General features: G+C 43.1%; 1 protein-coding gene across 2 annotated transcripts; it reads right to left on the reverse strand.

The window, feature by feature from the left end:
* Positions 1-486: 486 nt before the first annotated feature.
* On the reverse strand, positions 487-78,670 carry LOC148540565 (protein tyrosine phosphatase domain-containing protein 1-like). 2 transcript variants are annotated; one of them, XM_088444371.1, is made up of 11 exons: positions 78,218-78,670; positions 74,854-74,934; positions 64,538-64,656; positions 63,988-64,125; positions 61,903-62,450; positions 61,614-61,730; positions 57,401-57,523; positions 53,569-53,667; positions 36,827-36,904; positions 11,862-11,972; positions 487-1,916 (listed from the first exon to the last, which is right to left on the reverse strand). In XM_088444371.1, the coding sequence occupies exons 1-11, from the start codon at positions 78,394-78,396 to the stop codon at positions 1,773-1,775; spliced, it is 1,737 nt and encodes a 578-aa protein (XP_088300497.1). In that variant the 5' UTR covers positions 78,397-78,670; the 3' UTR covers positions 487-1,772. The 2 variants fall into 2 exon arrangements, with proteins under 2 accessions (XP_088300497.1, XP_088300507.1); XM_088444381.1 differs by lacking the exon at positions 36,827-36,904.
* Positions 78,671-144,179: the final 65,509 nt, after the last annotated feature.

The following is a 144,179-nucleotide window of genomic DNA, read 5'->3' on the forward strand; positions in this document are numbered from 1 at the left end:
CCTTCTGGGATTAGAAAATCAACTCCCAGCAGCAGCAGCAGCCATGCTCAAGGATTCTTCTGTGGCAAGGACTGATGTAAATGTACTGTATCACATTTTTTTGTAAATGCCTACTTCCCTCCCCTTCTCCCTCATAAATTTTCTTTTGAATCAAAAAACAAAATTAAATTGACTACCAATCAACCCTTCCTGTCCCTGCCCTACCTTCAACTACATACATACTCCAACTCCCTCAGACCTCTCTTGAATAATAAAAGTGTTTCCTGATGTGCCATGTCTGAAGTTGAACTGCCACTGCTGCAGCTTAGCTTAGTGAGCCAGCTATCTTGGTGCAAATTTTGGGCCTAAACAAAATGAACAAATCAATATTGTGAGCTGTGAGGTGGTCAAAATTTACTGGAAATGAGTGGAAATAAATGTTATTGAGGTTATTAATACTGTAGAAACAAAAAAGGCCAATTTTATGTGATTTTAGCTGTTTTTTATTTTATTAAGAAAAAATCCAGATCCAAAAATAAAACACGGAGGTGAGGTTTTGGCAAAACCAATCCATATCCAAAACCAGGGGAGATCCAGATCCAAAACTAAAACACGGGGGTCGGAGCACATCTCTAGTTTTAATATATGCTACACATGCTAGATTTCTTATAGGTATTTAAAATAAAATATAGATGACATTACAGTTATGTTCAGTTATCATGTCATGTTAAAGGCTATTGTATCAAGCTGACCACCTATACAATGCACTTACATACACCTACAGATTAGCAAAGTATCCCTGTACATAGGCAAATGCAGGTTGCCTGGAAACCCCCTCCCCTGCCCACACCATGACCACAATAGAAATAGTATATAATACAATTTTACTAGTGCTGTACGTTCTCCCCAGTGTCACAAATTAAATTAGAAGTGGATTTTTTAACATGTGTCAGCCAGTAATGAAAACACCTGTGCACCAATGATGAGATCTGGAAAACATGTACTATTAGTGGTGCACTGCTATCAGGGGCGCAGAGAAGGGGGGAGCGGTTACCCCGGGCCCGTGCTTGCTGGAGGGGCCCGGCGATCTCCAATGCCTGTGGGGAGAGCAATCACACTGATCACGCCCCTCATTGGCTATGCACCGGGCTGAGGGGCTCACAGGGCCCCACTCCACTTCCTGAGGGGGTGTGGCCACGTCGACCACTATTAGGCCATGCCCCCTTTGTCACCCGGGCCCGGCTTTTGGCGCCCCTGACTGCTATACCATCTATACAGTTAATTATTAATACTTAGTGCATGAGGAGACCAATATGTACATATATGCCAGGGCAGTGCTAGGTTGTTCTGCTGTTCCCCCAGACTCTCAGACTTGCTCCAATGCTCTGGAATGGTACCCACATGTGAAATAAAACTTTCAGCTCAGGTAGGATGGCCCTACTGCCCCATCTAATGACTTACTGTGATCACTATGTTGGAATTATGACATACTAAACTTTGTATAATGCATATTAAAGCTGATTAAATGCTAATTATGCCTTCTTCATGGACCGGCCACATGCTCTAAAATCAAACTTTTGGAACACCCCTCTAGAAATCCTGAATTTTCCCCTGCTGTATGTACTACAGTACATGCTGGAAAGTATGAGTATGATTATATCACACGTTTGTTGGAATTTATACAGGAGCTTCCCAGTATCAGTCTGCTCCACTTTGTTTAATGTTTTAATTATTGCAGTGATCTTCTGTGGACAAATCCTGGGTGTGTATGAACTGATCTCTCCCATTGGTCACTATATATTTAGCTGTTCATGCTGTGCTGAAATTGTTGCTTTGCGTTGTACTCGGGAGGTGATGCCGTGAGCTCTTATCTCGTGTATGATGGAACGTAACTGGAACAGCATAGTAGAGGACAACTGGGGCACATCTGGAGGCTGCTGTAAAAGAAAGACAAATATAGTACATCATACATAAAAAGTACAGTATAATCGGTGTGTGCATATAGTGTGCTAGGTGTGCCTAGTCACATCTAATGACAAATGCACTTAGTATAACAAATCTACCAGCATAACCTGCCAGCACTGGCTTTGCAGCGGTGAAGTCTCTTTGAAAACCTCTGTACTACTGTAACTACTGATACTGTACAAGCGTCTAACTGACACCCCAGAACGCATGGCCAGGAATTCTGGTGTGGTACCTGTACACCTGCTCAGAGAGGAGCTAGAACATATCCATTGCTCTATGATCAAGTAGAAGTCGGCACGAGTCTGTTCCCCTCTGAGGGAATGTGATATATCTGTGCAGCTGACTGGGTGAATGAGGGGGAAGATGGATGATATTATAAGGATGAGGCAGGGGTGTATTAAGAGAGGAGGTGGCCCCCGTCCGAGTGTACACTCCCCACCCGGGGCCCCCTCCTCTCTCCCCAGCGGCCGCCAGCAGACTGAATGCTAACCGCCGGTGGCCGTAGCATCAGTAGACTCTGGGCACTAGTTTGTGCCCAGCCCTGGCGATTTCCTCACTGCGCATGCGTAAAATGCCAGAAATATGTGCGTTGCAGCCATTTTCTTGTGTTTTGTGCAGGACTGAGAAACCAGACGCGGAACCTCAAAGAGGTAGGTACATTATGGAAAATATGCATGTAGGGTTTGCAGTGCGGGCCCCCCTGGACCCAGGGACCCGTGTTCACCGCGTACCCTGCACCCATTATAGATACATCTCTGGGATGAGGGTGTTTACTGAGAATTATGAGAAGCGGGGATCAATGAAGAACAAAGATGATGATGGTATATTAATGGAGAATGATGGCGACATTAGTAGTGGAGGATTTATAGTTAAGTAATGATTAAGGACAATAGCTACACTTCAATAGATAAGTTGATCCATACAATTTCCTCTGCCAGCCCCAGAATATGATTTCTGAGAGTCTCCAGAGTCTTGCTCCTGCATCATGCACAATGGGCCTGGTTCAGAGGTGCGCGCTGTTGCATCCACTCTTGCGACTGTTGGCGGAACCGCGGGAGCGATAATATGCAAATGCTAGTTGCAGTCTTTCCCTGGTATACCAGCGTGCTGAGACGCCCACTTTCAGCATCTCTGCACAGTGTAACACCACCAGTGGTTCTTGACACACCACTATCGGTGACCCATTGATCACACCATCAACAGCTTCACCTGCCCTATGGCAGGTGCAGTTTCCCCGTATGAACATGGCCTTTGTGGATACGGCTGTGCATCTAAGAACACGGCTACTTTCACTAGCCCATGACACTCCCATAACACACCTATGAGACAGACTTTATATGCTTTCACTTCAGGCCACCTCGAAGTAATCGCCCAGAAATGCCCATCGCTCTGCCCCTTCATTTCTGAAACTGTCTGACCCGATTGCAACAGCATCTTGCGCATACAATCAGGGTAACAGGTGCCATGAAGGTTTTTTTGAAGTATTCACTTGCACAATTGAAGAAAAAAATTTCTCCCCTGCGTCCAACTGCCACCTCTGTATCAGGCGCAATGTGTTTACATGTGGCTATTAAATAACGAGACTGCACTTGTACAAAATAAACCATACTGCTTGAGTTAAAAGCGAGTGGGGGAACACTGACCTTAGACTATCCCAAAAAGCAGGTCACACAGTGTTTGAAGAGGTTGTGTTTTTCCCATGCATCGTAAAAATGTTTAGTTATAAAGTAGAGCAACATGTTGACTTAAATTTTTTGTTAAATTTAACAAAATGCCCACCAAATCTTTCCGTATGCTAACCATGGTTTATGGGGCAGACTGAGTGTCACGTGCACGTGTGTTTGAGCGGAACAAAAAATTTAGTGATGGTTGTGAGAATGTCGAAGACGATGAACGTCCCGGAAGGCTTTGCACATCCAAAACAAATGAAAATGTGAAACAAAAAAATTAAAATTGTTTGAACAGACAGCGACTAAGCATCTGAATGATAGCAGAAATGGTAATCATTGACAAAAACTTTTAGGCAAGTTTTGCATCAAGATCTTAACATGACAAAAGTTTGCGCTAAGATGGTTCCAAGGCTTAGACACCGCACCATTGACTAGGTCTAGCCAACGACAAAGACTTGTGGATGCGGAGATCATACATCCAGGCCCCTCGCCTTCGCCTCCTCCCGCAGCCTCAGACCTCGGCTTTCAAAAACCCGCCTCCCAGCGTGACAGTTTGTTCAGGCCAAATGGAAGCCGCAGGTGCCCAAGGTACTGGGACTCTTCAAGAGTTAACAAGCCGTATGGATAACCAAGAGACGGCACAGCGACATGTGTCTCAGTACCTGCAAGAATTGTCCGGACAGTTAATTACCATACAAAATACACTGGCATCTATGTCCACGGCCTCGCCACCTGTCGTTCCTGCTGGTTCTCCAGGGTTACCTCAAGGGGCTACGCCACAGAAGTCTCGTCTCCACTTGGCCACCCCTGAATGGTTTGACGGTACTCCACAACATTGTCGTGGTTTCATAAACCAATGTGAAATCCAGTTTGAGTGCCTCCCCCAGAATTTCCCTACCTCCCGGTCCAAGGTCGCCTATGTAATTTCATTACTAACTGGGGCTGCATTGGACTGGGTTTCCCCTCTTTGGGAACGGGCTGATCCGTTAGTTTCTAGATACGTAGACTTTGTGACAGCCTTCAAATGGATTTTTTATGAGCCCGGCAGATCGGTTTCTGCTTCCTCCGACTTGCTCCGTGTCCGCCAAGGTACTCGCTCGGTGGGACAGTACGTGGTGCAGTTTCAGACCCTTGCATCGAAATTAGATGGAACGAAGAAGCACTCAAAGCAGCCTTCCTCCATGGGTTGTCCGAAAGGATGAAAGACGAATTAGCATCCAGGGATTTACCTACGTCTTTTTCTGAGACTATTTCCCTCTGCATAAGGATTGATTTACGCCATAGGGAGCGGTGGGGTAATAGAGGTCATGGGCATCGCCCTCAAGATCGTCCGGCCTCAGGAAGTCAATCCTATTCCCCCACCTCCAGGGGTGAGGAACCTATGCAGATCAACAGAAGCAGGCTAACCACGGCCGAACGCAATCGGCGCTTTCAAAATAAATTGTGTCTTTATTGCCCTGCCCCTGAGCACATGTTAAAGAATTGTCCCCTGTTGGCGGGAAATGCGAGACGCTAGTTGATGTTGGGAGCATTCAATTAGGGGTCATTTTTAAGCACTCCCAATTAACTGACAGTTTATTGCCTGTATCTCTTTCCCACCAGTTCAGGACAAGGGATGTTAAAGCCCTAATAGATTCCGGTGCTGCAGGAAATTTTATTTCCAAATCCTTAATCCAGTCCCTTGGTATTTCGGTGGTACCTTTACCTGACAAATTACTGCTCTCCGGTGTAGATGGTAAACCCGTGCTAGGTGAATCCATATCCTTGAAATCCCAGCCTGTGACTCTCAGGGTTGGTTGCCTGCACCAAGAGACCATTGAATTCCTCATACTTCCTAACTCTGCTTACGAGCTAGTTCTGGGTTTACCTTGGTTAAGGAAGCATAATCCTACCTTTGATTGGTCCAATATGCAAATTGTATCATGGGGACCAAACTGTTTCCATCGATGCCTAACCCAAGTACTTCCTGTACGTACCCACTCCCTGCACCCCAGTACAGGTGCAAAGTTCCCCCCGACCGACAAGCCAAAAGATCCTTCTGTCTCCAGTCTACCACAAGCATATCAAAATTTTGCCGATGTCTTCTGCGAACAGGCTGCTGATCAACTCCCTCCTCATCGGTCGTGGGATTGTGGAATAGAACTTCTCCCGGGGAAGATTGCCCCTCGGGGCCAGACCTATCCTTTGTCAGTTCCAGAAACAGCCGCCATGGCAACTTACATTAAGGAAAATCTAGCCAAAGGGTTCATACGGCCTTCCACCTCCCCTGCAGGGGCAGGGTTCTTTTTTGTAAGCAAGAAGGATGGAGGCCTCCGGCCCTGTATAGACTACCGTGGCCTCAACCAAATTACTGTTAAAAATCGGTATCTTTTACCTTTAATTCCTGAGCTTTTCGACAAGGTCCGTGGAGCTAAAGTGTTCTCTAAACTAGATCTTCGTGAGGCATACAATTTGATACGAATCAAAGCTGGGGATGAGTGGAAGACCGCCTTCAATACCAGAGATGGTCATTTTGAATATCTGGTGATGCCTTTTGGACTCTGCAATGCGCCAGCTATATTCCAAGGCTATGTAAATGAGATCTTTCGGGACATTCTCTACAGCTTTGTCATCGTCTATTTAGATGATATTCTAATCTTTTCTAAGGATCTCCAAACTCACCGCCAACATGTTCGAGAAGTTCTAGCTCGCCTTCGAAAACACCAGAAAGTTATCCAAGTGCCTCTTTGAACAAACCACAGTTCCTTTACTAGGACATATAATTTCTGGGGAAACCATTCAGATGGATACAGAGACACTGGAAGCGATCTCTGAATGGCCATTACCAAAATCTTTAAAAGCTACCCAATGTTTTTTGGGATTTTCAAACTATTATAGGCGATTCATACCGAATTTTTCCACTGTGGTGTCTCCCATTACTAGTCTCACACGGAAGGGCGCTAACCCAGCCCAGAGGCCGGACACAGCCATACAGGCCTTCCAGAGATTGAAAGAGGCATTCTCTACTGTCCCTATCCTTTGCCAACCCCAACTGGATAAACCATTTTTTGTGGAAGTGGATGCCTCTTCGGTGGGTGTAGGGGCGGTATTATCCCAAATTTCCAGTGACGGGAGGAATCATCCATGTGGATACTTCTCTCGTAAATTTTCCTCTGCAGAGAAAAACTATGCGATTGGAGATCAAGAACTCCTAGCTATGCATCTGGTGTTAATGGAGTGGCGTCATCTTCTGGAAGGGGCCAAGTTTCCAGTTACCATTATTACTGACCATAAAAACTTTTATTTATCTTCAGACGGCTCATCACTTAAACGCCAGGCAGGCCCGCTGGTCCTTGTTCTTCTCAAGGTTTAACATTAAGCTTCAATTTCTCCCCGGTAATTTGAACAAAAAAGCAGATGCTCTCTCCTGGTCTTTTCTACTCGACACAAAGGAAGAAGATCATCTAAGATCTCGCCCAATCCTGGATCCTATGGTCTTCGCTTCAACTCAAATATTGACTCCGCCTCCGGGGAAAATTTTTGTGACTCCCGAATTACGGAAAAAGTTGTTAACCTGGGCTCATAGTTCTCTATTTGCTGGGCATTCTGGTATTTTCAAAACATACAAGTTTCTTCAGCGTTCTTATTGGTGGCCCTCAATGAGAAAAGATTTTCAAGAATTTATTTTGTCATGTGTAAAATGCTCACAGCATAAAGTTTCTCGCAAAAAAAGTGCAGGTCTTCTACGCCCGTTACCCGTTCCTACTATTCCTTGGACCCATATATCCATGGATTTTATCTCTGAGCTTCCACGCTCCAAAGGACATAACACCATATGGGTAGTGGTGGATCGTTTTTCAAAAATGGCGCATTTTATACCATTAGTAGGCCTGCCATCTGCTCCACATTTGGCAAAAATTTTTGTTAAAGAGATTTTTAGGTTACATGGTCTTCCTAGAGAGATTGTTTCCGACCGAGGAGTCCAATTCGTAGCCAAGTTTTGGAGGACCTTATGCAGTGCTTGTGGAACCAAATTAAAATTCTCATCAGCTTACCACCCACAAACTAACGGGCAAACCGAGAGGGTTAATCAGGAACTGGAGACATTTATAAGACTTTTTGTGTCCTCTTCGCAGGATGATTGGGTGGACTTCCTACCTTGGGCTGAGTTTTCACATAACTTCAAGTACCACACTTCCTCCAATTCCACACCTTTTTATACTGTGTTTGGTAAACATCCCCGGATTCCAGATTTCCAACATTTACCTTCGGTGGAGGTCCCTGCAGTTACTGACGTTGTAGAATCTTTTTCAGCCATTTGGAAGAAGATACATGCCTCGTTGAAACAATCATCCAAGAATTATAAAAGATTCGCTGACAGACGACGGGTCGCGGTTCCTCTGCTGAGAGTTGGAGATAAAGTCTGGGTATCTACTAGGAACATCCGACTGAAAGTTCCCAGAATGAAGCTGGGGGCCATACGCGTCATTCGTCCGTACCGCATTCACAGAGTGATCAACCCTGTTGCGTATAAATTGGAACTCCCACCTCAATTGAAGGTATCTAATACCTTTCATATTTCTCTATTGCAACCTTTGGTGTTAAATTGGTTCCAAACCACCTCTCCTAAATTACCTCAAGTACAAACTTCTCAAGGTACAGAATTCGAAGTTGGGAAGATTCTGGATTCTCGGTTCAGATCCAACATTCTCCAATACCTCATTGATTGGAAGGGTTATGGTCCTGAGGAGAGGGCCTGGATCAGAGCCACAGATGTTCATGCACCTCAATTAATTCGAGCCTTCCACATCAAATTTCCTGGTAAGCCTGGTGGGTGTCCGGTGTCCACCCTGAAAGGGGGGGGTACTGTCAGAGTTCAGCCGGGGATCGGCCGTCCCTTACCGTCCCACCGGCTTCCTCTGACTTCCCGGGCAGTCGGGCGGCTGGCGCGGCGACGTGGGAGGAGCTGAGCATTCACCCTGTAGCTGTGGTGTCAGGCGACCCGGTGAGCGCAGTTGCCATCATGGGCGCCGCCATGACACTTTCCCTATGTCAGTACTTCCTTCCCTGAGTGGCCCGGTTGGTCAGCTGATGCTGTGGGCCTATCAGCAGGCTTCCAGGGGTATATATCCGGCTCCTGTGCTCCAGGTAGTTGCCTTAACAATCATTGTCGCCGCTTGTGTAACTAGAGGAGTCTTGTTCCAGGTTCCCGTGCTTCCAGTGTGTTTTTTCCAGAGCTTCTGAGCTATCTCATCACAGTGCCTTTACTATCAGCAGCCTGTGTGAAAGCTAACCTCCATCTCTCCACAGTGCCTTTACTAATCAACAGCCTGTGTGCAAGTTTAACCTCCATCTCACCACAGTGCCTTTACTAATCAACAGCCTGTGTGCAAGTTTAACCTCCATCTCACCACAGTGCCTTTACTAATCAACAGCCTGTGTGCAAGTTTAACCTCCATCTCACCACAGTGCCTTTACTAATCAACAGCCTGTGTGCAAGTTTAACCTCCATCTCACCACAGTGCCTTTACTAATCAACAGCCTGTGTGCAAGTTAACCCTCCATCTCACCACAGTGCTTTTCCATCACAGCCAGTGTGCAAGTTAACCCTTCATCTCACCACAGTGCTTTTACCATCACAGCCTGTGTGCAAGTTAACCCTTCATCTCATCACAGAGCCTTTACCATCACAGCCTGTTTGCAAGTTAACCCTTCATCTCATCGCAGTGCTTTCACCATCACAGCCTGTGTGCAGGTTAACCCTTCGTCTCATCGCAGAGCTTTTACCATCACAGCCTGTTTGCAAGTTAACCCTTCATCTCATCACAGTGCTTTCACCATCACAGCCTGTGTGCAGGTTAACCCTTTGTCTCATTGCACCCTAGTGCATGATCTCCGGCCGGCAATCCGGTATATACTATTCCAGGCATTACCCTTGGGCCACAGGTGTTTTTGATTCTCTTTTCCCTGCAGGCCTTGGTCACCAAGTCAAAGGACCGCGACCTGCTTACAGGGAGCCGCACAAGCCCATATCCCGCTTGGAGGGGTCACTGGCGAACACCTCCTTGTGAGTTAGACTCCGCACCATTGACTAGGTCTAGCCAACGACCAAGACTTGTGGATGCAGAGATCATACGTACAGGCCCCTCGCCTTCGCCTCCTCCCGCAGCCTCAGACCTCGGCTTTCAAAAACCCGCCTCCCAGCGTGACACAACCCGAGACCAGCAGGGTGTCTCCAGAGCAGGCTTCTCCAGGACATGGAAAGCGAGAGGCACAGTGTCCGGTAATGCATACTCCTCCAGGAAACAGAGGATATGGTAAGTCAGTTATCTTTGCTTCCTCCTCCTTATCTTTCTCAAACAATTGTTTCCTGGAGACAGATTACCACATACAGGTGGTTGCTAAGGATTGTGGAAAATGGTTTGTGCCTCCCACTTTTCCATTTTCCACGTCAGGTTTATCCCTGCTCAATAAACGCCAGTCCTTTATTAGATGTTGTCCTAACCCTTGCCCTTCAGCAGGGCAAAAAAGAATTGGCAGATCCTTCTAGGAGAGGCTGGACCTGTCACCTGTTCCTCGTCAAAAAACAGGGTGGCTCATACAGATCAGTTTTAAATGTCAAAACCCTAAACCAATATATAAAACCTTGTTCTTTCCATATGGAGGGCTTAGCGGATGTGCCTTTCCTGCTCATCAAGAACAATTTTTGTATCAAAATAGACCTCAAAGAGGCCTTTCACAAAATTCAAGTGCATCCAAATCACAGGAGGCTCTTAAGATTCCTCTGGAAGGGTATCCTCCATCAGTGGACAGTAATGGTTTTCAGGCTATCCAATGCCCCTTACACATTCACACACCTCATGAAGGTGGTAGTTACACACCTCCACCAGATGGGAGTCCCCTTTATAATCTACTTGGATGATCTCCTAGTGGTCCACTCGCACTGGGATTCCCTTTTACTCCACAGGGATCTTATACTGTCGATCCTATGGATCTCGACAAATCCGTGTTAAATCCTTCCCAGTCAATAGCTTTCTGGGATACTTGATAGATACCCCTTCTTTATCAATAGCAGTTCCCCCAGACAAGTGGAGGGATATTCAAGAGTTCGTATCTCAAACCCTCGAACACCAATTCTCGATGAGGGACTTGGCCAAAGTTATTGGGAAAGTGAGAGCATTATTTTTGGAGTGTGGGAGGAAATCGGAGTACCCGGAGGAAACCCACGCAAGCACAGGGAGAATATACAAACTTCACACAGTTAGGGCCATGGTGGGATTCGAACCCACAACCTCAGTGCTGTGAGCCAGTAATGCTAACCATTACACTGTCTGTGCAGCTCATGGTATGAAGTTCTATCTTTTTATCAGACTTTGCCATAGTAAATGTGCATGGTAAACAATGAACTGGTTTAAGAAACACGTTTTAGAACATGTTAAAAGGCTCCACCACTTACATTCGTGAAAAACAATCCAATATTGGCATTTGTGCACAGAATCAGACATATTCTAGTAGAAATTAATGAATTCTGCATGAACCTTCCAGAGATCTGCCCATGGTCGCAGCTACCATAGGTTCAGAGGCGGTTTAAGAGAGGGGGGGCCCGTGCGTAGGCTCAGATCGGCTCCCTCCCCTCCGGCAGCGTAGGTCTCCGGGAACATGGCACCCGCGCTGTGTGGTCCTGGGACATCTCTACTGCACATATACGAATAACCGGAGAAATGGCCGTGGTGGCCATTTTCCCAGCTGATTTCTGCAGCGCTGCAGCCAGCACCGGGCCAGCGGAGAGGTAAGTATATGAAATTGGGTGCAGGGTGTGCGGCCCCCCCCTGGACCTAGGGACCCCTGTGCACCACACACCTTGTACCCATTAGAAATATGCCCCTGCATAGGTGCAACTGCTATGGGGCCCAGAGCTGAGGGGCTCCCATCTTCCTTGTCAAAGTAACGTGTTAAATAGACTTTCCACTATTGGGTGGTACATAGGGGCCCTTAAAAACATTTGTTATGGGGCCTTCAAATACCTAGTTAAACCCATGGCTCTGCCCTTTTCAATTAGCATTAATTTGTTTACAATGTAGGGAATTTCACCTTGCCACACTAATCAGAACATGTGTATAAAACAGACACAATGACACATGAGTAAGGACATGGTAGCATAAAGCAGGAAGTAACTGTTTCACTGTGCACATACTGTATACTACTCATGGTCTCTTGATGTACTGTAACTGTACAGTGGGAGCTTCTTCACCAACTCTCTTAACGTACCTTTGTCAGTGCTGTGATAATTCTTATTAGAATTAGCTCTTCTAATGCAGGTGGCAGGTAAGGAAGTTTACTAACACACTGCAGGAGGCAGCACAGAGTCTCCCCCTGACTCTGCAAAACACAGACAATAAAATATAATGGTCATTACAGTTGGTATACTAATGTACCTACTATGACAATCCACAGAGACAACGTGATTACATTTTGTCAATGACAGTTTCTCTAGGTGCATCAGGACCCTTTAATGCCTATGAATAGCAAGAATCACGGGTCAGCTTTTTAAAGGATCACTGCATCCAATAAGTATACAACATTATATATATTTTCATATTCAAACAACTTATTTAATAGAAAAAAAAAGCCATAAATGTAAAATAAATATATTGTGTATATATATAAATATATATACATACATACATAGATACGTGTATGTGTATATATATATATATATATATATTATATACACAGTACACACATACATACACAATGTATTTGTTTTTACATTTACATATATATCCTGTGTAAAACATTTGAGTATGCAACATAACCTCTAGAGAGAAAGATATACAGTATACATACTATATAACTGTACAAAGTTTTTACACCTGAAACACTGGAACATTGTATGTGCTTTCTACATTGAAGTTTGACCATAAGTGCTGTCTACTGTATACAGTGCTTGTGGATAGATAGATAGATAGATAGATAGATAGATAGATAGATAGATAGATAGATAGATAGATAGATAGACAAAAGTAAGTGAACACTGACAGCAAATAGATCAACAAGATTTTATTGACGTCAGTACTTTATAGGTCTATCACATGCAGTGATTACTGTAGACAACCTTCCTGGCAAACTGTCCACAAGTTCCTGGTCAACAGCAGGTGGTATGTTTTGCCATTCCGCCTTCAGTACAGTGACCAACTGTGACAATGAAGAAGGTCGAGTTGGCCTAGAATACACCTGTCGCACCAATTCGTCCCAGAGGTTCTCAGTGGGGTTAAGATGTACACTCTGAGCTATCCAGTCCATACAAGTTATCAAATTTTTTGTATTCAAGTCCAGCGTCATCTTGGAAACATGACAGATTGCATTGTTGTCTCGATAAAACATTGATTGTTTCCATAGAACTGCAAGTGCATGGGCCTCCCTACGAAGTGTTCTGGTCAAAACCGCCACATTAGTGGTATGCATGTGACCATTTCAATAATCACTTTTGTCTACATATGTAGATAGATAGATATATAGATAAGATAGATTTTATATAAGAGATTTTCTAATTACACAAATTGGTGAATCGATGGATCTTTTGGTTTCATTTCCTATTTGCTGCTCCATGTTATTTACCCTTCTTCTATGGTTTGAGAGACTCATATAAAGACAAAATGGGTGTGCAAAGACTTGTTGTGATATACTTTCCTATTTCTCGGACCATTTTTGTCATGTCCACACAATATATTTATAAAGGGCAGCACTTACAACAAAGCAATACTGAGGGGTGAAATAATAATAACATTGTTAACATTCACTCATCCAATTAGGAGACAGGAAGGACCAACACACACATACTATAGTAGTGATTGAAAAAAGATTACATTTATTAGGAAGTGTACAGAATCACTTCTAGAAGGCCAATGAGCGTTTTACTCGTAACGTTATAAATTTCTTCAGAAACATGCAATACAATGGCTCACACAGGGTTAATATAAGGTAAAAAATATGCCAATAACCATTTAATTAAGGTGCTGCATTGCATCAGTAACACTGCTGTGTGTATTAGGAACGCATAGGTTTCCTCTAACCTGTCATCAGTGAGAAACATGGCTAATCATGTAACTAAATCCCACTGAGTAAACAGCAAGTGAGTCAAAGTACTGTACCTCAGTGCCAGATAAAGGTCCACATGGGCCTGGAGCTGAAATTTATGAAGGGCCTTTTGTGTTTTGCCACAGGAGGTGGGACAAGCACAGCAGGGGGGAAGGGGCTACTGATGAGAGGGTGTGACCAGTGATGTGGGGGTGTTGTCTGCACAGAGGGTGTGGCTAGCAACATGGAGGGCAAAGTTAGCAGTCTACCTTCGACCGCAGGTGTGGGACGTGTCCCGTGTTTGTCACTCTGGGGGCGTTTTCAATGCTCTCCGAGTGGCTGAGCTGCCCCGAGGGTTTTCTCCCCGCACTGCTTACATGCTGCCTATGCTACTCCAACTTTTCCCTCTGTGATCATATGCTCCCCCCAAACTTCCCCTGCCCGTGGAACAATGCAGCCCGCAGGTGGGACAATGTCCGAAAAGCAGGATTGTCCCACTGAAATTGGGATGGTTGTTGACAATTACGCAACAAAAACTAACCTTGTCCTAATGTCCACAATTGCAGTCACGTTATACTTTAATCCTTATTTCTCCTGAGCTGGTTCCCTCTTTATGTGGCTTCACCAGACCACATAAGGATTTTATGTTGTAGGAAAAACAGGTGCGCATAGTTGCAGAATGGAAAAGATTTTATAAACACATAATCTGTCACGTACATTGCAATAAACATCAGCAAGGACTCCTGAACGCCACTGACTGCTGTGAGGCTAGGATAGGAACGCACATGGCAATCAGCTGCATTTCGGAGTCCTTGCCGATATCAAACACTGAAAGTTGCTGGAGAGTGGTCTGTGACATATCGACTGATTAGAGCATTACAAGTGGGAGTAGGCTGGTTTAGTGCTGATTAATGTTTATTCCAACGTGCATGACAGATTATTCGTTTACAAAATCTTTTAAACTCTACAACTGTACACACCTGTTTTGCTATATATATATATATATACATATATATATATATACAGTATATATATATATATACACATATATATATATATATATATCTCTCTCACACACTGAAGACAGTGATGATTAAAGTAGAACTGAAAAGTTATGATTTATTACCTAAGTGCCGTACCTACATATTGGATATATATATAGATAGAGAGAGAGAGATCGATAGAGAGAGAGAGAGAGAGAGAGAGATATCTATATCTATATACTGTATATAGGTATAGATAAAAGTGCGGCACTCTGCGTATAATACATTATTTATATGCCAAGTGCCACACCTTTATCTATACCTATGTGTTTACATTTGTAAGGGCATGAGGGCCCCGGTGCTGATTGAAACATTTGTAGATGGAGTGCCGGATCGTTGCTAACATTATATATATTTATATATATATATATACACTGTATACATATATTCACATATATAAATGAATATACACATGCATATTTATTTGCAGTTCCTACATACACATATGTGATCAGCCAGCCACACTGTGCCGATCACCAGCAGCCTGGCAGGACTGAGCCTCCCAGACAACTTATCTGGTGGATCAATAACTTACCCAGCCTTCATGGAGCTCGAGTGGTCGCGGACTGGTAAAGAGGTGGTACTTAAGTGACGTCATGTTAAGACGTCACTCGGCGTGGAGGAGGTTGCTGGCAAGACACAGTGCGTAAGTGGCGCAGGGAGGACTACAGAAGCCTTCCACTGTGCCTGTCAAACTGTGTATGTATACTACAAGCAGATGTCGGTGTTTGATCCCCCACGCCGTGAGGGGGGGGGGGGTCGCGGCCTGCAGCCGAGGGGGGGCGGGGCCTCGGGAGGCTACTGAGGCTGCTGTAACAGGAAAAAAAATCCTGTCTACAGCAGTATAGCTGCAAGCACATGCTGTGGGACTATTTTGATTGGCGGCCTGGAGCTGAAGCTCCACCCGCCCCATTGTTAATCCGGCCCTGCTGTACCTGACAAATTTATGAAAACCACATCCATGTAGTCCAAAAAATATAACAGTAAGGTGAACAACAGACAAACATAGCACACCTAGTAAAATGGAATCATATTACCATAATACACATGACCCTAGGTTAGAATGGATATTATACCAATGTGTGCTATTAAAACAGTCTTAGCAAAGAATAATATCACTATCTAGATGGATTGTCAAAAAATGAAACGAATTAACATAAATTATGACGTTTGTAATTTACATTCTTTGTTGTCCTTGTGGACTGTTATACTTTGGCAAGATGAAAGAGATATTGGCCCAACATCGATCCTCCATTACATAGGTGTTTAGAAGAGCCTGAGGTGGTGATAGAGGCAAAATTCTTGTACAGCATGAACTAAGATGGATATACAAATTAAACACTGTAGCATCTAATGGACTAGGATTGCAAAACGAGTTCCTATTTGCGAATTTATGTTTGAGCTCTGATTTGATTATTTATCTGATAGAAATTCTATGCTGATGGCATTATGATCTAGGATATGATATGCGTGTCTGTTTTTTCTGATATTTAAATTATCAGTGCCATCTGCACAATAAATTATAGCTTATCTAGCAGCACTGTCTACACCTACTGTAATGTCTTCATAATGATAGTTCTAATGGACAGTGCCTTCTGCCATATATAATATGTGTTAGAGCCACTTCAATTGACACTGTAGTTTGTGTGCAGCATTGTCTGCAATTAGTGCCCAATGGCACAATGCAGGAGATTTCACAAGATTAGCACTTCAGATCGCAGTCCCTAGGGACTACGATCGGACCCCTATGTACTAAACTCCAAAAAGCGAAGCTGGAGTTTGGCCCCGGTAGTTTAAATCATCTTCAGATGGTGTAAACTACTGTAAGCCTATGGAGGCTCCAGGAGCAGGAGAAAGATCTCTCTCTCGCAGCCCCCGGCCGGCTCCAGAAGCTGATACTATGAGCATGCGCAGTGTCAGCTTCCACAGGAGAAGGCTTTCATTTCTGTGAAAGACTTCTACAATTTGCTGGGGATGTAACTCGCAAGGATAGCGGTTACCGGAACCACTGTCCCTGCGAGTTCACCTTTGTACAGAGCGGGGATATTTTCATTAAAAATTAAAATAATGCCAGTGATATAGATAGATAATAATCACAACTGGTCCTCGATTATTAGTACATAAACCCCTAAATGATTTCATTTTCTAATAAAAAACATTGTATGCGTAATTGTTATAGCTACTTTCATAAACACTGCATTGTTTACAATGCTCATGATATAACCTGTTTATTCCTATGCATGTTAATATATTATGTACAGTGAGGGTAGACAGTTTGGTTTGGTATTGACTATGTATTAATGGCCTGATTCAGGTTGGATCGCAAGCCAGCCATTGGGATCGTGTATGCACGCAGCACAAAGATATGATTGACAGGAAGCGCCGTTTGGGGGTGGAGATGAGGGGTGGTCAAAGGAACACAGAGTGCCTGTGCTTGTGAACGCTGTTGCAGGGGTGTGCATAATTAAGCCCCAGCGACAGCATACGCAGCCAGAGCTCTGCATGGCAACAGGAAGCTTTGTAGGTTGTGAGGAATGTCAAGCTCAACCACAACTCTGCATATGGGTCCGATGTTACTGATGTTTTCGCTGACTTGGGGATGTATGTAATAAGAAGTGGGCGGCTTTATGAGCTGGGGTCATCTTGGTATAGTGCGATCTCATTAATTTATATATATTGCTACGAACGGGTGCGTGCAAATGCAGACTTACAATCCGTGCTGAATCAAGCCCTATGTCCAATGCATAAACCATTGTTAACCTAACATATATGTTTTGGCTGTATGGTTTGTCTTCATATTTTATGTTAACGGTTTAAAAGATTTTGTTGATGCATCTAGATTATCACTGCAGTAGCGTGCATTGCCTAATACTTATTTTGTTTGGACTAGGTGGATGTGGTTTTCATTCATTTGTCAGGAACTTTGACTCACTCGCTGTTTACTCAGTGGAATTTTGGCCCTCATTCAGAGCCACTCGCAAGCGGGCGCACGTACGTTAGGCGTACGTACAAAAATATTTAAATTCAAGGGCTCGCTCGTATTTTCGATCGCATCTAAAAATCCTCCCCAAACTCAGACGACCCCTCCTCTAACTAACGAGCGTGCGAAATAGCGAGCGTACATCCCCGAAATGGCTTGAAGGGAACGCACGCACAAGTATAAACCGGAAGAGGCCATGTCAGATGTCGATTACCTGCTCCTTTATTCTGCCTACCTCCATCAATCGTATCATGCCAATCAATGTATCAATTAGCTTAATGTTTTGTTTTTTTCAACACAATGCAAGAAACTTTACTCTTGTCCGTGTTTTTGTTTACCCGCAGAATACGTACGGCTTAAACATTCGCTTTTATTGCTCAAAAAACATGTTAGCCACAATGAGACAATTGTTCTATTGCTGTGGATCCCCGCATATTTTCCGGGGTTCATTTCTTTATTTAAATTTGCTTACGCATGTCACTGCATCAAGCCTATCATAACTCTCCAGAGATTTCTGGCCCTGTCGAACACATGACTCATACACTAACCAATCAAATTGCTCCTGTTAATTTCTAAGCTACATTAGCCAATCAGAAATTTTTGGCACACTTTATCAAAAATGAATTTTAAGAAAAACACCATTGCCATCATGAGAGCCTCCGCATTCACCAGGCGCGAGCTGCTGGTGCTAACGGAGGTGCTGGATCGGCGTATCCCCAGCCAGCCTCCAACCATCACCAACCGGCAGAAGCGTTCCGCGTATGCGGAGGCACGGGCCCGCCTGCGCTCCTTCGGCTCACGCCGCAACATCGGCCAGCTGGAGCGCAGGTGGTCTGACCTGCAACGGCGAACGCCCCGCTTGCTGGCATGCTTTCGCATGCAGATATTGGAAAGTAAGTGTTATGTATTGTGGTTTTCATGTTTGTCTTTGTGGGGCAAACTGCGTGTGCATGTTTTCATGTCTGTCCTATTTTTTCATTCTCATCATATCTGCGTGTGCATGTTTTTATGTCTGTCCTATTTATTCATTCTCCTCATATCTGCATGACCATGTTTTCCCTCTATTTCTGATATATTCATTCTACTCATATTTGCATGTTTTCTGTTGGTGGTGGGTGATTTTAAAATGTTATTTGGGCAGGATTTGGCCAGAAACTAACCACAATTTGTTTGACATCTTTTTAGGGGGACAGGCAAGACTACGCCGTCACCGTCCGGCCCCTCCTCCCAAGCCTTCCAAGAGCCTCTCCCGGAACTGTCGGGCCTCTTTCCCCTCCGTCCCCCTTCCCCCTCTCCTCCAACCACCCCTCTTCCAATTACCCCCTCCCCGGAGTCCGTGATAACCCCGCCCCGTTCTTTGGGGAATGAAGGCTCCTCCGAGGATGAAGATGGAGGGACTTCGGGATCTGCCGTTTTGGCTACCGGTATGTTTTTCTTTTGCGTTTTTTTTAACCACAAACTGTTTGTATGTAATCATGTGTCGTTCCTTTATTCGTGATTTTTGGGTTCTTTTTAGCAGTTTGCCTTTACCTCTTCCTGCTGATTTCAACATACACATATCACACCTGTGGGTATTTCTACATAGGCCTTGTAATTTTTGCAGCACCCCTTTTTTTTTAAATTTTGGTTTTGGAGTGATTTCGTTGTGTTTTTGTATTTTTAATGAGGATTCCCTATTGTTTGATTAATCCACACACTTTTCTCACCCACAGAGGAACAGAGGCGTCGGCAAGAGGTCGAACATTGTGTGGCACACATGCGCCAAAATGTAATTGGGGTGCTTGTGGCCCTTGACCGGCTGTCTGGCATCCTTCGGCAGTAGTTTTTTTTTGTTTTTATCTTTTTCCAAATAAATTGTTTATTTCTAATATACGTTCTGCCTCATTCGTTTTTTCAAAACCAAAGATAGTTAACCCTGACATAAGTAGACTGTTCCTGCAAGGTTTTGCATTTTTTAAAAATTAGAGTGGGTTTTGTATTTGTATGTAAAACACCCTCAAGAAACACATAACAGTAACAATGTCATTTCCCTTGTTGTGTGTAGTGGCAATTAGATATTTCTACATTTTACAGGTTCCTAGTTGGTGGGCAAGCTGCTTAGGCGAATCTTACAAAGCCAAATGATTGGACAGGCTTCCTTTTGGTGTGGGTTGGGAACCTGAAAACATATTTAATTTTTGCTCAACTGGCGTCAGTACTGGATTACCCCTTAGTCAAATGTAAGGTGTGTTAACCTGGTTAAACTTGCTGGTAACGTCCAAAAAAAGGAAGAACATTTAACTCTCCAAACATTTATTCACAACATAACTGAGAAATCAAAGTGGTCACTCACAAAAAAAACACACAGTGAGAATCTCAAATACAACACATACCCAATAAAAAAAAACAAAAAAAAAACAAATCAAGAACTGGTTGAGGAAGGACCATGCCAAAATGATTCCACAAACATGGCGTTGCGATATGGGTTCCAGAATATATTCACAAAATGAGCAGATCCAGGTTTGGTAAGGGTAGCATGAAGTAGTGAGCGTTGTAGTGCCAAAGATTATGTGAACAAACCGAAGATGTTGAAAAAAAGAAAACAAAATTAGATGTTCGCAAACAAACACAAACACATTAGGTTAAAACACAGTTTTGTTCAAACTTATCTAAAAAATCTGGCCACCACATCATCGCGTATGGCCCCCCCACATACTGACCTCCGACCAACCTCGGGGGGGCCATCCTCAGGTAAGGCATCCTCTGGCTGCATTGGGACACCACTCCTTATGGTGATGTTGTGAAATATCCCACACAGGACCACAATTTTCAACACCATATCCGGCAAATACATGAGCTCGCCACCAGAGCGGTGGAGGCATCTGAATCGGCCTTTTAAAAGGCCGATACAGCGCTCCACCACTTGCCTGGTGGCTGTAAGTGCGGAATTATACTCACTTTGTGGCCCTGGTGTGGGAGCCAAATAAGGAGTGAGCAGCCAGGACATGCAAGGATATCCACTGTCTCCTATGGAAAAGAATTGACAACATCAGGAACACTGTGTATCAAGCTTAACATTGTTATGTACTAAAGGTCTCCACTTACCCAGAAGCCACGCATCACCAGCTTGTAGGTTGGTTAATTTGTGCCATATCCCTGATTGCCGGATGACGAAGGAGTCATGTGCACTTCCGGGTAATTTAGCATTCAGGGACAGGATCTGGAGGGAGGCATCACATACCACCATTACATTCAGGGAGTGATAGTGTTTCCTGTTTCTAAATATGGCCTCCAGCCGGGCTGGAGGCTGAAGTGGTATGTGAGTACCATCCACAACCCCTATGATGTGTGGGAAGGCAGCTATTTGGTAAAAATTGGCCTTGGACACACTAAGGGCACCCACATCCAAAGGCATTTGAATAAAATGATGGAGGTGCTTGAAAAGTGCCTCCATCACTGCCCTCAGGATCCGGGAAAAGGAGGATTGGGAGATGCCCGCCACTATTCCCACCGTTGTTTGAAACGATCCTGAGGCACAGAAATGTAACACCACCATAAATTGCGTAAGTGGTGGTATTGCTGTTGGACTGTCAATTTGCCGCTCAAGATCACTTTCTATTAATGAGAGAGTGTCTATGATGATTTTGGGAGGTAGACGGTAGCGTCTTAAAACCTCATCATCGGGCATTCCAAAAAGGGTGACACGTGTTCGAAATATCTGGGGCCTTGCATGCCTACGATGCCTACGCCTGGGACGAGATTGAGGTTGGTCGGCTTCCGGGAGCATGGCCAGAACAATCCGCCCCAGATCAACCTGAAATTCAAAGATTTTAAAGTAAGGCTTTTGACCCACCCCAAAACTATATTAAAACAACTTAGCTTGATGATACCATCCATTGCTGCTTACATGCCGGGGTATTGTCATGATACGTCCAAACTGAAAATAAACACCAAAATTACTTGACACATTTCACTCTGTGCATTTTTGTTTACAAATTTTGTGCTAGACCAAAGTTAAACTATGCCAAACACCCATTTAGCAAAACAGCAAAGCGACATTTAACACAGTACATCAAAATGGGTCGAAATGTTGGCACAAAAAGCGAAAGAGAAACCACCAAAAAGTTAGAATGATTATTAAGCTGTTAAAAATGCGCTAATTAGTTCGCTAATACAAGTCACAAGAGTAACTACTAAAAATGCGCTAATTAGTTCGCTAATACAAGTCACAAGAGTAACTACTAAAAATGCGCTAATTAGTTCGCTAATACAAGTCACAAGAGTAACTACTAAAAATGTGCTAATTAGTTCGCTAATACAAGTCACAAGAGTAACTACTAAAAATGCGCTAATTAGTTTGCAAATACAAGATAAAAAATGGACTTACCAAGAGCAAATATATAAGAGTCAAAAACAAAAGGTCTTTTGGGTCGAAAATAAACAAAATCTAAAATAGAAGAAATTATGGATCCAAAATTTAAAAAAAATAAGAAACACAATGAAACAACAATTGAACAAAAGTTAGACTTCACAAAACTTACCAAATCAAGAAACGAGGTCCCAAAAATATAAACCAACAAAGATAACGGAAAAAAAAAACGCAAATCAAACCAACCATCGAATCTACAACCGCCAACTCCTTTCTACGCAATCAATAAACTCCAGCCAAGATAACCTCCAACAATCCAAAAACGCCACCTCGACTTGAGACACACCAAGCCATAAATAGTGTTTCGTTTCCCGCACAAATTAAGGAGGGATCATAGGGCCGCACAATCAATGATGCGGCCGCAAAATAAGGACGCATGTATAAATACGTCACGAAAACACATTCAAATTCTGGTGTATTTCTTGTTTGGACCTCAGACATGGCGACAGACCAGGGAAAAAATGCCCAAGAGTCAGGCGGTAAGTCTTTCATGCATTTTCTATCAACGATTAATTTGAAACATAAGATTAGGCAAGTTGTGATTTTGTGAATTCTGTAAATTTACACAAATAGGTGAGGAGGATGACATGGAAGAGGCTGCTGGGCCCAGTATTCCGGCCAAAGCGGCCAAAAAAAAAAAGCAGCCACATTTCACAAGAAAGGAGATGGAGGTTTTGATCCAGAAGTGTGTGGACATCCTGCCACAGGCAGACAGGAATATGAGTCTAAGCCAGAAGTGGAGAATGTGGGAAGAGGTAGCCGTTGCTGTCAATAGGGTGGGTGATTATGTCCGTCTAGCCCGGGATGTCAAACGGCGGTAAGTAAACCCTTGCCCCCCCTAAAAACAAACCCCATTTTAAACCAAAGGATAATGGCTTCCATTTTTTCCCACAGATGGGGCGACTTCAAATATCGCTTAAAACAAAAACTCGCGGACAGGGCTAGGCATGCAAGGGGGACAGGTGGGGGTTCCACCCCTGTGTCATTGGAGTTGACGGATTTAGAAGAGCTGGCACAGGGGTGTGTGCAGCCTGTGGAGGTGTTTGGCGTGTCCAACATGGATACGGACATGCCAGACTTTGCGGCTCCTCATGTTGTCCCAGGTAAATCTTTGGATGTCATCAACTCTGAAATGTTATTGTGCCAATATGTAGATTGTAATGTGAGGCTTTTCTCTTTTTTCCTAACAGAGACACAGGCGGATGAGTCTGCTCCAGAGGGGAGCCTTGGCCGCCGAATTTCTGCTGGCTCTGCAGGGGAGGAACCAGTACATCCGGCTGAGGACCCTGCAGAAGCCAGTCCAGGACAATCCCCCTCGCAGGCAGTGGCCCTCCTCACAGAACTCAATTTAAAATCAGATTCCCATACGGAGATTCTGCAGAGGATGGACGCCAGTCTGCTACGGGTGGCTGAGGCCCTGGAGCAAAATGCTGCGGCCAACGAGACCATTGGTCAGGCCCTGGCGGAAAATACCAGGGCCAACATCCGCATCGCCAATGCCCTGGAGCAGCTCGTTCGCCAGCACATGGTGGAGCCGACCTCCCTTCCTGCCGGAACATCAGGATCCTCCACCTCTGGCACAACATCAGCCAATCCTCCAAATGTGCCTAGCCCTGTGCCTAGTCCAGAGGCCACAACATCTGCCTCTGGACAGGCCAGCCCGATGACATCCCGGACCCGGTCTGGCGCCCTCCCTCCCCCATCCAAACGGGTGAAAAAACGGTGACAGCAATGGTGACTTTTCCCACAATCCTTCTGTGCTTGGCTCATATTCCTTTCGGGTCAAAACTTCCCTCTCCTTTCTTGTGAAATGTTTTTATTTTTTTGATGTATGTTTATGTCAACAGTTATGTTGGGCCAATTTGTTGGATTTGGGAACATATCTTTGGGCAAAAAAGATGTCCCCAAAATTTTTAAAATAAGTTTTTTTGTTTGAGCAATAAATTGGAAATTAAACAATGACATTGGATTGTGAAATTATTGTACAAATGGGTTACATTTAATCCTGGGCCAAAAGGCAAAAACTCGGCCAAAAAAAAAAAAAAGGGCTCTTTAAGGAACGTTTAAAAATTCATATAATTCGGCAAATTCAAGAGGCACAAATAAAATGGTGCGAAACTGAAAACATGATGAAATTATTGTTACAATAGGCCCTAACCACCAAATTGCTGCCCAAATAAACCCCCCCAAATGTACGCAAATTGACTGTGTCATCCTGACATTAGCAGCTCTGAGTTCCACCTGCGTACGTTTTGTGCTATCCCAAAAAACTGATTTCAAAACACATACCAAGCCGGTTCTCAATCCAACACTAATTGCTTTTCTGCCCGCCCGCGATTAATCGCAACAACATCGTGGAGTCCCGGGACGGAGGAGAAGGCCATCGCCAATGTGGTCGAGTAATCCAGACCCTAAGCTGTGCGAGCATTTGGAAGGGAAAGAGGATCATCCAGTGACGTAGGAGTCGGTCCGTACACATTTTACGCTCGCATCTGCTAATGTATGTACGCCCCAAAAACGCCTCGCCGCGCCTGCGTTTTTCCATCTCCACCCTCGTCAACACCCTAAAACGCCCTGTTCTGTCAATCACATTTGACATGTCACTTCCTGTACGCTATTTTAGGAACGAGTCCCAAAAAACTTGCAATCTGCAGTACGCACATGCGCAGTGTAACACCGACGCATGCGCGGTTATTCAACATCGGAACGCAACGAGCGTACTGCTGTTAACGAGTGGCTCTGAATGAGGGCCTTTATTATATGCTGCTGTAATGCAATTAAATGGCTATTGGCAGGGTTTTTTTGCCTTATATTAACCCTGTGTGAGCCATTGTATTGCAATGTTTGCTGAGCTCTTACAAGTAATGCTTTACACTTCTAATATATCCAAAGAGGGGTAGAGGAAGAAGACTTCTTACTGGGACACTCTTACTGTATTTGTGATTAAATTATAATGTTTAATGAAAATAAGGTTAAAAAAAATTTGTGTATCAACTTTATGTACAATAAAAATGAATTATTTTTAAATTGTGTCTATGTTACTTATTTTATTCCGGTACATAGAAGAATTATATTTCTGTATCCAGCTCAAAAATAGTTTCAGGCTGTCTAACTATTTTAGCAAGTATAATACAAATTGTTTCTTCTAGTTGTTAGGACAATGTTCCGCATTCTAATTAAAGAACAGTGTCATATATTTCTGTGAAAATTATTTTTCTAAGATGGACCAAAATGCCACACATATAACAACAACAACAACAACACAGAGGTCAGTGTAGCTGGATACCAATCATACGGAGACCTCAAAAGTGACCATACATTTATAGCCAATATAATACATCAAATTCTAACAGCTTTATAGGAGTATATATTCTCCCTATTATTGCTATATAGCCTTGTGCATGGATGAAGATTATACTACTGACTTATACCTTATGACAGTGCTTCCCAAACTGTGCACCGTGGCACCCTCGGGTACCTCAGGACACTAGCAGGGGTGCCTCAGGCTGGTGGTCCAGCACCAAATAAAATTCATTATGGTCAATGTAGTTTAAATATGTGGACAAATAGAAGCTCAAACCTGTCCACCACCACATAACTGATCCTAAGGATGTCAGGTCAGCACAATTTACTTCACTTTACTACTGCACCACATTTTTTTCTGATTTTCTCAATAACAAACTTTTGGCTTAGGAGTGCCGTGAAAACAATGCCAATACTCTAGGGCGCCATGATTCAAAAAAGTTTTGGAACCACTGTTTTACGAGACAAATAAGCAAGTAAATCCTTGTACCAACATGTATCAAGAAAACATTTTTTTAAAACACAAGTCTATTTAGGGGAGTTTCTCCTTATTGCCAACATTTTTTTTAGAGATGATTATAATATAAGTATATTAGGGTAAGGCTACAGATCCTTTAGTAGTGACTGCATACATTAGCTTGACATAAATAACCATTTGGTCAGGCAATTTGTGAGAGAAATGTGCCCACAAACTGCCTAATAGTTAATCACTCTGTGTTGTCCCACCTTGACAGAGTAATTGTAGTAGAAACCCACAGGGAAATCTTCAAACATAATGTTAATATCAGGTTGTCAAGGTAGTAGTGCAGTTTAGATAGATGAAAAATAAGTCCAGTGTGCCTGGGTCCTCTGGCTTCAACTGTCTCACCATCATGAATTAACAGAGGACAGTGGATGAGAGAGCCAGGGGAGGCTGCTGGTATGAAAGATACAAAGTGACTACTTCTGCTTTTGGTATGTACGCAGCTGTCATGTCCTGGTATCTGAACACATTGCAGAGCATGAAGTGTGGCTACCAATGAGAGAGTACAGGAGATAAAGTGATACCTGATATAGAGAGATATGTATCTCAAAGTGAGTCCACGTGTGCTGTCAGCACTGGTGGCACTCAGGGGCCTATGTACTAAGCCTTGGAGAGAGATAAAGTGAGATAAGTACCAACCAATTAGCTCCAGTCACTTTACAAGCTGTGTATGAAAAATGACAGGAGCAGATTGGTTGGTACTTTAGCTATGTCCACTTTATCTCTCTCTCCAAGGTTTAGTACATAGTCCCCTAAGACAGATAGAGGATGCATAATTTCACCTGGATGCTTGGGCACATCCAGCCTGTAATGTTGCCCCACCTATAAATAATGATGATATTTTTACCATTGTTTATTTTTCCTCACTTTTCCTTACCATATTAAGGATTATCTGAACAAAATATATATAACATAACATGTCTGCAGAGAAACATAACATAGGTTCATATTGCTCTTTAGGTGATGTACATATAACAGGGATCACTGGCTGCATTGCTCTCTAGGTCATCCCATAACTGTGCTTATCCCTTCTCCATCATATGGGCTCTTCATGTGTCTAAATATGTCCTTGTAAATGGCCCTTGTATACCACAAGTCAGTAATCCTTTATGCTTTTTCAGAAACCTCATTACCATGGATATTTCAATTATGACAACATCTAACCAAACTAAACTCATAACTTAAAACCGTACAAGTGTCTGAACTGTGATAAATATAGCAGACTCATTAGAGAGATGACAATAGAGCAGCTCTAGATATAATGTGTCCAATTTTACAATGAAATGTCACTGCCTTTAACCTAGCTGCAGTAGATGATTGCAGCTAGGTTAATTATGCTCATTACACTCCGATTGGACAAACTATCTGTCAATCTAACATTGCAAATGCCCCACCGGCCATGCTATATAAAGTCTTTACTAATTGCAATAAACACAGACTTTAAGAGAAAGGTTTGATTGGTTTAAGACAGCAGATATAATAGATATATACAGTATGTGTGCCACATGGAGACTATAATTTAACTACCTAAGACATAACACCCAGTGTTGTCACAACAATGTTTTAACAATACTGATTCCATTCAGCCGGATGAGATTAACATCTCAGGAGAAACAGTGCCTATACAGCTATGATTGGACACTTTAACTGTCAATCTCACAGTAAAGATGTTCATTGGTTTAGCTTTATTAAACTAGGATTGGCTACAAGAAACATCCATTACAATTGTAATCCGCTGATTGGTAGCTTTCACATATAAAACGGCTACCGGGGGAAAGCAACATTACAGGCTGTGATGTTGCCAAGCCCCAGGTGAAACACACATCATCTATTTTTTAGGGGCCCATTTATCAATGAGTTTTATCATACGCAATGAGTTTAATGTTGCTTGATATATTTGGAAACCCCATACTATATTTTCTGTTTGATATAATTCAGCTCATCTACTGAATTAACAATTTTTTCTGTTAGGAAATTGTTTGATGTTGCAACTCCACTGTTACAAAGTTAGTCAGTACTGTAAATAATGATGATTCACACTAAACTATTCTGTAGTAATAGCATCAAAGGGTTCCCCATCGATGGTCTCCATTAATGGTGCGATCAACCATTTCCATCAAGGGCAAGAAACCGCTAACGGAAAACCTTTGATGGTTTTAAACTTTAATGGACGACCCCCTACTGTAAAACAAGTATCCTGTCACGCTGGGAGGCGGTTTTCTGGAAGCTGAGGCCAGAGGCTGCGGGAGGAAACGGAGGCAAGGGGCCTGAATGTACGACCTCCGCATCCACGGGTCTTGGTCGTTGGTGAGACCTAGTCAAAGGTGCGGAATCTAACCCACGAGATGGTGTTCGCCAGTGACCCCACCAATCGGGATATTGGCTTGAGCTGCACCTCGTAAGCAGGTCGCGGTCCTTTGACTAGGTGACCAAAGCCTGTGGGAAAAAGGAGAAACGAACACTCGTGGCCCAAAGGGTCTGTGCCAGTAAGGGGCACGTAGGGACACTGTACTTGAGGTACAAGGAAGTGTGCACTGCGGACACACTCTACCGGGTTGCCGGTCAGAAAGAGTGCACCACGGTGCAATACTGTAACACGTAGGTAGAGACCACAGAGTCCAGTAACGAGGTGGGTAGTGGTACTGGAGCCAGCCAGAGATTATGATGCTGGAGAGGTGGGTACGTATAACTACACTCAGGCTGTGATGGTAAAGCACTGGTGAAATGGATAGTATACTGCACACAGCTGGCGGTGGTAATGCACTGGTGGAATAGAGGTATACTGCACACAGGCGAGGTGGTAACGCACTGACAATATAGCTGCACACAGGCTGAGGTGGTAAAGCACTGGTGAGATGAATGATATAGCTGCACACAGGCTGAGGTGGTAAAGCACTGGTGAGATGAATAATATAGCTGTACACAGGCTGAGATAGTAAAGCACTGATGAGATGAATGATACAGCTGCTCACTGGCTGAGATGGTAAAGCACTGATGAGATGAATGGAATAGCTGCACACAGGCTGAGATGGTAAAGCACTGATGAGATGGACGATATAGCTGTACACAGGAATAGATCACTGGAAGCAAGGGAACCTGGAACGAGAGACCACTAGTAACACTAGCAGCGACAATGGTTGTTCAGGCAACTACCTGATACACAGGAGCCGGAAATATACCCCTGGAAGCCCACTGATTGGTCCACAGCGTCAGCTGACCAGCCAGACTGTCAGGGGAGGAAAAGCAGTCAGAGCAGGAAGTATCATGGCGGCGCCCATGACAGGGACTCCGATCCCCGTGCACCAGGCCGCCCGGGACGCAGCATCAGGGAGAATGCTCAACACCTCCCATGTCGCCGCACGAGCCGCCCGACTGCCCGGGAAGTCAGAGGAAGCCGGCGGGACGGTAAGGGATGGCCGATCCCCGGCTGAACTCTGACAGTACCCCCCCCTTTCAGGGTGGACACCGGACACCCACCAGGTTTACCAGGAAATCTAGTATGGAAGGCTCGAACCATTTGAGGCGCGTGAACGTCTGTGGCCCTGATCCAAATTTTTAAAATCTGGGACTCGAGGATGTCTCCCAAACACCGTAAAAAAAGGAGTGGCTTTGGAGGAAGTGTGATATTTGAAGTTATGTGAAAATTCTGCCCAAGGTAATAGATCCAGCCAGTTATCTTGTGAGGAGGAAACGAAGAGTCTTATGAAAGTCTCCAGCTCTTGGTTAACTCTTTCAGTTTGCCCATTAGTTTGTGGATGGTAGGCTGAAGAAAATTTTAACTTTGTTCCACAAGTGCTACATAAGGCTCTCCAAAATTTAGCTACGAATTGAACTCCGCGGTCGGAAATGATCTCTTTAGGAAGTCCATGCAACCTAAATATTTCCTTAATAAAGACTCTTGCCAACTGCGGAGCAGAAGGGAGACCCATTAATGGAATAAAGTGTGCCATCTTAGAAAAGCGATCCACAACTACCCATATGGTATTGTATCCTTGGGAGCATGGTAGTTCAGAGATGAACTCCATGGATATATGGGTCCAAGGCGTATTAGGAATGGACAGGGGTCGCAGGAGACCTGCTGCCTTCTTGCGAGGAGTCTTATGCTGAGCGCATTTTACACATGAAAGAATAAATTCTCGAATATCCCCTTTCATTGTGGGCCACCAATAGGAACGCTGAAGAAACTTGTAAGTCTTGAGGATGCCAGAATGGCCAGCAAACAGAGAGCTATGAGCCCAAGTTAGTAATTTTCCCCGTAGTTCTGGGGTCACGAAAATTTTCCCTGGGGGAGGAGTAAAAATCTGAGTAGAGGCGAAGACTACAGGATCTAAAATTGGTCGGGAACGTTGATGATCCTCTTCCTGAGTGCTGGACAAGAAAGACCGTGAGAGGGCGTCAGCTTTTCTGTTTAGACTGCCAGGACGAAATTGAAGTTTTAAATTAAATCTTGAAAAGAACAAGGACCAACGGGCCTGTCTAGCATTTAGACGGTGAGCCGTTTGGAGGTAGATTAAGTTTTTATGATCCGTGATCACGGTAACTGGAAAGTTGGCTCCTTCAAACAAATGCCGCCATTCCATTAAAGCTAACCACATAGCTAGTAGTTCCTGGTCACCAATTCCGTAGTTCTTTTCGGCAATGGAAAACTTACGAGAAAAATACCCACAGGGATGGTACTTTCCATCACTTAAGATTTGAGACAGTACTGCCCCTACCCCTACTGAAGAAGCATCTACCTCAACTGTGAATGGTTTGTCCAATTGGGGTTGGCACAGGATAGGTGCAGTGGAGAAGGCTTCTTTTAATTTTTGGAAGGCTTGGATGGCAGTATCTGGCCAGTGAATGGGATTGGCCCCCTTCTTTGTGAGATTTGTGATAGGTGACACCAGTGTAAGGAAATTGGGTATAAACCGTCGGTAATAATTTGAAAAACTCAAGAAGCGTTGAGTAGCCTTCAAGGATTTGGGTAACGGCCAGTCAGAAATGGCTTTTAACTTCTCCGGATCCATCCGGAGGGTCTTTCCAGAAATTATGTGCCCTAGGAAGGGTACCGCAGTTTGTTCGAAAAGGCACTTGGATATTTTTCCATAAAGGTGATGCTACCGGAGACGGGACAAGACTTCGCGGACATGCTGGCGATGATCCTGAAAATTCTTGGAAAAAATTAGAATATCATCCAAACAGACTATAACAAAATTGTAGAGAACATCCCGGAAAATCTTGTTCACGTAACCTTGAAATATCGCTGGGGCGTTGCAGAGTCCGAAGGTCATTACGAGATATTCGAAGTGGCCGTCTCTGGTGTTAAAAGCCATCTTCCACTTATCTCCAGCTTTAATATGAATTAAATTATACGTACCCCGCAGATCAAGTTTGGTGAACACAGAGGCCCCGCGAACTTTATCAAAAAGCTCCGGAATCAGAGGCAGATGATATTGATTCTTTACAGTAATCTGGTTGAGACCACGGTAGTCAATACAAGGCCGAAGCCCGCCGTCTTTCTTGCTAACAAAAAAAAACCCCTGCCCCTGCTGGAGAAGTGGAGGGCCGGATAAACCCCTTAGCTAGATTTTCTTTTATATATGCCACCATAGCGGCTGTTTCAGGAACTGATAATGGGTAGGTTCGACCCCGAGGAGGGTTCTTACCTGGCAGGAGCTCAATACCACAGTCCCAGGAACGATGAGGTGGAAGTTTATCCGCAGCCTGTTCGCAGAATACATCGGCAAAATCTTGTTAAGCTGCTGGTAGACCGGGAACAGAAGAACACTTGGGCTTGTCAGATGGGGGGAAGCTTATATTTCCACTGGAGGACACCGTATTAGTGCGGACAGGGAGTACTTGGACGAGACATCCATGGAAACAACTTGGACCCCACAATAAAATCTGCATACTGGACCATGCAAACGTAGGGTTGTGCTTTTGTTGCCAGGGGAGGCCTAAAACTAGTTCATAGGCTAAGTCGGGAAGAACAAAAAATTCAATTGTCTCCTGGTGCAGACATCCAATCTGGAGGAACACTGGCAGGGTTTTAGAGGAAATAGATCTTCCTAACAAGGTTTTGCCATCTACACCTGAGAGCAGTAACCTGTTTGGCAATGGAACCACCGGAATGCCTAGGGTCTGAACCAGTGACTTAGAAATGAAACTGCTGGCAGCCCCAGAATCCACAAGGGCTTTAACCATCCTTGTCCTGGACCGGTAGGAAAGTGACACAGGCAATAAACTGTCATTTATTTGGGAGGAGTCAGAAATAACCCCCAATTGCATGCTCCCAACATCAATTAGGGTTTCACGTTTCCCACCAATACAGGACAGTTCCTTAATATGTGCTCCGGAGCAGCACAATATAAGCACAATTTATTTTGAAAACGCCGGTTCCGTTCGGCGGTACTTAACCGGGATCTGTTAATTTGCATCAGCTCCTCACTGCTAAGGAAGGAAGGAGGGGCATTACCTCCCAAGGATGGGCGATCCCGAGGACGATCTCCACGCCCCCTATTTCCCCACCGCTCTCTATGGCGAAGGTCAATCTTTATACAGAGGGATATAACATCTGAGAAGGCGGGAGGTAAATCCCTAGATGCCAATTAATCCTTCATCCTCTCAGATAAGCCATGTAGGAAGGCTGCCTTCAGTGCTTCCTCGTTCCATTTTAGTTCGGACGCCAGGGTTTGAAATTGTACCACATATTGCCCGACGGACCGGGTACCCTGACGAACGCGAAGCAAATCTGAAGAAGCAGAGACAGATCTCCCGGGTTCATCGAAGATCCTTTTGAAAGCTGCCACGAACTCTTCATATCTAGATACGAGTGGATCTGCTCGTTCCCACAAGGGGGAGACCCAATCCCGAGCTGCCCCGGTTAGTAACGAAATTACATAGGCCACCTTAGACCGAGAGGTAGGGAAATTCTGGGGTAGGCATTCGAACTGGATCTCACACTGGTTTATGAAACCACAATATCTTTGAGGCGTACCATCGAACCTCTCGGGAGTAGCCAAGTGTAAACGGGATTTTTGAGGAACGACCCCCGAAGGTAATACCGGAGAAACCGTAGGAGCGACAGAAGGTGGAGCATGAGACATAGTAGCCAGAGTGTTCTGAATAGACAGGAGCTGACCAGATAATTCCTGTAGGTACTGGGCCACATGTTGCTGTGCCGCCTCTTGGTTATCCATGCGAGCCGTTACCTGGGGAGCCCATAGCTTCCATTGGGCCTGAACAAACTGTCACGCTGGGAGGCGGTTTTCTGGAAGCTGAGGCCAGAGGCTGCGGGAGGAAACAGAGGCGAGGGGCCTGAATGTACGACCTCCGCATCCACGGGTCTTGGTCGTTGGCGAGACCTAGTCAAAGGTGCGGAATCTAACCCACAAGATGGTGTTCGCCAGTGACCCCACCAATCGGGATATGGGCTTGAGCTGCACCTCGTAAGCAGGTCGCGGTCCTTTGACTAGGTGACCAAAGCCTGCGGGAAAAAGGAGAAACGAACACTCATGGCCCAAAGGGTCTGTGCCAGTATGGGGCACGTAGGGACACTGTACTTGAGGTACAAGGAAGTGTGCACTGCAGACACACTCTACCGGGTTGCCGGTCAGAAAGAGTGCACCACGGTGCAATACTGTAACACGTAGGTAGAGACCACAGAGTCCAGTAACGAGGTGGGTAGTGGTACTGGAGCCAGCCAGAGATTATGACGCTGGAGAGGTGGGTACGTATAACTACACTCAGGCTGTGATGGTAAAGCACTGGTGAAATGGATAGTATACTGCACACAGCTGGCGGTGGTAATGCACTGGTGGAATAGAGGTATACTGCACACAGGCGAGGTGGTAACGCACTGACAATATAGCTGCACACAGGCTGAGGTGGTAAAGCACTGGTGAGATGAATGATATAGCTGCACACAGGCTGAGGTGGTAAAGCACTGGTGAGATGAATGATATAGCTGTACACAGGCTGAGATGGTAAAGCACTGATGAGATGAATGATACAGCTGCTCACAGGCTGAGATGGTAAAGCACTGATGAGATGAATGGAATAGCTGCACACAGGCTGAGATGGTAAAGCACTGATGAAATGAATGATATAGCTGCACACAGGAATAGATCACTGGAAGCAAGGGAACCTGGAACGAGAGACCACTAGTAACACTAGCAGCGACAATGGTTGTTCAGGCAACTACCTGATACACAGGAGCCGGAAATATACCCCTGGAAGCCCACTGATTGGTCCACAGCATCAGCTGACCGGCCAGACTGTCAGGGGAGGAAAAGCAGTCAGAGCAGGAAGTGTCATGGCGGCGCCCATGACAGGGACTCCGATCCCCGTGCACCAGGCCGCCCGGGACACAGCATCAGGGAGAATGCTCAGCACCTCCCACGTCGCCGCACGAGCCGCCCGACTGCCCGGGAAGTCAGAGGAAGCCGGCGGGACGGTAAGGGACGGCCGATCCCCGGCTGAACTCTGACATATCCATGGCGGGTCAATAAGGGAAGAGGATGGGGCTAAGTGACATGAGGGGAGGAAAGGTTAAGATCGATGGCCCCTGCAGTGAGTAAAAAACATTGCCATGTCTCTGCCATTGATGACAGAACTATGGAATCTCCGTCGTCAATGGGAAGACCATCGACCATCAGTTGCAAACCTTTGATGGTTGCTATCCATTTCTGGTCATTCCCACTTTTTTTTTTTTACATAAATCTCTTATTGACTACTGTGTCTTCACCCACTGCTAACTAAAGGAAGTTCTTAGTACTAAGACACAACATTGAGGAGAATAACAAGGCAAAGTAATGAAGACAACCTAAATTACCCCTAAATGTCATTTAAAAAGTTGCTAAATTGTAGGCCCATAGCTCAAATTAAATTTTTTTGATATCTTGGTAATATTTTTATGAACCATTTATGTGCAAATAGCATAGACTGAAACAGCAAGGAGGCAAGCAAGACAATTTTATTGTGTTGAAACTGGGTGGATTGGAGCATTACATGCTGAAGGTGGATGTGAGACACTTTGTACTGTACCTACATACAGATATTTAACTCAGTTGCAGAGGGCGAGAGCGGCAAATTTTAGGAGTTGGTGCCAGAATTACTGGCCCAAAGCAGCTCATGCGCCTGCTATGTGTCTAGGTGTTGAAGAGAGTACATTCACTCTGGAGGCCAATATTCTTCGGGGGAATCTGTGGGGTCAGCACACAGACTGTGAAGCCTCAGAAAGAAAGAAACTGAAAGCCCAAAGAATGCTTTACTCTGTTTGCACAGTCAGCATACATAGAAAAGCAGGGGATGGACCAGCACCATCACACTCCCACAAATTTTGTTATTGTCAATTGAGAAATACATCACTATTCCTATTTGCTGGGTGACTGGAAAGCCTTTTTATGTATATACCTGTAATTTTTACAGAGATCCAACAGCTGCCAACACTTCCAGTGGGACTTATTTTACTAAATGGAAATATTACTAAGACTATTCTACCAATATAGTAAAAATAAAAAAATGTGAAATAGGAGCACACTCACATTCTATTTTTGGAAACTGCCCTAATAAAATGGGATTTGTTCTATTTTTTCAGGGCTTGCTACTGCTTGCAGATAAACAGTCTCCTGTGCAGAAAAAAATGATAAAGTCTCTTCAGTGACTATTGTGCAGCTGAGACTCATTTTAGGCTGTCCCACTTCATTAATTTCAAGTTTTACATTTTCCTCCAAAAATGCTGTTTATTTAGGTCTTAAATTGATCATGAAAGCTTGATGATTGTAGTATATGGGTATTTGTGCACTTACCACAATAAATTCTCTTGGCACAAAAGCCATACAATTGATTTTATAATTACCAATTACTGACACCTCCAACAGGGCCTGATTATCTGCTGTGTAATCAAGTCTCCCGTCTAGAGCACGTGCCGTACACACCAGGGGAATGCTCGCCGCCACTTTCAGTAGGTCTGATCTGGTACCACAATACACTATTGCCCACCTCAAAGTGCTTAGCCCACTCATCCTGAACCAACCACAAATGCATTGCCTGCGGACTATTGTAACGTCGCACTCCTACATAAAACAGTGAAAGGGAGAAAATATGCTCTGTAGTCTCCTGTTAACTACAGAATGTCCCAGTTAATTTAAAAAGTCCAGTCTGTTAATCATATTTTATGTTGGGGGCATTAGGGTGACATACAGATGTGTCCACATACATCTATCCTCCATGCGCTACAAGTCGCGCTACACATAACGTGGGAGCTCCCCGTGACTCGGAAGCGCCAAGCGTCTTTCTGTGCAACTTTTACCTTAAAATTAATCTTATTTGCATAGCAATGTGAATATTTAGCACAAGCAGCTTCTGCTGATTAAAATGATATGCAGCATGCCCATGTTCTGTGTGCGACTGCAGGTGTATCTGCATGTGAAACGCTACTCTACAGTGTGAGCGGCTGTGACACTGTAACTTAGCATTTCACATGCAGATACACCCGCAGTCGCTCACAGGACATGGGTATGCCGCATATCATTTTAATCAACAGAAGCTGCTTGTGCGTTCTATCCACATCGCTGTGCAAATAAGATGCATTTGAAGGTAATAAGCTGCACAAAAAGACGCTCGGTGCTACCGAGTCACGCCACGGCATGGCGTGACTAGAAGGGATGTTTAACGCGCAAGGAGGCTAAATGTATGAGGACACATATGTACAAGGTGCATGAGTATACACAGCCCACATTTAGCAAGGAACACCAAGTAAGCAATAGGTGCACATCCAGAACCATGTGGTTTGCTAGAAAGAGGTCCAATAGCACAAGCAGTGTATGACATGACAAAACATCATATGTATTGTGGGACACATTTAAACATAGTCCTATATGGCCATATATATATAAATAAATAAAAATATCTCACCCTGCTCAGTTTGGTCAGATTTTGTCTCCAATCTCCATCGCAAAAGAGATTCAGATCCTTCTGATCCAGTACGGGCTCCTGAGATGGTAAAAGAGAGTATGGTGCAAAGTGATGCAGATATAGGGAAAGCAGTTCTGCAAATTCTGCACCACCGTCATATTTCTAAAGCCTTCTTATGCTGCCGACGCAAGCCTAGTAACCTAGTATTTATATATATTTATATATATATATAAGCCACTAACACTTCCTGAAGCAGCAAAGTGTAAAAACCAGCACTCACGTTTAGAAGGTAGAAATGTTCCTTTATTCACTTAGTGATAAGCAGCAGCGCTGCAACAGCCCGACGTCCGTTTCAACTGTAATGTAAGTTTTCCTCAGGGGCTCTGACATTACAGTTGAAATAGACGTCGGGCTGTTGCAGCGCTGCTGCTTATCACTATGTGAATAAAGGGACATTTCTACCTAGTAAACATGAGTGCTGGTTTTTACACTTTGCTGCTTCAGGAAGTGTTAGTGGTTTATGTTTTGTTTAGGACCGTGCACCCCCTTGCCTACTATGAATGAGTGCTACCTTCTCTGATCAATATATACAGTATATATATATATATATATATATATATGAGAAATGTCAGGCGGCACTCACAGGGCTTCACTTATGATTATGTTTAAAGGAGAGTACGAATGATAACCCTAAGGCCAGCAGTGAGCATTCAGCATCGGATAACTCATACAGTACTTTGACAGATTAAAAATAGTATTCACATTCTCCTCCTCCGGCCTCTCTTTCTTGTACTCCCCTCTACTTGGGTGGTGCCTCCTTGGTCTACACAGATGACAGGCAATGCCTCTGTGTGACCCTGGCCTAAAAAAACACCCCATTTGTTGCCTTGACTAATGGGATGTGAGTGCAGCCTGACTCTGGAAAAGAAATATATATATATATATATTTATATTAGTCCAAAGAACCGACACTCAATCCTTATGTAAGTATTGTCTTGGTGCCTTCCCTCCTGGTTTAAGTAAATATCCAAATACAGGTATATAAGGAGAAATATCAGGCGGTACTCACAGGGCTTCACTACAGGTAGTAAAAAGAAATAAGGAGACACTACTCCTAATGCAGATTAACGTTTCATTTGTATTTTCAACTTTCGTCAGAATCAAGTGCTATAGTACAAAAGAGCTTACCTTTATAGTGTAAACCCATCACCATGCCGCGCTGGACGCCTCCTCCCCGGTCAGGGCAATGAATACTGATGTCACCATATGGTGACGTGCGCTCCCTAGCGCCTCCTGTTCCCGGGGGTAGCCTAACAATGGTTACAACACCCATTAGTGAAATAATACAAAAGCAACAACAGTAACAAGTCCGCAATCTCTGTGGAGTGGATACATGTATCAAAAAGTCACTTTACTCCTATATTTTACTAAGTCACAAATCTAGCTAAAAAGTAATAACACTTGACTGGCCAAAAATGCAAGACTTGACTAATTCTCACTCGTCTCACTATAATTTCAAGGCCCTCAAACTAGAAACAAAAAACAAAAGACAATTGGACTATTATAGTATTTAACCACTGCAGTTATGTATAAAAATAATTTAACTAAGGTGGTATTGGAGTTTTGTCTGAAAAAGAAAACAGTCTGAATGCAGGTAATTGGAGAAAACAATTCAAACTCAATTGTTAATTCAGTCCATTAGGAGCCATGGTATTAAGTCGATGGATCCACCTAGCTTCCATCCTCAAGAGTGATTTGTCACGATCTCCTCCTCTTAATAGATTTGGTGCCTTATCTATGATTTTATACCGTAGGGTCGACAAGTTGTGTTTCAACTCTTTAAAGTGCCTTGCTACCGCCTGCTCCTGATCACGGCCACCCAATGCCAGGTGTATTGATGACCTATGCAGGGCCATGCGCTCTCTAAATTGTCTAGTGGTCTTCCCAATATAGAGAAGACCACACAGGCAACGAATATAATAGATGACATGAGTGCTCTGGCATGTGAGCACCTGTCTAATCAGGATAGGTTTGCCCATATGGGGATGTGAAAAAGAGCCACCGCTTTCCACATAGCTGCATGTTATGCAGCCCATACACTTGTAAAACCCTGGTTTACGTACCAAGAAATTTGTGGTAGTTGGCGACTTTTTTGCCGGAACGTCATTATAGACCAGGTAATCCGGTAGATTTTTATTACAAGAGTAACTCGGTAACAGGCTGTGATTCCTGAACATCCTCAGATCTGGATCCAATGTAATCAGAGGCCATAATTCCCTCACTGTCCGTGTGGAAAAAGCACTGGTGGAGTTGTATCTTTGTACAAAAGGTATTTTATTGCTTATTTCTTTATCTGACTTGTGAGTCAAGGTTTGATTTCTTGGAATCTTGAGGACCTTATTTTTAGCTCTTATTAATTCACCATAATCATAGCCCCTGGTTCGAAATTGAGCAATCATGATGTCCATCTTCTTAATGGTATCTTCTATGCTGTCTGAAATTCTATGCATTCGTAGAAGTTGTGAGTATTTCAACCCACGAGTGGTAGCAGGTGGATGCTGGCTGGCTGCATGAAGAATTGTATTTCTATCTGTGGACTTCTTAAATAGACTAGTATGAAGCACTCCTTCTTTTAATGTCACTGTGACGTCTAGATAATTGACATTGATTTCACTAATATCTGATGTAAATTTTATAGTGTCATCTAGCAAATTGATATCAGAATTTGTTTCCTCCAGTTCTTCCCTCGTTCCACTCCAAATTAAGTATAGATCATCTATGTATCTAATGAAGTAGATGATTATGGCCGCAATGAAAGGATCCATAAAGAACAACCTAGTCTTCAACTTGTCCATGAAAGAACTAACGCCAGTAGAGTTGTGGGTCCTTAATAAGGGACTCTCATTTGTGCCCTCAAGCAATAGAGATGATTTTCAGTGGAAACTTGATGTTTATGGTTTAAATAGAAAAATGCAGCTTAAAGATTTTTTTTTTTACAACAAACAAGGGCCAGAGAGAAATGCTACAGAAAGAACATTACCAAATGCCCCCACTTCCACCTTTGATCCAGCTACAAACAACATGTCCTAAAATGCTTTTCCAGAATGTTAGAAACTACAGTTTCCAAGTACCCCAAGTTTGACAAAACGTTCCACCCCAATATGTCAAAAGAAGAAATAGTGGCGGTAAGAAATTTAAGCAAGAACGACAGTATAGTAATCCTCCCCGCTGATAAGGGGGGCGGGATTGTTGTACAAAATTTTACACAATACAAGGCAGAGATATACCGCCAGTAAAGGTGATGAAAAAGTGTACAGGCGATTGGAAGTTGATCCGACAGTATCCTTCAGTAAAGAGTTGGAAAATATACTCATAGAAGCAGAGAATGACAACATAATCTCGAATTATGAACATCGGGCATTGCTCCAGGATTTTCCAACTTCCCCTCTATTGTACACAATCCCTAAAATACACAAACATCCTCCTGAACCTCCTGGCCGTCCGATTGTGTCAGCTCGTAGTTCCATCTATTATAAAGTCTCTCAATATTTGGACGCTTTCTTCCAACCAGTCATTCAGGTACAAAAGACCTACCTAAAGGATACAACCATCTTTATACATAACCTACAACAATTCGCCTCACTACCTGCGGGGTGCATATTATGCACTCTCGACATTGTGAGTTTTTATACCAATATACCTCACGAGAAGGGATTACAAGTAGCAAGGAGATTGCTTTCTACCAGTAAAGAGTATGTGGGTGCTGATTTGTCTTTTTTTATTCATCTATTGAGGTTGACGTTAACCATGTATGTGCAGGTACAAGGCTGTGCCATGGGATCTTGCGTGGAACCATCCTTTGCCAATGCTTATATGTTTGAGGTGGAGAGGGACATTTTCTTTACGGATCCTTCCATTGCAGCCAAAATCATCTACTTCATTAGATACATAGATGACGTATTCTTAATTTGGAGTGGAACGAGGGAAGAACTGGAAGAAACAATTTCTGATATCAATTTGCTAGATGACACTATAAAATTTACATCACATATTAGTGAAATCAATGTCAATTATCTAGACGTCACAGTGACATTAAAGGAAGGAGTGCTTCATACTAGTCTATTTAAGAAGTCCACAGATAGAAATACAATTCTTCATGCAGCGAGCCAGCATCCACCTGCTACCACTCATGGGTTGCCATACTCATAACTTCTACGTACATAGAATTTCAGACAAAATAGAAGATACTATTAAGGAGATGGACATCATGATTGCTCAATTTCGAACCAGGGGTTATGATTATGATGAATTGATAAGAGCTAAAAAATAAGGTCCTCAAGATTCCAAGAAATCAAACCTTGACTCCGAAGTCAGATAAAAAATAAGCAATAAAATAACTGTGGTACAAAGATATAACTCCACTAGTGCTTTTGCCACATGGACAGCGAGGGAATTATGGCCTCTGATTACATCGGATCCAGATCTGAGGATGTTCAGGAATCACAGCCTGTTACCGAGTTACTCTCATAATAAAAATCTACGGGATTACCTGGGCTGGGATGCACCAAACGGAAAATGCGGTAAAACCCCTATTTACCGCATTTTCCGTATGCATTAATCTCCTGGCTGCCGGGCTCCGATGCGGAGGGTAACGCCAGCTATTGCAGGCGTTACCCTAAAGAAGCCTATAGGCTTCTACCGCATCGCGCTGCTATGAGGGATCCAATCGGATCCCTCCCAGCATGCCCCGCGGCCATCGCGTCACTATGCAGATGGACTCCCGGGTCATAAACCTGGAAGTCCACTGTGCAGGAGAGATCACAAAGGACAGCTCTTATCGGAAGAGCTATCCTTAGCTGTACAGATCGCATATGTTAGTGCATATGCGATCTGTACAATTGCGATGTCCGGCGGTAAGTATTACTGCATCCCGCCCCTGGTCCATAAAGACATTACGGCAAAAAAGTTGCCAACTACAATAAATTTCTTGGTATGTAAACCAGGGTGTTACAAGTGCACGGGCTGCACAACATGCAGCTATATGGAAAGCGGTGGCTCTTTTTCACATCCCCATATGGGCAAACCTATCCCGATTAGACAGGTGCTCATGTGCCAGAGCACTCATGTCATCATGTCATCTATTATATTCGTTGCCCGTGTGGTCTTCTCTATATTGGGAAGACCACTAGACAATTTAGACAGCGCATGGCCCTGCACAGGTCATCAATATGCCTGGCATTGGGTGGCCATGATCAGGAGCAGCCGGTAGCAAGGCACTTTAAGGAGTTGAAACACATCTTGTCCACCCTACGGTATAAAATCAAAGATCAGGCACAAATCTATTAAGAGGACGAGATTGTGACAAATCACTCTTGAGGATGGAAGCTAGGTGGATCCATCGACTTAATACCATGGCTCCTAATGGACTGAATTAACAATTGAGTTTGAATTGTTTTCTCTAATTACCTGCATTCAGACTGTTTTCTTTTTCAGACAAAACTCCAATACCACCTTAGTTAAATTATATTAATACATAACAGCAGTGGTTAAATACTATAATAGTCCAATTGTCTTTCATGTTTTGTTTCTAGTTTGAGGGCTTTGAAATTATAGTGAGACGAGTGAGAATTAGTCAAGTCTTGCATTTTTGGCCAGTCAAGTATTATTACTTTTTAACTAGATTTGTGACTTAGTAAAATATAGGAGTAAAATGACTTTTTGATACATGTATCCACTCCACAGAGATTGCGGACTTGTTACTGTTGTTGCTTTTGTATTATTTCACTAATGGGTGTTGTAACCGTTGCTAGGCTACCCCCCGGGAACAGGAGGCGCTAGGGAGCGCACGTCACCATATGGTGACGTCAGTATTCATTGCCCTGACCGGGGAGGAGGCGTCCAGCGCGGCATGGTGATGGGATTACACTATAAAGGTAAGCTCTTTTGTACTATAGCACTTGATTCTGACGAAAGTTGGAAATACAATTGAAATGTTAATCTGCATTAGGAGTAGTGTCTCCTTATTTCTTTTTACTACCTGAAGTGAAGCCCTGTGAGTGCCGCCTGACATTTCTCCTTATATACCTGTATTTGGATATTTACTTAAACCAGGAGGGAAGGCACCAAGACAATACTTACATAAGGATTGAGTGTCGGTTCTTTGGACTAATATAAATATAAATATATATATATATATATATATTTATTTTCCAGAGTCAGGCTGCACTCACATCCCATTAGTCAAGGCAACAAATGGGGTGTTTTTTTAGGCCAGGTTCACACAGAGGCATTGCCTGTCATCTGTGTAGACCAAGGAGGCACCACCCAAGTAGAGGGGAGTACAAGAAAGAGAGGCCGGAGGAGGAGAATGTGAATACTATTTTTAATCTGTCAAAGTACTGTATGAGTTATCCGATGCTGAATGCTCACTGCTGGCCTTAGGGTTATCATTCGTACTCTCCTTTAAACATAATCAATTTAATTTAGCTCTACATCTCTATAAATTCAGGTGAAAACTAAGATTGAGGGAATATTTTATGGATGGTTCTATAAGTTACAGCGGTGAGGGGATACCATCATCTGTATTCACAAAACCTGGCTTATTTGATCCTATGAGTAACAATGCCAGCATACGGTTATTTTTGCAGATGACCAAGTATGACTTTAACACTGAGACATCAAATAGGCAATATAGCAACCTAACTGCTGATCAGAGACAAGCACTGAAATCCTTGCGTGACAATGATAAAATTGTCATTCGCCCTGCAGACGAGGACGGGGCGATTGTCATTCAGGATGCCATTAACTATTATAAAGGGGTTAGACATCAGCTAGCTGATACTTCCACATATTTTTTGAGTGAAACAAACCCTATACCTGGTATAAAGAGGATGGTAGATAGTACCATTGACATGGCTGTCAGCTGTGACCGAACAGGTGGATAAGTTCTTCAAGGTGGATTTTCCAGTATGTACTCTTATATATACTCTTCCCAAAGTGAATAAAACCTTGGTGGATCCCCCTGGCAGACCTATCATCTCTGCCAGGGGTTCCCTACTACAGCCTTTGGCTTTATTTGTGGATAGTTTCCTCCAGGATTTGATTCAGTATATCCCCAGCTACTTAAAAGATACCAGTGATTTTCTTGATAAAATAAAAGGGCTAGGTGATATTACTGATGATATTTTTCTGGCATCCCACGATGTCTCATCACTATATATGATTATCCCACACATTACAGGCATTGAGGCTGTTAGAAAGTTGTTAGTAAAATCTGGATTGCGAACCCCACCAGTTGAGTTTATACTTGAATTATTGTAATTAATTTTGGTAAATAATCACTTCACTTATGGAGGGGACTATTATGTCCAAGTAGCGGGTACCACTATGGAGTCCAATGTGGCCCCGGCATATGCGGTAATTTTCATGCATGATTATGAAATTACAAACATGCTTCCAAAATATGGCACTTGTATCATGTACTATAAGAGATTTATAGATGATATCTTTTTGTTGTGGAGAGGCACTGGAGATATTAGGTCTATGGTTGATGAACTCAATCTACTTGAGTCCCCTGTTTGATTCACTGTAAAGATAGATCAATCAACTATTAATTTTCTGGACTTGACAGTCTTTAAGGATGGGTCTTTACTTGACATGACACTATTCCAGAAGGAAAAAGACAGGAACACATTCCTGCATGTGACTAGCAATCATCCCACTCACCTCAAAAATAGTCTCCCTATTGCCTAGTTTATGCGGGTCTTGAGGAATAATAGTAATCCTGTTACAGCGGAGACACAAATATGTGAGATGAAGAACCATATTTTTGAGAGGGGATATACACGCAGTGTCATCGAGGGTTGTCTCACCAGGGCACACAAACAAGTGACAAAGAAAACATCAAGGAACAAAAACCGTATGATCTACGTGACACAATATGATGAGAAGGCTGCTGTTATATCAAAGTCGATCAAAAAGCATTGGTCCTTGATTCAGACAGATCCAGTTTAAATAAAAAAACATGATGGCATTCAAGAGGGGTAAAAATCTTAAACAGCTTCTCATGCACTCTACCCACCATTCCCCAGTAGCTAAAAGTACATGGCTGAATGAACAAAAACCTGGTTACATGAGATGCACAGGTTGTGTCACCTGCAGGTCATTGATTCCTGGTAATAATTTTCCACATCCATACAGTGGGAAGTCCATACATATTCGTTATAAACTTCATTGTTGCATGGACCATGTCGTATATATGTTGGTGTGCCAATGTGGCTTATCATATGTTGGGATGATAACCTGTACGTTTCATGAATGCATGGCCAATCACCGTAGATCTATACACCAAGCACCAAACACTGTTGACAGGTGTCGCCGACAAGTGGGTGGCCAAACATTTTTTTGGAGATGGGACATCAGGTGTCGATGCTTAAGTGCAGGATTATCGATTGGGTACCTGTGCCTGCCCATGGAGGTGAACGTACGCTTTTCTGAAAAAATCGGAGTCTAGGTGGATTTTTTCTTTTGGGACTGTCTTTAAAAATGGCTTAAACTAATATAATTCTTTGAATGTTTTTTTGGCGTTAATATTTTTTTTTTTTAGTTTGTCAACACACTTCCTATATTATAATTTATTAGTTTATTTTGTTATTTTTTTAGATTTGTTGCTTTTTGTGTTTATTTATATGCAGAAATTCCATCTGTGTGCATACACATATATTTATATATGTTTAGATCATACACATGTGTTGGAGTTTTCCTTCACGCATGAACAACTCTGTAGTTACATTATGTATATGGTGCGATTTAGTAGTGGTTTGTAATTGATGTATGTAAAAAAAAAAAAAAGTTTTTTTTTGGCAGGTCACTTCAATATATGTAAGTATCTACACTCCTGGTCTGTATTATCCACACGTGCATATATTATGAGATCAATAGTTATGTTAATGTTTGCTGTGTTTTTAGTGTTGATATTTGGCTTCTCAGGGTCTAGGTTGCTAGGGACGCATTGGTATGGATTCCCTGTCACTTCCGCTAGTTGGAACGTTGTGTGCTATCTCCAGCGGTAGTACAGTGTGCTCACAGTGCACAAACTATTGTGCTGTGCGGGCCGGGGCATGTGGCCGCCTAGAACCGCATATAGCGACAGTGGCTGATGCATTATCTGTACTGATTACCGATTTGCCTGTGTTATTAGGTGAGTCTTTTGTTTATGTAAACACTAGTACATATGGGCTGGTTATTTCTAGCCGCCCCTGTGATGATGTCACACACATTATAACGCTGCCCAGCATCTTTTGGCTGCACAGTGGTATATACATGACGACTAGGGGGGTGGGTTCATTATGTTGCTGGGATTGTTGTGGTGTAAACTGCTTCATTCATTTACTATGCAGTTCGTCCTGATGACAGACTTGGTGAGGCCGAAAACGTTTGACAGTATTTTGTCAGAGAGAGAGAAAAACTTCTGTCCAGCTATTATTTTTGTAGTTCGATAACACAACCATCATAATGTTTGTCTTTAGTTCTTTGTTTGTTTAGAAGAAATATTTTTGAAAAAGAGGCACCATTGTGGACATCCTGTTGATACATAATATCCCCTCATGATTTAGGCCAAGATCTCACGGAAGAGACTAAATGTAATGGAGTGCGAGCTGGTACCACTGCTAGAATACAAGCTGGTTTTATCTTTAACATGCTTCCGGCTTTAAAATACGGAAATGCTCGCATGTATTAGCCCAGGATATGGTAGCTGATGACTATAGGGCCTGATGCAGAGTTGTATGCTAATGTTGGCCCTGCTGCATTTGTGTACAAAGCTGCTATGAAAAAAAATGCAAATGTTGTAGGTGCCAGGAGATGTATTGAGACACAGAGCCGTAACTAGACTTTTTGGTGCCCTGTACCAGAGGGAGCATTGTTGACCCCCCCAATTTTTGAAATAGGGACATAAGATAGTGCACTGAAAAGGGGTCATGGCCTCATGTGGAAGGGTACGGTTAAGAAGTATAGAGCAGAATTGTCCTTGATAGTGGCGCACTAGATAAATTATGTAAACTTAAAATATAACTTTAATTCATTAATGTAAAAAGTTTATTGACGACAGCGAAATATTTAAAAGGAATACATTGTGCCTAGACACAAAACTACACACATAATTCAGGCATGACAAAAAAATTTAAAGTGAAAAATAAAGTGTATCAAAATCAAAGTCTCTTTGTGTGTTTAAAATTATTTAGTAATAAATGTGCCTAATTCGTATATCCCTGTGTATTATGCCTGATGATATACAGTATGTTCTCAGAATAAAGAAAAATAATGTGCAACTTCTTGGTTGGTATTATACACATTGGAAGTGCTTGAAAAATATTCAATCAGGACAAATGCAACATGGAAATTTACAATGTTGCAAAAATAATTCCTGGTAACATAATCACAGGAAATTGATACAATGACTGTCTAGGTCTGTTGCAAGTAGAGAGATTAGACCTAGTTTTTAATTATACTCATGTGTTGGTCTGTACCCTTAAAATAAAGGGGAATCAAGATCTTATGTAGTGAAGGAATAATAAGTATTAAGCTTATATACACAGTGCTTATGTAATAACACGATTCTATCTAATTTCTATCTCACTTTAATGATATGCTGCACGCGTTAATATTGTCGTGCAATAAAGTGGGATACTAGATTGATCGTTATCCTATAGATATTATGTCAGCACTCCAAATTATATGGTTTAAATAGTATGATTACAACATTGTGTGTTTCAATGCTGTTATATACTACTCACATATTCGGATTACAAGGATCAGGTTCCCCTAAGGTTATGATTGTAACGTTGTATTTATAGTTGTATATAGCGGTCAAATTGCTATCTAGCTTAGCACGTGGAACTCATCATAAATTCCCTCTGTGCAATATTGTCCCCGTTTCTTATCCCGGGAAGCTAGCCACACATATCATAACAAGTTCCAACTGCATACAGACTTGAGCTGTGTTGCAGTCAGATCGCTGTCAGGCTTAGCACGTATCAATTTCCTGTGGTTGTGTTACCAGGAATTATTTTTGCAACATTGTAAATTTAACATGTAGCATTTGTCCTGATTGAATATTTCTCAAGCACTTCCAATGTGTATAATACCAACCAAGAAGTTGAACATTATTTTTCTTTATTCTGAGAACATATATCATCAGGCATAATACACAGGGATATACGAAGTTAGGCACATTTATTGCTAATTAATTAATAAACACACCAAGAGACTTTGATTTTAATACACTTTGGGCCTGATTCAGAGCCACTCATAAGCGGCAGCTCGTTCGCTCCGAGCGATGTTTGCCCAACTGCGCATGCGTACGGATCGTTATACGCATGCGCGAACCAGTCAGTGCGGCCGAAAATCGTGTGCTCGCAAAATAGCGAATGCCTGCTATTTTGAGTGACAGAATGAGGCGTATGTGGGTGGTAACAGGGGAAGGTGCTTGAAAACGGGGAGTGGAGATCCAATCGCAGGCGTGCTTAAAGGTCAAAACGGGCGTTTTATGGGTGTGCATAATTAAAACATCAGCGTCATTGACAACGTCACTGGGTTTTTTTTAAGCCAGAACTGCTCGCAAAATTGTGGTAGCAAAAACCAACCACAAGAATAGCGAGCAGTTCATATGCTGGTCGATGTACTCGATTAATCTAATAAATAGCGGACATGACGTAGGATGCGAGCGGCCAGGGGGCGTAGTTTCCCAAAAAATGACCGCAAGTTTTGTTCGCTCGTTCAGACCTAGAGGCGTGAACAGACCGCAAACAGCGAACGGTTCATTTGAATAGCCACCCCTATTTTCAGGACGAGCGAGCGCTAATTGCGTCCTGCTCTGAATGAGGGCCTTTATTTTTCACTTTTCATTTTTTTGTCATGTCTGAATTATGTATGTATTTTTGTGTCTAGGAACAATGTATTCCTTTTAAATATTTCGCTGTTGTCAATAAACTTTTTACATTAATGAATAAAAGTTATATTTTAAGTTTATATAATTTATCAAGTGTGCCACGATCAAGGACACTTCTTCTCTATCCTTCTTACCTGTATACTTATTAATTGTCAGTAGGCAGCACCCCCAGTAAAAATTTGTGAGATGTAATAATATGTGGTTCTTTAAGTGACATAGTACTGATGCAGCAACCATTCTTTTTGCTTAATAAATGCCTCATGGGGAAGGGCCAGGGCAGACATAGGGGAGTCCAGGAGATGCTGGGGATAAAATAAGAGGAAGCTACAAGTGAGAATGATAGCAGGAAAATTGGCAGGCCCAAACAGCACCCCCTGCCCTGCGGTGCCCTGTGCCATGGCACTGGTCGCACTACCCTAGTTATGGCCCTGTTGAGACACCCACCTGCAGCTTTGCAAATCCAAGCACCTGTGTAAAATGTTGCAGCATCAGCATACATAGATGCAGCATCAGTCACTGATCATTCTATTGTCACAGTCCTGAGTAAGCCATGAAAACTGAGATGCCGGAGCCATATTTATTGCAGTCTCAGAATGTGACACCCCCCCAAAATGGTCATGTCACACCTGCGTGCTTTTCCCCCACTCCTCATTACCTCCCCAAATGCTCCCTAACTGCGAGAAAATAGTCGCTGCAAACAATAACGATAAATGTACCTTGATGCATGCGCAGATTGTAAATTATCGCTCAACTGCAAAAACAACGGCATAGTGTACCATTCTGAATCGGGCCTGTAGTCAGGAGATGAGATTAACGAGCTTCCTAGTTTTTAAATTTCTTACATTTTTAAAATTTTGCAGAAACAGTTTTTAAAGCTAACACAAAGCATCAGACATAAAAGAAATATAATAGTACAATGACAAAGCATCAGACATAATAGAAAATATAATAGCACAATGTTTTTTCAGTAGTATTGAAGTGAAGAGATAAGAAAATAAGAATATATAAACTAAAACTCAACAGATACAAGACATTTTTGGGGCTGATGCAGAGTAGGCCACAAAAGGAGTGGAATTTAAGATTGAAAAAAGTTGCCTGGAAAATTATCCACCTAGATGCATATAATGTATAACTCAAGATGCCTTCTGGTTGGCAAAAGTAACTTATGCTATACAGTATCTGGTTTACACAAGCCACAGATAATTATGTAAATTTGTGACCATATTGTGAACCATTTATTTTTTGAGGAACAGGATCAAACTCTAAAAAGTGAATGTATGCCCAAACAAAGATCAGCAATCAGTGGCAGCAGAGTTAGCATATAACCAATCACAATAGGTTCACTAGTGCAGATGGCCATCATCAGAGCCGGCCCTAACCAATTTGGTGCCCTAGGCAAAATTTTGACTGGTGCCGCCTAGGAGATAATCCCACCACCAATCTAAGTGTTTATACGCGGATTCCAAAAAACCCACATTGGTGTGTGTGTGTATATATATATATATATACGAAAGGTGTCATAAAAAGCATCTGAACTGTTGATATAAGATACTGCTTGTAAGAGTATTTATTTGAAATTCGAGGAGTGCCGCCCATATCGTGCATGTATTATTTGGAATATACAGTTCCAAGGAGGGAGCCCAGCTAAATCAATACAAATTTAGTGGAGTGCCAGTCAAATGATGTTGTTTTATATGGGACGTGCAGTCAGGGTAGGCAGCGCCTCCCCTGTCATACACCTGAGATTTGATATAAAAATGATTAGAATAATCAAAAGAAGTGAGGGTAGAGCCACAACAAGGGCAGTAAGCTGCACAAACAGATAGCTAATAGAGGCATGCCTCTGAGTATGGGGGACGTGCCGTCAGTACTGATGGACACTTTGGATGTGTCATGTGACCAGAAAGTGCACTGCAGTGTTTAAAGATCTGAGCTCAGGCAGGACAGTAGCAAGAGAAGACACAGTGATGCAGGTAAGAGAATCAATGATCAATGGACACTGAAGTTTAGTGTAGTGAGGGGAGAGCTACAGTAAGTAGGGGGTGAGAGGCTCCAAGCGCTCAGACCCATCTCCATGTGTGCCACCCCAGCCATTGACCTCACCGCATTTCACTGATCTATATGCATGTTTGGGGGATTCATTGGATCTAAATACCTGTGGTACCTGACATATACATACATACATACATACATACACATATATATATATATATATATTATATATATATATTCACACACATATATATTACACAGACACATCTAGAGACCAAAGCTGACCCCTTTACACAGACACAGAAGCGCAGCACTCCATGGACTTCAATGAAATAACCAGAGCACAAGGCTTAATTTTACCAACATTAAGCCTTGTGCTGTGGTCATTTCCTTGAAGTCCACAGAGTGCTGCCATTCTACTGCATATTATATATATATATAGATTTGAAAAAAAGGGAGCACTCACCAGGCTTTAAAAGAAGTATTCACGTTTTTTAATCTTAGTCTTTCCTTGGCTCCTCGACGTTTAATTTCTCAAGCGTTTTATGGATTTTGGGTAGCGTGTAAATGTATGGACACAGTGCATAATCCACTTTCAAATATTCAAAAAGGCGTTCATCAAGCCAACCGTGTGATAAGGCCTGTTCAAGAATCAAATCAATTTCCCTTTTAAAGTTTGGAATAGGGTTACACTCACACTTGATATACATGGATAAATCAGACAATTGTCTTTTAATTTCTTTATCATAATCACAAAGATTTTGGATAACAATTGCCCCGCCCTTATCGGCGGGGCGAATGACAATATTCTGATTGTTCCTGAGAGTAGAAAGTGCAAATCTATGCTCCCTGGTCAAGTTATCATAATGTTTCACGGGAGGAGCCGATCTGATATCCAATTCTGTCATACGTTGAAAAGTACGTATGCTAGAATTGGTAGATTTTGGATCAAAAAGCCCTGGTCTCCGCAGTAATCGTTCAGTAACTGCCGGCTCTTTATTTTGATCACCAAAAAATTCACATAATCGGTCATGCCGATGTCAGTCACATGGGAGGTGATCAGGTGTGCGCCCTGTGCAATCTCCTCATTAGCTAAGGGGTATAAGAGGCTGTTGTGTCAAGGTAAGTTCTATTTCTGGATCCTATCTGGTGGTTGTTGTGTTTGTCTTTATAATTGGGCTGTGTCTCTTGAAGAAGGTCATGTACTGTGACCGAAACGTCGAGGAGCCATGTTATGACTAAGATTAAAAAACGTGAATACTTCTTTTAAAGCCTGGTGAGTGCTCCCTTTTTTTCAAATTTTTCTAATGAGTGGTGTCTGTGGATCCCACTTTTTTGGTTGACACCCCAGCATTTGATATTTTCTGTTTGATGTGAGTGCCACCTTTTTTCTAAAGTTTATATATATATATATAATTTATTTTTATTTATTTTTTTCCCACACATGACACAGCTCCTCTGAGTCAGATGCATCACCCCTCTCTTTTGATGCAGCTAATGTTTCTGCTGTAGACGTCTGGTCCGATGGCTGAGTGCTAGGCAGCAGCAGGGGGGCCTGAGGGGGTGGCCGCAGCTGAGCACGCGCAGCATGCCCTCCCGTGGCCATCTTGTATCCTCCTGTAGCCAGAATGAGCTTCTCTCACTTGGCTCACGGTCAGTCACAGGGCCGAATTAAGCCTTCGGGGGCCTGGGGCACTTAAGACAGGGGGCCCTCTCCCTCTTGTCATCAACACCTCTGGCTGTGCCCGCTGTGTGTACACCTCCTCCCCCTAAACCTCCATTAGGCAGCAGTGCAGGTCCTACCAGCACTGCTGCAGGGGCACATATATATATATATATATATATATAGTATATATTTATATAGTATATTTTGTCTCTTTCCACTCCCAACAACTCATCACTCCCCCCCTCACCATTATATAATATTTAATGGCCCACCCCTTATATAATATATATGATCTCACCCCAATCCCCCTCACCCCCAGCATTATATTTTTAATGAACCCCCTCATCCCCAGTCGTTTATATATATTTCCTCCCCACCGGTTTTTCACACTGAACTCTGCTGACAATGTGGGCTGCATTCTGCTCCCAGGCACCCAGCTGTCCTAGAGCACGAGAGTCCAGCATCTTTCTCTACATTATCTTCAGTAGCGCAGGCGCCGCTCCAATTCGTCACCGCCAGAGGAGGGAACACTGACAGGTCATGTACAAGGATAGCCACCGCACTCCAGGTTCCACTGCCGGCAGCAGCGCAGGGCAGCAGATGCTGGAGAAATCAATCACTCGCCTCCTGTGCCCCACCTTAATCTAGCCCTTGTCAGCCAGTGAGTCCCCCCAGTGTGCTGTGCTGTGCTGCACACTGAACGCCGATCACTGCAGCGCCGAGAGGGGTGGGGGCGGCAGCATCGCGGAGGGGTGGAGGAAGCATCAGAGCCCTGGAATGCCCCTAGGCATTCCAGTCGCCCTAGGCATTTGCTTAGAATGCCTATGCCTACGGCCGGCTCTGGCCATCATCATCATTCCATATTTGCTCCAGTCACATATACTACATGTGTTCATTTGAAAAAGCAAACATGCCCTTACTGTAGTATGCCTATGCTAGAATTACTCTATTCAGCCCCTCCAGGTGCAAGAAGGCAAAAAATGGCAGACTCACACGCATCTGCATGGGCAAATTTGTGTGTGAACACTATTCTGGGCACGAGCAATGTGAATTTACACAAGATACGCTACGCCAACTGGCGTAGTATTCACTCTGCATCAGCCCCATTTATTAGAATGGCTCCAGACTTTGACCAACCGACAGTTGTTGCAGCCAATCCCAGATCAGAGTGCTGAGAATTCTGGGATTGCTCTCTGTGGACAAAGCTGCCCAGGCTCCCTCTTCATTCACAAGGTTCTGTACAGTTATAAAAGAATATAGGGAATAATTAAACACAATACTCCTATGGCATCACATTATAGAGCAGTGGTTCTCAAACTCAGGGCCCGATTCAGACTTGCTTGCTAGATGCGTTCGCACGCAGCAGCCAGCTGCCAAAGTATGCAAATCCGGCATGTGATCACGGTGTATGTAGACGCCCACCAGCCTGTCATAAGATGCCAACTTTCACATCTCCAGGAAGTATATTAAACAATCAGTAACATCGGACCCATACGCAGCACTTGTCGCTGACCATACACTACCGCAAGCACAGCGAGTGCTTCTGTGTGTTATTCAGCCATGTCACGTGTTTTATGAAGCTGCGTCTTAATTATGCACGCCTCTGAAACGGCGTTAAGACGCACAGACACGCCTGCATTTGCACCACCACACCCCCGTTTCCATCGACCAACCCCTGTTACCACCCACAAACGGCTCGTCTTGTCACTAATTCTAGTGAGGTGTCTATGTACAGGGTGTGAACACTTCTTGATTGCATGGACTAGTTTGTAAATGCTCACTGTGTCTTGCGCACATTGTAAACATCGGCAGGCTACGTGCGAACGCAGCCTAGCGAGCGGGTCTGAATCGGGTCCTCAGTCCTCAGGACCCCACACAGTTCACATTTTCCAGGTCACCCAGCAGGTGCACAGGTGTAGTCATTACTCACTGACACATTTTAAAAGATCCACAGGTGGAGCAAATTATTTCACTTGTGATCCTGTGAGGAAACCTGGAAAACATGCACAGTTTGGGGTCCTGATGACTGAGAGCCTAATTCATTATGGATTGCTATTGCAACGCCCACTTTACCTTACACAGATCCGTAATACTTTGCAAGTCTGCAAAACCATCGTTAACATTGAGTAACATCGGAGCCTGACGCACACTTGCACAAGGTCTGACCTTATTCAGAAGTTGCTAACCTCATTGCACTCGGTGAAAGCCCAAGCTGTGTATACTGTAGCATCGCAATGGATAATTTATGCATGCCCCTGGAACGGCGTTCAAATGCACTGGCACCCCTGCGTTTCACCGGCCACCCGCCCCCCCATCAACACCCCCAAATGGTCACTTCCTGTCAATCAATCTGTGATGCGTCTGTGTAGTCACTGATCGCAGTCCGATCACAGTGAAGTCTTCGTGTACTTGCACTGCGATGCATACGCATGTGCAGAACGCAACAATCGGCCAATTGTGTGCATAATAGCCATTGCGATCGGTAATGAACCAGGCCCTGAGTTTGAGAACCTGTGCTATAGAGGATGCATATGAAAATGTTTCAGATATCCCGATATATCAGTGATAGGCAACCCACACTAGGCAGCCCACTTACATTCCAAAGTGCCACACATTGCTTAATTGCAGTAGTAAGTTACATTTAATACATTTAATAAATGAAAACATAGATATCGGTAATAACATATTAGCAAACCTTTTACATAATTACAAGATACAGCAAACAAATATGACAATAAAGCAGGAAGGAGATAGGGGCTGTTACATGTGACAGCTCGTAGGACCACGCGAGACCCCATTGCCTGTTGCCCATCACTGCTCTATATGTTGATATGTGGACTGTGGGGCTACTGTACTGATATAATTTTGAAAATTATAGCATCTGTTTTTGCCTAGTTAACTTGTATGATAGGTAAACACATTTTAAAGTTCCATAATAAATCTTCATAGAAAACTCTCACAATTTTAGCTTCTTAAAATCGAAAAGCTAAAATTGTCAAAGGCTGGCACCATAGACGTATTTATAACAGATGCAGGGTGTGCAATGTACATGGGTCCCTGGGTCAAGGAGGGCCCCGAACTCCCTGTACCCAGAGTATACTTACCTTGTGCAGACAAGCACTTCCCCACTCTTCTGCGGCACCATCTTCCCAGTGACATCTTCAGGAAGATGGCGCCGTGTAGTGAAAGCAGAGACTTTGCTCTCTTGTGCGAATGTTAATTTACGATAATTTGTGCTATAAATATTAATATCATGAAGTCTGATATGTGAAATAAAGAATACTTATATAGTACACAACAAATGTTGTTTTATTTTCTAACACATAACAGAGTATATACATTCACATTCAATACAATCTAAAAAATAGAAACAACCGGTTGTTTTCATAAAACCATGGTATATATCTATACACACAATTATGTTACTCCTAAAAAGCTATAGAAACCTGGACTAGTTGTAAAAAATAAAATAAAATCACTCTTAATAGCCGAAATCCTTTCTGTAGCTTAATACAGATATTGTCCTTTTTGTATCAATTAGATGTTTATTTTCACCTGACATTCCACTGAAGATAAAAGATGTAATGTGTGGACAGGATAAATGGCTGCTTTCAATGAATGACATATAATGATCTTCCGTTATAATATTAAATTCTACAATTATATGGGGTGCTCGATCCCTGATAAGTGGCACGGAACAAATGGCTGGATGCTTAAAGATGGTGATTCAAAGGGAGCCGTGTTCGCATGCCATGTTGCACGGATCTCCCCAAAAGTCCACAAATATATGGAGTTTGAAAATGTTTGTGCACAACAACGAAGCCGCAGCTTTGCTCTCACCTGCCGTCCGGCAATGTTACTCCGCACATCAATCGCGTCCAACCGTCTCTGTTAGGCCTCAAAGACCAGTGCCCAGCTGCAGATCCCGGAGCATTTAATTAATCCACATGTAGGCCTGTACGCGTCCAGCAGCTGACCCCTGTCTCAATGGTCTCTACAGGGGTTTTTTCACATATCAGACTTCATGATATTAATACTTATAGCACAAATTATCCTAAATTAACATTGTTCTGTGTTAATACACGCTGACCATTCAGTTCAGGGTGTAAAAATAAATTTTTATGTATGTTCACAAGCATATACAGGTTTTTTTTGCTGCTGGTCATTATTAACATTTACAGAGTGTATTATATAACCCATAAAAAAAATTAGCTCTTGAACATACTTCTTTTTTTCTCTTATGCGAATGCAATATTTTCTCAAATATCACTAGGAAGATGGAGGTGAGGAGAGGGAAGAGCTTGCCGGCACAAGGTAAGATGCAAAGGACTCAACTGCATTGAATCATAAAAAGGCTGATATATACTTACCGACTTTGTTGCCTCCTCCTCTGGGATATGCAGCCAGGTTGGCAGAGAGGGGGCATGGTGCACAAGAAAGTGGGCGGTACAGGGGGCATGGCAACAGGGCCCCACCCCACGCTATACAGTGCTTAGAAAACAGGCATTGTATAGCGGGGGCAGGGCTGCTATGACGCGATTCACTGGTCTGCCCACTTGTGCTGTGTAAGTGGACGGAAGGGGGCCGCAGGGGGGGGTGTGTGCCTACTTTATCTACTTTTCGGGAGCCTCCCAGCCATTCCAGGAGAGTAGGCAAGTATGGGCTGAACGTTATATATAATTAGACTTGCCATAATATCCCTTTAATCCAATTTACACAGGTCCTGTTTCTGATTAATTAAAACCAGGTGAAATCTAAGCTTGAACTTAGCCAGGCACAGGACATGTTTAATTCATATGTGACCCGGATTATAGGAATATTATGGCAAGCCTACATATAAATAGAAATCTTTAGGTCACTGAACATTACATACATAATATGCAATGTATAAATTTCTTTAAATCATACAAGAAGTAGAACAGTGATGTGTATCACAAACTATAGCCCTCTATTACTTCAGTTCTCTGACCTGTATATTCTGCACACTTTGCTGGATAACTGGGTCTGGAGCCTCCAATTCAGCCATGGCTTCTGCAATGCACAAAACATTGTGTGGAGTTTTGGGCTGACATGGCTCTACAAGGTTATCTCTCTGTGAATAGTCAAAACATTTTCAGTCATTGACACGGCATAAAAATGAAACTAAGCAACATGATAACACAATTTATATGACAACACAGTAAGCTGGATCATTGATCTAATGTATTTAAGTATATCAACTAACATACACAAGTGTACTGCAATAAGCATGAATTACCGCTAATGTTTACACTTTTATTTAAGCCAACTTGTCCTTCAAAAAGTATTTATGTGTATTTACCATGATACCTGCCGATCTTATTATCTATTCTAAAGTAATATTAGTTTCATTTCACACAGAGCCATCTTGTGGCCAAAGAGAAAATTTCATTTAAAAATCCCAATCATCAAGTTCCGGTATGTGGTTGAGTTCAGGAGTGCACATACTGCTTATCATCAATACGTGTTGTTCCCTAATTTCCCTGATCATGCCAATAAATGTGTTTTATTTTCAAGTATATCAAACCTAATTCAAATAATTGTGTTGATATTTAAACCCTACCTTCATTTACTGCACATCTGTCAAATAATTTTATTATAATTACAATTTGAAGATATATTTTAGCATTGTGCTACAGCTTTGTTTGTTTTGTAAAGTAATAAACAGATTCTTAACAAAGAGTAAAAGTGCTATCCTTAGTGTTCAACAACAAATTTGGTGTAATAATTCCTTTGTCATCCAGAAATATGTCATCATACTGACAATTCCAATACATTGTATTAATGCCCCTGTATAAACATAGTATTCTATAGACATTGGGGCGGATGCAGAGTTGAAATTAGGTCAGTGGTAATTAAACCTACATTGTGCACATTGAACTAAATTAATACCTTCTATCTTTCATGTTTCATCATGCGGGACAAAAGGGGGTGGAGCCTCATGAAAAAGGGTGGATCCTCACATAAAAGGGTGGAGCCTCACAACACCCCCAGTGACATCACACCGCCCAGCACTCTCCAAGATGCTGAACTGCCTCCAGGCTCCCTCTACACTGTGAATAGACGCCATGCCCATGCGCACAGCATCTATTCTCTCGCTGCTTACCCACTGCTCTATGCAGAACAGCGGTCTGTGCTCCCTCCAACTCCACCCTCACTGTAGGACACTGTGGCCCGCAGGTGGGACAGTCACAGAAAAATAGGACTGTCAATAGGACTGGATGGAGGACAGTTGGAAGGTATGCTAATTGCATATATTCACCAGTATGCTGAACTGTATGCATCTATGCTATCTCACCACACCTATCTATGCACTTGACCGTCGTTATCGCTCCTATCCTTGGTGTAAGACATCTGTCTGAAAAATTGCATAATTACACCCAGGACCGGATTATGCACAAGGCAGTACAGGCAGGCACTTAGGGCCCGGTTGGTCCTAAGGGGCACGCCTGCTGACCGCCACTGTATGAAATGGCCAGGCTGCTGGAGTTTCAAGGGTTAATGGGGCCCGGCAGCTGCATGCAGAGGATCAGGGCACAGCAGTGCACTACTGGGTAAATCCCATGAGACTCTGCAGAGGAGTCAGAGGAGCATGCGCTGAGCTCTGATTGGAGGAGCCTGAGCCCCATCACATGCTTCTCTGACACATGGAGAGGATTAGCAGCAGTATCATGGGAGTGATTCATCTGACACTGTGCATGATCTGCTGACTGATGTAGGCTGTGCCTTACTTGTCAACTCTCCCTGATTGTCAGGGAGACTCCCTGATATAGTAACAATCTCCCTGATTGCACCTTACCCCCATTATGAAGCTGTAATATACTTGAGAAAAAAAGAAATCAGAACTATATGCATTCAAATGGTATAATCAGTGACATTTCCCTGCATGGTTATAAGGCACAATGATCCCTATGGCTACATGCATATTCATATAAGGTCTCTCGTTGCCACATATATGGAACCCCTTGTAAAGCACAATACACGAGCAAGCCCTGAAAAGTATCAGTGTGTTTTCATCAACAATTAGATCTTACTAACTGCTTTGGGGCTTATTTACATTTGGATGTAAGTGAATTTCATGGCATGCCTCTCAGATGTATCAGTACACATCCACTTTTCCGCCGCGCTCATAGGTGCTGCTGTCACAATATCCCTGAAATGCTTTTTCATAAGTAGGCAAGTATGGACTGTACCTGCTTGTGAGTACAGTATATACAAATACAATTCTCTATTAAATTAACCACTGATCACAATAACAATTGTTTCCCTAAAGGTGGTTACACACTGAACGATGTGTACCGGGGCAAAACTTTCATACCACAGGTACACATTAGAACTATCTAATGAACGACGGAATGATCACTTGTTCTGTCCTTCATTAACATGAATGAGGCCACATGCAATATCATCAGGTTTGAAGTACAGCACATCAAACCTGACATCGCAGAAGCGCACATATCTGGCATACACACTGCACAATATGCACCATTTGCCGTTCCGATTTGGCCAAATCGGAATGACATTATCTCAGTGTGTCCCCGATATAACCCTCAGTCTTCACCTGTCAGAGACATTTATTATGCCCCTTTTAAAGCTGCCCATATGTAGACATGTTGTTGTAAGAAGTGTGTAATCCAAAGCTTTCAAATTAATTTTCCAAGGAAAAAATAAATAAATAAAAATGATCTTTCTCTGAGGATAAGGCAGAGTACCGTACAATACTGAAGGGACTATGCACAATTGGACACATTTTGCTCCAAATAGACATAAAATGCTCCAGAAGAAAATATATTTTTTCCCAGTTAGCAGTGCAGGGCGTATCTCTAAATGTCTCAATCTCTAAGGCCATATGCACCTGTATTATGGACAGTAGTATATGTGACAGGTTGAAGCCAGGAAAAACACTAGTACAGTATTTTGTCTGTGCCTGGTTTACTGAAGGACCATTCATTTGGGCTGTGATAATCAACCTGATACACTTCGGGGACCCATATTGGGTGGCCCTCTATCATTTAAAAGGGACAAATATGGGGATATTGTGATTTAGATTATGCTATGTCCTATTATCAAGCGGTGGCTAAAGGCAGAAGTTTGTGTTTCCTGAAGGAGTTATGGCACTGGATTGCACATGGTGCCCAGTCAGCCGAAATGAATTCCCCCCTTAGTGTGTTCATATACAGTGTTGCATATGTTGCCTCATTCCCAAGTTTCTTCTGGGTGATATAATAACAGATGCAGGAACAACCAGACCAATATGACTGACTAAGGAGGAGGCAATTAGCTTTAGGATTTGTCATGATCATGCATCTCCAGCCCTGCAGGCTCCCAAACAATGTTCTGCTGCTTTTTCTAAAAAATAATAAATAAAAATATTTTTCATCGATTCTTCAAACTTTTCTTTATGTGTCTGCACATATATATGTATGTCACGAGGGGATGGCTGCTGGCATGTGCTTATGAGGACGTGGGGGGCCCCACCTGTTTCATTTGTACTGGGCCCCACAACTTCTGATGGCAGTCCAGCCCCTCACTATTATACCCTTTAGCTGCAAGTGGAGATGCAACTAAGTCATGTGCGACTTTTAAACAGCCACAGTTTTACATGCTTGCCACCAGTGCATGCAGGATTCAGAGGTGTATGTAATGTCGATGCTGCATGCAAGTGGCAATGTTTTCAGTCTCTGCACACGTCCGATTCGCACTGCACATGCATTCCGATGGTTACTGCACAAAGACGCAGACCGAAATTATACACAGATCCATGAAATTTTGGTGGGCGTTTCTGGCAGGTAACAAGTAGATGGCTAGCCAGACGTGGGCATGTTGTGGTCAGCAATTGCTTCCAAAGATGCAGTTGCACTGACCCCAGACATCCTTGTTCAGATGGAAAAATTGCACCTGCCAGAGGGTAGGTGCAATCTCCGATGGTGCATCTTATTCTGCATAGCAACGGATAAGTGCCACACCTGGTTGGCGTTTCAGTTGGAAGCCCCTTGCCTGCAGCATTAGCATAAAGAAACAGACGATGCTGCGTAAAAAGATGCAACCATGGCTGAAATAGCATCCACTCTGAATCAGACCCCATATGTGTACAGTTTTTCCTTTTCAGTCTTCATACAAATTGAATAATCTATTCACATATATAAAGTAAATGTAGGACTCACATTTGGGGCATTGCTGTCCACTCTGCTCTGGGTTTCCTCTGGGCCTTTCGACTCTGTTGTTGGCATTGTCGTTTTAACAAAATCAAGTTGACACAGCCCATTGCTCACCATGTCTACCTGAGGAAATTACAATCTATATATTTGAAACAATTAGACAAAAGTAATCTGAACTTATTGGTAACTGCAACTAAACATACAATGATTCATACACTTCTACAGACACGTGATGACTTGCTTATCTTTATTTCTGTCTATATAATTTTCGAGCCTGGTTACTCTAGTCACTTACTGATGTGTCACCAGTGAGCAGTAGCTGCAGAATTCCAGTATCACAGCTAATCTGACTCTGGAAGAGCCCCCTCCTCTTCTCTTGTTTCCACTCTTGTTCATTTTCTTCACTCTCACAGATTGGTGAGGGCATCGTCTTACACGGACGGTCACTTGCTGCTCTAACAATGACTTGGCGCAGGAGTCTATGTGCAGCATCTCTTTCCAGTTCCACCCATGATCCTCTTGTTCTCCTACCCCCTGCCAATTGTGCCAGTCTGCGACATATCACTACCACAGGCTTAGGAAGGTGGCGTAAACTCCGAGCCTCCTGACCATGAAGGAGGTGTCGTTGACGGACCAGATACTGAGCTAATGTAAAGGCAGAGTAGCTGGGGGGAGCACTTGGGAAAACTGGCCATTGTGAACTTAGAAACAGTGCAAAGTCACACACCAGAGACACCTGGGCTCCTGTCTGTATAGATCCAGGGCGACGGAGGCGCACAAAATGTATAGCATCTGCAGCACTAACACGGCATGCGTAGATCAGATAACATGCAATAAGGACCCCTGAAAAAAGAGAGGGGAAATTTCAACAATAAAATAGATAATGCAACACCAAATAACCTGCACCTAATAAACTTTGGGTACCACATTGTATGGATTAGTAAAGATCAACACAGTCAGACAGCTTTTAAGAGTAACATTTTCACTTATATTACTTACCTTGGATATTTTCTGTATACTGTGCAACTCTGTTTTATATACTGTATTTGTGTATATTTACGTATACTACAGTATTTGTAGGTTATGCATATACTGTAGAGTTCTGTATGAACAAAGTATATGAAAGCATGAATGTCTGACTATAAATGTACTGGAGGTGGGCCCAGAAGTTTTAAGTTTGATACAAGCAATACATGGTAAAAATGACTTTATTACCATCTGGCAGACCTGCTAAAGTATACTTTCCCAATGTGTGATACATGCGCTCTGCTGTTATATAAGAGCGAACGACAACCTGCAGCAAGGATTGCTGCTGCAGAGCTGCCGGAACATCCTTTAGACGCTCCAGACAGGCATCCTGCAGCCTATACATCTGACCGGAGCATCCTCAGGAAGCTCCGGTCAGCGATGCACTTACCAGTGTGCTACCGGTCTCATCCCCTCTGTAATGAGGTTGTGCGCGTGACGTCGGGCACTCAGGGGGCGGAGTGGCACGGGGTACATTTGATCCCTGTTACGGTGCTGAATACTCTTGATATACTCGACTGCCTCCAGTCCATTGAACCAGTTGTTGACTTTAAGCTTCAACTCATAATCACTTCCAAAACGTTTCCACCCAGCAACTCTTTGAGCTTAGCAAAAAGGTGAAAATCACTTGGAGCATAGAATGGATGATCGAAAACCTCCCACCCAAAACTGTGACAAGTGATGGGCATCCTGGTCGATCTCCATCATGCATGCAGGGCAGAGGTTCCCAAACCCCTCCCCTACAGTTCAGGTTTTAGATATCCAAGGTTGAGCACAGGTGGTTAAATCATTGAGGTACTAATTAAGTCACCTGTGGTCAAGCATTGATATCCTTAATACCTTGATTGTTATGGTACTTTGAGGACCGAGTTTGGGAATCTCTGATGTAGGGTTCATTATAACAATGCACAACATCGCCAAAAACAACCATAACAGCATACCACTCACAGAGCACTTAGAAAACAGTTTAGGGAGACCGCTCAACCATGAATTGGGGAGGGTGAATGAACTAAATGGCGGAAATGTACAGTAAATGGTCTTTACTTTATGGATTACCCTCTTAATTATATACATTATTTTGGCCCCTACATTGGGACCTGTTAAGTGATTGTATGCACTCTGTACTCCATGGCATTAATGGTACAGCAACATGTGAATTCCGCCAGCAACCTGAAGTTGCAATGCTGGCATCTGTGTTGTAAGAGATGGTCATTTATTCATTTACTTGGCTCATACTCTCTACTGACAATCAGTACACTCTGTGAAAATATGGGACGTTCTGCCACTACAGTCAGTACATAACAGTACTGCAGAATGAGGTGGTGTTTTATATAAATAGAATTATCATTGTTACCTGTGCGTCCGAGTCCTGCATGGCAGTGTATGGCTATTCTCCCTTCTCGCAGAGCAAATGCAATCACTTTTACTGCATCCAGAATTCGAGGCACTGGGACTACCCCAAAATCAGGAAGACCAAAATTATAGAAGGAGACTGTGAGGGACAAAGTGACATTAGTACAATAAATAAAGTGAAGAGGAAAAATTTACATTGGCAATAACTCAAGTAAATACAAAGAATTAAGGGTCAGTTCTAATGAGAAAGAGGGTGATATTCAGAAATACATACACATGTTAATGCAACGTAGTTCTCTACCAGTGGCAGTAACAAAAACACAAGAACAAAGAAATGCATAAACTAACAAAAATACATCTTGTACAAACAGTCAAACATTCACACACAATAAGTTCTACACACACTCACATACCAACAACATATGTACAAAGCCATGGTCTCTGACAGACACATTGGGCAAAAAAACACCATTAAGCTACGCAGAACACTACAGTAAGATAATGGTCAGTTACATCTTCCACAAGATACAGTATACAAAAGATACACTCACTGCCAGAGTCCATAATATCCTGGGGTCTGTAAGAAAAGCCGCTCTGAGTATCAAGCGAGTCTCCGCAGTAACCATGTTCCCAAGGAAGCTGTGCATTTACCAGAGAGCGTATACCATATCTGTCATGTACACAAAGCGCAGATTATTTTTACATTTTTAGTGTATGAAAAGGTATCACATTCCAACATGTGCTGGGCAACTATATCATCGTGTTAATTTCTAAGGCAATTTCTTCTGTCATTAGTGCTTTCTTACTATGACAATGCTAAGGCAGCATTTAACTTCTTATATAACAATACACATGGGGCTCTTTTTACTACAATCCGCATATTAAATGCAGATTGTAGTGCGATATTATCGACTGAATTCGCATTGCGAATTCAGTCAATATCACAGGCATTTACTACAAATCCCTTGCAACGACAGAGCTTGCGACAAAGCTCTGTCCCTGCGAATGCCATCCGCACACTAGTCACAGTATTTTTGCAAAAAATACCATGACAAAGTGCCCGCGCATGCGCCGACCGGTCGCCGCTGCTACCCCCCCGGCGCTAAGCCCCGCCCCCCGCGATCATGGACACCACCCCTTCCCCCCCGCCTCCCTTAATAGCACTTACCTGCATGATCCGGGCCTCCGGTGATGTCCTCCATGCCTCCGATCAGGTGATCTCCCATACTGCACTGGGACCCGATCACCTGATGACCGGGCCGCAGTGCACTATGGGAGACCAGCTGACCGGAGGGAGGACATCACCCGGAGCCCCGATCACCGGTCTATGGAGTCAGGTAAGTTAACTTTTTTTTACAATTTTTTTTTTCAGTAATCAGCTGATTACTGGGACCGACTCCCGGCTCTGCTCTCCCCGTTAGAGCAGAGTAGGAGGCTGGTAACCGGGGGAGACACTGGATAACGCCACCTCCAGGTGGCGTTATTATCACAGGGCTTTCCCCGATATTTTTTCACAATTTATTTTTAGTAACTTTGGCCAGATCACATTTCCCATTACAATAATGGGAAATGCGATCTGATTACTAAAAAATAAGTGATACTTAGGGGTTGGAGTAGAATTTTACGAATTCTACTCCAATTGCCCTGTAATAACTATAGGTGATACTAAAATAATGTGAAAAGGGTGTGAAAACACCCTTTTTCACTTTATTTTAGTCAAAATAATGTTAATAAATAGAGCCCATGGTGTTGTATGAGGGACAGGTAAGACTTTGCTACTAGAAAATAAAGTGAACTTGAATTCCAGAATTTACAGTACAATAAATCTTAAGATTTACCAGTACATGTTATAAATAAAACTCCAATGACTTATCAGGGATGTATAGAAGGAACAAAAAGCACATATCAGAGCTGAGATGGTCTACTGCAGAGGTTTCTCAAACTCGATCCTCAGGACCCCACACAGTTCCTGTTTTCCAGGTGACTCAGCAGGAGCACAGGTGTGTTCATTACTCACTGACACATAGGACCTCATTCAGAGTCGGTCGTTGCGGCCGCTCGGTCGTAAGGTAAAAAGGGCCAGATATGCAAATGAAGCGCTCGCAAGTTGTGTCATTAAGATGGGATCGTTAGCTGGACGAGCGAGGGGAGGATGCAGCCGTAAGACTAAAAACATGCCCCCTTCTCGTTCACAATACACGTCATCTCCGGGCATATAAGGATTAATCGAGACCATCGGGAACCATCGGAGCTGGTCGTAGAGCTTAAGGTTGACCATACCCTCTCTTAAGCACTACGATCAAGTCAGTGTAAAAACCTCCCATGTCACATGTGCCATGACACTACTTAGTTAATTATGCACTCCCATAAAAAGCCGTTTGCATAGTCAGGCTCGCCTGCATTCGGATCTCCACTCCCCCGTTCACAAGCACCTTCCCCTGTTACCGCCCACAAACGCCTCATCCTGTCACTCAAACTAACAACCTGGCCAAGTTGAAGGAGAGAGAAATTTCTGATCGCAACAGCTAGTTTGCGCATGTGCATTGTGAAACTTACGCATGTGCTGTTTTGCGAACATCGCTGGGTACAACCGAGCGGCCTCACCATTCACTATCTGCCTGAGCTGGCACAAATTTCTGTCACAATTATCCCTAATTGTGCCCTGATATATATGGGCTAGATAGATTTGATATTCTACTGTATGAACACTTTTTATAGTTAAGTCTCTGATTTTATAATACTGTATAAACCACTGAATCGTCTTTACTGAGGGTTTAGCTCCCTCTTGTGGCAAGCTTTTGTAACTCATATATTGTTTATGTCATAAGTGCTGTTTGCTGCTCTTGCTGTCACTCATTATACCGATGTAGCTGCACAGTTTGCTGTCCACTGCCCTATGGAGCTACTGTGTAGTTCTGTTTTTTTAATTACTTTAATGGAGGCACTTAGTTTGTGCACTCTTTTTCTATAATATAGAGGTTGTCGTTCCTCCTCAGATACATAGCACAATAATATTACATTTCAGAGAGATAGTGGGATACTCTACTACATTCATTCCCTAACTCTGTCTGCCCCCTAATAGCTACAGGATCTGCTCTCTGTTCCCTCCCACCCCCCTACGCTGGCCCATTATTTAATTCCGAAGGTTGCTGCTCCTGGTGCCTTCATGTAGACGTTCCCTTCTCATTATGCCGCCTCACTAACAGGGGAATGTGAACTTTGTTATCCATTAGATATCCAGTGCAACCTCTCTATATGACTCCCCTTGCTACGTCTTTCTAATGGCCAGAGACAAGAAGGGCTCACAGAAGAAGGATTCTCGGAAATCACGTGACAATACTTCAAAGCCAAATCTGCGATTCTACCTATCTATTTCACATTCTGCGGATCTTCCTGGCACCCTATCTGAGACTGTTCCAATCATCCCCTCCAATGACTCATTCTCCCTCATCTGGTGATCTTCATGCTCAAATGTCTCAACTACCAGATGAAATAACGGAAGTACTGACGCATGTACAGTTGCTCCCCTCCAAGCAAGACATGCAGGCACTTGAATCTTGGCTGCAGGAGTCTCTCCAGACTCAGATTTCTTTAGTACAGGCCGATGTCAAACATTTGGGTTCCCTCATTGTCACCCTGGAAGAAGAGAGAGAATCCATAGATGACCAGTACTCCCAACTTTGCAAGTTGGTCTCCCAACAATCCCTGGACATGAGGGGTATGCAAACCACGTTGGATGATTTAGACAACAAAGATCCCCGGAATAACATACGGATCCATGGTTTCCAGAAGATACCCCTCCATCTGGTCTTATTGACGCTTTCAATAAAATATTCCGAGAAATTTTGCAGTTGGACCCTAATGACTCCATTGAGTTCGACTGTGCACAGAGTTCCCTGACCAAAAGGTCCGGTGACTGACTGTTCACTATTTCTCGCAAAGAGAGGAAATTCTTTGAAAGATCCGCAATCTTGAAGAAGTGCAGTTCAACAGTACCAGTCTACAGATAATTCAGGATCTCTCATGGTGCATGCCTCAGCAGAGGAGATTGGTGAAGCCTTTAACTTCGCAAATGAGATCTTAAATATCGATGAGCTTCCCACTCTCTCTTCAAGCCTTCCATGCTGGCAAGCTTCTTACTCTCCAAGCTCCAGCAGATCTCCCTAACTTCTGCGCTGCCCTGGGCCTAGAGTACATAGCCCTTCCTCTCTCTCCCAAGTGCTCTGCTTTCAGGTCTAGCCAGGAGGGAACTCTGGCAACAAGTTCAACATCCCAAAAAGAAACCCAGAGGAGATGAATCTTCACAGGTGTCTGATTCCACATGAACTGCTGCCGGTCTGCTGCTTTTCCTAGTACTATGACTCTGATGCTTTTTCTTTACTACGCATTTACTGTTGTTATTGCGGAGTTGTTATACACTCTTACAGGGCCATCTCCACCAGTAATTGTTATTCTTATTTGATTCACCCCCAATTTCACTTCGGCAGTAAACTATAGTCTACTCTCTCTAGTTTCTTTGGTTACTTTCACCCACAGCATTATTTTTAGTTTACAATACTGTTACAGACCAGACCCCCTTTTCTTGCCAATCCCTGGAGGCCCACATTACGGTCATTCCGAAAGAAGGTAAGGACTCCTTCCTATGTCCCAGTTACCATCCGATCTTCCTTCTCAATGTGGACGTCAAACTGTTTGTGAAACTTCTTGCAAATAGATTGAAGTATTTCCTGCCTGCCTTTATCCATAGTGATCAGGTGGGGTTTGTCCCGGGCCATGACGCTAGGGACAATACTTCCAAAATGATAGCTCTCATTCACCATATCTCATCTATGGACGCTTCAGCAATTTTATTGTCTACAGATGCTGAGAAAGTGTTTGATAGGATAGATTGGAGTTTTATGGAAATAGACATGGATGTACTTTGTCCCCTCTGATTTTTATCCTATGCATTGAGGCCCTGGCAAGGTCAATAAGGTTGAATCCAGATATATCAGGTTTTGTGTTACAAAGTAATTAATATAAATTGGCTCTCTTTGCTGATGATCTATTGGCCACAATCACAAAGCCCATAATATCCCTTCTGAACCTATTAGATGAATTTAAGGTTTTTGGTGACCTACTCTAAGTCGGTTGCCCTGAACATTATAGAACCTCCTCAAGTGGTAGCGGGCCTTAAAACAGCATTCCCCTTTACCTGGCATGCCTGTCAATTAAAATATTTTGGTGTCGCTCCTACTAGAGACCTATCCCACTTATTTGAGGCTAATTTCAATCCCCTTTTGAATAAAATACACCTGGAGTTATTCTTCTCTTGGTTTGGGAGGCTGGGTATTCTTAAAATGAACTCTCTTCCCAAGATTCTATACCTGCTACAGACCCTGCCTATTAAGCTACCTTGCAGTTGGTTTCTGGACGTTCAAGCTCTCATTAGGTATTCTGTCTGGGGAGGTGGTAGACCCCGTTTGAGGCTAGACCTGATGTTTAGGCAAAAAGAAAGGGGGGGTTGCCTCTCCCTAATATCCAGGGTTATTATCAGGCCTGTCTTCTTAACAGAATTTTGGAATGGTCTAGAGCAGATACAACCAAACAATGGGTGCAAATTGAGAACCAGGCGTTAGCATTCCCCATTTCTATTGCTCTGTGGCTTCTCAATCTCCCTAAAAATTCCCATCCTCCTATAGGACCCACCTTAAATTGCTGGAAAACCCTAAGAAGGTCACTCTCAATACCATGACTTAATCCCTTTTTTTATGTAATTTCTATTTAATAAAAAAATTTCCTCCTGGTATAGACATCAGTTTTCCAATCCTGATATAATGCAGGACTTTTCCGAGTTGGACAGTTGGTGAGTGCGGGCAGATTAATGTCCTTCAATGAGCTATGTGAGAAGTGGAACTTGCCGTTGAAAGAGCATTGTGCCATCTACAGGTACGCCATTTCCTACAATCTCTAGGTCCTGCTGGGGCCCTCTGTTGGCTCCTACCACTGTTGAACGACTATGTGCCAGTTCCGCCATCCCGACACATTTCCCATTTCTCCAATTTATAATCTTCTGCTAGTTTATCCCTCCCTCATGTTACTGCAATTTGGAACGATGAGATTGGTGAGGAATTGGGTGGAGACATTGGGAAAACATTTCTCAAATGAGCTCATGCCTGCTCTTCCAGTGTTTGTTTTGTGGAGACCTAATACAAGTTTCTCTCCCATTGATACAGATGTCCAGATACCCTTTCTAAGATGGGGATCGGTGTGCCTAATATCTGCTGGCACTGTTCTAGTGCCCCAGGTAACCCACTATACATCTGGTGGCAATGCCCTGTACTCCAAACCTTTTTGAAAGAAGTTCTCACCCTTTCTGCAACAATTTTAGGGGAATCGGTCCCTACGGACCCTATATTTTGGTTGTTTCACTTATCATCCAGACCCATCTCAAAATATAAGAAATCCCTGTTGTGCCATTTGAATAATGTTGCTATATCAGTTATTCCGGTGCGGTGGCGCTCCTCCAACGGTAATGGATTGGTTTACTAAAATAGATTTCTACATGGAAATAGACAATATATTGACTTCAGCAGATGGGGGCTATGAGGCCTGGTTCTGCTGGTTGGATTTCAAAGACTCTGTTACCTTTAAAAATATCCTTTCCTCTAATCATTCGTAGATTTTCTGAATCTGTCCTGAACTGTGGGAGATTATGGCCTCTGATTGTTGGTTTTTGGTTCTTTTTTATAGCTTTGGTTTCATTCTATTTCTTTTCTTTTTGGTTTTGGCCGCTGCGTATATACATCATCTGATTTGGAGCGACTTCCTTCTCTTTCTCTGTTCTATTTCTTTTTCTCTCTATTCCTCTTTCCTTACCTCTCCCCTCCCTCTCCTTCTTTTTCTCTATTGTTTTGATGTCCTTTTTTTATTTTTATCTATTTGTTGTTCAGTGGATTCACTGTTGCTATGTTTGTATGAGGGTTTTTTTGTATCTTTTGCATTGTATATGCATTATATGATTATTTTTTTATGACGGACCTGTTTATGTTTTTGAATATATGTGTTTTTCTTATTTTCTCTGGGCAAATGTAATAAAACATTTTGCACTAAATTTAATGCGGAGAAGAATTTCTATATCACATAAACCTCTTTTGCATCACAAACGTGCCTATATACTATAAGTAGGTATTTAACTACCAAAAGCTCCATCAGTACTCGTAGCATTAACCTAACTGGTCATATCAATGGTATTAATATTAGTTATCTTTGCTTAAAAGACAGCAACCATATAACCCATAAGTAAAATACGGTTTAAGAATATATATATATATTTTTACATTATTTAACTGTACACAATCAGAGGACAGTGCACACTATGTAACTGCTAAACACTGTATTCTTAAAAAAAAATGTAATTGTGTTATATTTACCCTTGCCACTAGGGATACTTCAATTTATAGTTGTTACATAATAAAGGCTTAATTTCATTTCATAATAACAAAGAGCGCCCCACCAAGTAGTCTCCTTTTTCCTCTTTTTGACAATATGTTAGTTACCATTGACCCTTGGGAGCACACCAACCTCCTATAAACCCTATGGGGTTTAATTCTACTAATAGTTTCATTTAAAATTCATACACTTTATTGACCACAATGGAGATCTAGGGCCGATATTGCATGGAACGCAGCTGTGAAAATATGCTAATATTTCCAAAGATTTCCCGAGCTTAGGGACGGCCACTGCTGCCTTTTTATATCCATCCGAGGACGTATATCAGTGTAAATATCGGTAACATTGACATAGATCGGGCAGCCACGCAGCTTCTGAGTAAGTCAAGTCTGACCTGCCTCAAACACTACGGCTCTCCTGACGCGCAGAGAGCTCTCATGCTGCAAAGGATATTGTAATAGCATTTTCACTCATGCCCATGAAATGGTCAGACATGCCTGTGTTTGCCTGACCGCCACCCGTTACATCTCCCAAATGGTCAGACACGCCTGTGTTTGCCTAGCCACCCTCTGTTACATCTCCCAAATGATCAGACACACCTGTGTTTGCCTAACCGCCTCCAGTTACATCTGCAAAACGGTCAGACACGCCTGTGTTTGTCTAACCCCCCCCTGTATATCTCCCAAACGGTCAGACATGCCTGTGTTTACTAACAACCCCCCCCTTATATCTCCCAAATGGTCAGACATGCCTGTGTTTACTAACAACCCCCCTTATACCTCCCAAACGGTCAGACATGCCTGTGTTTGTCTAACCACTCCCGTTACATCTCCCAAACGGTCAGACACGCCTGTGTTAACTAAGAACCCCCCCTTATATCTCCCAAATGGTCAGACATGCCTGTGTTTCTCTAACCACCCCCGTTACATCTCCCAAATGGTCAGACATGCCTGTGTTTACTAACAACCCCCCCTTATATCTCGGAAATGGTCAGACACGCCTGTGTTTGTCTAACCACTCCCGTTACATCTCCCAAATGGACAGACATGCCTGTGTTTACTAAGAACCCCCCCCTTATATCTCCCAAACGCCCCTTGAGTCGGCTATGAAGTAGTGTCATAGTCTGGTGCAGAATTCTAAACTTCTAATCTTTCTATGCAGAATATTGTGAAAATATTACAGAATCTTCTTCCATCCAAAATGCCCTTACCTGTGAAACTGCTCAGTGATATTGTGCTCTTATATGAGACGAGTAGAAGGGCGGCTCATAGGGTCGCCCACTGCTGCCTTTTTATATCCATCCGAGGACGTATATCAGTGTAAATATCGGTAACATTGACATAGATCGGGCAGCCACGCAGCTTCTGAGTAAGTCAAGTCTGACCTGCCTCAAACACTACGGCTCTCCTGACACGCAGAGAGCTCTAATGCTGCAAAGGATATTGTAATAGCATTTTCACTCATGCCCATGAAATGGTCAGACATGCCTGTGTTTGCCTGACCGCCACCCGTTACATCTCCCAAATGATCAGACACGCCTGTGTTTGCCTAACCGCCCCCAGTTACATCTCCCAAACGGTCAGACACGCCTGTGTTTGTCTAACCACCCCCCCCCCCCTTATATCTCCCAAATGGTCAGACATGCCTGTGTTTACTAACAACCCCCCCCTTATATCTCCCAAATGGTAAGACATGCCTGTGTTTGTCTAACCACCCCCGTTATCATCTCCCAAACGGTCAGACACGCCTTTGTTTACTAAGAACACCCCCTTAGATCTTCCAAATTGTCAGACATGCCTGTGTCTGTCCAACCACCCCCCCCCCCTTATATCTCCCAAATGGTCAGACATGCCTGTGTTTACTAAGAATCCCTCCTTATACCTCCCAAACGGTCAGACACGCCTGTGTTAACTAAGAACCCCCCCCCCTTATATCTCCCAAATGGTCAGACACCTGTGTTTACTAACCCCCCCTTTTATCTCCCAAATGGTCAGACATGCCTGTGTTTACTAACCCCCCCCTTATATCTCCCAAATGGTCAGACACCTGTGTTTACTAACAACCCACCCCCTTATATCTCCCAAATGGTCAGACATGCCTGTGTTTACTAACCCCCCCTTATATCTCCCAAATGGTCAGACATGCCTGTGTTTACTAACCCCCGCTTATATCTCCCAAATGGTCAGACATGCCTGTGTTTACTAACCCCCCCCCTTATATCTCCCAAATGGTCAGACATGCCTGTGTTTGTCTAACCCCCCCTTTATATCTCCCAAATGGTCAGACATGCCTGTGTTTGTCTAACCCCCCCCTTATATCTCCCAAATGGTCAGACATGCCTGTGTTTACTAACCCCCCCTTATATCTCCAAAATGGTCAGACATGCCTGTGTTCACTAACCCCCCATTATATCTCCCAAATGGTCAGACATGCCTGTGTTTACTAACCCCCCCTTATATCTCCCAAATGGTCAGACATGCCTGTGTTCACTAACCCCCCATTATATCTCCCAAATGGTCAGACACGCCTGTGTTCACTAACCCCCCCTTATATCTCCCAAATGGTCAGACACGCCTGTGTTCACTAACCCCCCCTTATATCTCCCAAATGGTCAGACACGCCTGTGTTCACTAACCCCCCATTATATCTCCCAAATGGTCAGACACGCCTGTGTTCACTAACCCCCCCTTATATCTCCCAAATGGTCAGACATGCCTGTGTTCACTAACCCCCCCTTATATCTCCCAAATGGTCAGACACGCCTGTGTTCACTAACCCCCCATTATATATCCCAAATGGTCAGACATGCCTGTGTTTACTAACCCCCCATTATATATCCCAAATGGTCAGACACGCCTGTGTTTACTAACCCCCCATTATATCTCCCAAATGGTCAGACATGCCGGTGTTTACTAACCCCCCCTTATATCTCCCAAATGGTCAGACACGCCTGTGTTTGCTTAACCCTCTCCCCCCCCCCGCTGCATCTCTCAAATGTTGATTGTTACTGAATTTGTGAATGAATCCTTTGTGCTAGCGCAATCGCAAACTAATCGCTGTGCGTGTGCAGTGTGGCTTACACATATGCACAATGGAGAACAATTGCTCGATCTGCGTAAATCCCATTCCTCTATCCTTCTAACTTATATATGTAAGACTTTAATGTGTTTATGATCATTTATGGCAATGCAAAATATGTGCGATGATGACAACCATCAGCAGCACCAGCTCGTCACTTCTGGATGGCTGTTTGTGTACTGTCCTCTCCAGCTGAGTCAGTCCTAATGTTCTTTCATAATGCATTCTTCCGAGTTTTCCCTTTGTGTCGGCTATGAAGTAGTGTCATAGTCTGGTGCAGAATTCTAAACTTCTAATCTTTCTATGCAGAATATTGTGAAAATATTACAGAATCTTCTTCCATCCAAAATGCCCTTACCTGTGGAACTGCTCAGTGATATTGTGCTCTTGTATGAGACGAGTAGAAGGGCGGCTCATCGCCAGTATCTCATCGGTAATCCTAAAATCACAAGAACAAAAAGAGTATATAGATATCTAATATAAAGATAAGCGAGAACACATGGAGGTTGATTCTGAGTCACACGCAAAAACACATGCAGCAGTGCAGGGGCATATTAACATCTGAGGGGGCCAGTGTGCAGCGGACGACCTCCTCTAAGCAGCAAGCCCCACATCTTACCTTGCTCCGGCAAGCGGGTCCTTCCTCCTCCGCGGGGCCATTTTCCCAGTGATATTTGGAAATATGGTGCATGTGTACAAGGGAGCATTTGCTTGGAACATGGACAGAGTCTTTACTGTCACTGTGCGCGCCATCTTCTCAAAGATGTCACTAAGAATATGGCGCCAGGGAGGAAAGACCCGCTTAATGGAGCAAGGTAACTATCATTTGGGTGCTGTGTGCGGTGAGGGGCCCGAGTGCATCGCACACTCTGAACCCATTATTAATACGTAGGGAGAAATGGATTTCCCACACAAAAATCAACCACTTATTTGTCTTTTAGTGGTGATACGGGTATTACATTTTTATTTATATACCTGTTTTGGTAATAATCCTAATCCTATTTGAATCCTATCTAAATAGATACTGATGACCCTCAAGTAAGATCCTGAAAAGTACAAAGAAAAGAAGTAAGATTTCCTTCCTCAGTGTGCACATGCCCTTATTATTAAACATACAGTAATATTATTTCTTAATGTAAGGTATTTTTATTTTGTTTCTGTGGCTTTTGTTAGATTAAATACACCTAAGCAGCAGCGTCTGCGAGTTTATGCAAATGCCGCTTTAAACGCCTTCCCTTGTTTACTTCAGTTATGTCGAATGTGCAAGGTCTGAGATGCCCACTGTTAGCGTCTGTATATGCCACCATTGGTCGCACCATCGAAAAATGCACCAACCATATGGCATGTGCAATTTTTCCATTTTACCATGACCTCCTATGCCTGCGGCTGAGCTTTATTCACACGGTCACCGCACTCCCACTGAATGGACCATTTATGTATGCTTTTGTAGCCACCGCCCAGGAATGCCCATAACTTTGCCACCCCATTTCTAATACTGGCCTTTCATAATGCAAGACCACCTTTCAGCCGTTACACTCTGTGCTGTAATATTCAGAAATATTCGCACATGCACCATTACAAAGAATCGGTCAACTACATGCACAGCAGCTTTGTGTGCGGCTCTGAATCAGGCCTGTAGTGTAGTATGTTCACCTTTGAGATTGGCAAAATGACTAATTATGTTCGTATTAATGTTCTTTATGTATCAATTTTGGGTGGAGTGTACCGACTCCAGTTTCAAACTAAAAATGTATAATATTATAGAAGTACTAGTAAAATGGCGAAAAGAAATTATAATTATTGGGTCTAAAACCTTTTAATTAATAAATATGCTCCAAAAAATAAAGTATAGAATCATTATAGAAACAAGTTTATCAACATTTTTGACTGATGAAAGTAGCCATCTTTTACAGATATAACCACCGTACACACTCATGGCATTCTTTCACAGTGGAAATCATATATTTTACGCGAAGTTTTTCCTAATGCTGGGTACACACTGCCTGATATATTGGCCAATCAATTGATCGGCCAATATATCGTGCCTCCGTCGGCCAGTGTGTACAGACGATATGTCTGAACCCAGTCGTTCACAGACATATCGCATTGGCTGTGCTGCAGAGCCGATGAACAGATATGTCTGCAGACATATCTGTCCATTGGCAAGTGTGTACGGATGATCAGCCGATCGCCCGTACACACACAGCGGCAGCCGCGAGAAGGGCGGGCGAGACACGCCCCCTACCCGACCCCAGGGCTGGATTAACAGGGGGGGCGACAGGGCCTCCGTTTGGCCAGCCACTCCCCCCAGCCCGCCTACCAAATGGGGCGAGTTGTCGATCAGCATCGACAGCCGCCCCTTTTGGATGCGAGCGCCGGAGCGAGTGATTTCTCGCTCGCTGCGGGGCTCACGCACACGCATGCACACTGCACGGCCATCGACCCACTTGCGAGCGGGTCTGAATCAGGCCCTCATTTAAGAGTTGTGTGTAAACCAATTTGTTTGGTGTAAGATATGCAGTTCCATACTGCACACATGCACCAAAAATGTGTCCAAATCTAGTTATTCACCTATCATAGACTTGTATCCCTAAGCCTAAGTTTAGTACAGTCAGGGACATACATGTCCTAAACTGAAAAAATGCAGCAAAACCCCTGGAAATGCAATTTTTGAGCGTGTTACTGCATTTCCCATATGTACGAAGCACAGTGGTGTCACAAGGGAGTGCGGGGGGTGTGGGCCATACAAGGGGGTCACCCGCCGAAGGTTGAAATCAAGGTGCAGACCAACATTCCCCCACAGTGACAGGAGCCGGGTGCTGCACTATAGTATTAAGAGCAGCACCCGGCTCCTGACACTGTGAGGGAGCCGGCACTGCAACACAAGCAGTCACCCCCTCCCCCCAGTAATAGAAAAAAACGGGACCACGGGGGATCGGCCCACGAGGCCACTCCCCATCCCACGAGGCCACGCCCCTTCGCACGAGGCCATGCCCCCTTTTCGGGACGCGCTTGCACTCAAAATGTTCCTCCCCGCAGCGGGTGACACCGCGGGGAGGGACGCCACTGACTAAGCGCCAAACTCCCAGTGGGTAACAACATCTTCAGATGGTGTTACCCAATAGAAGTCTATGGGCTACTTATCGGGATGCCCCCTGAGAGGGATCCAATTGGATCCCTCCCAGCTCCCCTGCAGTGCGCAAGTCCTTCTGCCCATGCGCAGAAGGACGCCAGAGGAAATTCTGGATGTTAAACCCGGAAGTCCCTCTGTCTGACACTATTGCAAAGACAGCTCGACTGTACTCGATAAGAGGTCGGATGTACCGCATCAATGAAGTGATGCTTAGTACATTCCGCCCAGGGTGTATTCACATAATTGCTTGCTGGGTGGTTTAACAAATTGTCACAGCTATAGTTGCATCCGCCTATTCGCATTATTTATTTGTCATTGCCATTTGTACTACTGCGGATGAAAACATTCCCATTGGACTATTAAAGTGTAAAGTAACAGATGTGTCTTTATTTGTATTTTAAATACTTTTATATGGAAGATATGACTTTAGAATTTATTAATATTATTATGGAGAATATGCCTTTGGCATTTATTAACAAGACACTATTCTCTTTTGTGTATATGATACAACATGAGAATGCTATAGGTCTCCGATAAAAAACTACTATTATTGAAATGCTACTAGCCGCTAAATGTATTGATTTCTCACCAAGAAGAGTACAGTCCTCGAATTGCTTGTTGCTCAATAGTCCAACCGTCTGGGCCCTCATACCGACATTCACGACCCCCACAGGTAAGAGAACAGATTAAATGAGGGGGAACCACCCGTACAAGTCGTTCTCGGGTATTTGAATAGGATGGACGTGGTTCTTTTGTGTGAGAACTCATGACCTATGAAGAGATGGATATTGTCTGCAATAACATAATATCAGGGACTGATTTACAAAACTATCAGAGGCTTATTTAACACTATTGTTAAGGAATACATGCAGGAACTGTAATTAGAGAAATGCAATATTATTTTCAAAGTAAGTATTACTTGGTTACTGTTGTAGGAAAATTCCCCAAAGATGTCTCCTGTCTTGAAACTTCACCCTTCTATCTCTCCCCCCTCTATTGTCTGCTCTGCCAACTGCAACCAGTAAAGACCAGTTCTCACACACACTTGATCAAAGAATAGAGATTGCTTCCCCCATTTCCTGGGTCAAGTTACAACCAGACTCTTATATGTGATGAACAGAGGCTGTGAACACACATGTGTTAAGACAGCAAGCTGAACAACATCTAAGCCAGGCCTGTGATCTCCAAGAACATAAGTATCAAGCATTATATTTTGTTGTTTTTAAGTGTGTAATTCAATGTATTGTATTGTAGTTAATTGTAACAGGGTTATGTATGTACTGTGTAATCCTACTTTGATAAACTAATATTATACAGAGGATAAACTAATATTATACAGAGAACTGTGGGTGTTTTACGTTATTTCATGTGGTGATAGGACTTATATAGTGGGGACTAGGATTTATGAAGCAAGGAACAGTATAAGGAATTAAAGGGAATATAAGTATCCCTTAACATTGACGAACCAGTCCTACTGTTTTATTTGTAAGTTTATACTAGGATACAGTGGTGAAATGGTTAATCTGCAGGTCAAATATTTGGTAGAAAAGCCAGGCATAGGTAACACAGTACACAGACGGAAGTTTTACAAGTGTGTTATTATTGCAAGACTTTCTAGAAATTTGGACAGATAACAAGCTTTCGTCTAAATACTAAAACAAAAAATACAATTAATTACAGCGAACCTAGAAATTTAAAAAAATTCCTGGATACTTATTTCTTTGTCTTCCCAAATTTAAAGAGGATTTCTCCATGTAGCAAGATAATCCTTGGTGACTTAAGGGGGTCAGATTTACCACGGTGAGAAATAACGCAGATCACAGTCAGACAATGAGTTCTACAAATGAACAGGTAAGTATGAATGATTTTACTATTGGCAAATTATGCAAAAACAGTACATTTAACCCTGTAATTCCCAACAAATACACCTCAGCTGAGAAGCTATGGAACACTCCACTAGAGCAGGCTTTTACACATGATACTTTATGTATAAATAAGCGCAGTGTGTTCAATAAAAAAAACAAAAGTTTGCAGATTTTAGCCAAACTGGTACATGCATTTGAGGATACAATTTGGAGACCAGAATATGCTGAGATATTAGCTAATAACAAAAAGATAAATTATGCAAATTCTCATTGCCAGTGCTGTATTGAAAAAGTGAAAAAGGTGTGTACCCTAGAATCACAATTCAAAGAGAAATATTTGAGCAATATTGATAGAGGAAGGCAAATTTGTATGCTTGAATCTCAATTGTTAGAAGAAGAGAGATATTATGCGGATATTGATAAAGAGTTAGTAGTACTATATACAGAGATTAATGAATTCAAAAATAAAGCAGCATCCAATGAAGCTTTAATTGCGGAGTTAAATAATAATTTAAGCAACAAACCCAAATAATAACAAATATGCACAAAACTATAAATGATTTATCTAATATGGTGTCTAGAAAACAAGTCTGTGTAACTGAAAATAGAGGCAGTGAGATGATAAGCATGGGATATACTATACCCATACTTACCCCTGATGGTGTAACACCCCCAGTGGGTGACCCCAGGTACCCTGTAGCACGTACATTAAATTATTCCCCATCACCCATTGAGAGTGGATCTAATGTTCATGCACATGTTGATGACCCTGTTTTTGGACTCAGCAATGGATGGCAAACGGTACAGTCTGCTCCTATTCTCCAAACAGGCCACTATAACGGAACTGGATTGCACTCTCCTTATAGAAATTATAGCATGGAGAAGACAATACCTGTTAAAAATTAATAAGGAAATCCCAAAGTACGACCCCTTTACCTCTTGTGATATTTTTGAGGGACACTGTGAAACATTTAACATTGCCACAGAATATCGCATGGAGTTGTTTAAATTATGGTTACCCACTCACCGTAACCAAAGGTATGCCGCAACTGGGAAGACTACTCCCAAAAATGGTATATTACATGATAAAGAAGAGAGACTATCTGCTCTCATGAAATTGGCAACAGGTCATTGGGAAGTAACCCCAGATATTCTATCTAACTTTAAACCCACCATACATGATGAGCCTTTGTCTCTATGTGGTAGGTTTGAAGCCATGTATAGAAGGGTGACAAAAGATCACAGTACAGAAGCCCCACAAGGCATGATATGCATGTTTGTGGAAACATTTACGTACATTGACACAGTATATACAACGTAATTGTCCACAAGTTGCACACAGAGAGTATGTAAACAACCTGGGCAATAACAATGGATTTGAAAAGAAGCCTTACTAAAATAGACAGGTAGAAGACCCAACTTATGTTAACCCACATACTCAAACATAGTTGCAGCCCATAGACCAGATGCAAAAATGCATTACACTGGTGGGTATGCACACAGGACAAGTAGAAGAACCGACCCAAGTGCAGCCACATACATTGGGACCTCTACAAAAATAAACACAGAAATGCCTAGAGCATGTGAATAACTGCACAGTGCAAAAGGCAGCGATAGCAGTTCGCACATCAGATGTCCCTACTGCCAGTCTGGTGCAACTAGACTGATGGTTAAGGGTCCCTAAGGATCTGACTCCAATATGTGATCTCATATTGGATTCCTCAGGAAGACCCCATATAATGGCCAGAATAAAAAAAAAATATTGAAATTCATGCTTGACACTGGAGCAGAAATTTCAATAACCAATGTTGAACATGATTTACATCCAGACAGCCCTCATTGTGTGGTGACTGGATTTGATCACCAACAATGGGGGGTGAGAGCCCATAGAATTGAGAAAGTCACTTTAGAAATCAGCAATGACCTCACATTAAAAATCCCAATGTGGTATTACTCTGATTCTGATAACATCATTGGAACTGATGTTATGACACAGAATGGGTGGATCTTAGATTTAGTGAATTTCATTTTATGGAGAGGATCGAGAAACATCACCTAGGACCACCTGTAAATGCAATTCATGACACTGCTAATATGGTAGTACACAAATGGCCAGAGATCTCTCACAATAGAGACCTTGAACCAATTGTGTACCAATACCCTGAACTACGGGCCCAAGTAAAAAATGACTGTGGAAAGATGGTTGATGTCCGAGTGGACATACAAGGTCTAGATCCACCACCTCAATGTCAATATCGTTTTCCCCCTGAAGCCATGGAATCAGTTATAGAAGCTGTGACTGATTTAGAGTCAAGGGGAGTGTTCATAAAGGGGAATTCCAAGTGCAATAATCCTCTGTGGACTATTAAAAAGAAAGAGACAAATACCTGGAGACTATCCATTGATCTCAGAGTTTTGAATAAGTGCAAACAAATGTCAGCACAAGTGGTTGCAGAAACATCAGACATAATGACAAGAATAAATGGCAAAAGCCAAGTATTCTCTACCATTGATGTAGCCAATGGTTTCTTGTCAATATCATTGACAGAAAACTGCCGTTGCAAATTTGCATTCACTGTGCAAGATTCACAATATATGTTTTGTGCATTGTCCCAAGGATTACACAATAGCCCAATATATTTTCAGTTGAGTGTGTTTTCATGACCAAATTGCCTGTGGCAATATGTGGATGATTTACTCCTCCATACAGAAACTATGGAGGAGAGAAGCACTTAACTCTTCTGCAGGAATTGTTAGGCCTCCTTTTTCATGCAGGGCTCAAATTGAGTCCTCATAAGGCAAACCCGGCTAGGTCAGAGGTCATATTCCTAGGAGTTAAGATTTCTCATGGGACAAAAGGTATAATGGCTGCCCATATTGAAGCAATGGTCAAAATTCCCAGGTCTGGCACTCTACAAGACTTACGCAAGTTCTTGCGGGTTACAAACTTCATGAGGGAGTTCATAGAGAATTTTGCAACAAAAGCAAAGCCCCTTTATGAACTGCTAAGAGGTGAGGAACCTTCATTAAAAGACTGGGCAGAAACACAGGAAGTGGCATTGTCTACCCTGAAAAGAGATTTATTCTGCCCCAGTGCTAGCCACTCCACACCCAGAAGGTGAAATGGCCATTCAGGCCCATGCTGGCCCAGAGTCTATATCAGCGGTCCGGCTACAACAAGTAGGATCTGTGAGTAGACCTCTAGGGTATTTCTCAAGACTCATTTCACCAGTTGAAAGAGGTTTCGATGAGTGTGCAAAGCTACTTGCAGCCATTCATTATGCTGTCAAAGTGACTGAGTATATTGTAGGGTTCAGGCAGCTCAATATGCAAACACCACACTCTCCATTAACCTTCCTACTCTGAGACACACTTCCTGCAGTCTCTCAACAGAGGTTTGGGAAATGGATAATGGACCTCAGTGGACGGAATATAAAAATCCATCACAAGGCTAAGTATGTCCTTTCCCAGTTGTTAAACACAACTGGAACAGAGCATGATTGTGGTCAGGTAACACATTCACTTACAACACCATTCTTTAGACAGGTAGTGCACCCTGATGGCAGAATGATCTTTGTTGATGGGTCACGCTTTCATCTGGATGGGTCATATGTGACAGGATATGCGGTCTTGGATGAGACCACAGGAACTCAGAGTCTGGTTAGACTCCCAAGTCACCTGTCAGCCCAACATGCTGAATTGTAGGCAGTGAAGGAAGCACTCTTCCTCCATCCCCCAGGGAGACGCACTGTATATAGTGACAGCTCATATGTAGTGCGGTCTCTCACATTACATCTTGAGACTTGGCAAAAAGGTGGATTTGTGGACAGCCAGAATAAACCTCTGGCACATGTTTCAGTTTTAAAAGAACTTTGAAAATGGGGGTAAGACCCATCCTGATAATGCAGCTATAAACAAAGTGCCTGCACTCCAAAAAGGGAGCGATCCCCTAATCTTGGGTAACAATGCAGCTGATGAAGCAGCAAAAATGGCAGCAGTATCTGGGATCTTTCAGGATCAAGTTGCTGAAACTTTGCCCTCAGTCCAGGTGGCAGTACGTAGAAAAGTCCTTGAAGATGGACCGGTGTCATTTGAAGAGGAACAGACAAAAGACTCTGTTCTTATGACTCACAAAATTTCACCACAAGATCCCTGGTCTATCACTCACCAGGAGAAGGATTAGAACCTTTCCCTGCAGTACCCTCATGTCTTCAAGTACAACTGACAAAGCTCAATCATCAGCTCCTTGGACATCCAGGCCAGGATAAACTTTTCTCTCTTTTAAAGAGCAACAGTGTTTGGTGTGTGCCCAAATCAACCCTTGTGCACCAGCTCTTAAGCCAGTGTTACAGCGTGTGCCTTCTGCAGAGGGACCCTGGTCAACCTTACAAATAGACTTCATAGGACCACTACCAGCTGGCAGCTGAAATTGTCGCTATGCCTTGGTAATAGTTGACGTGTTCTCAAAGTGGGTTGAAGCCATTCCTACAGTGAATGACTCAGCAGCCACTACAGCACAGTTTCTATGGGAACAGATTTTGTCACACTGGGGTATCCCTAGGATCATAGAATCTGATCGAGGGACCCATTTCACTGGCAAGGTCATGAAAGCCCTTTGTGAACTTTTGGACATAAAGCAGCGCTTCCATGTTTCTCATCATCCCCAATCGGCAGGGATTGGGGAACTAATGAATTGGACCATCAAGGCCCAGTTAGCCAAGGCACTGTTACAGAAGGACTCTTCTTGGGTAACAGCCTTACCCGCAATACTCATGGGTATTAGGGCTACGAAAGCATCCACCACAGGGATCACTCCATTTGAGCTCATGACAGGTCGCAAAATGCCACTTTGTTTCCCTAATGAGCCACTATTGTCATCCCATTAAAGATGCTGTCGCGAGAGATATGTTCCTGCAACAGATGCAAGATAATCTCAAGGGACTTTTGCCTTATACAGCTATATAAACCCTATCTACCAGGGGAGACACCTATGCCCTCTGTAGGTGATATAGTAATGGTTAAAGTTTTCCATTAAGCAGGTCCTTGGGATGCAAACTGGGAAGGGCCATACCAAGTTCTTGAAGTCATGGGTGATACTACGCTAAAAGTACAAAGACCATTGACAACTAACAAAGAATCTCGAAGGAGGCGCAAGGTATTCTGGGTACATATATCGATCAGGTAAAAACCACACGTGCTGTTGCCACTCAATAGAGTTCACACACCTTATTGAAAAAAAAAACAAGGAAACATTTTATTGACTATTTTGTATATAATAATCTGTAAATAAGTTTTGAAAAAAAATCTGTATAATCATATTTTTTTTGTTTTTTTTCTCTCCTACAGGCCAATGAGAGCAGGTTGTTTAAATATGGTCTAATATTTAAAAAGGTTCCACCGGATGATTAATTGATTGGGTACACCTAGTTTGTGTTTTTGGAAATGGATAGGAAGAAGTTACATATTGACATACCTGTATTATGTATACTAATATTTCTTTCCATTTTCGCAGTACATCGAAAAGCAGGCTAGAGTGGATCAAAGAGCCCAAGACTTCTCTGATTCTCCTCAACAATTAATACACAGATTATTGTCAGGAGAAAAGGGGGGTGTTATATGGGTATTTGAAGGATTTCAAAGATTAGGGATATTTTTGATGATTTTTTATTGGAAATGAGAAAAGCAAAGGCATTGTAAGAACTTGAATGCCACCAAGTGGAGGAAACAATGTAAAGTTCAGTCTGTAACACTCACCAAGGCTAATGATGTGTGATATTTGGAAACTCAAATAGAGAAGACAGAGTTATAAATTATCATAAGTGGGTGGGGAGGGACAGCTAGTACTTGGAGAATCTGTTTTTCATCCACATCGGGAAATCAAGTCAACAACAGGATATCTGAAGACTGCAGGTGGATTGGTTGGAAGAGAGGACATCAGATTTGGTAGGAAAGGTGGAGACATTCAAAAGTACTGATATCTCTTAATTTCTTATTTAGATGCTGATGAGGCCCAGCTGTAGATAGATGATATTTCTGGCAGATGACTGCATGGACACTAAGATGATCGGACGGAACACAGACAGGAAGGACCAGGACACAGATGATCCAAAACAGATGTCCAAGATGACTACACCCCAGAAGTGCCCACCTCATTTGGCAAAGAAGATGACATCAAAGAAACACCTAGAGACTTTTAGTTTGAAATGTTTATGGACATTAGGATAGAGTCTGCTGTTTACATAGGAAGATTTTTTTTGTCCTTGCATAAATACAAAAAACAAGGTTTTTTTTCCATCTACCTATGTTGTAGGGGAGAAATGCTGTTTCTCAACCCTTTCATTACTTCTTACTTTGAACTGTAAAAAGCACATTGCCATAATTCACCTTCTTTGATCATATTTTCATATAAATACTAAAATGGTGACATAAATATACATATGTCAGTTTATCTGTTGAGAACAGGTAACTGACATCAGGGGGACTTGTTATAGGAAAATTCCCCAAAGATGTCTCCTGTCTTGAAACTTCAACCTTCTATCTCCTTTGTCTGCTCTGCCAACTGCAACCATACACACATACACACACTTGATCAAAGAATAGAGATTGCTTCCCCCATTTCCTAGGTCAAGTTACAGCCAGACTCTTATATGTGTTGAACAAAGGCTGTGAGCACACATGAGTTAAGACTGCAAGCTGAACAACATCTAAGCCAGCCCTGAGGTCTCCAAGAACATAAGTATCAATCATTATATTGTATTGTTTTTATGTGTGTAATTGAATATATTGTGTTGTAGTTAATTGTAACAGGCTTATGTATGTACGGTGTAATCCTACTTTGATAAACTAATATTATACAGAGAACTGTGGGTGTTTTACGTTATTTCATGCGGTAATAGGACTTATATAGTGGGGACTAGGATTTATAAAGCAAGGAACAGTATAAGGAATTAAAGGGAATATAAGTATCCCTTAACAGTTACAGTACATTTAAAATTACATTTAAAATAGTTGTTATTTTTATCAGAGATAGCAAATAATTGACTGAAAAACAATGTTTGATGTATTCCTTTCTGCTTTTAAAAAAGTGACAAAAGTCATATTAAGTAACGCATTTTAATGGATTACATTAGAAACGAAACACCAAGGATTAAGTTACATATATTGCAAAATGTTACTTTTATATTTATTTTACAGTTCATGCTACTGTACATAAAATAAACCACTCATTTATATTTTAGGTACACAAGGCCTGTTTTAGTACTGAACAGAATTGCAAAGCTGCACGCAAGCAATTTCGTCCTTGCAGATATGGTAATGCAGCAGGGGGCATCACGCCTCCTGCTGCGGTACTTATCTGGGCTGCGTTGTACAATGCAGCATTGGAAAATCTGCGGAAACATCCAAACCATAAGGTCATGCAAGCCGGCCGCCGCAAATGAGAGAAAGAGGCCAGGAGATCCTGGCCTCTTCCCTCTCCCCCCAACGGCGGTGACACGCCTCGGTTTCAGGAAATGGAGGCCTTCGCAGCCCCCTCCCGCCCACAAATGGCAGCTGACTGTCAATCGTTGACAGTCTGCTGCCAATCTGCGTATGTGATCACACAGGACCATACTGCACATGGGCAGTATGGGTCAGGCGCCTGAGCAGATTCCAGACCATTGGGAATCTGCGTTTAGCTGAATAGGAGCCACAGTGCAACATTTTTTACATCAATATGAATTCTTTTATATGAACCATAGTTGTACAAGATCTTTTCCTGCATTCAAACATATAGGCATCCTAAACAGATCTGGATTAAGACTAGAACCCTAGTCATATAGTAACAGTGTTTCCATGCCTCTCACCACACATTATACCAGTAATCCTTCCTCCACACACACATATTATGCCAGCAATGACCTTAACCATACAACAATATGTGCCACACAATAATTCAGTGCCAGGGCAACAATACACATTGATTATAATTAGTATATACAGCAACGCTTAGTTCTAGTCTATAGAATCTGATAATATTACAATTTTTATTTAGGAGAATATATATATATATATATATATATATATATATATATATATATATATATATATGAGACCATAAAAAACAGGAATATGTATATACGTGTATAAAAAGAAAAATTGAATAAAGAACAGGCAATAAATATCTTAATCAATTATGACCACAAATACTAAAAGACTTTATTAATCAGATCAATCGTACCCAATAGATTTCATGAATAAAAAAACCACAATAAAAAAAGAAGAACCTTAGTGGAAACAAATTAGCAGCATAATCTGATATTTGTTGTTACTATGATAAATTTTCTTTTGTTATAGTTCAGTGTTTAACTGAAATAGCTATCCTCCGGAGATCAATAATTAATAGCAATCACAAGAGTCTCTCTTTAATAAATGTCTCTGACCTCCTATTGTTGGAAACGGAGAGATAGGGACACAACCCCTCCATGGTTGCAATTTGACAATGGTGTCGAAGCCGAATGATTGGCTGAGACCAAGTCGGGCGACGCCATCTTGTGTTGTCCCTGGCAACGCCATCTTGCGTCGTCAGCATGAAACCATTGTGTGCGATGCTATATGCAATTATTAGCATCGTGCATCTGCATTGCTACCGCATATTGTTAAAAGTCCTACCATACTCCATACGCACATTAAATCATACATATAATATATAAGACGCACAGCGCACTGTTGCGCTGTTTATCAAAGCACTCTACACATAAACGCACCACGCATATTAGCAACTATACGCGATATTCTCACACTTACATATACCAAAACTTAGAAAAAGGTTCCTCCACATTAAAAGCGTAATATTAGAGGTTATTTATGTTGTGAAATGTAATGTATACAATATTTAAGGTACATAAGCTAGTAGACATATGATGTTTGGTACCATTCTAAACCACTGTTTGTTTGCAGATTTCCGGTTCGACACGCAAGGAAATCGCATCATGCATTCGCCAGATATGAACAATATGAAAATAGTGGTTAGAATGTGAAAATGTATGAAGTGTTTTTTACTAGTTTAAAGCAGTTCTTCGGGGGGAAAACCACGCAAAGCAACATCTGAGGAACTGGGACATACCCCTAGTGATGCTATATGAACTGTCCAATGACCTGCATCGCTAATTGTGCTAGATGAAAGCGTGTAATTTTCTTTTATTACAATAAGAACTTTTGTGTGTTGGAAACACAATTATTGTCTGGACAGCGATTATTTCTGTCTAGCAATTTAAGGGTATTCATAATGGGAATTTAGTAGTTGTTTAAACAAGAACGTTCAGCATAGGTTTCCGTGTGACTACAGTAAACACTCACCTGCTGATCAAGTCGAGAAACATTATCCTTTATGCCGTCACATGCGTGGTTGAAGACTGATGCGTGAACAGGAGTCAGCCTGATTATCTTGCGTCTTGCCTTGCCAAGTCTGCAAGCATACCACACCGGCCGGTTGTGACCGCTGCAGGTAGGTATGTCCCGTATGTATCCAGGCGTCTCCAGGTGTCTCTATTCGGCTCCAAGTTTAGCAATCTCGAATGAAATCACCATTGGAAATTGGAAGTACTTTTCACCTAAAACATACATCTCTCGAATTTACCAAGAATCGGGATGACAAGCTCGGGTGCAATAGGAGCAAACTCTCTGTCAAAATCACTTTTCAAACTCTCAACCCCCTGAGTTGCGAGATATTCAGAAACATACATAAATCATTGTGATTTGTGTATGTTTATTTCTGTAAATGGTTATAATAGGGTTCATTTAATTTAAAAAATTACGTGAGGTCCCCCCCCTCAAAAGACTAACCAGCCTCGGGCTTGCCAGGAAGTGCTGATTCTTAAAATTACAGGGAAAAAAATGCGTAGGGTTCCACTGTAAATTTAAGAACCAGCACCAGGCAGCAGGGACAGAGCTGGTTTTAAATATACGTAGAAAAAAAATGATGTGAGGTTCCACGTATATTTCAAACCAGCCCTGGACCCATTCTAGCGGGGGGTTGATGCCACAGCCAGGGGTGCCCTTTCACCGGGCCCCCCAGCTGCAGCATCAGTCCTGACCGCTAGTCAGCCCAGACCAGGGATTGATTAGTCATTTAATTGAGTGACTCATTGGTCTCAAGTGTGCTTGTGTGCTTTGTTTCTTTCACACAATATAGTATTTAATGATTGATTAAAGTTTTGTTCAGACATTGAAATCTATACAAACATGTTGTCTATGTACTATTAAAAAATAGATAATAGCTTAAATACTTAGATAAAGTGCAACAAATACTAAATAAAATTAAATTACAAATCTAAAAAACATTTTAACGAGTCCTTGACATTATAACTTAATCAAAACATTAATAAAAATAAAATTAATCATGTTGGATGGTCCTGGGATCAAACTCCTGGCTCTTCATTCCCTAGGTGTTTGATCTAACCTCAACTCTATAGCAAAGCACCTTAGGAAACCCTAAAAATATAATGATTCGTACAATGCATAAGTGTAATAGCTAATTACAATCTAATATGTGCTTTTTCATATGAAAGAAAAGAGAAAGAAATAATTTTATGGGACAATATATTGTTTCAAGACCATCTAATAATAAACTAATCATACATTAATATAACTAATCATACATTAAAAAAAAAAAATATATAAAATTTGATAATCCAAGGATCGAACCCCTAGGTGTTTACTCTAACCTCTACTCTATAGCAATTCACCTAAGGAAACCTGGACAATTGTATAGTTCATAAGTTACATATGTCTAATGTCTAATTAAAATGAGCTATAAACCATTCTATTTTAAAGAAGAAGAGAGAAAGAAATAATTTGTATACGGCAACAAATATTTATTAAGAACATCTGATTATAAAGCATTCACCTGAATCTTGTGACATATATCATAATGAGTGATCTTATTCATTAATATAAATATATTTTAGCTCCCTATAATACAGACACTGACCCTTCCTTCTGTGACTCTTAGCTACAGTCACTATTCTACAGGAGCTTGTCTTAATATTTATTAAACATCAGGTTGTAATAACCTATACTAAATAAATAGCAATAGTGTTGTTATGACTATGTATCATAAATATAACAACATCGCCAATGTTATAATGGATGACAGAGAATGAAAGTGTGACTGACAATCCTATCTCTTGCTACTTTGCCTAAGGGATATCTTTCTACCTATTAAGTTGCTACATACCAAATGAAAGGATAATTGAGAAACAAGCTTCCCTCGAAATAGAAAGTTGGTGGTCACATAATCAATAGGGGATTGTCTGGTGTATTCCACGCCAATGGTGAAATACAAACTAGATATAACCCCAGCAAGGCACAGCAAAAGAGGAAATCATTCTCCACATGAATGGGGAAAATCTATAGAATGGCCCCCGAAAATAATGTAGTTGCTCATGTTATCTAATGGATAATGATGTGAAGATTAATGATGGTAATTCTAAAAATCATTTCTACACAATGATATCCCAATATGTATTACAGCATTGGTCTGAGTATGATATCCACATCTCATGCTCTTAATAAAGATCCACCTAATAAATCTTTATGCAAATGATTCAAAGTCGATACTTTCGTTCAATACATTAGGAAACAATGGGCCTGATTCAGAGCCACTCGTAAGCGGCAGCTCGTTCGCTCCGAGCAATGTTTGGCCAACTGCGCATGCGTACGGATCGTCATACGCATGCGCGAACCAGTCAGTGCGGTCGAAATTCATGTGCTCGCAAAATAGCGAATGCCTGCTAATTTGAGTGACAGGATGAGGCGTATGTGGGTGGTAACAGGGGAAGGTGCTTGAAAATAGGGAGTGGAGATCCGATCGCAGGCGTGCTTAAAGGTCAAAACAGGCGTTTTATGGGTGTGCATATTTAAAACAGCAGCGTCATTGACCACGTCACTGGGTTATTTTATAGCCAGAACTGCTCGCAAAATTGTGGTAGCAAAAACCGACCACAAGAATAGCGAGCAGTTCATACCCTGTTCGATGTACTCGATTAATCTAATAAATAGCGGACATGACGTAGGATGCGAGCGGCCAGGGGGCGTAGTTTGCCAAAAAACGACCGCAAGTTTTGTTCGCTCGTTCAGACCTAGAGGCGTGAACAGACCGCAAACAGCGAACGGTTCATTTGAATAGCCACCCCTATTTTCAGGACGAGCGAGCGCTAATTGCGTCCGGCTCTGAATGAGGGCCTATGTCCGTAACCTGAAGATCCAGAAGGCCTCTTGAGAGCATAGCCTTTTGAATCTATCACCTCCTCTACCCGTTTTTTTGATATGTTCAACCCCCAAAAGACATACCTTCTGGTTTCCCATCATGATATATACTAAAGTGCCTAGAAACGCTATGTAGTTGGTATTTTTTAATAATATTTATTTTAAACGATGTTCGCTACACCTCATTTTTAGGGTCCTAGTTGTACAGCCAACATACTGGAGTCCACATGGACATTGTATAACATATACGCAGTATGTAGACTCGCAATTGATAAATTCAGTAATGGGAAACTTGTCCTGACTTATATTGCTCACAACTGATTTGGTTTTATTGGATATAAAACTACAAGTCAGACATCTACTATGGCCACATTTGAAGCATCCTTGTACTGGAATTTGCAACCAACCCCCTAGAGAACCCATTTTTGTCTTCATTGGAATTTTTTTCAAACCACTTGGGGCCAAGTGTGTTTTGAGACTTTTATTTTTTCTGCAAATTATCCTGGGTTTGGTAACTAATACCTTGTTGAGGATTGGATCTTGTTTAAGAATATTGAAATTGGCATTCAATATTTTCTTAAAAATTAAATTAGAGTTAACGACATTGTCTTTACAGTGGAACTACAGGTCCCAGCAAGCCTCCCCCACTTGCTGGTACTTGGAGAACCACAAGTACCAGCATGCGGGGCATTAAGGGCCCACTGGTATGATAATTCACCTGTGAAGAAATGTTTAAAAAAACACAACACACACCGTGAGAATAAAGTTTTATTACATACATACACACACACATACTTACCTGATACCAGATGTTCAGGTCCCCTTCTCAACATAAAGTATCCGTTCGAAATACCTGATAAAAAGCCAGTACTCACCCTTTTGTCCCTCAATGTTCTCCGCAGTAATCCTTTTAGGTGGCCGGACACTCTGTAACAACATGTATCCGCATGGTGTTACAGTATCGCGAATGACTTCAGTGTCTGGGCCACCAGCCAATCAGCGGCGGCTTCCATTAGCAGCTGCTCATTGGCTGGGACCCACGTGGACTTAGCCAATGAGCGGCTCCTCCACGTGGGTCCCAGCCAATGAGCGGCCGCTAATGTTAAGCCGCCGTTGATTGGCTGGCGGCCCAGACACTGCATTCATTCGCGATACTGTAATACCATGCAGATACATGTTGTTACAGAGTGTCCGGCCACCTAAAAGGATTACTGCGGAGAACATCGAGGGACAAAAGGGTGGGTATTGGCTTTTTTTTTTCACTGATATGTGCAGGCTGCTAGCTCGGGAGAGATTTACAGAGAGAAAGCACTGTAATCTGGGATGAGTAATCTCCTGCAATATGAGATACTGCGGTGGGAGAATGACCTCTGTGTATTACACTCCCCGGATGTTGACAAATTGTCCCCGCCTGAATATAATGTAGCAGTGGTCCTGGGAGAAACACATCCACGGCCTAATGTAATGTGGAGGGAGACTCATCTTATGCTGTGAGCAGACATGCACAGTTCAGCGTCCAAGGTATCTCACAAATCACAAGTTAAATGTCCAGCAGCCGGTATTAATGTCCAAAACAGATCTTAATGCATTTCTCCTTTATGTATATCCAACTGTTTCATCAGAAGGTGTCAACATCTGGGGAGTGTAATACACAGAGGCCATTCTCCCACCGCAGCTTTTTTGTGATAAACATTGGTGGTGAGATCAAGTCCTTGGAGAGTGAGCACGTGAACTATTTGGCATTTTTGCCACAATATAATACCAATTGGAACATCTCACTATCTAAGTGTCAATTCTATGCCGGAAACTTGAGAAAAATCAGTGGCATTTATTGTCTATAGACATTGTTTCTATTTCTTTTATTGTTTTATTATTTAATAGTGATTTTTTTTTCATGTTATATTAAACAAAATTTGTTTTATTGTATATGCGCTCCCTTGTTCTGTATGTTACTATAGTGGTAAGTAACACTTGGTTTGATGTTCCAATATTGAAGGGATTTCACATATACATACAGGACATACCTACCTGCAGCGGTCACAACTGGCCGGTGTGGTCCGCTTGCAGACGTGGCAAGGCAAGACGCCCTATCTCTCCGTTTCCAACAATAGGAGGTCAGAGACATTTATTAAAGAGAGACTCTCGTGATTGCTATTAATTACTGATCTCCAGAGGATAGCTATTTCAGTTAAACACTGAACTATAACAAAAGAAAAGTCATAGTAATAACAAATATCAGACTATGCTGTTAATTTGTTTCCACTAAGGTGCCTCTTTTTTTTATTGTGGTTTTTTTTCATGAAATGTTTTTTATCTATTGGGTACGATGATCTGATTAATAAAGTCTTTTAGTTTTTGTGGTCATAATTGATTAAGTTATTTATTGCCTGTTCTTTATTAAATTTATATGTTTTTCTATATACGTATATACATATTCCTGTTTTTTATGGTCCCATAGATATATTTTCCTAAATAAAAATTATAATATTATCAGATTCTATAAACTAGGACTAAGCGCTGCTGTATATACTAATTTTGGTTTCCTTTGCTATTAAGGTGGTAGCAGCCATCTGTCAGAGGCTGCTGGTCTTTTTTTTATTTGTGCTCAGCGCTTGGGTAAACCATTTAATTGTTTACACATCGTTTATAGCAGACTTGCCAATTCACATGTACATACCACCCAACATGATCCATTCCAGGAGGGACAAAATGCTCTGTTCCTGGACTTGCCTCCTAAATTATGATTGCCATCACCTGTGGTGAAACACCTTTCTTATAAATTACTAGTTTAACACAGGTGACGACAATCGTAATTTAGGAGGAATGTCCATGAACAAAGCATTTTGGCCCTCATTCAGAGGCGGTCGTAAGAAGCGATCACTCTCTCTGAATGAGGGCGGCCGCTTCATTTTTGAAGTGCGGCCTCCTGGTCATTAGTTAAGCTGTAGGTTACCACCCACAGCTTAACGACTGACCAGGTTGATGGTCACGATGGTGATCACCATCGCGACCATCGGGGCTTACTACCAGACCCTAAGGTTGGGTCTGGGCACTCGTAAGCCCCACGGAGCTTTCTGCTCTGAAAGAGCAGGAAGCTGCCCACTGACATCACTGCTGATGTCAGTGCGGCCGCCCACAAAATGGTAGGCATTCCTTAAGGAACGCCTCCGTTTTGGAAACCACCACCCCGACCCGCCTACCAAACGGGGCGAGCTGTCGATCAACAACGAGCTCTGGAGGGACAGAGTTTCTCTGTCGCTCCAGGGCTCACGCACGCGCAGGGTGGCCACTGCGCGTGCGCAGGACTAACCATCGAGTCGGTTACGAGCGCATCGGCGCTTGCGACCGACTGAATAAGGTCCTTTGTCCCTCCTGGAATGGGTCATGTTGGAAAGTATGCATGTATGTCAGCGTTACCTGCACATTGATTATACTTGGCGTACCAGTGCTATCATAGTTTGTTTATGCCGAGTAAGAGTGTATATACATCTACAAATGCGTACAATTTTTTTTCTCAGCACCAATTATGCCAGCTGTGCTAGTGCTACCATACAATTATAATAAAAGGACTGCCAATGTCGCCACACTGATTATACAAAAACTGAAAACATAGGTGTTGCACAAACTGATCCCTCCAGCGATCTGTTGTCCCCAGTATCACTGCGCAGAGACATAGGCCGTGATAGAGGATGTGTCTGCAGTGATGTTATTGACACAATGATAAATCTCTCCTTACAGATGTGTCCTCACTTTTCTTTGCTGCAGTTGAGCCAACTGCCCCTCTTGGCACACCTGGTCCTATGAAACTCTTCTATTTTGGTGTCACCCTCTCGGATGGTGTCACCCGGTGCAGCCTGCACCCCACTAGTGACGTTGCTGCTTACATGTGCTTGTTGTATTTCCTGTCTTTGCCCAGAGGGAAGGTATGTTGGAGGTTTTAAACTCTATTGTTAATAAATTACCTGTGTTGGGATTATGTGCAGGGCCGCAAAGAAAGATGGTGAGCCCGGGAGATACCGGGTTGCATGGCCGCTCTAAAAATAAATTAATAAATGAAAAATACTATATATGAGCCACAGTAAGGTACATTTCTCCTTGACAGTTTGGCTGGGTCTCTCAGACATGCCTGGACCCAGAGAATTAATTCCCACCCACCCCTCTTCTCAACGTTCTTGATGTGTGTAGGCTTTTGGCAGAATTTCAGGGAGTGATTCAGAGATGGACGCAAGTAAGGCCTTGGGTATAAGCTCCTAATCACATGCTTTCAGCTGCAGCAGGCTGGATCACCGAGATCACTCAAACAGGTGTTCCCCCACCAGCGATAGGATGCACTTTCAGGACACGCGTCAGCAAACAACAACACAGGAAACTGGAAGGTGTGGTGGGACACACTTTCCATACACGGATCAACACCGAACAAAAGGAACTTCTGGAACTGGAAGTCGCGTAGCAACGAACTTCTAGTACACGTGGCCAGCTATAAATGCAGGACCCTGGGCCTGATTCATTACAGATCGCAACGCCGTTTCCTAGGCATGCATAAATTAGCCACTGTAACCGCATGCGCAGATCGGTCGATGGTGCATACTGCGCATCCATATGCACCATAGTGCATGATAGCAGTGTGCATGATAGCATTTCGATCGCATTGTTTTCACGTATGCAGATGCAAAGTCAGCACAGAGTGAGTGACGGGACTGCAGCATTTGGGGGTGGTGACGGGGGAGTGGTTAGAGAAATGCAGGTGTGCCTGTCTGTTTGAACGCCGTTTCCTAGGCATGCATAAATTAGCCACTGCAACAGCATACGCAGCTTGAGTACTCATTACGTGCGACGAGACTTGCGTCTGATATTACTCAATGGTACCAATGTATATGCAGGACTGCGAGGTCTTACATTTGTAAAAAAGCAGCAGAGGGCATCTCTATGCTGGCTTAGCAGTGGCAGACATTAGCATATTTTTTAAACTTCACTGCGTAATCGCAGCTGCGATAGTGATCTGTGCTGAATCTGGCCCACTGAGTGCATACAAGTACCTGCCGTGATAAAAAGCATAACCAGCTCGAGTCAAAACACATCAGCAAAGAAGTCCTGTATATTCAGTCATTATCCAAAAGGACAAAACCACCCAGCTTGAACTGCTTAAGGGCCAAAAGCAAGGTATATCGGAATACTCTGCACACTAACACGTACAGTATGGTCTCTTTCCATTTTTAACATTGATTTTATTGAGAGAACAAGGACAAATAGCTCTAGTATCTATTTTATCATCTAAGGAACTTGAATGAATTTTATTGCTATATGCTTATTTTATCAATTGCTGTTTGGGCTCTATTCATTATCACTCAATTTCTACAACTACAGTTGAAAAAGAAATTTTTCACCTGCTTTTGTAGAAATTAAGTTTTGGGGCCATTCATCAAAAAGGTATTCTCTCCTGATGTGGCCCGCGGTCCCCAAACACTAGTATAGGCACCTAAATTTATCAAGTTCCAAAAAATACAATATAATCGGAGCTTGATTGCGGGAGCATTTGCCATCTTCAGATGGTGTTTGCTTCCGCACATGGCGCTAATCCCGCTCCTTCCTTATGGGAAGGAGTCCCAGGTTGCGAAGAGGGATCTTTTTTTCGAATCCCTCCACCCCTGTCCAGCTCCTTCTGGCAGATGCCGGGGCTTTGTGCGCCTACATGAACTCTAATTCACACAGACGCACTAGCGCTGCCATGCCGAGTCAGACTCGGCAGTGCTAAGTTTCATTGCTCTGAAAGGAGCAGTGAAACCGTTCAGGGAGACAGCTGATTTTCAGATCAGCTGTCTCCGTGCCAGGGCAATAATGAATTGCTCCGGCGCTTACCGTGATTAGGAATGTTAATTATCGGACCATGATAATTAACATAATAGACCCCTAAATTAGCTAAATAGTTTATTTCATGATCCATAGGAGCTTGAATTCATTTTCTATACCATTTATTCACCTCTATTTGGGCTCTATAGGTGGCATGTACTAAGCACCGCATCCGCGATGTGGTACATCCTTCCTCTTATCAGATAAATAAGGGGGATAATTACGCTGGAATGTACTAAGAAATACAATTAAAAATGCAAAGGACAGCTTTCTCAATAAGAGCGGTCCTTTGCGAGACGTCCAGATAGGGGGACTTCCATGTTTAACACCCAGAAGTCCCTATGGCATCCTTCCGCGCATGTGTAGAAGGACGCGCGTGCCGTGGAGGGAGCTGGGAGGGATTCGATTGGATCCCTCTCAGAGGGCATCCAGATAAGAAGTCCATAGGCTGGGTAACTCCATCTGAAGATGGTCACAATGCATTCCGGTGTTTGGGACATATGGACATATGGTAACAGCATTTTTTGGGGTTTTACCGCATTTTTCTGTTTAGTACATCCTGCCCTATATGTGCTAAATTGTTTGTATTTATTGTCACATCATATTTTTATTGTGATATAGTTAGAATATCTGTGCAATATACATGATGTCAAAAGCTTTTATTTGAAGACACCACTCTATTAACATTCTTGATTAGATTTTTTTTTTACATAGGATTGGTTCAATATATTCAGTTGTCTCTAATTTTGAAGACGTTAGTAGATCTATTTCGCATCATTTACCACATCAAGCGCCTGGAGATAAAATACTACCTTTTTTATCTCTTTAAGATTGCTACCACAAGGGGCTGCTAGGGATACCCCCATAATGTTTCAGTTTAGACACTGCTTTTTTCTTTTTTTTTATCCCTAGGATATCTGGTTTGCTATATTATGTGATATAATTATGTTGTATATGTGTTTTCCCTCTCTCAAAGGTATTGCATAGGTTTAAGTAGACTATATGCTCCCTAATACTACCAGGTGGACAGAGCTCAGTCCACTCACCTCCTTATCCCCCCTCCAATACGTGGGACTAACTAGAGGTTCCTCTCACCATTCAATAGTCAGTTTTTTTATTGTAATTTTGCTCTCCCAAACAAGGCGCCCACTGGAATGTCTCCTTCCTCGCTATTTTCTCTTTTCCAAAGGGCGCACTCATTGTGACCTTCATCCTCTATTTTAGGGGATAGAATTGTTCACATTTCTCTGTTTCTATCTTATTTGTATTATCTATTTTGTCCTTTTTTATTTATTTTTTCTCCCTCTCCCTTTCTTTCTCCCAATAATAGGCAATTTTATTGGTATCTACCAACAGAGAGTTAACTGTTTTGAATTATGCCGCTGACAGTATTATCACTTAATGTTAAGGGTCTCAATACTCCCCACAAAAGGTCACTTTTATTTAACAAAATCCAATCTCAACGGGGAGATATAATTATTTTGCGAGATATACATTTTAAAAAGAATTCCCATCCCTCTTGAATATCGAAACACTACCCCAATGTTTTTCATTCTGCTCACAGCTCCAAAAAACAGGGGGTTGCTGTTATGGTCCGCTCATCAGTTCCTTTTCAGCTCATCTCTTCCAAGAGTGATTCCGAAGGGAGACATCTTATTTTGGTTGCACAAATAGGTCATCAAATTCTGACTATTGTGAATCTCTATGCAACCAATGTAGGTCAGGCTAAATTTTTTCGCACTTTATTAGCAGAAATTCATAGAATACGTAGGGGTCTGTTATTAGTGGGAGGGGATTTGAACGCAATTTTTCTCCTGAATTGGATAGAAGAACCTCCAAACATGCTCCCCCTCCTTGCTTGCTTGCTTTATGGCACTCTCCGCAGGGCAATAACCGAGGCTGGTCTTTTTTATACATGGAGAGCCCATTACCCAACTTCCATAGATTACACACGACTCCTATTCTAGGATAGACATGATATTAGGATGTAGTGGGATTTTGAATATGCTAGTCAGAGTAGACATCGTCCCCATTGTGTGGTCAGACCACTCCATGGTTCTAGCTACCATAGACCCACTGCAATCTAGTAGGGGTCGCCCCTTCTGGAGACTGAATGAGTCTCTCCTTCGTATCCCTCCGTTTAAGGAATATCTTCGTACCCACATTAAGGAATACTTTTACCTTAATGTCACTCACAAAGTCCCGTACTCCACAATATGTGAAGCACACAAGGCGGTTATTAGGGGAGCTGTAATAAAATATGCCACGCATAGAAAAAAGCAACAATCTAAAAGATTTGTTGACTTAACTACACAATTAGAGCAGCAGGAACACTCTAATAAACTTTCCCACTCCCCATCGGTGCTCAGGCACCTTCAAAGTGTCAGGGGTAAACTTCAGTCCGTGTTGGCTGAACAGACAGAGAAATCACTGAGGTAGGCAAACCAAAACTTTTATGAAAAGAGCAACAAATCTGATACAGTACTTTGTTGGCATTGCAGTTGAAGGCTAAAAGGGCTTCTCAAACTATAGCAGCTCTCCGCCACCATCATGGTACTATTAGTTAAGATCCTGTGTTTATTAACCACTCTTTCTACAATTACTACAGATCATCTGGATTCTGGTATGAAGCCACCCTCATATGCTTTACCTCTGTGGATGTTTTTTATTTAGAATCATCTGAAGATTTTATGATCCTGTTTCTTGGATCTAACTGACATTAAACTTGTTTTTATTTTTGCATGAGTGTCTATAGAACTATTTTTTATTGAAGCCATAAAGAGTGTTACATTATTTGAAGGTTGTGATTGTGGCACACTCAATTGAAAGTGTGACACTTGCTTATTTATCACCATATGTAAAATTTGCTGTACTAGATATTTGCTCTTTCTTTATATGTACTATCTTGGAGGACCTATTCTCACCATTTGAGACACAACTGGGGAAGAACATTACATGTGTGGAGACATTTAAGATCCAGCAAGTAAGTTCCTTTCAATTCAAAACGTACCTTGTAAAAGATCTTTGTAGAAGCGCAGCAGGGTGTTGCCCACTTAATTTTTATGTTTAGGAGAACTGAATTTGCATGTCACCGTGGAGGAGTTGGAATTAGCATTGAAATCACAGAAACCAGCAAAGGCTTCTGGACCTGACGGCTTGCCTTCGGCTTACTACAAAACATTCTCAGCTTTGCTGTCCCCTCACCTGGTTTCCATATATAAAATAGGATTTTAGAGGGGGAACATTTCCACCCCGATTCTCTTAAATCTGTTATTATAGTACTCCCCAAACCACAAAAAGACCCCACTTGTCGAAATAATTGCAGGCCGATTTCTCTGTTAAATGCTGACATTAAGCTGTTTGCAAAGGTTCTGGCTAATAGGCTGAACTTAAATTTATTGAAGTTGATTGATGCCAACCAAGTTGGGTTCGTTCCTTTGAGACAGGCCTTGGACAATACCAGGCGGATGATTTACCTAATCTCATATACTAATAAATGTAAGATACCAGCTGTAATGTTGTCACGACGCAGAAAAGGCCTTTGACAGATTATCTTGGCCTTTCATATTCAGGCCTTACAGAATTTCGTCTTTTGTGGCAGTTTTATGTAAGCAATTAAGGCTCTATATCATAGTCCATTGGCCATAGTTTCAACTAATGGCCTTTCTTCGCCGTTGTTTACCTTAGGTAATGGTACGCGACAAGGATGTCCTCTCTCGCCTTTGCTTTATGCCTTAAGCATAGAATCCCTCGCTGCCAAAATTCGGGACAATCTTGATATCAAGGGGTGTGTCAGTTCAAGTGTCTCAATACAAAATATTTGTTTGCAGATGATCTATTACTAACCATGACTTCACCCATGACTTTGCTACTCTACATCACGTGTGATGTCAGTAGGGCCGCCCACAAATGGCAGGCGTTTGTGCAGCCGCCCGCCCCACGACCCGCCTACAAAACGGGGCCAGCTGTCAATCAACATCGACAGCCACCCCATTTTGCTGTGAGCCCCGAGCGAGTGAAGTTCTCACTCTCTCCGGGGCTCGCACGTGCGCACTGGCCAACTATGCCCTTGGTCCCTGCGAAACTGCATCGGATTTTCCCGGCATCTTCAGATCTTTGTTGGAGGCAATGCAGCCAAATTGGTTCCTATTTACATGTGTGGTGGGACTGCCCCCTGATATCAAAATATTGGGATGAAGTCACATTATTGGTGTCTAAGGTGCTTGGTATCTCCTCTTCTAAGGACCCTCTAAACATGCTTCTTTGTAAACCTACTAGATCCCTCTCTAAACCTCAAAACAAACTATGTGGCCACATTTATAATGCGGCCAAACTGTTGATTGCTGGAAATTGGAAGGAAATCGAGGCTCCGGCAATGACTGTACTATTGAATATATCACTGCTCTCCTTCACGACACGGTGATAAAGTTTCATGCTACTTGGGAGCCATGGTTTTTCACATTCCATAGACAGCTGCCCGGAATGGAATGAAGCTGGTCTTCTCCGGGTAGTGTGGAGTACCATAGGTTGCCTCCCTCGTCTCCCCCCCCCTTTTTTTTTTTCTATGTACCCCCTTTTTTTTTCTCCTTTTCTCTCTGGTAAAAAAAATTTAAATTTACTAGTTGTCTACTATTAGTGATATTCATATTGTGTTTTTGGAAACATTCTTCTATATTTATATACAATATATGTTGGGTAATTATTATGCTATATTTTTTACCAACTATTATTATAAATAAACAGTTTAAAAAAAAAAAAAGAATATGATTGGTTGCTATGGGTAACACCACCACTTTTAATTTTTAGAAGCTTTAGTAAATCTAAAGCAAAGCACTACTAGCACACAACAACAGCCTCCTATACTGTTATGCTCATTTGCTATAGCGAACATTGTGCTGTGGGTGCGATAATTTTACAACTAAAACTACTATGAAAAATGTACTTTGCACAGCCGCACAAGGTATGATATAACCAGAGTGAGCTTCTCAAATTTCATAAAAGATTCTGACATTTATTGTTAAATATCATGAGATTTCTGGGGAACATTAACGTATGAAGTCATCTCCATAATAAAATTTGAATAAACTCCCGACCTATAAATCCTTGTATACCAACATATGTGCTGCTGACACTATTATTATTTATTACCAGTTATTTATATAGTGCACACATATTCCGCAGCGCTTTACAGAGAATATTCGGCCATTCATATCTGTCCCTGCCCCAGTGGAGCTTACAATCTATATTACCTACCACATGCGCACACACACATACACACTAGGGGTAATTTTGTTAGGAGCCAATTAACCTACCAGTATATTTTTGGAGTGTGGCGGGAAACCGGAGTACCTGGGGGAAACCCACGCAAGCACAGGGAGAATATACAAACTCCACACAGTTAGGGCCGTAGTGGGTATCGAACCAACGACCTCAGTGGTGTGAGGCAGTAATGCTAACCATTACACCGTCTGTGCTGCCCTACTAATACTGTGCTGCCCTACTAACATCTACTAATATGTACAGTATGTGTAATGCTGCAATCTACTGTATGATTTCGTAATTACATCTGGAACAGTATATGAGGAGGAGTTGTGATTAAATTTCTTTGAAATATCTCCTGTAGACTTTCAAGAAGAAGGTACTGTACTCAGGGGCGGATTGGGATGGAAAACCAGCCCGGGAAAATTTCTGGAAGCAGCCCTAAAGGGGGCGGGTGTGTTGAGAAGGTGGGTTTGTTGAAAAGGCGGAGTCTGTGGAGGAGGGCAGGATACTCCCTCGTCTTAGGGCCCGGAGCTGCTTTTGCAAGCCACTGAGGGGAGCAGGGCCGGCAACAGAAATCTGGGTGAATGATACCCTTTTATTTGGGGCCCCCCCATCCCTCTGCACTAGGTACAGGCCAGTCAGTTTGAAAGTCTTTTATTTTCTATATGGTGGTTTCTCTACAATAGGGAACCTCTGAAGAATTTGAGCCTCACTGGGTAGCGTCTTCAGCTCGTATTCACTATTCATGTAGAAGATCACATTGTCTGGAAGATGCCTGTTTATGTAGAAATACAACTAATGTCATCATCATAACCTACAGTAGCAGAAGTATTTGTGCAGGGCAAAATTAATTTCCCTGATCAAACAATTTCTGTCTCTCCATCCCCAGGCTCCCCTGTGGATCTCCAGGCTCTCTCTGTCTCTCCATTTCCAGGACCCATTGTCTCTCTCCAGAACCCCCTATGTCTCTCCAGGACCCCATGTGTTTCTCCATCCCCAGGACCCCCATGTCTCTCCATCCCCAGGCCCACCTGTGGCTCTCATCCTCATTCCACCAGCCCCAGTGTGTCTCAGCCTCATTCCTCCAGCACCAGTGTGTCTCTCAACCTCATTCCCCCAGCACCAGTGTGTCTCTCAGCCCCAATCCCCCAGCCCCAGTGTGTCTCAGTCCCATTCCCCCAGTGTGTGAGAAAGGACCTCTGTGACGTTGCAGGAGGGCCAGAATGCTCCTGTGTTATTATCCAGATGGGCATAGAGGGGGAATACATTTTTGTGGCAAGCGCAGCGAGTCACCGTGCCCGAAACATGGTGAGCGCAGCAAGCCAGCAAGGGGACACTTTTGGCCCCCCTTTATCATCCTGGCCCCTCCCCCTTTGATGATGGGTCACGTGGGTGTGACATCACAGATCCCTTGGAGCACTGTATTATAGACCAAACCATTTCCCCACTCCCAGTGTGTCTCTCTGTCCCATTTCCCCAGTCCCAGTGTGTCTCTCTGTCCCATTTCCCCAGTCCCAGTATCTCTCAGCCCCATTCCCCAGTGTGTAACTCTTGGCCCAATTCACCCAGCCCCAGCATGTGTCAGCCTCATTCCCCAAGCGCCAGTGTCTCTCTCAGCCTTATTCTCCAGCACCAGTTTGTCTCTCAGCCTCATTTCCCCCCCAGCCCTTGTGCATCTTATCCTCATTCCCAAAGCCCCTGTGTGTCTCAGCATTATTCCCCAGCCCCTGTGTTAGCTCCAAACTCCCACCCACCCACCAAGCCCTGCATCATTAGCTCCCCCTCCCCTCCCATCTCCTCCAGACTCCCCCAGCAGTCAACACTTACCTGATGATGCTTTGGCTGTCCGCTGCTTGTCCATGTGGCCAGCGTCACCTGCTGCTCCTCTGGCTGCTCGCTGCTTGTGTCTTTGGCTGGCCGACGGCGTCACCATGCAGGCTGCCAGTGCTTGCTGCAGCATGCACGGAGTGGGGCCGGGCTGCGCGGAGGGGCTGGAGGCGGATTATGGGTGGAGCTGCTGCCAGACATGCGCAGCAGCTCCACCGTCTGCCATTTTTTTTTTCATTAATAAGCTTCGGCACATGCGCAGAAGCTGGACTACTGTAAAGCTGCCCGATCGGAGCTGAGCTCCGATCGTGGCAGTGGGTGGCCGGCCATAGAAGGGACCGGCCCAGCGGGAACCAGCCCGGCATCCCAGCGGCCCAATCCTCCCCTGACTGTACTATAGCATCTCGGATGTTTAGGTGAATCATTTAACGGGGCTCAACCTGATATTTCCTGCACTGGTTCGACGCTTAAACATGTATGCTGCAATGACGTAGTCAGCTTTATACATGAAGGGACTGAAAATTGGAAAAGTAGGCTTCCCAGGCCCAGATGTTTCCTAGGTGCCCATCAGACCACCACATGATCCTTATATAGCATCAGACCCCTTCACATGTACCTTATATGCCAGCATATTCCTCCACATGCCCTTTTTTGCCATCAGACTCCTCCACGTGCCCCATTTGTGCCATCAATCTATTCCACATGCCCGATTTGTGCCATCAGGCAGGGCCAGTAACAGAAGTCTTGGGGCCCAGTACATTAATCGTTTTGGACCCTCTCCCATCCCTCCCCTATAAGTACGGACCGGTCAGCTTGAGTATTTTCTTATTTATATGGTAGTTTCTCTGCAAGGAGGAATCTCTGAGGAAATGTATCCTCTCCGGGCAAACTATGGGCCAGATTCTGAGATTTGCACAAAGCTGATATTTACCCAGATTTAGTGATTTTTTAGCTATTGCGAATGTCACACTGTGCATGTGCATTGATTGTTATGCGATCATGTTCGCATAGAGAATTCACTCGCAGAGTGAGTGACAGGAAGTCAGTGTTTGGGGGAGGTAACAGGGGGGTGGCTAGGCAAACGCAGGAGTGTCGGGACCAGAGGACTCTGCATGTCAGGAGAGCCGCAGTGTTTGAGGCAAGTCAGACTTGACTTACAAGCTGCATGGCTGCCAGATCTATGCCGATGTTACTAATGTTTACGCTGTTGTACGTATTTTGATGGATATGAGAATTTAGCAGTGGGCCTTTGGAAGGCATTAGCATATTTTAGCAATTGCGATCCGCAAGAGATTGCAGTTGCTATTACATTAGCATAAATCTCGGAATCAAGCCCAGTGTCTTCATTTGGTATTCACTATTCATCAATGATGTGAGGTGAGGTAAATGGCTGGGGAGGCACTGGCTAGTATCAGAGCCAGATTTACAGATACATACAGTAAATGAACCCGAGGGTTCATGTGGGCATTATACAAAGGTGCAGCACTATATAGTGCTGCAATTTTGGTGAGTTTTGGTCAGGGATGTGCGGAAAAGGTGGACAGGGTAGGCAGTGCCTCACCTACCATACACTTTTTACTCTAGAGTTTTGACTATTAAAATGATTCATATAATACAAAGAAGATATTTATAATATTTTCTTATAATTTTTATAGTAAAAAACTGTGGAGTATACCTAAGTATGACAGGAAAGGCTCTACCTCACCGCACATCTCGGCTACTCATGTAGGAGATCACATGGTCTGGAAGATGCCTGTTTGCATAGGAATATAACCAATGTCATCTTCATATAACAGAGGTAATATAGATTTTAAAATTGGGGTCTAAATGAAGATTACTGTGCACCTTCAGCCTTTTGTACCCTGTGACTTTCCAGCAGTCTCACACCGAAAGAGTAGGCATATCTCCCGCATCCCGCCCACTTCCTAGTGAAGTGGACAGGATGGGGGATACATTTTGCTGGTCGGTATGCAGGAGGCAGAGCTAAACAATGCAAATTGTGTCATTTAGCCCCGCCCCCTCCTCGCAACCCCACAAATCGCGCTGTTTCCAGCAAAGGGGGCAGGGAATAATGACAGCTGTAGCCTGGCCCCGCCCCCCCCAAAGCCGAGATGACTGGGCTGCTCCAGGAAAAGATCAATCAAAAGTCGGCAAGTATGCCTATGGTCCCTGTATGTGAGTAGTAGGGTGTCTGGAATGCTCAAGACATGCAAGCTGCAGTGTGAAAAGCCCCCCAAAACATCTTGAGGATGCTTCTGGCAGTACTGTAATTCCCAGCAATGGCAGCCCCGGCCCCTTCATCATGACGTCATGAAGGGGTGTGGCTGACACGTTACAGCACTGTTCACTGCATCTGTTATGGCGCTGTTCACTGCTTCTCTCTGCATTTATAAAGTCATAGATATCAGAGTCTGTGTTTGTTGTGGACCATGGGTGGAAACAGGAGCAGACACCTGTCGAAGCTGTATAATTGGCTGAGACAGAATCAGTTTAAAAATTAGATTGGAACGACGCCATCTTGCGAATGGCCACAAGACACCATTTTAGAAAATGAGATCTGCACGATGCCATCTTGCGAATGGCCGCCCAGTGCCATTTTAGAGAAACTCACACTTAAGTACATACGGCGATGCTATTATTAGCATCATGCGATCGCATATTTCACCATACCCCATACACACATTAAAAATATGCACATTAGCGAATGCATAATGCCCCGCGTACGGACGCTGTTTATTAGCTTCATGCGTATGCATCTTCCCTAAGTTAAAAGTCCTCGCTACATAAATCTAAGTACCGTCTTTTCCCAATCCCCAAATACTTACACACTGCACACTCACATAAAAGGTTCCATAGTTTCAAAGTGTAATAGTCATGATTTATTCATTTCTTACTAATGTTGTGAAATAAAGACTATTTTTATATCTAAGCTTTAGTACATGATAAGCAAACCGTATTTGGTGTTGTACTGATCTACTCTGTCTCAACAGCTGTCCGATGTCACTGGTGAGAAGATCGCAACATGCATTCTCAACTTATGGACTGTAGAGAGTTAAAACTCTAAAATGTACTATGTAATGTTAGCAGCTTAAATATGCATGCGGCGGGAAAAAGGACACAATTTGCTGTCGGAGGCTGACCTGTGTCCTTTTTAATCAACCTGCTAAATGTCCAGTAACAGATGCACTGTGACTGGGAACCAATGGACTCATGCTAAACTTGCCTATTGTGTTACTTATCCCTGTAAGGGTATAAATGTGCGTACAGAGGGCCTGATTCAGAGCCGGACGCAAGTGGCCGTTCGCTCGTCCGCTGTACGAACAAAATTTTTTTAATTCAAGCGCTCGCTCGTATGTTCGCTCGCAGCTAATCTTCCGCCCCATTTTCTCCCAACCCCTCCTCTAGCTAGCGAACGTTCAAAATAGCGACCGTCCGTCTCCTCTTTGGTTGCAGGTAGGGGTGAGCGGGTTCGGATTTCTGAACTCCGAACCCCCCCGAGCCCCCCCGATCCAAGTCTGATCCGAGTCAGGCTCGACTTTTCCCGCCTGACTCGGATCTGAAATCGAGGCAAAACGTCATCATCCCGCCTTCCGAGTCTCGCGGGTTTTGGATCCTATATAAGTTACCAGCGTCGGCGCCATTTTCTCACTCGGCTGTGAACAGTGAAGAGGGAGGGTGGGAGTTAGAGCTGTGTAGTGTAGTGTAGTGTAGTGCTGCTGTTGTCCACTACTTCAAAGTCCATAGGGGCTGGCTGTGTTGTGCTGTGCTGCTGTTGTTAATAGGGGCTGTGTCCACTACTTCAAAGTCCATAGGGGCTGGCTGGACTGTGTTGTGCAGTCAGTTCTCCATAGGGGCTGTGTCCACTCCAAAGTCCTGTGCAGTGTCCCAGTCCTAAAGGGGTGCTGTAGTGTTGTCCAGGGGGTGCTCTGTCCATCAGGGGTGCTCCCCCCAAGTGCTAAAAAAATAATATATTTTCTGTGTTTGTGAATTGTGTGCGCAGTAGCCGCACGTGCATCAACAAAGTAGTGCCAAGCGTGCGCCTGTGTCATAAGTAAAGGGCCGGCTGGCTTGACCGTTAAAGGGTGCTGTAACCCCCAAAGTACACTCCAGTCCAAACTAAAAAAAAAAATATTTTCTGTGTTTGTGAATTGTGTGCGCAGTAGCCGCACGTGCATCAACAAAGTAGTGCCAAGCGTGCGCCTGTGTCATAAGTAAAGGGCCGGCTGGCTTGACCGTTAAAGGGTGCTGTAACCCCCGAAAGTACACTCCAGTCCAAACCGAAAAAAAAATTATTTTCTGTGTTTGTGAATTGTGTGCGCAGTAGCCTCACGTGCATCAACAAAGTAGTGCCAAGCGTGCGCCTGTGTCATAAGTAAAGGGCCGGCTGGCTTGACCGTTAAAGGGTGCTGTAACCCCCGAAAGTACACTCCAGTCCAAACTAAAAAAAAAATTATTTTCTGTGTTTGTGAATTGTGTGCGCAGTAGCCGCACGTGCATCAACAAAGTAGTGCCAAGCGTGCGCCTGTGTCATAAGTAAAGGGCCGGCGGGCTTGACCGTTAAAGGGTGCTGTAACCCCCAAAGTACACTCCAGTTCAAACCAAAAAAATAATATTTTTTGTGTGTTTGTGAATTGTGTGCGCAGTAGCCGCACGTGCATCAACAAAGTAGTGCCAAGCGTGCGCCTGTGTCATAAGTAAAGGGCCGGCTGGCTTGACCGTTAAAGGGTGCTGTAACCCCCGAAAGTACACTCCAGTCCAAACCAAAAAAAAAATAATTTTCTGTGTTTGTGAATTGTGTGCGCAGTAGCCGCACGTGCATCAACAAAGTAGTGCCAAGCGTGCGCCTGTGTCATAGGTAAAGGGCCGGCTGGCTTGACCGTTAAAGGATGCTGTAACCCCCGAAAGTACACTCCAGTCCAAACCAAAAAAAATATATATTTTCTGTGTTTGTGAATTGTGTGCGCAGTAGCCGCACGTGCATCAACAAAGTAGTGCCAAGCGTGCGCCTGTGTCATAAGTAAAGGGCCGGCTGGCTTGACCGTTAAAGGGTGCTGTAACCCCCAAAGTACACTCCAGTCCAAACCAAAAAAATATATATTTTCTGTGTTTGTGAATTGTGTGCGCAGTAGCCGCACGTGCATCAACAAAGTAGTGCCAAGCGTGCGCCTGTGTCATAGGTAAAGGGCCGGCTGGCTTGACCGTTAAAGGGTGCTGTAACCCCCAAAGTACACTCCAGTCCAAACCAAAAAAATAATTATTTTCTGTGTTTGTGAATTGTGTGCGCAGTAACCGCACGTGCATCAACAAAGGAGCAGCGCCAAGCGTGCGCCTGTGTCCCATAAGTAAAGAGCCGGCTGGCTCATTTCTTAAAGGCTGGTGTAACCCACAAAGAGCACTACTCTCCAGCAAAAATAAAAAAATATTTTCTGTGTTTAGCCGCACGTATATATCAAATCGATATAACATAAATGGAGGACCAAACTTTCTCCGATAAAAATAAAATAGAGAAAGATCAAGAACCACTTCCTCCTAGTGCTGAAGCTGCTGCCACTAGTCATGACATAGACGATAACATGCCATCAACGTCGTCTGCCAAGGCCGATGCCCAATGTCATAATAGAGGGCACATACAATCCCAAATGACAAAGTTCAGGAAAATGACCTTGAAAAAAACATTTAAATCAGCTGAAGAGAAACGTAAACTTGCCAATATGCCATTTACGACACGGAGTGGCAAGGAACGGCTAAGGTCGATCCCTAGTATGTTCATGACTAGTGGTTCAGCTTCACATGACGATGGAAGCCCTCCTCCCACTAAAAAAATCAAAAGAGTTAAGCTGGCAAAAGCACAGCGAAGAACTGTGCTTTCTAAGAAGATATCACAAATCCCCAAGGAGAGTCCAAGTGTGGTGGTGGTTGCGATGCCTGACCTTCCCAGCACTGGATGGGAAGAGGTGGCTCTTTCCACCATTTGCATGCCCCCTGCAAGTGCTGAAAGGAGCACCCACAGTCCACTTGCTGATATGCAAATTGAAGATGTCACTGTTGAAGTACAACAGGATGAGGATACTGGTGTAGCTGGCGCTGAGGAGGAAGTTGGCGAGGAGGATTCTGATGGTGATGTGGTTTGTTTAAATCAGGCTCCAGGGGAGACAGTTGTTGTCCGTGGGATGAAAAAGCCCATCACGGTCATGCCTGGGCAGAAGACCAAACATTCCACCTCTTTGGTCTGGCAATATTTCTATCCAAATCCGGACAACAACTGTCTTGCCATATGTACCTTATGTAAAGGTGGAATAAGTAGGGGAAGGGACGTTAACCACCTAGGAACATCCTCCCTTATACGACACCTGCAGCGCGTTCATAATAAGTTACTGTCAAGTTCAGAAACTTTGGCTAAGACCGTAAGCAGTCCAGGGACACCTAAATCCCGTTGTCCTGTTGTATCCAAGCGCCTGCAAACCACACCATCAACTCCCTCCTCGTCAATTTCCTCCTTAGTCAGGATCGGAAGTAGTCCTGCAGGCCATGTCACTGGCATGACTGACTCTCCTATCCGGGATTCCTCCGGAGGATCCTGCATTGCTACGCCTCCTGCTGCCGCTGCTGCTGTTGCTGCTGCTGGGAGTCGTTCATCATCCCAGAGAGGAAGTAGGAACACCACTACTTTTACTAAACAATTGACCCTCCAACAGTCCTTAGCGAGGAGGATGAAGTACGACAGCAGTCATCCTGAAGCAAAACGTATAACTGAGGCCTTGACTGCTATGTTGGTGTTAGACGTGCGTCCGGTATCCGCCATTAGTGCAGTGGGATTTAGACAATTGCTGGAGGTAGTGTGTCCCCGGTTCCAAATCCCGTCTAGATTCCACTTCACTAGGCAGGCGATACCGAGACTGTACAGAAACATCAGAAAAAGTGTCCTCAGTGTCCTGAAAAATGCCGTTGTACCCAATGTCCACTTAACCACGGACATGTGGACAAGTGGAAGAGGGCAGACTAAGGACTATATGACTGTGACAGCCCACTGGGTAGATGTATCACCTTACGCAGCAACAGCAGCAGCGTCACCAGTCGCAGCATCTCAGAAACGCCAGCTCGTTCCAAGGCAGGCTACGCTGTGTATCACCGGTTTCAGTAAGAGGCACACCGCCGACAACCTCTTAGAGAAACTGAGGGAAATCATCGCCCAGTGGCTTACCCCACTTAGACTCTCCTGGGGATTTGTGATATTTGACAACGTCACCAATATTGTGCGGGCATTACATCTGGGCAAATTCCAGCACGTCCCATGTTTTGCTCACACAATAAACTTGGTGGTGCAGAATTTTCTGAAAAGCGACAGGGGCGTGCAGGAGACGCTTTGGTTGGCCCGAAAAATTTCAGGCCACTTTCGCCATTCAGCGACTGCGTGCCGAAGACTGGAGCACCAGCAAACACTCTTGAACCTGCCCCACCATCACCTGAAGCAAGAGGTTGTGACGCGGTGGAACTCAACCCTCTATATGCTTCAGAGGATGGAGGAGCAGCAAAAGGCCATTCAAGCCTATACATCCACCTATGACATAGGCAAAGGAGGGGGTATGCACCTGACTCAAGCGCAGTGGAGAATGATTTCCGTGTTGTGCAAGGTTCTCCAGCCCTTCGAACTTGCCACACGTGAAGTCAGTTCAGACACTGCCAGCTTGAGTCAGGTCATTCCCCTCATCAGGCTTTTGCAGAAGCAGCTGGAGAAAGTGAAGGAGGAGCTAAGACGGAGCGATTCCGCTCAGCATGTGGGACTTGTGGATGAAGCCCTTCATTCGCTTTGCCAGGATTCCAGGGTGGTCAATCTGTTGAAATCAGACCACTACATTTTGGCCACCGTGCTCGATCCTAGGTTTAAAGCCTATGTGGTGTCTCTCTTTCCGGCCGACACAAGCCTGCAGAGGTGCAAAGACCTGCTGGTGAACACACTGTCAGCTGAAGCGGAACGTGACACGTCAACAGCTCCTTCTTCATTTTCTCCCGCAACTGGGGCTGCCAGGAAAAAACTTAGGTATCCTAAGCAACCCGCTGGCGGTGATGCAGGGCAGGCAGGACCAAGTTTGGACATCTGGTCCGGACTGAAGGACCTGGCAACAATTTCTGACATGTCTACTGTCACTGCATATGATACTGTCACCATTGACAGAATGGTGGAGGATTACATCTGTGACAGCAGCAAGTAGGCATGTCAGACAGTCCATACCTGTACTGGCAGGAAAAAGAGGCAATTCGGAGGCCCCTGTACAAACTGGTTCTATTTTACCTGAGTTGCCCCCCCTCCAGTGTGTACTCCGAAAGAGTGTTTAGTGCAGCCGGGAACCTTGTCAGCGAAAGGCGTAGGAGGTTGCTTCCACAGAATGTGGAGAAGATGATGTTCATCAAAATGAATTATCAGCTCTTCCAGGGAGACCAGCCTCCAGAACGTACAGAGGGACCTGTGGTGGTGGATTCAAGTGGGGACGAGTTAATACTTTGTGAGGATGAGGATGTACACACTGAAGAGAGTGAGGAATCGGTGGATGAGGAGGATGAGGATGACATCTTGCCTCCGTAGAGCCAGTTTGTGCAGGGACACATAAATTGCCAGCTTGTTTTGTGGGGGCCCAAACGAACCAATCATTTCAGCCACAGTTGTGTGGCAGACTCTGGCGCTGAAATGATTGGTCTGTTAAAGTGTGCATGTCCTGTTTATACAACATAAGGGTGGGTGGGAGGGCCCAAGGACAATTCCATCTTGCACCTCTTTTTTTTCTTTGCATTATGTACAGTTTGGGGCCTAGTTTTTCAAACTGCCATCCTGTCTGCCACTGCAGTATCACGCCTAGATGGGTCACGTGTTTGTGCCGCCCACTCGTGTTGCTTAGCATAGTCATCCAGCTACCTCGGTGCAACCTTTTGGACATAAAAACACTATTGTGAGGTGTGAGGTGTTCAGAATAGACTGGAAATGAGTGGAAATTAAGGTTATTGAGGTTAATAATAGCATAGGAGCAGAAAAACCTACAAATTCTGTGATTTTAGCTGTTTTTATGCTTTTTAAAAAAAAAATACAGATCCAAAACACAAAACCCAGAACCCAAACCACGGAAGGGTGGTTTTGGCAAAACCAATCCAGATCCAAATCACGAAGAAAGATCCAGATCCAAAACCAAAACACAAAACACGAAAAGTGGCCGGTGCACACCCCTAGTTGCAGGGAACGCTCGCACAAGTGAAATCCGGAAGTGGCCCTGTCAGTTTTCGATTGCCTGCTATTTCATTCAGCAAACATACTTGACGATTAATAGCAATCACTATATGAATTGGCTTCATTGTTATTCACATGTTTGCAATCCTTTTTTTTTTTTCAATGTCAATAAACTTTATTATTGTTAGTGTGTGTCATTGCTTCCGCAGAATGCGTACGGTTGGACCAAGGGGATGGTTGTTCAAAATTAAACTTTTGTTTGAATGCTACTCTTGTTTAGCTTATTTTTTCGAGCCCGATTTTTCATCTTTTTTATTAATATTTAAATTAGCTTATGCATGTCACTGCCTCAAGCCTATCATAACTCATATTATATTTGTGAGGGTGTAGGTCACATGACTCATACAATAACCAATAGAATGCTTTCTGTTAATTTACAAAGTACATTAGCCAATTAAATTTTTCTAGGACCTTTATTAAAACTGTTTTGTGTAAATCATGAGAGCCGCAGCTTTTTGCAGACGTGAACTCCTGGTCCTCACTGATGTGATGGACCGGAGGATCACACACCAGCCGCACCCCATCACTAACCTCCGCAAGCGGCTGGCCTATGTGGAGGTGCGGCGCCGCCTGTGTAGGATCGGCAACCGAAGAAATATTGGCCAGCTTGAAAGACAGTGGTCGGATCTGGGGCGCAGATCCCCACGCCTGTTGGCCACTTTGCGTCAGCAAATTTTGGAAAGTGTTTTTTTTTATTTGATTTAAAATGTAAGCATACCTGCGTGTGCATGTTTACTGTATAGCCCTGTTTCTTTATTTTGGACATACCTGCATGTGCATGTTTACCGTATAGCCCTTTTTTAATTTCTTTTTTTGGTGTGTAAATTGTTGAATCAAAAAATGAAATATTTATTAAGATAACTTTTCCAACATCATTTAGGGGCTGAGCGCAGCCTACAATGTTGGCATCCTCCTCGACGTCGGGCTCGTCCCCTATCCCCCACTCCCACCCAAACCTCCTCTGTCCACTCTTCCCCAAATTCCCCCTCCACCCCAGACCTTGCCATCCTTCAGTCCCCTCCCTCTCCTCACCTGACCATCCCTCCAACTTCCCCCTCCCCTCAACCCCCCCTCTCTTTTCCTCACCCTCAACTTCCTCACAAATTACCCCTCCTCCATCCCTGCAGCACTGGCCCACCTCTGATGAGGAAGATTTTGGGGCTCCAGGACCAGGCACCATTAGGACCGGTATGTTTCCCTTTAAAACTATGGCTGTTTTTTAAGTATTTGGATTTTGGTTGATGTTGTTCTTTTGCCTGTGCAGTTCAAAAGTGTAAAGTATTTCTAATGTTTTGGATATATATCTTTGTGAATCAATGTCTAGGATGTTTGCCCCTTACACATATGACACATGTCAAAACACTCATACTTGTGTCTTTCTTGTTTACGGTACCAACAAATGTTGTATTTTTGCGTAGTTGTAACTCTCTTTTATGTTATTTTGTCCAAATAATTTTTGTCTTTGTTTTTCCACAATCTTTTCGTTTGGCATTCATTTTGTTTGGTTGTTTTTTTGTGTCACCTTTTTTTGTATAGTCAGTTTTTTTAGTTGTTTTCTCACATATAAATTAAGGTGTCATTTTAGTAATCCGCATTTTTTTGACCCACAGAGGACCAGAGGCGTTATGAAGACATTTATGCAGGATTGCAGATTATGAGGGGCCATGTAGTTGGGCTGCTTGTGGCATTGGATCACATTTTGGCGCGCCTGCGCCACTAATTTTTTTTTTTACACCTCCAAATATGTTGAAAAAAATAAATTATATTTTGGTTTATTTAAGTCTCATTCCTTGTGTGTCAATTTTAGATTGGTGAACCTTACATAAGTCTACTATTTGTCCATGTTTTTTAAAGAAATGTAAATGTGTTTGTCGAAAGCTCAAGTAAGTATGTAAGCTTGCACATTAAACACATAACAATACCAATAGGTTTGGAGAAGTAACCTCAAAATGTGAATATTGTTTGGTGTGGGTAATGTTACAATTAAAGCTACCTGCTTAGGCCTACAATTGCAAACATACTGATTCACCATAATACCTTTGGTGTTTGTTTTTAGCAACAAAGCAGGGTACTAAACTTTTCCAAATAAGAAATTACAGTATTAGGCATTAAGCAACTTTGCATTTTTAGAAACAGGTTACACTTGGTTGTAATTTACGATGGAAATGGTTGGTGAACGTCAAATAAAATTTTAATGCACACAAATAACACTAAGTGAATACACACAATAATTTCAAAAAACCAAACCACACACACAAGTTAAAAATCACACCCAAAACCCCAAAAACACACAATCAGGAACTGTTTGAAGAAGTAGCATTCCAACATGAGACCACAAATGAGGAGAAGAAATCATTGTTCCCAAAGTCATATCCAATGTGTCCACATAAAGTCATTTGTGTTGATCAGGTAGTAGGCATGGTTTTTTATGGTCATTTTAGGGATTAAAAAGAAAGAAAAAAAAAACTGCTAAAAGTGAACTTTAAAATATTACATGTCTACATTGTGGCATTTTTAAACATTATGAGGAAATAATTACCTAAAATATCTGGCCACAACTTCATCGCGTATGGCCCCCCCACATACTGACCTCCGACCAACCTCGGGGGGGCCGTACTCAGGCAAGGCATCCTCTGGCTGCATTGGGACACCACTCCTTATGGCGATGTTGTGAAATATCCCACACAGGACCACAATTTTCGAAACCATAGCCGGCAAATACATGAGGTCGCCACCAGAGCGGTGGAGGCATCTGAATCGGCCTTTTAAAAGGCCGATACAGTGCTCCACCACCTGCCTGGTGGCTGTAAGTGCGGAATTATACTCACTTTGTGGCCCTGGTGTGGGAGCCAAATAAGGAGTGAGCAGCCAGGGCGTGCAAGGGTAACCACTGTCTCCTGTGAATAAACAAAAACAAACATCAGGACCATTGTGTAACAAGCTTTGCATTGGTTTCAACAGAAGGTGTCAACTTCCCCAGAAGCCACGCATCACCAGCTTGTAGGTTGTTTAATTTGTGCCAAATCCCTGATTGCCGGATGACGAAGGAATCATGTGCACTGCCGGGGAATTTTGCATTCAGGGACAGGATCTGGAGGGAGGCATCACATACCACCATTACATTCAGTGAATGAAAGTGCTTGCGGTTCCTAAAAATAGCCTCCAGCTGAAGTGGTATGTGAGTGCCATCCACAACCCCTATGATGTGTGGGAAGCCAGCTATTTGGTAAAAATTTGCCTTAGCCACATTACGGGTACCCATATCCAATGGCATTTTAATAAAATGATGGAGGTGTTTAAAAAGGGCCTCCATCACTGCCCTCAGGATCCTTGAAAAGGAGGATTGGGATATTCTCGCAACTATTCCCACAGTGGTTTGAAAGGATCCTGAGGCACAAAAATGTAACACCTACATTAATTGATTAATTGGTGGTATTGCTGTTGGACTGTCAATTTGCCGTTCAAGATCACTCTCTATTAATGAGACAGTGTCTATGATGATTTGGGCGGCAGATGGTATCGCCGTAACACCTCATCATCTGGCATTCCAAAAAGGGTGACACGTGTTCTATATTTCTTGGGCCTTGCACGCCTACGAGGCCTACGCCTGGGACGAAGTTAAGGTTGGTCGGGTTCTGGAACCATGGCCAAATAATACGACAACATCAACCTGAAATAGTAAGCCAGGTAGTTATTGTTTTAGACAAATGTGTAAAGAAAAATATACTTATCTTTTCTCAGAAATCCAAAGATGCTTACAGGCTTGGGACGTGTGATGTGCAGAACACCCTACATTTCAAAAGTAGAAAATATGTTTAAGATTCATTAAATAAAATATGATTGTAAACAAATTGTTTTTGTGAAAAAATAAAGAAGGGAGCACACATTAGTTCAGAAAATAGTACGCTACATTTAGTGTTAAGACATGATTTTACACTGAAAATGTATAAAAACATTAGTTCGCTAAATAGTACGCTACTTTTACAGTTAAATCAAGACACATTAGTTCGCTAAATAGTACGCTACTTTTACAGTTAAATCAAGACACATTAGTTCGCTAAATAGTACGCTACTTTTACAGTTAAATCAAGACACATTAGTTCGCTAAATAGTACGCTACTTTTACAGTTAAATCAAGACACATTAGTTCGCAAAATAGTACGCTACTTTTACAGTTAAATCAAGACACATTAGTTCACTAAATAGTATGCTACTTTTACAATTAAAACCACTCAAACATTATTTTGCTAAATAGTACGCTACATTTAGTGGCAAGACATGATTGTTCCCAGAAAATAAACAACATTACTTAGCGAAACATATGCTAAGAACAACACATCTAATTTGTAAAATCATGAAAACAAAAACACTTACCAAAAACAGACAAATATCCCAAAGTTCAAAAACGTCACTGGGGCAATGCCAAACTATATGTAAACCAAAAAAAAATATTACAAACATTTGTAAACTATTTACTATTATTTTTTACGGTGGTTTTTTAAAATACTTACTCAAAAATTCACAAAAAAGTAGCCAAACAATAAAAAAAAACGAACGGAAAAGAAAGAAGCTAGAAAAAAAACAAAATATCGCTCCAAAAAAGTCCTCCTTCTACTCAATAAGCCTCAAAACCACTCCAACGCCAAACCTCCAACAAACAACATGCCACATCGACTCCAGTCACACCAAGCCATAAATAGTCTTTATTTTCCCGCTCAAATTAAGGACGGACAATAGGAGCGCACAGTCAAAGATGCGGCCGAATTATGCTGACGCATGTATAAAAACATCACTGAAAAGCCAAATCGGTCTGCTGTAGTGAGACCTGAAAGTCCAAAATGACTACAGAGCAGCAAAGCAGTGGCCAAGAGGCGCCAGGTAAGTATTTCTCTTTTTTGGGCTAAAGGATTATGTTTAACAATAATTTTGGGAACATTTTACATTATAAATTTTAATCCCATTTTAAAAAAAGGTGTGGAGGATGCCATGGAAGAGGCTGCTGGGCCTAGTAGGCCAACTAAACAAAAAAAAAGGCAACCATAATTCACAAGAAAGGAGATGGAGGTTTTGGTGCAAATGTGCAATGACAACCTGCCACAGGCAGCAAGGAATATGGGTGCAAGCCAGAAATGGAAAATATGGGATGACATAGCCAGTGGTGTCAATAGGGTGGGTGATTTTGAACGTTCAACCAGGGAGGTCAAACGCCGGTACGCAAAAACTACATTTTAGTAAAAAGTGTTTACCGGTCCAAATACTGCAGTAATAATGCCAACTTTTTACCCCACAGATGGAGCGACTTCAAATATCGTCTTAAGCAAAAACTGGCTGATAGGGCTAGGCATGCAGGGGGTACAGGTGGGGGTCCCACCCCTGTGTTACTGGAGCTCACAGATTTGGAGGAGATGGCCCAGGGGTGTGTGCAGGATGAGGAGGTGTTTGGCGTGTCGAACATGGATACGGACATGCCAGACTTTGCGGCTCCTCATGTTGCCCCAGGTAAATGTTGTAATGTTAACAACTCAGAAATGTGTTTGGGACAATATCTAGATTATAATGTTACTCTTTTCTTTTTTTTCTCACAGAGACACAGGCGGATGAGTCTGCACCAGAGGGGAGCTTTGGCCGCAGACTTTCTGCTGGCTCTGCATGGAAGGAAGCAGTAGATCCGGCTGGGGACCCTGTGGCAGACAGTCCAGGGCATTCCCCCTCGCAGGCAGTGGGCCTCCTCACTGATCTCAATATTAAAACGGATCAGCAGACCGAGATTCTGCAGAGGCTGGACGCCAGTCTGCTACGGGTGGCGGACGCCCTGGAGAAAAGTGCTGCGGCCAACGTGACCATTGCTAAGGCCCTTGCGGAAAATACTGGGGCCAACGTGCGAATAGCAAATGCCTCCCTTCCTGCCGGAACATCAGGATCCTCCACCTCTGGCACAACAACAGCCATCCCTCCAAATGTGCCTAGCCCTATGCCTAGTCCAGAGGCCACAACATCTGCCTCTGGCCAGGCCAGCAGAAGGACATCCCGGACCCGTTCAGGCTCCCTCCCTACCCCGGCTAAACAGGCCAAAAGGCGATGACAGCACTGGCTAATTTTCCCACAATCCTTCTCTGTGTTTGCCCCATATTCCTTAATGCCCAAAACCTCCCTCTCCTTTCTTGTGAATTTTTTAATAATTTTGTTTGTTTGTGGATTTCAAATGCCACTTATTTTGTTTGTGTGTTTCTAAAATCATTATTTGTTTTTACGTTATCAAGTTTTTATTATTTCCTAAAAAATAAAAAACAACAAAAAATTAAATACTGTTGAAAATCTGCACAATTCTATTGTTAATTTATTCAAAAACTGGTTAAAAGGTAGTCCCGCAAACAAAATTACAAACAATACAACGGAAAACTAAACATTATTTTTGATTAAAAAAACCAAGGGTTAAAAAACAATTTATGAGTTTGAATTAACACTTAGCAAAAAACAAAAGGACGATTGTTTTCTTGGCCCCTAAAAAATGAAGAAAAAAACAAACATGCGTACAATATTGTTGCCCTAAAAAAAGGAAAAATCAAATTTGGCAAAAACACGCTAATTTAAAATAAATTTGTAAGCTTATTGATTGTCTAACTCAGAAATTAGCAGCTGAGTAGTTCACCTGCGTACAGGTTTTTGCTACTAAAAAAAGGCTATTTGCTAAACACCTTACAAGCATTTTTGCAATTCAAAACTGATTGTTTTTGAGGCCTCAATTGATAAATCGGAATACCATCGATGTGCCTCGGGAAGGACGAAGAGACCATCGTCATTGCGGTAGAGTATACCAGACCACAAGCTGAGTGAGCAGTTTTAATGGAAAGTGGATCAGACAGTGACATAACACTTGTTCCGTTCACATTGGCCGTTCGCATCAGATAATTTATGTACGCCCAAAAAACGCCTCGACACGCCTGCGTTTTCCCATCTCCACCCACGTCACCGCCCCAAAACGGACAGTTCTGTCAATCACATTTGACATGTCACTTCCTGTTCGCTATTCGACAAACGACTGCAAAATGATCACAATCAGCCGTACGCACATGCGCACTGTTACACCGACGCATGCGTGGATTTACAACATCGGATGACTACGAGCGTACGGCCGTTTACGAGCGGCTCTGAATGAGGGCCAGACTCCAATCTGGAGTCTTCTTGCTGATGCTGATGATGGAGGTTTCTTGTTGATGCCGGTAACTGGTCCAAGTGTGCGTGCGTATGTATAACTGTACCTATGTATAACTGTACCTTGGGTCTGTATGATTTCTTTGCGCTAAATTCTCTTTAGATCACAGCGTGTAACCTACTGTTTTTATGTTGAATAATAACCTTTGTGCGTTGGAAACACATTTCTCAAAGTCTGAAGGTATTTATTTACTGGAACAGGTTTAAACTGATATGTGGGTTGTTTAATGTGAATGTTCGTAGACATGAATAATAAGATAAACTAAAGTCCAGTAATAAACAAAGTCATATATGTGGCGGAAGGGAGCTGTAGTGAATGGGAGTAAACGAATGTCCAGATCAGTGACAGAGATTAATCCAGATAGACTATGAGAGTGAAGTGAATATCCTGGTTTGCTGAATAGTGGCTGAAGGGGACATCTGGAAATGCTGTGATGATGGCTGCACAGGAATGGGTTAACTGAGGAGACAGGTTCAGGCAGGAGTGGGTCTGGTGAAAGGTGCAGGACTGATCTCCAGCAGAGAGCAAGGCAGAGTGGTGCAGGCTATGCAGGGAGCCAGAGGCCGGCAAGGAGCTAGGGCAAGCACTGGAGCATGAGTCTAGGGTACAGAAGCGCATAGAACTCTCTCTCACAGCTACGCTGTAAACACGTTGCACTGGCAACTACAGGGAGCTCCAAACACCCTTAAGTACCCAGTAGCGGAACGTGATAGGCCAGAGAGAGCAGGTGACCTACAGACGATTGGCCTGCTATGTCACATGGCCAAAGACAACATGGTGGTGCCCAGACACCTGTGACACAGAGACGCCACTAGACTTACCCTTGCCAGGATGGCCCTATGCTGGCAGACCTCTGCGTACAGCCAATCTCCACATGCTAGCTCCCCGGACAGAAGGACCGCACCACAGCGCCCTCACCAGTAAGGACTGCAAACCTCAATGCCGCGAAACCCTGGTCATGACAATAGATGTCTCTGGCACTAACTCATTTAATACTGCTTAGTGCCATACCCATAAACCACTAAAGGAACATTGAATTGAATAAATTTATCAAACATTGAAATGATTACCTTTTCACTGCTTGCTTTTAAAACTCAACAATACATAATTGCATTATTGTAACTTAGACAACAAATTCCTATGAATGTATGATACTGAAGGTGTTGCTCGACCAAATCAAATAGGACACATAAATCTGAAGTACAGCAAGTCCCTGTATGAATAGCCACCATCTACAATATAACTTCTCAACAGGTAGCGATGGATCAAAAAATTAACAAGATATCGTACAGACATGTCTCAGTATCCTCAAAGAGAAAAATAGATATGCATTTGTCAATCACAGAACCAGCTATGGTTCTACTCACATAGGGGCCTATTCATTAAACCTAAAAATTCTCTAGAGATAATTAGGTTTAGAACTCGCATGGAGTTCTACCTAATTATAGGTGGAATTCATCATTCCACCTCTCCAAAAGTATCTATTCCGAAAAGCTGTCATTTTTGCGATGACAGCTTTTCGGGAAATAGATACTTTTCCCTGGCTACACTACCTTATCGCATCTGGAAACAGTGCTGAGCATGCACTGTTACATCTGTAAAACCAGCGCATGCGCAGCACTGCCTACAGATGCGTTAAGTTTGTGAGACAGTACCAACAATGGGTGTAACAGGTAAAGTGCAACATTATCCTTTAACAAAGTCCACAGAGGTTACTATTGGGCTGTTGCATACCAAGCATTCATTCCTTCTGGCTGCTGCGGCTCCTACTAACCTGGTGGGTAGAGAATTGTTATGTAAGATGGGATGTGTCATATATTGCACCCCTGATGGTGTATTTCTAGATATCCCAGAAAGAGTTGCGCACGAGGTGCGGGATATGTTAGACACTCCCCAAAGGATAATGTATCACTCTACCAGTTTAAATGAAAATCCATCTCAGGTAGATCAAATGTTGTCCCAAATTCCAGATTCCCTTTGGACTAAGGATGGACAGGACACTGGATTAATGGCAAACGTAAACCCCGTAATGGTAAATTTAAAAGGCGGTAGAAAAGCTCCAAAAATTCCCCAGTACCCACTAAAACAGGAGGTAGAATTACGGTTTTTTCCAATAATTGAGCGATTATTACAACAGGGAATTTTAATTCGTACAGCTAGTGTAGCCAACAGTCCCATCTTCCCGGTGAAGAAGAGTGGTGGGAGGGGTTACAGGCTGGTACAAGACCTTAGAGGTGTTAATAAGGTAGTAAAAAGCCAATTCCCCGTAGTGCCAAATCCAGCTGTCATTTTTATGCAGATCCCTCCAAACGCAACCCATTTCACTGTCATTGACCTCTATTCTGCTTTCTTCTCTGTGCCTCTCCACCCTGACTGTCAGTATTTATTCGCATTTACATACAGAGGTGTACAATATACATGGACACGGTTTCCCCAAGGTTTCATAGACAGCCCCAGTATCTTCTCCCAGGCCTTGCACGACTGTTTACAATCTTTTCAACCTGCCAATGGATCTGTTCTAATTCAAAATGTGGATGATTTATTGCTATGTTCTGATTCATTTATGTCATGTTTGAATGATACTAAACTTTTGTTGCTTCATCTCTCGCATACAGGACACAAGGTTGCTAAGGACAAACTACAGCCGTGCCAATCCAGAGTAAAATATTTGGGACACTGCCTAACCCAGGGGTTACGACATCTCGCAAATGATAGAATCCAGACCATACAGAACATGACACTGCCACAGAATCAACAGCAAATTCGTACCTTCTTGGGAATGTGTGGATACTGTAGAATGTGGATCCCAGGTTTTTCTATTTTGGCCTTGCCTTTGCAGGACTTAGTCTTTTCCTCATAGCCCGATCGTGTCATACGCACAGAGGAATCAGAGCAGGCTTTCCTTAATCTTAAGGATAGTCTGACAAAAGCACCTGCATTGGGAATAGCTGATTATGAAAAACCTTTTGATTTGTATTGTACGGAAGCCAATGGTTGTGCTGCAGGTGTCCTCACACAAAAACATGGTGATGCCAGTAGGCCCGTAGCATATTAAAGTGCCCAATTGGACACTGTGGCAAGATCACTCCCCACCTGTTTGAGAAGTGTAGCAGCTACCGCTCTATTGGTGAGTAAAAGTGAGGACGTAGTATTGGGTCATGATATGATTGTCTATACTCCCCATGCTGTATCTGCTCTGCTGAACTCTGCTCAAACCAGACATGTCTCTTCAGCTAGGTTTACCAAATGGGAAATAGCTCTAATCAACCTGCAAACATCACTGTTAAATGTTGCAGCACGCTGAACCCAGCAACGTATTTACCATATGTACAACATGATGTACAAAGGGTGGAAGGAGACGAGTTGCTGGCGGGAGGTGAGTTCAGCAGACATAATGATGCACACGATTGTATGGAATATCTGAATCAGACCTTTACTGCTAGACCTGACATACATGACACACCTTTAGAGAATGTAGATGTAACTTTTTACATGGATGGGAGTTGTCATAGACAAACAGACACAGGTGAATTATGTACAGGTTATGCTGTTGTAAATGACACAGACATCATAGAAGCTAAACCTCTCGGTCCTCCTCACTCAGCCCAGGTGGCAGAGTTAGTAGCACTAACTAGAGCATGTGAACTGGCAGCAGGCAAGTGTGCTAACATTTACACTGACTCGAGGTACACGTTCGGGGTGGTGCATGATTTTGGGGCTCTATGGCGTCTGAGAAATTTTATGACAGCAGTAGGCACACCAGTTGCATGTTCCCAACACATAAAACATCTTTTAGAAGCAATCCAACTGCCCAAAGCGGTGGCAGTAATTAAGTGTAAAGCCCATACATGTGAGGATGATCCGGTGTCACTGGGCAGCAACAGAGCCGATGAAGCTGCAAAATGGGCAGCAGGGTTAAAAATGTTTTCTCCAACTGAACAAATTATGTCATTTCAAACTATTGATATGCTGAAATTAATTGAGATGCAAAATTTGTGTTCAATCCAGGAAAAGTCCATCTGGAAATCTAAGGGATGCGGGTAAGAGTCCTCCGGGCTCTGGAGGGACGGACAAGGTAAACCAGTAGCCCCCAAGGCATATTATCCCAGCCTGGCTGAGGCAGCACACGGTCTGACTCATCTGGGAAAGCAAGGTATGTGCAAATTGGTGAGAGCATACTGGTGCGCACCAGGTTATTCTTCACAAGCAGAAAAGATAGCAATGTCCTGTCTGACCTGCTTGAGGAAGAACATAGGGAAAGCGATCCCTACCGAACCGTCCCACATTCCACCGACTTATGGACCTTTCCAGATGATACAAATTGATTTCATCCAATTACCACCCTGCAGGAACCTTAAGTATGTGTTAGTGTGCACTGACGTATTTTCCAACTGGGTTGAGGCCTACCCAGCGGCCACTAATACTGCTGCGTTTACTGCCAAGAAAATAGTTCAGGAATTTGTATGCAGGTACGGTATCCCTAAAATCATTGACAGTGACAGGGGTACTCATTTCACAGGTGATGTTTTTCAATATATGAGTAAGCTGATGGGTATTAATAGCCGACTTCACACCCCCTACCGACTGCAAGCCAGTGCCAAGGTAGAGAGGATGAACGGGACTATTAAAAATAAGTTAAGTAAAATCATGGCAGAGACTGGACTAGGTTGGCCAGAAGCATTACCGTTGGTCCTGCATAGTATAAGGACCACTTCCAGACCCACTCTAAATCTGTCTCCCTTTGAAATACTGTTCGGTAGACAACCTCATTTGATTATAAGTCCACAGGAAGACTTGAAAGGTAAAAATGAGGTAACTGTAAGGTATCTTATATCAATGAGTAAGCAGTTAAAACAGCAACAGCAGAAACTGAAATTGTTGTCCAATGATAAGCCTGAAACTAATTGTCATGATGTTGAACCAAGAGAATATGTTATGATCAGAAATTTCTTGCGTTCAGGTTGTTTGACTGATCAGTGGGAAGATCCGTAACAGGTGCTGCTGACAAGTACTACATCTTTGAAGGTGGCTGAGAGAGATACCTGGGTCCATTCCACTCACTGCAAAAAGGTCAATCAACCGGTGGAGAAACAAGTAGGAGACAAGGCTGATAGCGTGGACCTGTCGATCGCGAACTTGTTCGGGGAGGATTGAAAAGGTCATAGTGAGATACCTGAACTAAAAGAAATTTGATGGTCTTGTTGTGGCAATGGATGGGCCTGCTGTGTTCATTTTCATATTCTCTTTTAGAGTGTTTACCATTCTGGTTGGTTCTGGGATATCCGATTTCTGTGATGGGGGACCGATTGAGATGGGAGCTGATGGCAGTGCTGACGGAGTTGAATCAGGAGGAGTGCTATGCCAATCAGGGGAGTGTCTGACCAATCTTAGTACTGTTATTGTTAAGAGAGCCTTTATTCCGGATACTCGGGGACGGTGTGGAAGTTTATCGTCTGAAGATTCCTGTATTTGTGAGCTTTGTGGGTCCCTAGTTGATGAGAACTGTATTCAACGGTGCCAGCCTAAATATAACCCGTACTGGGGTGGGTATCCTTTAGAGGATTATCATAGCATGGTAGGCAAAATATTAAATCAAACTGATTGCTGGGTGTGTTCACATGTGCCACAGGGACAGCATAATGTAGGGTTGGTGTCATTTCCACTGAATATCACGGAAATTTTAGAATTGCAAAAAGGGAAAACATTGAATGGAAAATTCCTCTCATCCAAACCACCTCATTTTAAACTCTATCAATTCCAAGTAGATATATCACTTTTGTGTTTGAACATAACCAACCCCAATAAACCCGGGAGTTGGGAAGTGACGGGGAATAATCAGACGATGACCGTTTCACAGAGAGCTGATAATGAGTCGGTAAATCATGATCTGTTACGTTCAATTAAATCTGGTGGGAAACATTTTAGGTACCGGTATACATTGAGTTCCACCAAATAAATTATTGGTAAGGTACCAGATGGTTATTGTGCTAAAATAATACAACCAGAAATTTGCATATACCAGATGGAAGAGCCTGAGATAGGATTGTTTGCAAGGGAAATGTCTTTAATGATAATGATGCATACCATCCCTTATGTTCTCCCCGATAATGTGTATTTTATATGTGGAAGAAAGGCGTATAAGTGGCTCTCCCCGAGTTCCGAAGGTTTGTGTTACCTGGGAAGGGTAGTCCCAGAAGTTATAACCCTCACACATGTTGAAATTCTTGGTATCCATAAAAACACACCATCACCATACCTTCACATGCAATATGAACACAGAGACAAATGAAATATGATACCTGGTGACGTGCATAAAGCCACTCAGTTAATTAGTGAGACAACTGGCTTCCAAGTTTTAGTCACACTGGATCCCACCAGGATCGCTCAGGGTACATTAAATTTTAGATATATTCAGGAACTTGCTAAATTGATAGATAATATCACCGAGATGTATGATGACACATTCAGGTATACAGGGAGAGAATTGCAAGCGTATAAGAAAGAACTTGTGCAACACAGGCTAGTGTTAAATTATTTATCTGCTGTTACTGGAGGGTACTGTGGAACATTGGCCACCCAATTTGGAGTAAAATGTTGCACCTATGTCACCAATGATACCAGTGACCCCAAGGAGGTGATAGACCGGAAGATGGATGAAATTCTGCAGCTAAAATGGGAATTTCGGAAGAACCATAATGCTTCAGTGGCTGAAGTAGGGGAGAAGATAGAAGGATGGGTCTCATGGTTGAACCCAGTGAAATGATTCTCAGGCCTAGGGGAATGGGTCCAGGAAGTGATCGCCAGCATAGGCAAATTCTTGATCATTATACTGATTGTCATCATAATAATTGGCCTATGTGTCCGGTGTGTTCCTATTGTGTTGAAGTGTGGACAATGTAAAAATAAAGTAAAACGAAAGAACGAAATTATGATGGTGGTCAGTAATGACAATATGAATACCGAGGTAAATATAGAACTGCATTACAACCCTGAACTAGGAAATACCATAATTTAATGTATTATATTTAGACATGCATAGAATGTATTATTGAAATTTTATTTTTAAAACACCTCAGATAATGTAAAGTCTCAAATTCCCCTTCAAGACTGCCTTTATAGGACTGGTGTATCCCCACATCTTTCACATGATCTTCCAAGATCCGCGGTGTGTGTATAGTAGTAGTTTTATGTCCCCACTCAGAGACACATTATTGATGGATTAAGAACCACCTTGTGCCATCCCATAATAACACTAAATTATATATAAATGTAAGCCTAAATTAATTTTTAAAATCAGATTGTGATAGCATGTTGTTCACAAGATCAGCTTAAAATTAGATCGTAAAGATGCCATCTTGCGACTGGCCGCAAGACGCCATTTTAGAAAATGAGATTGCAAGACTCCATTTTGCGAATGGCCGCCCAAGCGCCATTTTAGGTAAACTCACACTTAAGTACATATGGCGATATTACTATTAGCATCATGCGATTGCATCTTTCACCATTTCTCATACACACATTAATACGCACAATTGCGCTGTTAACTAGTCGCATATTAGCGAATGCATAAGATCCTGTATGAAAACGCTGTTTATTACTTACACAGTATATATTCACATAAAGGGTCTCATAAGCTTTAAAGTATAAGATTCAAGTTTGTTCATTTATTATAATTGCTGAGAAATAAAAATAAAAAAAAAATTGGTAGCTAAGGTTTAATACATGATAAGTAAGTCATGTTTGATATTATACTGATCTGCACTCTTTCAACAGCATTTTGATATCGTCAGTGTGAAGATCGCAACATGCATTCACAACTTATGGACCGCAGAGACTTAAAGCACCGAAATGTACATTATATGACCAACTGTTAGGATGTGCATGAACAGGAAACCAGAGACAACCAGTTGTTAGAGGCTGGATTGTGTCTATTTGAATCAACCTGTTAAATGCTCTGCAACAGATGCTTCCTCCTGGGAACCAATGGCATCAGTGACAAGCCTCTCTATTGTGTTGTCTGTTTCTGTGAGAGTATAAACATGTGTGCTGTGACCCCAGTCTGAGTCTTCTTGCTGAATGCTGATAGACGGGGGTTTCTTGCTGAAGCCTACATCTGGCCCAGAGCGATGCGTATGTATAACTGTTCTTGGGTCTGTATAATTCTTTGCGCTAAATTGTACTTAGATCATAGCGTGTAACTGACTGTACTTTTACTTGAAATATCACTTTGTGCTTTGGAACCACAGGTAAAAGGTCTGGAGTCTTTATTTACTATATGACTGCGTACGCAAAATAGTGTCATCCTTAGAGGTTTATAGGCAGGATATTAGAAGGTATAGGCAGGATATTAGAAGGTATAGGCAGGAGTGTATAGAGGTTCTAATTCAATATCCTTAGTATGTATGTATGTATACTGTATATTTAATTTGCAAGTGGGTTTGTTACTTGTATCACTCAGTATTCTTTGCATCCTTTATTGTTTTACAGTACATAAATAATAATTGTGAGTGTCACTTCTTTTAAATAACACTGAAAATCACAATAAGTCTATTGTCCTTCTTGGATTATTAGAGCAATGTTATTGCAGACAGTAGCTATTCCTGGGACTTGCCCTACAGCAGTTACTTTATGAATGCAATCATTCATGTAGAGGTGGGTGTGTTCACAGTGTATGTGAACTGTGCAAGTAACATCCCATATCTGTTATTGGTTATATTATTCTGCAACAACAATAATTATTTGATAATATAAATTCAAGGCAATATTTTACACACTGTTCTTACATCATAGTGTTTTTGGTCTCAATAGCATTGTAATTAGAGATGTGCGGGTTTCGATTTTACTGGGATTTACTCGGTTCTTTACGCCAAAATTATCGCAAGTTCGGATTAGCTCGTATTTATTTTATTGGCTATCCAAAACACGTTATACCCGATAGCCAATAAAATGCCGTTTTTGAGATCTGAACATATCCGAGTAAATCTGCGTAAAACCGAACCCTCACATCTCTAATTGTAATCACTTTGTGCGTTATTCTGAGGGGTAGTAATCGGCATACCAGCGGCCAGGATACTGGTTCTCAAAATACAGCAGTTGGAATCCCGGCACAAGAATCCCAACTGCCAGCATCCCGATGGTAAGTATTGGGGTTAAGGGGAGTAAGTATTCTCTGGGTCTAAGTTCTGCCCACCATACACAAACGAGAGGTCTGACTGGGACCTCAACCCCCTAGTACAGAGGTTCCCAAATGCGGTCCTCAAGACTCTCCAACAGTTCAGGTTTTAGTGATATCCATATGGTTGAGCACAGGTAGTTAAATCAAATTGACTGAGATACTAATTAAGTCACCTGTGCCATGGATATCCTTAAAATCTGATCTGTTGGGGAGCCTTGAGGACCACTTTTGGGAACCTCTACCCTAGTATTTCTTCTGAGTTCCAATGTTATCACTCTGAACACAGTGGTAGTGCCCCTTATGCAGTGCCCCCAGGAGTGGTGCCCCCTGTATTAATGTCCCCTGTAGAAGTAATGTTCCCAGTAGTAATGCTCCCAGAAGTTATGCCCCATATAGTGAAGCAGCTTACACAAAAAAAAACAATACTTACCTTAAGCCCCGCTCCTGCATCCACTGCCTCCGGTCCCCCTGGCTGCTCCTCTGAACTATGTGAGAGACATCATGAGGTCGCTCCCATAGTGCACTGCACACTGCGGGAGCCAGAAGCCAGAGCTCAGGAGTGAGCTCCAGCTTCCGGCTGCCGCTGGCGAAGCTGGGAGAGAGCCGGGCACCCGCTGGTAACAAAATCTCAGCGGGCGCCTGGCAAATGGAGCCTCCCTGCGGTGCCGGGCTGAGGTGGGTCGGAGGAGGTGGAACTGGTTCAGTCTCTAAATAGAAGTGACGGATCGCAGTTCCGCCCTGTTCAGGCCCACTTTAACCCCTGTGTATCATCATGTTCAATAACAACCAGAGTATTGGAATGCAGAAACAGACCCTGACAAATTGACAACACTAAGGGCCAGATTAAATTAGGTGCGAAAAGTCGCGTTTGGCGAAAGGCGTTCGCAGGGCGAAGCTTTTGCCCCATTTGCCAGTTTTGATGCGCTCTATTTGCAATGCATACTCCCGCTTTTCGCCCTATCCAATTACAAAACACACGAAAACGCATATGTGCGATAATTGCGCATGGCGAAACTAGTGAAAAGTACAGAACATTTTTGTAAAATTAGTCTGTACCCCATAAAAAGCCTAACTGACACTGGATATCATTATAGAAGTGTATTAATAGCCCTAATTAAAGTATTTGGGGTTCTTTAATTGACTGTGGAAAAATGATAAATAGCTATTTGTTTTGGAAAAAATATTTACTGTAGTTAAATTGTGGGTACATTAAAATTGGTTCTAGTATATTTTTGTATCTATAAAGTGCAGTTTTAAAAAAATTTAAAAATACACCTGCTGCAGCCACCTGCAATCCTAAAAACACCTGTCCCCCAAATTACCTGACCCAGTACTTTTAACCCATTTTCCAACACTTTTTACATTTTCACCCCAAAAATTACATGTCATTACTAGGAGGAATTAAGCTAATTTAAAAACTATTTTTGCCTAATTAGTCATTAGGGGGTGTCCAAAGGGTTCTGAACCAAGGGCCTGATTCAGACCCGCTCGGTAGAAGCGCTCACTTGAATGCAAGGCTCAAGAACGCCCTTTTTGTCTTTGCGAGTGGCAATGAAGCGATCGCAAACTAGCTTAATACCGCACCCTTCTAATGTCGCAGAACATGTCATCTCCAGGAAGAGTATAAGACCATCGCTAACATTGAGAGCCATCGGAAGCGCTCGCAAGGCTTAAGGTAGCCCTAGGCGCCCGCAAGTTCTGCGAGTACTTCAGGCAAAAATCAAGCTAGGTGACGTGTACAATGACGCGTCTTTGTAATTATGGACGCCCATTAAATGCCATTTTGACGGTCAGACATGCCTGCATCCACACCACCACTCCCCCCGTTTACAAGCACCTTCCCCTGTTACCACCCACAAACGGCATATTCTGTTAATCAAATTTCAGAAGTCACTTCCTGCTCAGAATCTGTTCGAGCGAACGAAAAGTAATCGCAAAGATACGGCCGCACATGCGCATAACGGACCGGACGCATGCGCGGTAGCAAAGCATCGACAGCGTACGAGTGAACGGATGCTTAAGTCCGGGTCTGAATTAGGCCACCAATTCCCCACATTTTTAGCCAAAAACAGGGATTTTGCAGATTTTATAATCACCTGCTCGGATATGGGAAAAACTTTTTGCCGGTTTCTTCCTATGGAATTTTTGCACAAGCGAACACTCCGGCAATTGGATAGCGCGATATGCACTTATGCGCGAAAAGTTCGCACCTGTGAACGCTTTTTGCCAAACGTGATTTTTCAGACCTAATTGAATACGGCACCAAGATAGATAACAAGTGCAGTGCTGTATCAATATACATTGCCCCATACTGTATTTACAAGCAACTCCTGTAAGTAACAATAATTTTAAACTAAAATACAGTCACTTGATTTGACACAATAGATAAATGCTGCAGACATGACACAGTAAGTAGGGATTAACTATTAATACTATGGGGTAAATTTACTAAGATGGGAGTTCTATTAAGATGTGATGTTGCCCATAGCAACCAATCAGATTCCAGGTATTATCTTCTAGAAGGTGCTAGATAAATGAGAAGTAGAATCTGATTGGTTGCTATGGGCAACATCACTTCTTAATAGAACTCCCATCTTAGTAAATTTACCCCTATATCTTGACATGGACAGTAATAAAAAATAAACAAGAGACAAATGGTCCCCAACCTAGCTGCTACTAAGATTAAGAACAACTTAGAACCTAATGTGTCAGTGTGATAAGAACGTATAGCAGACATACTGCTATAAGAGGATTTACCCCTACCATGTTTTTATAATCAGGGAAATAGAAACTAAAGCTCATCCACAGTACATTTATTTATAACTGACTGGGGTCCATACTGTATATGCTCATGTGTGACAGACATTTAATTGCCTAATTATCCATTGTTTGGCAGCTGGAACAATTTTACACTCGTAGAGGGGAGGAAAGCTGGATAGAAAAGCACAAACATTTTAAATATAGATAGATGTTGAATAAAATGTGTCTCTTTAGTACACCACTATACAGAGCTCACTTGTTTCTTCTTTTTCTTGTATTGGCAACATTTTGATTGTGTCAACATTTTGCAGGTGTTGACATATTGGGTGTTGACATTTTGACTGTCAGCATTAGGACATTCAACATTATGGTGTTGACATTGTGATTGTCGACATGATGAGGACTACAGTACATCCTACAAGATGATGGTCTTAACTTGGAGTGCGACTGTGGAACAGTGTAGAGGCTTTTCATCCAATCTTTCAGGGACAATAAATGTGTTGGTGGCTGCATATCCTGCCATGTCATGCCATTCAGCAGCGACAGTTGTGGTACAGCCAATCCTATTGAGGGTACACCTGAAGTTATGGCCTCTTAAATGGAGAACCCTGTTTCTGTTTCCACTGCTATAGAATTAATAGACAATAGCGATAGAACCCAGGTTCTGAGCCTGCTGCATGTAAATCCGCTATGTTATTTTATCAGTGCCCTCTTTTCCAACTGCACAGCACCAAATAATACTCAAGCAACAGGATACAATATTGAGGGCAGGGCAATTTAGTGGTCAGATTAGGATCATGTCCCTTTCTAGGGAGATACTGTCACTTTAGATCCTGACTGTTAGCTGTAATTGTTATGAAATGGTGTGTTTTGAGGGCATATTTGTCAAGCCCATTCTCATAAAATTATGTAGAAGCTACAGTTTCTTTATAATTTTACGTATTCCGGCTATGTAACGATAATCTAATGCAGGAGGTTTTACAAAAATATCTGGCAAAAGACTAATTAGAGCTGCAGATTGCAGTCCCCATTTGTCTCAGTGGGGACTATGGTCTTACCCCTATGTACTGAATTTGGCCCTATTTATTAACACCATCTTCAGATGGCGTTAACTAATTTATGCAACGAGGATAGTGGTTTTGCCTGATGCCAAGGTGATAAAATATCCTGGAGGCTTTTTAGTAACATTCTGGTAAGCCTAATTGTTTATAAACTTCTGTAAGCGGACAAATTGGAAGTTTATATGTGGCTATTTTTTTTATAAATTTGTAGTTTTACAATATGTCAGCCACAACATCGGCAAATATGTTGCAAAATAATGGACACAGATTGATTTTCTGGGGGCAGTTTCCAAAACTAACATGTGGATGTAAACCAGTAGTGTATTGCAGACAGAACACCTGGAGCATGTACACTGGGGGCCTAGAGGCGCCGCACGGCAGCCACATGTCAGCAGTGAAAAGGAGCAGTAACCAAAATGAGCAGTTCTCAATGGAGAGGCGCAGGCAGTTCGTGGGTAAAGAGGGGCGGGGGAAGGGCAGCCATCTCTGTTCCTCTCTGCGCGCCTTCATGTTTTGCACTATACCATAGTGGTGAGGGGCCCATACCGCGAAACTGCAATCGTGCTTAGTTAGTATGCTATAGGGCCTGACAGGCACCCCAGCTCCCTGCACTGCTACAAATAGTTCAAGTACTGCTGCATTGGGTGGTGGTTAACATAAGTAGTGTACAGGACTGCTCTTTCATACAGAGGGGTGGAATAGTATCAAAGAAAGAAAAGGATGTCTAAAAATGGTGCACTGGAGAGAAAATATGTCACTTTTTTGTATATATTAAAATAAGAGAAATTGTTTTTATTCATTTATTACAAATCTTTTATATATTTAACAGCAAAATATTTAAAAACCATAAGACTAAATAATCTTGCTAAAAGCATGAAAATAAAAGCTTATTTCACTGTGTACATGTTAGGTGTGTTATATATTATTTGTTAACTAAGTAACTATTTAGAAAATAATGGTACATCAGAGGGTATCTATTATTCATAGATTTTTAATTGATAGAGATCCTTTTCTTTCTTTGATATGAATCCCCCAAATGTTGTCTATGGTAACACCCCCTTATATGAGTAACAATATATACAGTGGAATGCAAACACTTATTACATCGTTTGGAGTCATTACGGAAAATAGTTGCAGAAACAAAAATAAAAAAGCCAGTGCAATAGATAACCCTCATCTGCAGAGAGCTGGGTAAGTGCTCTTTCATAAAGGGGGTTGAGAGCTCTGTGGCATAATGTGAATTAGGGCACTACAGTGTGGAATAATGTGAATTAGGGCACTATAGTGTGGCATAATGTGAACTAGGGCACTACAGTGTGGTATAATGTGAACTAGGGCACTACAGTGTGGCATAATGTGAAGTAGGGCACTACAGTGGCATAATGTGAAGTAGGGGCAGTACAGTGTGGCATAATGTGAAGTAGGTGCAGTACAGTGTGGCATGATGTGAACTATGGCTCTACAATGTGGCATAATGTGAACTAGGGCACTGTAGTGTGGCATAATGTGAACTAGTGCACTACAGTGAGGCATAATGTGAACTAGGGCACTACAGTCTGGCATAATTTGAAGTAGGGGCAGTACAGTGTGGCATAATGTGAGCAATGGCTCTACAATGTGGCATAATGTGAACTAAGGCACTACAGTGTGGCATGTGAACTAGGGCACTACAGTGTGGCATAATGTGAACTAGGGACACTACAGTGTGGCATAATGTGAAGTGGAGCACTAAAATGGGGCATAAAGTGAACTGGGACATAATCATGGGGCATAAAATGATCAACTGCTTCGGAGAGAGGTGTCTCTCCAGACTGTTCCAAATGTTGCTATGGGCCCAACAAAGTTCAAGTTGTACCCTTGACATCCTTTAAAATATAGTTTTTCAATAATATATAATGTAGCTGGGAATTCACAGTTTTCCACATTCACAATTCTGTAGCACATTAGATTCTGTGAGCATTAACTAGGAAGTAGTTATGAACAGATACCATTATATTCATGCACTCAGGCTGGATAGATACCCATTAAAGTAAGCAGCACTACTATGGAGGAAGTGCAGTATCTAAACCATGCTTTTCATGAACATTAGTATGTCATTCTAAGCTAGGAGCTACAGGTTGAATGTGAGTCTTGCCAGAATTTCGATATAAGCAACACTAGCGACCAACTGCTCAAAGTAACCCAAATTAAATGTCTGTGAGATCCTTTGGTTGCCATGGCTTAATGCTACACCTCTTCCGTAAACCTAGGAATGTGATTTGCAGTCAAATAGGCATTTTTATTTAAACAATAAAGTTCTATGTTGCTACTACATGTTTTGCACCTTTAGTCATTTACAATTCTAAATATCATTCTTTTCTGACTTAGGGCTAATGCTGATTTGTCTCATGTGTAAATATATAGAGTTTTATGTTTTTCATCTGTACAGAACAGTTCCTTACAGTCTGTCAAATTGTGAGAAAAAAAGGCCTAAGGCATACTCTGCCCGAGCCCAACCCCAATTTACTAAAGAACGTTTACTTTTCATCAAAACTTTGCCCCTTTCATGGCCCGCAACTAGGAACTGTTCCGCAAAAATCAGGACAGTTAGGAGGTATACTAAAAACACGATTGCATAAATAGATTTCTTCTACAGTATAGCACACATTACTGAGATCTGGGCATTTTTTCACTTGACCCACAGCATGGTACTAGTTTTAATGTGTGCATGGATGCATTCGGGTGTCACAGTTTCCACTCTATAGTCCGAACCCTGCTCCAAGTGGTTTTCACATTTTTCACTAAGTTCAAAGAATTTGTGGACGGAAAACGTTTTGGAAGTGATGATGAGTTGACGCTTACAGTCAAAAACTGGTGGACCGGAGGCAGCAGAGTACAAGGGGATTATAAAGCTCATTGACAGATCTGATAAATGCTTAAATGAAGGTGGTGATGATGTGGGGAAATAGACAAAGGTACTCTGTGTTTAAACTAAACAAAACACAATATTTTTTTTATATACAGGCAAACGGTCTCTACTTTCTGGATTACCCTCATACAAAAAAAAGACTGTACTGAACTTAAAGTTTGTTCACTAGCTTTAATCATTCTAGACAATTTGTAATTGACCTTCAGGATTGAATGAGATATAAAATGTTACTCGACCATATGTTGTAATGGCAAAGCATTTTTTCTATACATAATACACTGATTACAACCTCCTAATTATAGTAACCATATAGATAACTGGGATGGGAAAGCGGCATGACAATCACAAGTTAATAGATTACTGTACCTTGTATAGATAATTGTTTTCTGTGTTCTTGTATCCTTTGCACATTCTGTACAGTTAATATTTCTTCGGATTCATCCCAGCCTGAATCTCAGTCTCCAGCCTACTTACACTAATCTCCTTAGCATAATACCTTCAGATTCAGCTGCTCTGTTACTTTTACTAACATTCCAAATAATTGATCTGAATGAAATGAAAGATCATTTTACCATTATAATGCAGTAACATCATCTGACAGATGAAACATACTTGCTACACTCAAACAGATCATTAGAATTAGGAGAAACATTCAGCAAAATAGAAAAATTTAATTATTCTATAAACTCTGGAGAGGAGAAAACTTCTCCTATTGTACCTTCTCTGATGCACATTGTTCCCCTGCAGGTACACTCAGGAATGACTATTTGCATAGTCATGTCACGATGGAAGTGGCTGGTGTTCTTGCATGTGGTTGAACTACCTGTACAGGTGTAGGGGGTCAGGGCCGAAACTAGGATATCTGTCACCCGGGTGCAAGGCAGCTATTTTGCGCCCCTCCCTTCCTGTACCTGAAGTTTGTCCTTGCTCCTCCATAAGGCAGTACACTACTCAGACGTCCCTGGTATAGTGACTTACATTATTCCACACACACCATAATGCCCATTACACATTATGCCACACACTGTAATGCCTATTACCAAAGTGCCACTTACATATTTGCCTGACACCATTTTATACCCCACAGTAAGACTTCTAATTACTTTAAAATTACCTGCTCATTGTCAGGGGTTTCATGCTTGTTGCCATGGGGTTTATGCTCGTTGCCAGGGGTTTATGCCCGTAGCCAGGGCTTACATGCTCGTTGCCAGGAGTTACAAGCACGTTGTCATGGGGTTACATGCTCGTTGCCATGAGGTTTATGCTTCTTGCCATGGGGTTTCATGCTCGTTGCCAGGGGATTTCACGAGAGAAGATGCAGCTTTCAGCATCTTCTCCTGGCAGCGCCAGCATTCCCAGTGCCGGGAACGCTGTGTGCATTGCGCTGGCCTAACAGACACTAGAGTTCCAGTAGGACCTCTAGCCTCTGTCTCCTCCTAGGCGGTGGCCATTTTTGGATGGCCGTTTTCAGTGGAATTTGCTGAAAACGGCCATCCAAAAATGGCCGCCGCCAAGGAGACAGACAGGCACTAGAGGGCCAGTAAGGACCTCTAGCATTTGTCTCCTCTTTGGCGGCGGCCATTTCTGGATGGCCGTTTTCTGAGTCTGCAGCCCCAAGCCACCTCGAGTCAGCTTTTTTTCACCCCCTGCAATCCGGCACCCGGTGCACGTGCACCTCCAGCCCCCCCTAGTTGTGGCCCTGAGGGGGTGCAAGTGCACCGTACGAAATTCCACATTGTTTTACAGAGCATGCACATTGAAACAAAACAGAATTTTATGCCTGGGAGTTAACCTTCTCTTGCACTCTAGAGGTCCTTGTTACACTTCAAACTGAAGCCCCAGAGTCTGGTAAGGCTATATGGAACTTCTTGGTTGCAATTTGCAATCAGATAAGAGTGTGTCTGTTGGCGCCATGTATTATACACCCATATTTCATTCACATGTACGTGGATCCAGGGCCAGATTTACCGCTAGACAACCTAGGCGCCCACCTAGGGTCCAAGGTCCCCTGAAATCCGGCCCTGACTTTTTCAAAGGCAGTCATCAATCTTGTTGCTGCAGTTGTTTTACAGAAACTCCGCACAGTGCTCAGGCCAGTTATAGGGCTAATACTGGCGCTGGGCTGGGATCCGTACTGAGCCTCTGCGAAACATCTCCCAGCAGAGCACTGCGTGACGTCCTGACGTCACACGTCACGCCCATCATGACCGCTCGGCCCCGCTCCCTGTAATACTGCAGTCAATCCCAGCTCAGCCAGCCTGGCCCCGGCCCAGCTCACCCCGTAATTAGGAGTATGGAGGAGACTGGTTGTGCTGCAGTGTAAGAGAGGACAGGTTAGGGATGAAGTTATACTCATCGAAGGGGCTCTGATTATTATTATTATTACATTTTATTTATAGGGCGCCACAAGTGGTCCGCAGTGCCGTACATACAGCAAAGGGTACACAGAACATTACATTACAAAACAGTAACCAAAATATAAACAGAACACAAGTAACAATTAGCAACACAATTCTCCATACACAGTACAGCTCTGAAGGTGAAGATTGTCATAGAAGTGCTAGAGAAGAAGGCTGTGAGACAGTGGGGATGAGGACCTTGCTCCTAGGAGCTTACAATCTAGGGGAGACAGACAGATGACATGAGGCATGAGTGCGTAGAGGGGGACTTGAGTGCAGGAAGTAAGCAAGGTGGAGATGGCTGAGGCAGGAGGGACAGAGACCTGTTAACATGGTTATGTGGTGGAAGGGTATGTTTTGGTGAACAGGTGGGATTTCAGTGCACATTTGAAGCTCTACAAGGTCGAGGAGAGCCTGATCGAGCGAGGAAGCTCATTCCAGTGGAGGGGTGCTGCACGGGCAAAATCTTGGACATGAGCATGAGATGAAGTAACCAGGGTGGAGGAGAGATAACAGTCATTGGCAGACCGGAGTGAGCAGGAGGGAGTGTGTAAGGAGAGGAGGTTGGAGATGTAGGGAGCAGTAGAGTTAGAGAGGGCCTTGTATATGAAGGTGAGGGGTTTGAAGAGGATTCTGTATGGGAATGGGAGCCAGTGAAGGTTTTGGCAGAGTGGAGCTGAAGAAGTGGAAAGGCTGGAGAGGAAGATAAGTCCAGCTGCAGCATTGAGAACAGACTGGAGGGGGGCAAGATGGCAATGTGGGAGGCCAGTAAGGAGAAGGTTGCAGTAGTCAAGCCGAGAAATGTTTAATTAATGAATAATCAGTTTGGTAGCATTCTGGGAGAGGAAAGGCCTAATGCGAGCAATGTTGCGTAGCTGGAACTGACAGGATTGTGCCAGAGATTGCATGTGGAGGGTGAAGGAGAGTGTGGAGTCAAGGGTGACAGCCAAGCAGCGAAGTTGGGGGACAGGGGAGATGATGGCGTTGTCAACAGTGATAGCGAGATTGGTTGGAGTTGAGACTCTATTAGGGGGAAAGATGATGAGTTCTGTTTTGTCCATGTTGAGCTTCAGAGAGCACTTGGACATCCAGGAAGAGATGGCAGAGAGGCAGCTGGATACCTGAGAGAGGACAGAGGGGGAGAGCTCAGGAGAGGAGCGGTATAGTTGCGTGTCATCGGCATAGAGGTGGTATTGGAGGCCGAAGGAGCTGATGAGTTCTCCTAGTATAGAGGTGTACAGGGAGAAGAGCAGTGGGCCCAGGACGAAACCCTGCCGGACTCCAATGGGAAGGGTGGAAGGGGGGAGGTGGAGCCAGAGGCAGACACAGAGAAGGAGCGGTTGGTGAGGTAAGAGGTGAACCAGGCAAGGATGGTGTTAGAGATGCCATAGGTCTGAAGGGTGCGGAGGAGGAGAGTATGAACCACGGTGTTGAAGGCTGCAGAGAGGTCCAGGAGGATGAGCAGAGAGAAGTGGCCCCTGGATTTGCAGGTCATTGGTGACTTAGCAAGGGCAGTTTCAGTGGAGTGAAGTGGGCAAAAGCCAGATTGAAGAGGATCAAGGATGGAGTTGTCAGAGAGATAGCTGGTGATGTGGCTGTAGACAAGCCGCTCAAGTAGTTTGGAGGCAAAAGGGAGAAGAGAAATGGGGAGGTAATTGGTGGGTGAGGACAGGTCGAGGTTGGGTTTTTTAAGAATAGTTGTGACAAGAGCATGTTTGAATGAGGAGGGAAAGATGCCGGTGAAGAGAGAGAAGTTGAAAAGGTGAGCAAGGTGGGAGCAGGCGGTGGAGGAGAGGGACCGTAGAAGGCGAGAAGGGAGGGGGTCAAGGGGGCAGGTGGAAGGGGCAGAGGACAAGATGAGGGAGTGGCCCTCATCGCCCGTGGTGGAGCTGAAGGAGCACAAGGTGGGATGGCCGGGAGGTATGGATGGTGGGGAAGGTAGGGTTGCAGCAAAGTGATTGAAGGAAATACTGTGACAAATTGCCTCAATTTTGGAATAGAAGAAGGAGGCAAAGTCAAATGCAGTGAGGGAGGATGGGAGGAGTGGGACGAAGGAGAGTGTTGAAAGTACCAAACAGGCAGCAGGGATTGGAGGACTGAGTGGTGATGAGCGACTGGAAGGATTGCTTGGCGAGGGAGAGGGATGAGCTGTATGAAGAGAGGACAAACTTGAAGTGAAGGAAGTCCGCCAGAGAACGAGATTTCCTCCAGAGGTGCTCGGCTGTGCACGAGCACTTTTGGAGAAACCGGGTCAGTTTGGAGTGCCAGGATTGGGGTTTGGACTGATGGAGGGGGACAGAGGAGGTGGGGGCAACAGAGTCAAGTGCAGAAGTGACCGTGATGTTGTAAAAGGAGGCTGCCTGGTTAGGGCAGGCCATGGTTGATAGAGGAGAGAGGAGAGTATCAAGTGATGAGGACAGGACAGCAGGGTCAAGAGTCTCAAGATTGCGTCTGGTGATAGTGGCTTTGCGTGAGGGGAGGCATGCAGGAGTTGAGAGAGTGAAGGCAAGCAGATGGTGGTCAGAGAGGGGGAAGGGAGAGTTGGAGAAGTCAGAGAGAGCACACAGATGGGTGAAGACAAGGTCAAGGGAGTGGCCGAGACAGTGTGTAGGTCCATTGAGAAACTCCAAAGGAGGAGGAGAGGGCAAGAAGATTGGTGGATGCAGAATTAGTGATTCAATAGGGATGTTAAAGTCACCAAGGATTATAGAGGGAAGGTCAGCAGAGAGGAAATGGGGAAGCCAGGCAGCAAAGTTGTCAAGGAATTGGGTGGGGGAGCCTTGGGGATGGTAGATGACTGCAACACAGAGATGAATGGGTAGAAGAGACAGATAGAGTGTACCTCAAAGATGGAGAAAGAAAGGGAGGGCTCAGGTGGGATAATGCGAAAGGTGCAGTTGGGGGATAAGTTATAAATATTAACAACCAAAAGTTGTGTATACTGTACACACACATATTTAAGAAAGCAGTATATATACATATATATATATATATATATATATAAATCCCTCATAGATGCGGCACTCCATGTGAATAAACACACTGCAGTCGTGGCTGTAATATCAACGTTTCAATGCCTATAATTCTGGCATTTTCATCAGGACATACAACAAACTTAATACAAGTGTCTTACCTTAAATATGATCACCAAGTGAACAAACTGCCTCGCCGGAGTGGGAACGCACACCCGCCCGACGGTGCATGATAGTGACGTCATCACGTCACGTCGCAAACATTACTGTGTACCATCACCATGGTCCATGGCTATGATCCTAAACATCTAGCTAATGTTAAACAACAGGTATTGAATTTGGATAGGGATACTGGGCCTGATTCAGAGCAGCTCGTAAGCGGGCGCTCGTTCGCTCCGAGCTATGTTTGCACATCTGCGCATGCGTATGGGTCGTAATGCGCATGCGCCACCCAGTCAGTGCGGTCGGAAATCGTGTGTTCGCAAAATACCGAGTGCCTGCTAATTTGAGTGACAGGATGAGGCATTTGTGGGTGGTAACAGGGGAAGATGCTTGAAAACAGGGAGTGGTGATCCGAACACAGGCGTGCCAAAAGGTCAAAACAGGCGTTTTAAGGGTGTGCATAATTAACAAAGCAGCATCATCGGCCACGTCACTTGGTTGTCTCTTAGGCCCTCATTCAGAGCCTTTCGCTATTTGCGGTCGTTCGTTCAAAAACAAGGGGTGGCTATTCAAATGATCCGTTCGCACATTGCAGTCTGTTCACACCTCTAAGTCTGAACGAGCGAGCAAAACATACGCTCGTTTATTTGATAAAAACGCCCCCTGGCCGCTCGCACCATACGTCATGTCCGCTATTTATTAGATTAATCGAGTACATCGTACAGCGTATGAACTGCTCACTGTTCTTGTGGTTGGTTTTTTCAACCGCTATTTTGCGAGCAGTTCTGAGTAAAAAAAAAACAAGTGACGTGGTCAATGACGCTGCTGTATTAATTATGCACTCCCTTAAAACGCCCGTTTTGACCTTTAAGCACGCCTGCGTTCGAATTCCACTCCCCCGTTTTCAAGCACCTTCCCCTGTTACCACCCACATATGCCTCATTCTGTCACTCAAAATAGCAGGCACTCGCTATATAGCGTACAAACGATTTTCGGCCACACTGACTGGTTTGCGCATGCGTACTAAAAACCGTACGCATGCGCAGATGTGCGAACATCGCTCGGAACGAGCATACTGCCGCTAGCGAGCGGCTCTGAATGAGGGCCTTAGCCTGAACTGTTCGCATGATTGCGGTAGGAAAATCCAACCACAAGCACTGCGAGCAGTTCAGACGCCTTTCGATGCACTCGATTAATCTAATAAATAGCGGAGATGATGTATGATGCGAACGGCAAAGGGGCGTCTTTACAAAATAGCGAGCGCATGTTTCGTTCGCTCGCTCAGACATAGAGGCGTCAACAGACCGCAAAGAGCGAGCGCTCAATTTAAATAGCCGGCCCATTTTTCTGAACAAGCGAGCGCAAATAGCGTCCGGCTCTGAATCAGGCCCACTGTTTTGAACAGAACATACCTAAGAAAAGCACAGCCATTATACCTTGGGTTAATAATTATAATCAGTACAGCAGCCATATCAATAAAGTATCTAAACAATTATGGCCTATCATTCAAACTGATCCCGAGCTTAAATTGCAAGATACAAGAATTATGAAAAGAGGACAGAGTATTCGTGACATATTAG

This window comes from Taudactylus pleione, unplaced genomic scaffold (assembly GCF_031769625.1).
Source record: "Taudactylus pleione unplaced genomic scaffold, aTauple2 ptg000019l, whole genome shotgun sequence".
Taxonomy (NCBI): domain Eukaryota; kingdom Metazoa; phylum Chordata; class Amphibia; order Anura; family Myobatrachidae; genus Taudactylus; species Taudactylus pleione.

Coding starts and splice junctions, on each gene's coding strand:
- LOC148540565 (XM_088444371.1), bottom strand. CDS start 78,396: ATGAGTTCTCACACAAAAGAACCACGTCCATCCTATTCAAATACCCGA. Junction 61,731..61,902: donor TGCTCACTGGTGACACATCA/GTAAGTGACTAG, acceptor TAATTTCCTCAG/GTAGACATGGTGAGCAATGG. Junction 1,917..11,861: donor TTATCACAGCACTGACAAAG/GTACGTTAAGAG, acceptor TTTCTTTTACAG/CAGCCTCCAGATGTGCCCCA.